This window comes from Cololabis saira, chromosome 1, assembly GCF_033807715.1.
Source record: "Cololabis saira isolate AMF1-May2022 chromosome 1, fColSai1.1, whole genome shotgun sequence".
In the NCBI taxonomy this organism is placed as follows: domain Eukaryota; kingdom Metazoa; phylum Chordata; class Actinopteri; order Beloniformes; family Belonidae; genus Cololabis; species Cololabis saira.
In genome coordinates, this window is record NC_084587.1 from 11,237,413 (window position 1) to 11,348,224 (window position 110,812).

The 110,812-nt window shown below is 39.7% G+C and overlaps 1 protein-coding gene across 1 annotated transcript; it reads left to right on the forward strand.

Moving 5' to 3' along the window:
* Nucleotides 1-11,598: 11,598 nt before the first annotated feature.
* tacr3a (tachykinin receptor 3a) lies at nucleotides 11,599-78,518 on the forward strand. Its single transcript, XM_061729892.1, has 5 exons — nucleotides 11,599-12,028; nucleotides 25,597-25,785; nucleotides 30,833-30,983; nucleotides 72,569-72,765; nucleotides 77,644-78,518. The coding sequence occupies exons 1-5, from the start codon at nucleotides 11,661-11,663 to the stop codon at nucleotides 77,957-77,959; spliced, it is 1,221 nt and encodes a 406-aa protein (XP_061585876.1). The 5' UTR covers nucleotides 11,599-11,660; the 3' UTR covers nucleotides 77,960-78,518.
* The last annotated feature ends 32,294 nt before the right edge of the window (nucleotides 78,519-110,812 follow it).

Below are 110,812 nucleotides of genomic sequence, written 5' to 3' on the forward strand. Positions count from 1 at the left end.
CGTATTGTGGGGCTTGAGGCACGAAGTTTTCTAGGGGGCGCTGTTGACCCATTAGGCCACGACCATTAATGCAAAACATTAAATATCAAATTTTTCGCCAGGCCTGGCTTGCATGCAAAATTTGGTGACTTTTGGGGCACGTTTAGGGGGGCAAAAAGGCCCTCATTTCGTCGGAAAAAGGGAAAAAAAACTGTAGCACTGTCAGTGCTCGGGCCCTAATGATGTGCAAAATTATAGTAGTCTACAGTTTCTATTCCTTCTTTCAGAGACTGTCCGCATTTTTCCAGCATTCGAACAAAAAATAAAGTTAAATTGGTTAATCCGCTAAGAGGACTGCAAGACTAAGGTTAAAGCTTGGTTATGGAAGGTTTTTGGTGAAGCCATGGACATTTCTAACAGCTTGGAGAAGATTCTAATTCTCAAATTCTCAAGCAGCTTAAGCTAATAAAACAATGCTTTACCAACAATGTTGACAGCGAAACACCGGTAAGGTCTTTGCAGGGATACTGGTGACCACTGTCCGGCTAATAGTCGTATCTCTGATTCAAGAGGAACAATGTGGATCCTATCCTGGCTGTGGAATGCCCAACCAGCACTTTGCCTTCCCTACACGCCTGGGGGGCCATGGCAGTTTGCGCAATCGCTCCACGTGTGCTTTGTGTACTTAGAGAAAGCATTTGAGTTCCTCAGGGTATTCTGAGAGGGGTACTCCAAGCATGCAGACAACTTGGACTGTTACTGCAAGCCATTCAGTCTGACTACAAACAGAAAAAGAGTTTGGATTGCATTGTTGGCACTAAGTTGGCTTGTTGCGGTAAGGAGCTGGACTTCATTAGTACTACCCTCTGCCAACATTTCTATTCATTTATTTTTTTACAGAATTTGTTTATACAGCCAAGGTGTGGTTCTGGTCCAGTTTGATGGCCCTACGATTCCATCTGTTTCTTTTTATGAATTATATGGTCCTGTTGGCATCAAAGAGAGTTGATCTCCAGCTCTCACCAGAGCAGTTAGCAGCGTGAAACAGTCGGGGATAAGAATAAACATCGCCAAAACCTGAGACCAGTATCCCAGAGCCTTCTTCACAAGTGGAAAATAAGTGGAGTGAATAATAGACAGATGAATCAATGGGGCATACACAACAAAGTAGACCTTGTACCGGTCTGTTATGGTGAAGAGAGAGCTGTGCCTAAAGCTGCGCCTCTTTTGGTGATCTATGTTATTGCTGACATCAGGGCGCAGCCAGGAACCTCACTGAACAACATAGGAATTGTGTTTATCAGACAAAAATAAGACAAGGGGAAAAAAGCTGTGCAGGAGTTCTGTTAGAGACAGTAGTTGTCGTTACACATGCGGCTCCTTTAAAAGAACAAATCTATACATTTTAAGGGCAAAAATGTGTTGGTGAAAGTAGGTTGTGAGGCAGCTGTTGAATAAAGCCTTTTTTATTTTTCATGGTCTTATAAATGCACGCATTTATGGACATTATAAATGCAAGGATTTATGGACATTAGCTCTACTGACAAGGATCTTTAATAAGACATGAGAGATGAAAGATTCAGACAGAAAGATAGAGGCAGATTTGATTTGAGACTTGAAATATCTTGTGTCAGAGTATGAGGATGACCTCAGCTGCGCCAGTACAGATACAGAAAATGGATTTGCAACTCTTGATGGAGTAAAAAAAAGTCACAGGAACAAAATTTTTCAACATATTTTTCTCATATAGATATAAATATATTATTTGGTACACCACGGTGGTGTAAAGCCACGGTGGTGAGACCGTGACATTTCCAAGCTCACGCTGATGGTAATGAATTAATTATTTTAATATTATGCAGTGCTGCTGGTGCAACTCCACATTATAAATCTTTATAAATCCCACTGTAGCTTTTCCACAATGCTTCATTTAAAGATTATGGTTATTGTTGTTTTACATCGCTTTCATTGTCTGTGGAAGAGGTGTGGCCTTGTTGTCTTCAGAAGATACAGATCTACATGACATCACTACTTCGCTTTGCAATGCTTTGTTCACTTGTAGATTAGTTGTTAGGCGCATAGCAGTGAAGTCATACCAAAGCGCAACCCAAAGTTGACAAAAAAAAAGATGAAAGAATGAAGGAGAGAGAAAGATGGAGTATAATAAATAGATGCACAGAGAAATGTACAATAGAGGCTATATACAACTTCACATAGGGCATCTACTGTAGCATATATGTGTGTGTGTGTGTGTGTGTGTGTGTGTGTGTGTGTGTGTGTGTGTGTGTGTGTGTGTGTGTGTGTGTGTGTGTGTGTGTGTGTGTGTGTGTGTGAAATAAGTTGGACTTTAGTGACTAAGTATAAATAATTACATTTAGCTGATAAATATATATATATATATATATATATATATATATATATATATATATATATATATATATATATATATATAAATAATACAGAGATGTATTCCATGTTGCTCGCAATTCTCCCAACTGTGTATTTTAAGTAGCTTTACATTGTTTTTCTTGAAGCCCTTACAAGTGGAATTGTAGAAGGAAAATTCTTATAGAGAAACCAATAAAACGGCACTAGGGTATAAAAGTTGATATAAACAGGCACAATGTAGCCCCCAATTCTCAACAAGATGTTAAGATAAAAACTTAAATACTGTAAAAACAACAAAACAGAGAGAGAGGAGCTTGCGTATCCTCTTCTGAGGCACAAACCTCTGATTAGCAGTCTAGCAATCATATATGTTAAGGTAGCTTATAAGTTATACAGTATGTTTGTATAGGCCTTTTTTTAAGAGCCTCTATTATAGAGCTGAAATGCTCAGCAGACGCGCTGTAAACCTCAATAATATGCAGCCTTTATTATCACGTACTAAGTTGCGATAGCAGTGACGATTTCTTGACAGTTTGAGAGCAGAGGAGCGATGGACTGCATGTCATTCACCCCGAGGAAATTGTTGCCTCAGAGGCTGATTTCCTGAGGAAGATATTTCTCTGAAGGATGCAGAGCCTGAGGGACTTCAGAACAGTATAAGCTCATCCATGAAATGAAGAGTAAAATGGGTCTGTTTCCACGGATAAATACGTGTAGTTCAGCAAACAAGTCATTAGTCACTATTCTCTCTGTTCCTCTGCTCTGCAGCGATTCTGATTTTAATGACACCCATTAAGCGGAGGGTCATGGTCATTAAATATCTTTTTGGACACCAAAGGTCTGTGGCACTGGGGACAAAAGCTAAATGGACCATACTTGTTGTTAAGATGAATTATGAAGATGAATTATATGACTATGCATGCGCCTTAACTGCTTAAGCACCAGAAAAATCCTCAACTAACCCCCTGTGCATTTCAGTAACACACATTCTGTGAACCCTAAAAGCCTGGTTGCTATGCATGAGTAAACAACAAACATTTTTGTGACTGGACTTGGACAAAACCACGTTGGTTTGAGTGAAAAAGTGAAACCTGAAGATGTGTCCTGGGTGCTCTGCTGAATCAACATTCCAGTGGGTGCAAGATGCAAGACCAATCATTTGTTTGTTTTTAAGGTTTGAAATGGGTTGGTATCGACGTATTTGTCTGAGCATGTATACATAATCCATCCTCGAGCGCCAGTGTACTGCAGGTTTTAAATGTTTCTCTGCTTCAACATACCCTGATAGACATGGCTGTGTCATTAACAGAGTTGTACAGACCTGCCCTTCTTGATCCGGCTCCTCTACTATTGGTCAATAGACCCTTTTTGTATTTGTAAACAATGATGACGTAGAACGTATGCGCGCATTTTGGCAACAGAAGCTGGCGGAGATGAACAGCGTGTCAAGCTATGCAAGGGGATTATCAACTAAAGATCGCGAATGTTACCTTAACAAGTTGACTTTGACAAATGGTGTCCGACTTCCAGATCCGTGTTCTATTAATGAGTGGGTTGAAGACGTTAGCAAGTGGCCAAATGGGTTGTCGTCCCGGGGCGGTCCCTCCCCTTCACCGCGGAGCTGCGGAGCCTCGAACCCAGACTGAGAGGGTCATGAGCGGCCAGCGGATCCCCGAGCTCCCGGAGTGGCTCCCGGAGGAACCGGAGCGGCTCCGGCCGGCCCTGGAGAGCCTGCGGTGGCGGCCCCGGGTCCGGAGGGGTCCCCGGGAACCCCCCCAGGTCCGGGGACCCCGCCGGCTTCTCCGACCTCTTCCTCCTCAAGTTCCTGCGGGCCAGAGACTTCGATGTCCCGCTGTCCCTGAAGGTACGAGCCGCCGAAGGAGCACCGGTTGCTCTGAAATGGTCGTGATCCTGTTGGAATCCTATAAAACTTTCGTCCGCCAGTGGAATAGCGATTCGTACAACCGTATACGCAACAACCAGACATGTTGATGCTGGGAACAGTTTGTTAAATGCCTGCTAACCAGTTGTTTCAGTCAGAACTGCTGGAGAACGCCACTTCTGTTGCCAACATGTGCGCGCAACATTATGTGACGTAGGCTGAAAAAGGGTCTATAAACGGGAAGGATCCTGCTTCTTCCTGTTTATTGACCAATAGTCGAGGAGCTGCACCAAAAATGACAGCCCTCCTCATTTGCATAATGAGGCTAGAAATGCATATGGTAAAGTAAAAAGAGGATAGGAGGGAATGTAAAAACAAAGAATGCACGTATAAGGATAAGAAAAAAACAAAATATATACATTTCTTGACGAAAATGCACATATAAGGAAAAGGATAAAACAAAATATATATTTCTGCTTTTATTTTAATTATGTCAGTTTTGGACTTCAATAGGGTTTAAGGGGTAGTGGTGGTTCACACCACCAGGTAACTGCATTGCAGATGGTGCATTAACTGTCACGGGAGGTTGTATGAGGACCCAGACGCAGGAGAGCGGGAGGCAGGAGTTCACAAATACTGAGTTTATTCCACAAAAACAAAACCAAAGCGCTGCTGGCCAGGATCAAAAAAGAGAACAAAACAGGGATCTAAAAAACTAGTTGTGGAAACATGGAGGGAGCAAACAGTACGGACTGACAGAGAGAGCAGGGGAATGATGAGACACAGGTGTGAACAATCAGGGCAGATGGAGAACAGGCGGGGAAGAACAGAAACAGAAACTGGGGGAAATGTCAAACACTGACATTAACAGTCTATAGCCATGTAGGCAGGTGTTTAGAGCAAAAAGGCTTTTTTATCCAAAGTAACCTATAATTTCTCAGTAAAGGCAAAGCCACTCTGATTGTGAGTTTGTATTGATTTGTTTCACATGTGCCCTTTGCAACATTTAATCGATCAATGCGTGACAGTTTTTATTCAATAAAATCATGCTCACTTTGCACACAAAAAATGCATTTATATGTAAAAAACCTAACTTGATATACCTTAAGAGAAAAGGGTATGCACTGATCAGGAAATGATAGAGCAGGAATCCTCTTTTTTATTAAATAAACTCTTGTCCCTCATCACATGTTTAATTAATCAAAGCAAACAGCCTCGAGCACTGACCCCAGTTCTGACACACCACTAAACTGTGGGGAAGCTGATATTTGCAATGCAGTTGAATCCTTATATGTCAAGACCTGATAGACTAACTAGAAAACAGAAACAGGAGACTTGCAAAGCAACATTTTGGTGAAAGAGTTTAATTACATTAGAGCAATCAAACAATCACAATGAGACCAACTCACTTCATTAAGCAGCCAGTATCAAAATGTTCCAAGGCAAAGGCATGATGTGCATCATAGAAAAACAGTGTTTATTTGGGTAGTTTTTACTTACAGTCTTTGTTGTATTGGACACCGGTTCAATTGAAAACAGTTTATGTTATCATCTCCTGCTTGAAAAAAAAACAAATAAATAAATAAAATGATATATGAAATGTATAATGAAATATATATAAATATATATATATATATATATATATATATATATATATATATATATATATATATATATATATATATACACACACACATGATTGTATGTATAGTTTGTACACCTTTTTTAACCACAAATTGAAATGAACGCCATGTTGATCAAGCCCTATACTCTGGGCGCATTTTCATTTTTTGCCTCTTCTCATGTTTTGATTGACAGCTGCATTGTGGTTAAAGGCTAGCTGTCATCCTTTCAGCTACTTAGCGCTTAGCACTTTCTGTGAACTTGACTTCTAAGCTGTGAGCAAACACCAAACAGGATAATCAGGATCATTCATTTTGAGTGGGTTGGCACTTCTCCTTTTAAATGTAATTTTGGTAAAGACATTAGACAGGCTTGTTTCTTCTGCCTGTTTATACATTTTTGGATTAACTGGCGTTATATCATATTGTTCAACAATGCCCATCTATAGTACCTATAAACATTCAGGCACTATAGAATGTTTGGGATCAATAAATTATCCTATTAATCCTTAAAACACCCCCCCCCCCCCCCCTCCATTATTAGCAGCAAAAGATTAGTTTGCAGCTCAGTGCATTGCTGTTGGCTACACGCATCCGTGCTGCTGTAAAATCATTCCCATTACAAGTTCAATATCAAGGCTCTCACTGCTGTTTCATAATTGCTCTTGTATTGCACACTACAGACCCTCAGGGATTTAATCAAGCTCAAAGACTCAAGTGAAAGTTTTTCCTTGCCACTGTTTGGCTTAAGGCTTTTCTCCCACTAGGGGAGTTTTTACCTGCCATTGTTTATGTAATAATTGCTCGGGGGTTCATGTTCTGGGTCTCTGGAAAGCATCTAGAGACAACATCTGTTGTATTAGACGCTATACAAATACATTTGAATTGAATTGAATTGAATTGAAAGTCAACGAGATGAGATTTACAGTACGTGGTGTTCCATGATTACCACAATACTAAAAATACTACATAATACAGATGCTGTTTGTCATTGTAAAGGAGTTTTTTATTTATTCATTTTACTCTGACCTAATGGGCCAAGTCTGTCAAGGGAAAATATGGATTTAATATTGCTTATGCAGCTTTAAATTATTGATGTACTTTTCACATTTCTATGAACTAACAGCAAACAGACCTATCCATTACTTTAAACCAGCACGCACTAACTACCAATTAATTCATTTTATTAGTTTGGTTGGAATGTATGTATGTGTTCTCTAAAATGAGGCAGCGCATACAACTTCCATCATCAGGGCTAGGGCTGCCAAGATCTTCAACTTGGCAGTATTTACATATCCCAGGGGGATAATCTTCATAATTGAAGTTCCTGAATTTTGATTAGAATTATACATAAAAGGGGTTGAACAAAAATCTCATTTGATTTGCATTTGCTGGTTCTAGCATAAAAGTCATGCTGTTTTCGTTTCAACATCAGTCTTTTCATAATTTTTTTTATCAGAGGAAATCTGTTTTTTTGCTGCACCACAAAATAATTTCCCTTTCTGAAACAAAAGGAGTTGCACATTCAAGAAGGAATTAGAAAGTATTACGTGAGCAGTGGGCGTAAGATTTAATGGGAATTAAGAGTCTGAAAGTGTATTCTAAGTTGCCTTTTGGAGGCTTTTGTGCATCTTTAACTCTGTGTAAACCTCGAAATTTAGAAAGTGCAGTCACAGTGCAGTTTCAGGCTACACATAGTGGATCTGATGGAACACAAGTTGATACATTAGACTGCAGTTCCTGCACTGCAGTCTTGCTCCTGTTGGTTATTTATTAAAACAGCCTTCTTCATTCTTTATTTTAACCCTTGTACTGTCTTTGGGTCAAAATGACCTAATTCTCCTGTTCCTTCTTTCCTCCTGCTCCTTCCTTCCTTCTTCGCTTCCTTCTTTACTCCCTTCCTTCCTTCTTTCCTCCCTTCCTTTCTTTCTTTTCCCCCCTCGTACATTCTTTCCTTGTTTTCTCCTTTCCTTCCTTCCTTCTTTTTTCCCTTCCTTCCTTCTTTTTTCCCTTCCTTCCTTCCTTCCTTCCTTCCTTCCTTCCTTCCTTCCTTCCTTCCTTCCTTCCTTCCTTCCTTCCTTCCTTCCTTCCTTCCTTCCTTCCTTCCTTCCTTCCTTCCTTCCTTCCTTCCTTCCTTCCTTCCTTCCTTCCTTCCTTCCTTCTTTTCTCCCTTCCTTCCTTCTTTCCTTCCTTCCTTCTTTCCTTCCTTCCTTCTTTTCTCCCTTCCTTCCTTCTTTCCTTCCTTACTTCCTTCCTTCCTTCCTTCTTTCCTCTCTTCTTTCTTTCTTCCTTCCTTCCTTCTTTTCTCCCTTCCTTCCTTCTTTCCTCCCTTCTTTCCTTCCTTCCTTCTATTCTCCCTTCCTTCCTTCTTTCCTCCCTTCCTTCCTTCTTTTCTTTCTTCCTTCCTCCCTTCTTTCCTTCCTTTCTTCTTTTTTCCCTTCCTTCCTTCTTTCCTCCCTTCTTTCCTTCCTTCCTTCTTTTCTTTCTTCCTTCCTTCATTCTTTTCTTCCTTCCTTCTTTCCTCCCTTCTTCCCTTCCTCCTTCCTTGACCCGAAGACAGCACAAGGGTTAAACCTGATACAATAAAATACAATTACAGGTGGAAAGTTTCGGGGAAAGAAATGCTTGACTGTGATAGGAAATGTCTGTGTAGAGTTAGAATTGGGAATGTGTTGAGTCAAAAACACAGAATGAGTCTGGACAGCAGAGAGACATTATTGTCTGTTAAAGAGCGTCCCTGATTGGATTTGATCTGCCTCAGAAGAAACGTTTGCAGCCCACATGAAGATTATGGCACTAACGGCTATGTAAAGAGATGAAGGAGGCTTATCTAATGTGAACAGGTTGTCTGTAGGGGACTTGTGAATGCAGGTCTGAAGGAAATGGAGAGTCATACCTACCAGCAGAGCGATGAGGTACAGCCTTTCTTCATTCTCTCCTGTGCACCGCAAAACTGATTTAACACCGTTATAAGAGAAGACTCAAACTGTAAAATGATTAGTCACTTCAATCTGATGGCTGTGGAGCTCCAGACATGTCATCTGAAAAGAAAAGAATAAGTAAATGCAGCCTCAGTTTAGAATTTGGTGGCTACAATGTTCTAATTTGTGGCAATGACATAACTCAAGGCAACTGTTGGCTTATTTAGGACATTTTGATCTGTATGGTGCATATGAGCCAGTGTTTCCTTTAAAGATAAAACTGGACAGATTGTTTGAATATATTTAATTTCAGACTTTGAATGGGTTAGAAAGATGGTCTCTGAAGGCTGTTACTGAATTAAATCATTTTTATAGAGAATATTGAGAGGCATGAGGAGCACCCTGGGTAGAAATGCTAATTTGTGTCCACATAATGTTAATTTTAGACCACGAAATACAAATTTGAGAGTAAAACCATTCTAATTTGAAGCTATTAGATAATAATTTGAAGGTAGAAAACTATATTTTGAGGCCACAAACTACCGTTTTGTTTCCATAATATACTAGTTTGAGGCTATTAAATACACATTTGAAGCCACAAGTTTTTTTTCTCTCTCATCATATCAGGGGTACTACAGAAGAGTATTAGGGCCATGCAGGAGAAAAAATATTTGAGAGGGGAAGATATTTTTTTTATTGTGCACTTTGAGAAAAAAGTTGAAATTTCGAGAAAAAAGTCAAAATGTTGAGATTAATGTTGAAATACAATTTCTAGAAAAAAGTCGAAATGTCGAGAATAATGTTGAAATACAATTTCAAGAAAAAAGTAGAAATGTCGACATTAATGTTGAAATACAATTTCAAGAATAAAGTCAAAATTTCGCGTATAAAGTCGAAATTTTGTGAATAAAGTCGGAATTTCGAGAGTAAAGTTGAAATACATTTTGACTTTTTTCTCGAAATTGTACTTCAACATTAATCTCAACATTTCGACTTTTTTCTCAACATTTCGTCTTTTTTCCCGAAATTGTACTTCAACATTAATCTCAACATTTCGACTTTTTTCTTGACATTTCGACTTTTTTCTGAAAGTGCATAATGAAAAAAAAAAATCTTCCTCCTCTAAAATATTATTTTATTTTTCTCCTGCCTGGCCCTAATACTCTTCCGTAGGGGTAGCCTATAGATAGAGGTGCTGTATAATATTTCAATATCCTGTTTGTGGCTCCCGTGAAAAGCTGCTGCCGCAACACTATCTGACGGTCTATGGAAGATTAAGGAACAAAACCTACAGAGAGAGACAGCATTTGTTGTTTATTAAGTTTAAACACTGCAAAGACTCAAAATCTTAACAAGAATATTTGTCTCATTTCTAGTTAAAATGTCTCATTTTTAGTAAAAAAAAAAAAATCTCATTACACTTATTAAATATTCACGGTTGGTGTTTGTTGAGGACCCAAACGCAGGAGAGCAGGAGGCAGGAGTTGCAAAAAAGCAAGGTTTATTTTAAAGAAACCAAAAACCAAAGTGCTGCTTAGCAGGATCAAAAAAACACAAAACAGGGATTCAGAAAACTGGAGCAAAAAGGGGGAATGACAAGACCAGATATACACAGGGGATAACGAGACACAGGTGCAGACAATCAGGGCAGATGGGAAACAGGAGGGACAGAACTGAAACTCAAAAACTGGGGGGAAGTGTCAAACCCTGACATGAAATAAGTAGAAAAATCTGCCAGTCGAACAAGATTTTTTTTGCTTGTATTGAGAAGATAAATCTTGTCCCACTGGCAGATTTTTCTACTTAGTACCTAGTGAAATTGTAAGCATGTTTAAAATAAGAGTAAGGAGATATGAGCTTCGAGGGAAACGTATGATTGAAAAACCAAAGTCTAAGACTAAAATTAAAGATCAATGTATTACTGTAAGGGGTGTTAATATATGGAATGCACTTGATGAAAAATTGAAGATGTGCCAGTCGATTCATGCATTCAAACATTTGTTTAAGTATAATGTGTTTGAAAAATATGAGGGATCCAGTAGATGATACTATTACGGAATTATGTTCGGGATTGTGTAAACAATATGATTTATTTTTTGTACTGTGTTTTGTATGTTTGATCTGAATAAATTGATCATGTGAGAAGGGTAGGCGTAAATAAGCAATAGCTTCAGCCTATTCCTTTTCGGTTAGGTCTCTCTTTTTTTTTTATGTGAACTAATGCTTTCAGTTGGTGTCTACATTAAGAATGACCTGACCGAAATAAATATATTTGCATTCATTCATTCATTCATTCATTCACTTATTTCAAGTGAAAATGTACTTGGAAAAAGGTGAAAATTGTCAAATAAGTTATTTTTCTGGCGATGACTCTTGTTTTAAGTGTAATGAGATTTCTTTGACTAAAAATGAAACATTTCAACTAGAAATAAGAAAAATATTCCTGGTAAGATTTTGAGTTTTTGCAGTGAAACACCAGCCACACGCGTCTTTCCCATCATTCTCTCCAGCCATTGCGCATCATCCCGCCTGTTGCTGCAGGAGGAGGCTGTGCATTCACACCCACACGCAACAGGCGCTCACTGACACTTGGTTCACGCACAGACTCACTACATTTAGTCTGTTTTTTTTTTTTTGCTCAAAGCTCTGCTTCCAGGCAGAGATTGTATAAGAGGAGGGTTACCAGTTTTTTTTTTTTCTTCCACTGCTGTTTACCTCGCGCGCTATGGCGCAGCCTGTGCGCAAATCCTCTCCTACCACTCCAGCTTTCGGCCGGTAGATCCATCCTGAGAAACAACAGAAACAGTCACTGCATCCTGAGAAAACAACAGAAAACAGTCCCTGCATTCAAGCAGAGAGGCATCGAGGATGGGAGCGCCACACAACGGATCCAACGAGACGTCCAACTTCAGCAGCCAGTTCGTGCAGCCGCCGTGGCGCGTCGCGCTCTGGTCGCTCGCCTACAGCTGCGTGCTGGCCGTGGCCGTGTTCGGAAACCTGGTCGTCATGTGGATCATTCTCGCCCACAAACGCATGCGGACGGTCACCAATTACTTCTTGCTCAACCTGGCGTTTTCAGACGCGTCGATGGCCGCGTTCAACACTTTGATAAACTTTGTCTACGCTGCCCACGGGGAGTGGTACTTCGGGAAAACGTACTGCAAATTCCACAACTTCTTCCCGGTCACATCTGTGTTCGCGAGCATCTACTCCATGACTGCAATAGCCGTGGACAGGTGGGTCTACACACGATGTTACAGGAATGATATGTGAAAAAAAGCTGCAAAATACCTGCTTTATTACCAATATTAACTTCAGACCTTTAAACTTAATTTCTGTCAAAGTAACAAGGGAATAGATAACACATGGCCAGATTACTTCCTGTCCTTCCTCGTCCAAATAGATTTAGGCACCTGGAAATGGAGATACGCTGTTTAAAATAACTGTAAGGGACAAAAGATGACGAAAATCCACAATAAAATCCTAATTGGTCTTGAATGGCCTGGTTCAGTTTTTGTCTTGGGATTTGGATTATTGTCTTGGAAAGAAGGTTGACTGTCATTTCTCACACAATTTCATTTTGGCTTCTTCCCGGTCACATCTGTGTTTGCGAGTATCTACTCCATGACTGCCATAGCCGTGGACAGGTGGGTCTGCACACAATGTTACAGAAATGATGTATGAAAAAAGGAAATTAAAGCAAATGTGACAGCAATATTCCAATTACAGTATTTCAGGCAATCCATCTCCATCAGTGTCTTAAGGTAAAGTTGTGATTCAAGAATGTTAAACAACCAATGATGTTTTGGAAAGGTAACCACATTACAGAACTTTTAGAGCAGTGGTCCTCAACCTTTTTTCAGTGATGTACCCCTGTGAAATATTATTTCAGCTAAGTGCCCCCTAACCAGCGCAAAGCACTTTTGGTTGTAAAAAAAAAGACCTAAAACAGAGCTCTGTGCCATCAGTAACTGATTTATTAAACATAAAAATATTGCTATGTTTCAACCACGACTCCATCGTTGGTCCAAGTGATTGACAGGTGAAGCCAGGTGATTGACAGGTTAGGTGGAACCATCCTGGTGTGGGGGATACTGGGGGTTTAAGGATAATAAGTTGAATAGCCTACTCCTGAAGATAAAATTCATTCTATGAATTTAGACTTATATTTTCCTCAATTATTTATGAAATATTTATTTTTAAAGGATTTTTGCATGGATGCTACTTTTTAAATATATGTATATTTTAAAATCTCACGTAGCCCCTGGAGTGCCTTCACGTACCCCCAGGGGTACCGTACCCCCTTTTGAGAACCACTGTTTTAGAGAACACATTAAATCAAAGTAATAATTATGTTTTATTGAAGGAAAGCTTTCCTGGAACCAGAAATTGTTAGCGGGGGTTAGAATCTATTTTTAATCAATACATCGACTTGATTAACATGATGATTAAGAATCCAATAGCACTGACACAAAATGAAAATATCAGACATCAACGAGACTATGCCTCATCATTACAAGTCATTTTTGAAGTCTCAATTTATTAAAGAAACAGATCAGATTTTATTGAACTCTCTCAGTGAACCTAGATATTAAAAAAACTAAAAGGGAAATCATATTTTACTGCAATTTGATATGAATGGAAGTGATTGTGTTCTGTCAACAGATATAATCTCATGCTGAACATCAAAATACCATTTTAATCAGTGTAATATTGTAATCAAACTTGTGATTTACACTTTTTAATACAGAAATCGAGTAATTTTTACCTTTACACCAAGAAATATACCTAACAAACAAAAAATCAGTCAGAGTAAGTAAGGGCTGTTGGTGAAAATATACACACTAAAGGAAGGTTATGGATGAATTTGCCATACCCTGGAGCTTTTAAAACTAATTTAATTCGGGACACTGCACAGAAATGAAACTTTTCAAGCTGCTACAAATGAAACACTTTCATCTTAGTTATTGTTTCTACTGGATATTGTGTTCCTGATTGTTTAACTTGGTTATATAGACCTCTGCAACCATGGTGCAAAACTCCTATCTGTGGTGGTTTGACCTATAAATGATAACAAGCTGCACTCCACTTAACTTTAGTTAATAACATTTAGTAAATGTTATTAAAGTCTTGATGTACAAAGATGCGCCATCATTACAAGTGAATTATCTACAGTCTCCATTAGTTTGAATTAAAATCCTCAGTTGGTGTCTTAATCTTATCGTGAAATCATAGTTTCTTCTCCCTCGTGCTGAAAAAATATTTATCTTAGTGGAGTCAAGTGCAGTCACCTTCGTTGATGCAGCACATTTACAAGAAACAGAGGCTAAAGTGCTTTCCATTTGGGGTGATGAAGGAAATAAATTCAGGAACATTAAAACCATTTTGTAACATACTGTAACTCAGTAAAGTAGAAAAGCCAAGAACAAACTAAAAATGTTATTTAATAAATGGATTAAAATATCCCAAAACACTTCAGTCTGTTTCTGCTAGAAGTGGTTAGACTTGACAAAGAGCAGCATGATATCAGACTAAAAACAAAAGGAAAGTTCTCGTGAAGATATTTTGAAGCAGGGTTTTTTTGTTGGTAGATGATTCTTTTATCAATCAAGAATCAATCAATGAATCAATCATGTGTCTCTGTGCAGAATGAGAGGGATGTGGCTTATAATGAAGGCCTTATTGGAGCATTTGTCAGCATGTGAAAGATAAAAAAATTAATAATTTAAAATTTGGAACTGACGCCCAGTGGGTCGTTGGAATTTGTATTTTATCAACTGCAAAATGAATCATTACCACAACATGTAAAGTGTCAGGCCTTCTGTCAGGCTGGTATGGTAAGGACCCAGATGCAGGAGAGAGAGTGTTTCAAAAAGGCAAGAACCAAAAACAAAGCGCTGCTTAGCAGGATCAAAACTCACAGGAACATGGATCAAAAAACTAGAGCAAATGGAGCACATGGAGGGAAGCACAGTACGGAACCACAAGGATCAAGGCAATGACAAGACCAGATATACACAGGGGATAACGAGACACAACGAGACACAGGTGCAGACAATCAGGGCAGATGGGACACAGGCAGGGCAAAACAGAAACTCAAAGACTGGGGGGGAAGTGTCAAACCCTGACATAAAGAGCTCCATAAGCAACATTAGTCTGACATTACCCTCCATCTCCAGGACCTCCAGGGCACTTTGGAAATGGACACACCTTTATGAGTCCATTGGGGTCTAAACTTGATTTTTCAGTCATGGTTTTCTGCTTGATGCTGGCAGTAACTATGGCACTCATTAAATTTTGGTTGATGATTCATAAAACCAGAGGCAAAATGGTGATGAAAAACCTCTTTGAAGAAGAATGACAGGAGGTTGGAGTTATACGCAACAGTATTTTGGTTGTCTAGGAGAATGATGACACTGTTCCTGGAGACAGCTGATTCAATGCTACTTAGCTGAGGGAACCCAATCAAATGTTGTGATGTTGGACATGTTGGCAATTATTTTGATAAAAGATTCAAGATTAAATGAATTTAGTACCTTTCTTGATATTACCTCCAACATTACCTCACAACGTTGTGTTACATTTTGATGACACTTTGATGATGGCCTCCTTTACTGGCATTGTGAACTCATTGGACTTCGTATTGGTTGGTGCAGTCAGCTATACCTGCTTTATCACCAATATTAACTTCAGACCTTTTAACTTAATTTCTGTCAAAGTAACACACATGGCCAGATTACTTCCTGTCCTTCCTTGTCCACATAGATTTAGGCACCTGAAAATGGAGATACGCTGTTTAAAATGACTGTGAGGGACAAAAGATGATGAAAATCCAGAATAAAATCCTAATTGGTTTTGAATGGCCTGGTTGAGTTTTTGTCTTGGGATTTGGATTATTGTCCTGGAAAGAAGGTTGACTGTCATTTCTCACACAATTTCATTTTTTTGGCTCGTCACTGCCAGTAGACTGAAACGGTGGCATTGCTGGGTCTGTGCTGCAGTGAATGACTGTATGTGTGTGAGCCAATACTTTGGAAAAGATCACTCCTCTACTGCTTTTTCACGCTCTAACTCTTTTGGTTTCCGTCACATGCACTCATCCCTTTTGCTCTCGAACACACATCCCCTTTTTTTTCTTTTTTTGTATTGGTCTGATTCTGTTTCTCACTTTGCCTGCTCCCATGGTTTCCAGTTATTTGAAGATGCAGACAGCACCATCAGCTGGGCTTTGATCAGTGAACCATTATACGTCATATTATGAGAGTAAGAGATTAAACGGATGAAGAAGGCGGCCACAGGCTGAACATAAAGAAGAACAAAAAAGAGTTAGACACACACTACACTTATAATAAGTGTGTCAACATGTTTTGTGATATTGTGTGAAGTGTTTTCTTCCTCCGCTGCTTATGCTTCACACACAATTAGAACAATACATTTCCTGAGGTGGTGTTCATTTTGGCTCTGCTGCAATTGTATTTTTGGCCTGCAGTGTCCCTTAAATTTTGTCAATTGTTTACTGAGAAAGAGAGCATCACCATGCCCTACATGATGTGGCTGTAACCCCCAGCCATGCTTTCCATAACCTCGCTATGGCACTGTCTCTGCTCTGATGTCTTGAAATGGCAGAGGCCACAGTTCATGATCATCCGTGAATTTTTCCTCCTCGTTGACTCTCAGTTTACAAGTGTATTTCTTTTCTGGGCACTGCAGAAAAGAAAAAGAAAAAGGTACCATGATTCCTGTTGAATTTACATGCTGTATTTGTTGAAAAGTGTTACACACATCTCAAATCCTAAAGGTCGATTCAGAGAATTAACCCTTGTGTTGTCTTCGGGTGAAAATGACCTAATTCTCCTGTCCTTCTTTCCTCCTGCTCTCTCCTTCCTTCTTCCCTTCCTCTTTTCTCCCTTCTTTCCTTGTTTTCTTCCTTCCTTCCTTCCTTCCTTCCTTCCTTCCTTCCTTCCTTCCTTCCTTCCTTCCTTCCTTCCTTCCTTCCTTCCTTCTTTTCTCCCTTCCTTCCTTCCTTCCTTGTTTTCTCCCTTCCTTCCTTCCTTCCTTCCTTCCTTCCTTCCTTCCTTCCTTCCTTCCTTCCTTCCTTCCTTCCTTCCTTCTTTTCTCCCTTTTTCTCTTCCTCCTTCCTTGACCCGAAGACAGCACAAGGGTTAAGTAAATATGACAAAAATGATTGTTGCTTTTTTCTCTCTAAAAATCAGTCGAAAAAAATACAATTTAAAGTGCTGTTTTTTTATTACTAAAAGTCTGACTGTTTGGTCTCACTATTTAGTATGATCCCCTATCTATGATTGCTGGAAGTTTCTATCAGTCATTTTATATCCATATTCCCCTCCAGCTGCTTCAACCCCTATGAGCTGCTCGCTTCAGTTCCTTCTTCTGTGTTTCTGTCTGATTAAGGTCAGGACTTTGACTTGGTCATTCCAACACATTAACTTTATTGTTCTAACCATTCTGAGGTTGAACAACTTCAGTGCTTTAGTCACATGGTCCTGCTGCATGACCCCTTTTTGCAATGAGGTTCAGTGCACAGACAGATGTCCTGACGTTTTCCTTTTACGACTCACTGTTAGAAGTCAGAATTCATTCAGCCATTGGTGTTGGAGAGTCACCCTGTCCTAGATGGAATACAAATCAAATCAAATAAAGTTTAATTGTATAGCCCTTTGCATTAGCCAAAAGGTACCCAAAGACTATCCTAAATGTGCTAAAACAATAGCTTAGATCAGGGGTCGGCAACCCAATATGTTGAAAGAGCCGTATTGGACCAAAAACACAAAAAAACATATGTCTGGAGCCGCAAAAAATGAAAAGTCTCGTATAAGCCTTAGAATGAAGACAAACACATGCTGCATGTAGCTATATTAGTTATTATTGGGGGAAGATTTTTTTTTTCATTATGCACTTTGAGAAAAAAGTCGAAATGTCGAGAAAAAAGTTGAAATGTCGAGATTAATGTTGAAGTACAATTTTGAGAAAAAAGTCGAAATGTCGAGAAAAAAGTCAATTTCGTGAATAAAGTCGAAATGTCGAGAAAAAAGTCGAAATGTTGAGAAAAAAGTCGAAATGTCGAGAAAAAGTCAAAATTTCGGGAAAAAAGTCGAAATGTTGAGAAAAAAGTCGAATATCGAGAAAAAAGTTGAAATGTTGAGAATAATGTTGAAGTACAATCTCGAGAAAAAAGTCAAAATTTCAAGAAAAAAGTCAAAATTTCGAGATTAAAAAGGAAAGGAAAAAGGTAGAAAAAATAGAAAAAAAGGAAAAAAAGAAGAAAAAAAAGAGGAAAAAGAAGAAAAAATTGAATAAAAAAGGTCAAACACTTTTGAAAAAGCTCCAGGGAGCCACTAGGGCGGCGCTAGAGCTGCGGGTTGCCGACCCCCGGCCTAGATAAAAGAGATACTTAATACCAATGCGTAAAAATAGTTAATAAAACGTGTGTATGTATTTTATTTTGAAACAACAAAATATGCTCTATTTAAAAATGAATGTTGTTCTTTCATATTTTTCTTTAGTGTCAGATATTTACTATATAAGGTTAATTAGTTGGAGAGGCCACCTGTGAATTTTTGTTAGGGACCCCAAGAGACTCTAGAATCGCCACCTAGACAGGTCACAAGGGGGTGTCAATAAACCTGTAGCTCTCTGAAACCCTGAACTTCTTCTCCAGGCTGGTAATGGCGAGCTAAAGCTCTTCTGTACAAAACTGCGCTTCTGAGACCAAGTCATCATAAGAGGTAGCAGCTCTTTCTCTTGTGGCTTCACTTGTAGACATAGTCAGCTCGTACACTAATGCAGGCCAGAGGATACAGGACAAGATGTCCAGGCTTGAACCTGCCACTCAGACCATTCCTGCCAACTATAACCAGCCAGTTTCAAGCGTCTTGATGGTTATTTGAACTGATGCTGCATCCCTGAGGCTGCGGTCAAAGACCTTGCCCAGACTCGAGACTGGTTTCTCTGAGATGTTATTGCACCATTCGCAAAGAAGGAGGGTTTATCCATCACCATTCACCTCTCTTCAGGAGACTAAACCTAAATTTAGTGAGTTTAAAGCTCATTTATGTCCAAAAGATGATATAACAGGAGCTGAAGGGTTCTTGGCTGCCAGGTTAAGACGTAGTGGTGACTGTCATTTACCATTATCATATTATTTTCCGGTGGACATGTATATATTTATTGTTGTCCACCAGAGTTTTGGTACCTGACGTGGCAGGACAAGTCCTTCTTTACCATCTCAATAAGGTTCAATTATCTGTTTTGAGTGAGCAAGTTTTATTAGCAACAGAAAATCACGTAGCGTCCTGACTCACTGTGTGGTTTGAAACAAAAATTCATCACAGGGTTGTGGATGGCATCATCGCTCAATATTCATGAAAACCAGATGCCACAGTGTAACGAAGGTTATGCAGGCTTCCGAGCAGATGATTAAGACTAATTATAGCAGGCTTTCACAGAAGTTGTAGAAAGAATTTAACAGTCAACAGATTTTGACACAAATCCAACTTCAGATTTAACTTAACCACCGATAACAGTGCTTCATAAAAAAAAATTAAGATGACAGAATATTAAACATATATCCACATACCGGTATGCTAAAATTTCAGTCAAAAGGCTGAATATCACCTAAAAATCTGGTACATTCAGATGTCAGTGGTTTTATACAAAAAAATAGATTAGTTCAATTTTAAGGTGCTTTCTTATGTTATATTTACAAAAGGGAGAGGGATATGTATGAGGCTGTTTCTTTGTGGGCTTTTTTGTTCTTTGAGTTGTTACATTTGCTTAAGGTCCGCTCCAAATGGCAACAAATGTTTGGGCCAAACTTGGTCAAACTGCAGTTTGATTTTAACTGATTTGAAATTATTATTATTAATATCAATTTAAGATGAATGTGGCTTCTTAATTTTGGCCACATATTAACAAGACATGGCCCAATTCTTTGTTTTATTTGGCACTTTGGGCGATTGCGTTCCCCTCAAGGGGGACAGTACTCTCCTGTGTTGCAACTGAGCCATAAGTGACTAAAGTAGCCCAGATTAGGCCCAAATGCATCTGCAAACTAGGTCAAGAGATTCCTGCCCTAAGCAGAACTTCGGAGTATGGTTTCAACTTTTTTTCTTTATCAGAATATTGGAACTCAAGTCCACACAAACCAATAAATATTTGCCTATTCAATTATTTCGCGATACAAGGCAGGGCTTACTTTTTAATACCTTTAATACCATTTTTTTTTGTTTTTTTTTTAAATATATTTTTATCCCCGATTTTTCCCATTTTATCACCCAGTGTTCCTACCTAAGTAACAGTCCTGGGCATTGCCAGCCCCGGGAGGGCCTGCACTGAGCTCAGGTCTCCTCCTTAACCTGAGGAGTGAGCAGGCCACTTCTTTTCACCAGACAGGGTGGGGTTTCTCTGGCCGGACGTAGCGCGTGGAAGGATCACGTTATTCCGGCCAGATCCTCCCCACCCCATCTGGCGCCCCGGTTGCCCAGAGGGGGCAGTGTTAATACCAGTTTTAGAATTTGCAATAGAATTACTTACCAGCAGTACTCGAGTTGAGGGGGGATAAGGGGGGATGGCATCCCCCCTGAAATAAAAACGGTCAAAATCATCCCCCCTGTAAAACTACCATCCCCCCTTTCCATCCCTTATGTCATTTCATCAATGAATGTGGTTTTACTGCTATTTCAACATTTAGAGTCTTCACCAGAAAAATAACACCAGAAAAATAACTTATTTGACCATTTTCACCTGTTTCAAGTAAATTTTCACTTGAATTAAGTAGATCTGCCAGTGGGACAAGATGTATCTTCTCATTACAAGCAAAACAATCTTGTTTCACTGGCAGATGTTTCTACTTATTTCAAGTGAAAGTCTACTTGAAACAGGTGAAAATTGTTGTTTTTTCCAGTGATGAGTCTTGTTTTAAGTGTAATGAGATTTTTTTACTAAAATTAGACATTTTAACTAGAAATAAGACAAATATTCTTATTAAGATTTTGAGTTTTTGCAGTGATCCATTTTACTTATCCTGTGAAGGACAGAGTCATATTGATAAGTTCAGAAAACTGTTTTTTATTGTTGTGTTTTGATGTATTTGATGTAAGCCCAGTGGATATTTAAAGCTTACAGAAGGCTGCATTTAACTGCTGCTATGTCATTCCTGCAGTATTTCTGCAGGTGTTTTGGTCACTGCTATTATTTGTAATATTATATTATTTGTAATCAGCACAAATTATCTGTCCCCATATGATAAAATCCACCATCCCCCCTGATTTTTTTTTACAACTCGAGTACTGCTTACCAGCACACCGATACAGGAAAGATCCACCAGATGTGGAAGAATTTAACAATACTCTGTACTTCACTAGTCAAATCTTACATGGGTGCATGTGCTTAATATAAATTACGCTCACCAGCTTCTTTATTAGACGTTCCACATGTACCTAATAAAGTGGTGGGTGAGTGTATATGAGAAAAAGTAATTGGAAACATATTACTAGTTTGGGGTGTGGTGCCTAGGCAGCAGGTCTGACTCAGATTGTGTCCATATCAAGACATTCAAAGCCCTCACCGCAGTCAGAGGGATAACTCATTCTTTTACATGCTTGAATGAAAAAACAAACTAATTTAATTTCATTTTTCATTTCATTTTATTCTTTATTTAATTCAAAAAATAAAACAAACAATTCAATACAAATACAAATGTTCATACATTGTGAATGAAAAGGGAGCAGAAAGAAGAAGAATCTTATCTAATCTGCCCCTTTTTCCAAGAAATAAATTCACAAATAACATAAATTAAAAAAACAAAAAAACAACTAAGTAAATAAAAAACGAAAATAAAATAATATTACCGCCGTCTATGGGTATGTCAATCAAACTTAACTAACATATTTCATTATATTTACTTAACATACAGGATTTAATTGTTCTTTTTAATGTAATGTTTGATTTTGATCTTTGTTTTCTTTATTCAGATTGTTCCATGAACTGATTCCTTTCACAGAAACACAACGTTCCATCAATTTTGTCCTGATTCTTGGTTTTTTTTAAATCTCTGTTCCTTTTAAGTTATACTTGCTTTCTCTTTTTTCAAATCTTTTCTGAATGTTGATTGGTAAAGTTTTTTTATGAGCTTTAAACATAATTTGCAGAATACTATAGTCTACTAATTCATGAAATTTCAACAATTGTAACTGAAGGAATAATGGATTTGTTGGATTTCTATATCGTTTTCTACTGATTATTCTTTCTTATGGCTCTTTTTTGCAGAATGAAAATTGACTGAATATATGTTTTACAGGCATTTCCCCGAATTTCAACACAGTTGGTCAGATATGGAACAATCAGAGTGTTATAAATTTCACAACCATTTAGAAATTACTGATAAATGTTAGACTGGACTGAAAGCAAGAGGATTGGCAGTTTTATGCGTTAAAACCCTCCCCCGAAAAAGCAAGGCCTTGGAAGGCCCCCAGGAAGGGAGAGGAATGCTTTGTCTGGATGTATCATTTCAGTCCTGGACAGTGTTACTCTTCTCTTTAGTCTTTACCATTATCTGTAAATTGGATTATTCCTATGTTGATCTAATATTTCTCCATCTTTAAACCAGATGGTGTGTGGGGCAAGTAGAAAAACTTCATACCCTTCAAAGAAACGTTTCCTGTCCCCCGTGTCTGTGGTTTGGTTTAACGGGGTTTTTTGCAGGGATACCTTACATAGAAAATAGATGACTTTCTTGGGTTCAGATATCGTTTGTTTCTCACCCAGAGGAAAGATTTTCATAAGAGAGTTGGAGACGAGGCAGTTCATCCTTGTGGCCTCTCAGAACTGTGTTCCCGAGCCAGTCCACTACATTTATGTGGAGTTACACTAGAATCCTTTTTAGGGCTGGGGATCGATTCAAATGTCAAGAATCGATTCGATTCCGATTCTTAAGATTCAGAATCGATTATCAAGATTTGATTCGATCCGATTCGATTCGATTCTGATATTGATTTGGGTTAGTGTTAATAAAACTGTTTTTTGAGTTGTTGCAAGAATTATATGACTGTAGTTATGCAAAATATTAATACTAGTATTATATTGAGATTAAACACTTTAATGCTTTCATACCTATAAACATATTTAAAGGCAAAAACATGGCACCAGTTATTCTCGTGTCCAACAAAACATTCCTTTTTTGGGGATAAACAAAAAAATAACCAAAAGTTGTAATGTAATGATGAAAAAAAATAAAATACATAAATAAATAAAATAAAATAAAAAATAAAATAAAAAAAACCAAAACAATAAAAAATCGATCTTTAGACATATGAATCGATTTTTAAGAATTAATATGAGAATCGATTTAGAATTGGGAAATCAATTTTTTCAACACAGGCCTAATCCTTTTGTGTCAAAGATGTGTATAATTCAGGCAAGTTTGCCACCATGGCTCAACTATTCTGTAGGCTTTTTTTTTTTAAGTCACCATCAGAAACATCTGCCGCTTGGTCTCTTTCATTTTGAACTTTTCTCATGGCATGGAAACAACCATCTATTCCCAGCCCAAAATTGAGGCTCATTCTCCATTGAATAGATGTTCATGAGCTGCTACCTGTATGGAGTCCTGTCATGGTTTTTTTTCACAGTTTTGGTGTTTAGGTTCCTTGTATTTAAGTTTTGTCTTGACTTCCCTTGCTCCCATCTGCCCTGATCCTGTGCACCCGTGTCTCGTCAAGCTTTCTGTGTATATCTTGTCCTGTCTTTCCCTTGCTCCCTGCTGGTCTGTACTGTTTAAACTCTCCATGTACCATGTCAGGTTTTGGTGTTTTTTTCCAAATTAAAGCTATTGTTTTTTGAAATACTGCTCAACACATGCCTAAATGAGCAGGGAAGACGGAAGAGCATTAAAAGAGTTCTGGAGTTAAAGTTACGCTACTGATATTAAGGTGTGAGGAGTCAAAAACACATGAATAAAATCAGTTTGGACTTAGAACAAGATGTGTTTGCTGCAAAATGACTATCAACATTAACACTTGGAACTAAACTGGGTTCATGATCATGAGTGGGGCTATAATTGCCTTTAATGGGATTAATAAAGTATTTTTGACCTGTATTGAATAGACTTCAAACAAATGTATGGGTTTCATTTCAATTCAGTAATAATTTATTCATCTCCATTAGGAAATGGTATGTTGCAGTAACTGTCACTATAAGCCTCTTAAGAGTCGTGGTAGATGGTTATACTGTAGCTGTGGGCAGGATGGATTTACTGTAGGGATCTGTGTTGCAGCAGATCTGAAGAAGCCTGTGAGTGATGAGGCTGTTCTTAAATTTATGTCTTGTGAAAAGGATGTGTTGTTTTTTTATTATATGAAATATCCTTTTTTTGCACATTGGCTCCAGAGTCTCCACAACAGCTGAATCGGGCCTAGAGCCAGCATTTTTCATCAGGTTTAGCTTTTTATTTCTTTGTAAGTCAGTGGCTCTCATGACTGCAGATGAAACTGCAACTTCCACAACAGACTCACAGAAGATATGCAGCATCGAGGTCACGGTGTCCTCAAGAAGGGCAGTTTGCTCAGTCCCTTTTTGAAGACGATATCAGTGTTGCCTCACCAGTCCAGTCTGTTGTCCAGGTGAATGGTGAGGTATTTATACTCCTCGTCCACTTCTCCCGTGATGGAAATTGTGTCCGACTCATTTCTGGCTGTCCCAGAAAACAAAGTCTTCTATAGGGTCTAATAAATAAAGGACAAAACAAAAGTAATAATTATAACTTTTTAAGAGTACAGAAAGTATATAAAAACCACACTGCAGTTGTCAGCACCTTTTTACTAGTCCATAAGACGGCCCAAAGCCTGTTTTTCTCATAATTAGTAGTATTCCGGTATGACGCAGAGGTCGTGTTTTTTTATGGTATTCGACCTGTATGTGTGATATATATATATACCGTATATATATATATATATATATATATATATATATATATATATATATATATATATATATATATATATAGTAAGATATAAGTCTGTACATTTTATTTACAGCCAGGGAGAGATTCAAGTGTCGAATTATCCATAGGCTACTTAATTTGTTTTAATGAAAATATTCAGGGGTTAAGTGTAATTTTATTGTACAAAATCACCAGATTAATTCAGGTTTGAGAAGTTTTTTTTTCTCCATTACTTCTCCAGTCACTCACAGACCTCTAAAAAATACAAAATTAGTAAATGGCATAAAATGACTATTTGAACAGGACATAAATCACTTTCACCTTAATGTCCAAACCAGCACATCACATCAGAAACCATTATCACCTTGTGTATGTTGTGTATGAATCTACAGGACTGTCTCAGAAAATTAGAATATTGTGTGTCCTTTATTTTCTGTAATGCAAAAATGTCATAGATTCTGGATTCATTACAAATCAACTGAAATATTGCAAGCCTTTTATTATTTTAAGATTGCTGATCATGGCTTACAGCTTAAGAAAACTCAAATATCCTATCTCAAAAAATTTGAATATTCTAAGAATCTTAATCTTAAACCGTAAACCATAATCAGCAATATTAAAATAATAAAAGGCTTGCAATATTTCAGTTTATTTGTAATGAATCCAGAATGTATGACATTTTTGTTTTTTTAATGGCATTACAGAAAATAAAGAACTTTATCACAATATTCTAATTTTCTGAGACAGCCCTGTATATGTGCACAATTTTTGTTTAGACTAAGATTGAAATACATTCAGTGCTTCAACGACTAAATTGTTTCCAATCTTCCAACGTCTTTCCTGTAGATACATGGCCATCATTCACCCACTGAAGCCTCGCCTGTCGGCTAAGGCCACCACAGGAGCCATCGTCTGTATCTGGAGCCTGGCTGTGGTCCTGGCTTTCCCTCTCTGCTACTTCTCCACCACCCGGCTTCTGCGTAAAAGGACCATCTGTTATGTAGCCTGGCCACGCATGGAAGACGACCCCTTTATGTAAGAAATATTTACTTTTCTTTACAAGATATTCGTGTTCCGTCATTGCCCCCTTGATTATACCTGTTGTTGGTGTAATGTGTAGTGTATTTTTAACTCGTTGCTTCATACATTATAATTACAATGCAGTGCGTGTAACCAAGTTCTGCCACTGGGCTTGGGGGGGGGGGGTGAATTGAATCCCAGTCAGGGCAAGACTCCAGCCGAGGCAGAGCAAGAAAAATGCTAGAAGCCAAGAACCAAGAAACAGAGAAGCTAGCCAGCTGTCAAAGCTGAGGAGCAACAAAAACCTTCCATTTAGTACAAAGAACTGACTGTACTTCAGGCAGCGGAGAATGTCTAGCAAAGGCTCACAGGTTTGGGCTCCTGTCTGTAAGGAATAATAAATTAGAAACTAAAAACAGGATATTCTTCACCTCCAAAATATACCCTAAGTGGCAGGGTAAAAATATTATAAGAGACACACCAAGGACTGATATAAAACAACTGGAAAAGCAAATAGGAGAAAGGAGCAACAATAGCACCAATGCCCTATAAGCTGATCACAGTAGTGTCCCAGAGCAGGACCAGTGAGCATCACAATAGCAGACATCCAAGAAATATGCTCAAATATGAGGAGTTGGACTGAACAAGGCCCTGTCAAGCTCCTGTCTGTCAGGGTTTGACACTTCCCCCCAGTTTTTGAGTTTCAGTTCTGTCCCTCCTGTTTCCAATCTGCCCTGATTGTCTGCACCTGTGTCTCGTTATCCCCTGTGTATATCTGGTCTTGTCATTCCTCTTCTCCCTGTCGGTCCGTACTGTTTCTACCTCCATGTTTCCTGCCAAGTTTTTGCTCCAGTTTTTTGAATCCCTGTTTTGTGTTTTTTGATCCTGCTAAGCAGCGCTTTGGTTTTTGGTTTCTTTAAAATAAACCCTGCTTTTTTGCAACTCCTGCCTCCTGCTCTCCTGCGTTTGGGTAGGCTGACCAAACGTCCTCTTTTCCCCGGACATGTCCTCTTTTTACGTCCTGTCCGGGGCGTCCGGGGGGTTTTTATAAATTGATGATAATGTCCGGGTTTCCTTTTGTGTGTACCGTATGTGTGTGCGCCCCCCGGTTTGGTTCAGCGTGTGTGACGTAATCCCCGAGAGGCTGCCTTGTGGGCGGGTCTCCAACACTCAACACTCAGCAGCAGACAGCGGCGGTGTCGCTTACCGGGCACACGCTCCCTAAGCCGAAGCGAAAATGCAGCTTCACAGATGCACTGAAAAACAATTTCCAATGTACAAACCCGGTCGGGACATATGCAAAGCTGGCACTTATGTTTCTGTCCAATAAAGGTGCCGGGGACCTTGCAGCCCACATCCACACAGAAACACATAAGAAGGCAGTGCGAGTGAGAGTAGCTCTTCAAAGTTGACCGAGTTCTTAGACCCGGAAAAACATGCTGTAAATGCAGCGGAGGCTGCATTGGAATTTCATACTGTGAAACACCACAACAGTTACAGATCCATGGATTGCACTAGTGTCTTGCTACAAGCAGCATTTCCAGACTCTGACATTATGTACATTACACTGAAAAGTTAGTGAGAGATATTTAGTTAAAGTTGGATTTTCTAATACAGAAGAGGTATTATTTAGAACATTATTTCATATTATTTTTTTATTTGTCCAGTAAGACTTGAAAAGAGAGCTATTATTTTACAAGTTGATTTTTGTAATACAGAAGAGACATTATTTCAATCATTATTTCATTCCAGAGATTTTACATTTATTTTACATTCATATTTATTTTTATATTTGAAACTTGAAAAGGATTATTATTTTAGACATAATAAAGAAAGTTGAGTAACCTCTGAGAAGCCAATCTGAATTTCTGTCTTTGAGAGATATTATTTTGTAATATAAATGAATATTCTATCCATACATATAAACTTTAAATATATTAAAATTATAAGGAATCTTTGAGTAAACTGCAAGTATCATTTAAGTGGGCTATTTCGTGGCCGGGCCGAGTGTCCTCTTTTTTGAAAATCAAAATATGGTCACCCTACGTTTGGGTCCTCAACAAACACCAACCGTGACACTGTCAAGCTCCACGCGCAGCTTGAATAAGAAAAAATAAAAGCAGGGGCACGGTGGGGCAGCTGGTAGTGCAGCCGTCTCACAGCAAGAAGGTCCTGGGTTCAATTCCCACCAGGGATGCTGTGGGCGCTGAAGTTCGTGTTAAGTTCCCCCATGACTTCAGCGCCCACTCCTGGGTGGGGTTGGTGAAAGGGCCTTTCTGTGTGGAGTTTGCCTGCTCACTCCTCAGGTTAAGAAGGAGACCTGAGCTCAGTGCAGGGCCCTCCCTGGGTTGGCAGAGGAGAGCAATGCCCAGGACTGACTTAGGTAGGAGCACGGGGTGGCAAAAATGGGAAAAGATTGGGGATAAAAAATATAAAAAAATCAATAAATAAATAAAAGCAGCACAAATGAACCAGCAATATAATGGCGCTTTTCCACTAGCACCTACTCAGCCCGACTCGCCTCGGCGCGGCTCATCCCGGCTCTACCCGTTTTGTCCTAGTTTGTTTTTCCACAGCCAGGTGAGAAGTGGGCGGGTTGGGGTGAAGCTGCTGTGACGTACTCGATTGCGCAACCCCTTTGTTCGTGTCGGTGCAGATGAGAAATCAGCTGGAGCCGCGAGCGGCTGAGAAGAAAACAGAGCGCCTGGTGGATCTGATCGTTCCTTATCGCCCGTCTACATCCCTTTTTTAATTCTCTCGTCAGCCACCAGGTTTATGAACATCTGCACCTCAGAGTTGGATCACCAAACAGACGTTTGCGCTGTATAATAAAATCGCAGCGAGCCGCGAGTCGTTCTCGCGCTGACTCCTGCTTCCTGATTCAAACGTCTGACGGCCCCGCCCCCGACCAATCAGTGGCGTGGAGGGTGATGACGTCAGATATAGTGCCGGCTCAGCACGCTTAGAACCTCGGCAGAATGGTTACAGAAAAAGTATCTGCTTGGCACGACTCCACCCGCCTCTGCCCGTAGTGGAAAAGCGCAAGACGGGGGAGTGGTGGGTAGAGGCGAGCTGAGTAGGTATTAGTGGAAAAGGGCCATAATAGACTGGTTCATACTAGACTGACTGTGTTGTTCATGGATGATCACTTACAGGGGCAATTGTATCCATCTGCTGCAATAGCCTGCTATTTCACAATATAGAAGCTCTTGTCATGCATTTTAATGGAAAGAAGTGAGTAGGCACATTGCTTAATTAAGGATTGTGGCCTTAGCATCGCCTGGATGGACTACTGAAAAGGTTACAACTCGATTCTGCACTCATGAATACTAAAATGCTTCGAAAAAATAAATGCAGTTGCATAGTATGAATGACAAGCAAGAGAGGAGATGAACAATCATGCACAAGCACACACAGCATCAAGGGGCGATGATATCACCATAGCCATTGTTCACAATAAAACAACAAAAATCAAAGAGTACATCAGGAAGATGCCTCTAACTGAAGGCTCCAGACAGCAGAAACCCAAGGGTCAAAGGTTGAACCATCACGGATCAATAGGCCCAATCAATTGAAGAAATGGTTGTTGTCAATATGACCCACTAGTGGATGGAAAAGACCTGGGTGGAAGTAAGCACAGAGGAAGTAAACGTGGCAGCACAAAAGCAAGAGCAGTGTGTATGAAAATGTGACGTACATGTACATAAAAGGCCACCATGGAAAGTCTGGATTGTGTTGGAACAAGATGCGTTGGAAGAATTTGTGCACAAAAAACAGAGAACAACAGAGCTAAGGTTCTTCCAGATCCAGACTGATGACAAACTGGACATTGTGTTTTCCGGAGCCTGCAGAAAGAGACAGTGATGATGAGATCAGCAATCTTAATGATAATCTGTGATGGTATGGAGGCTGAGTCGCTCCCCATGGTGAGTGACCCATAGGTGACTAACTGAAGTGTGAAGAAACTGTAGATCCAGACGTGTATAATGGGATTTTCTGTCATCACGGCTATATCTTCTCTTGGGAGGTCAATGGTTATTTTACCAGGGAAATGCTAGACTTTGAAGCCATCTTGTGGAAAGTCACGCAGAATGAAGACGGTGTGTGCTTGTCTTGTCTGGTGTGCCTGTAGTCGAGATCTGGATCTACTGGCACATCACAAGGAGGTGAATCAGACAACAAAATCACACTGTTAAGCTGCTATAATCTACTAAAAGGGAAAAACTGACACAATTAGTATCCTGACTTTTCAAATATTCAAAAGTGTAATTCAATAAAAGGAAAAAAAAGGGCGATGCAGTAAACTGTCTTCTCTTCAAAAAAATGACTGGGTTATTATCACCGTCAATCAGACTGGATTTTGTCTCCCTGCTGAACTAGTTCAGTCTGATTATTTTAATATGAGCCAGGTCCAAAAATCTATCGCCATGTAGAACTGAAGCTTAACGCTCACGCTCAGTATTTATGTAATTATTTATGTTATGTATGTATGTGATTTGAAAAAAGAGAAAGCAAGTATAACTTAAAAGGAACAGAGATTTAAAAAAAAAAACAAGATTCAGGACAAAATAGATGGAACGTTGTGTTTCTGTGAAAGGAATCAGTTTATGGAACAATCTGAATAAAGAAAACAAAGAATCCAAATCAAACATTACATTCAAAAGAACAATTAAAGCCTGTATGTTAAGTAAATATAATGAAATATGTTAGTTAAGTGTGATTGACATACCCATAGACGGCGGTAATTTCATTTTATTTTAGTTTTTTATTTACTTAGTGGTTGGTTTTTTTTACTTTTAATTTGTGTTATTTGTGAATTTATTTCTTGGAAAAAGGGGCAGATTAGATAAGATTCTTCTTCTTTCTGCTCCCTTTCATTCACAATTTATGAACATTTGTATTTGTATTTGTATTGAATTGTTTGTTTTATTTTTTGAATGAAATAAAGAATGAAATGAAATGAAATGTACAAGAACCAGAAGTGCATGTTTTGTTCAATGAAGTGATATTATAAATGGTCAACCCTAGTTAACCCTATGCCATGTATTTTTTTTCCGTCTAGGTATCATATCATAGTTACAGCTCTGGTCTACGTGCTGCCCCTGGTAGTGATGGGCATCACTTACACCATCGTGGGTCTGACGCTGTGGGGCGGAGAGATTCCTGGTGACTCCTCTGATAACTATCACGGACAGCTCCAGGCTAAAAGGAAGGTAAGCATGCTTCAGGGCAAGAACGCATGTTCCTCTCGACGTGGAAAGAAATTCAGATAAAGGTCGGATAACTAATTTAATCCAGTTCAGTCAGGTTATAATTCTTAAAAGGTTAGCCTAATTAAGTTTGAAATCAACAGATTGCAATAACTTCATCAGTTATACTCAGAGTTCTGTTCTGCACTTAGCGTCAATGGGTTGCCGGGCAACAGTGGAGAGGAAGAACTTCCCTTAAAAATGGAAGAGACCGCCGAGAGAGCCAGAATGAGAAGTGAGACTTTTATTTAAGCATCTGCCTTACTTGTATACAGTACTTGAGGAAAGAAATTTAATTGGTTGTTTACTGGTACGAGACAGACGGGCTGGGAAACGCACCATCAAGCGTTGCTGTAAAGCTCCAGTGCAAGTACACTGTTGATTGCAGCAAAAATAATGTATGGATATATCAATAGTAAAACAGTGGTGCCCAGTGATTGACAGAAGGTTGCTTAGGGGTATAACGTTGAGCACCCCGCAAGCCAGCCATAACTATAATATTCATGAAAAAAAGGAAAGTTTTAAAAGTAGGAACTGGGTCTGACTTCCAAAAACCAGACAGGGAGTCGACTCCACATGTGATAGATGAAGGCTTTGAAACTCTAGGAGGCACAAGTAGCCCTGCAGTCTGTGAAAAATTTGATCTTTTGGGGAAGATATGGAAGAACGAGGTATTTAAAGGTCGGGAAGGAGATGCTGGAAAAACCAGTAAGAGTCAGTGAGATTTTGAGAATAGTAAAAAACTGCAACCTTCCTCCTTAAGACTTGCCTCTGAAGCCCAAAAGTCATTTAAAGGAGCTTGAGGCTCCTTTTAAGAAATGAGACTCTTTAGCGCCACCCTTCGCCACGACGGTCATTGGTACTGCAGCCAACAGCGAAGCCGGCACGGGAGAACGGGGAGAACGTGCATGCAGCGTTATGTGACGTCACATCCGCAGCCCAGCGCGGGAAATTCGGGACCGAATTGCAGCACATTTTGCAGCACACAGCCTGTTCAAGGCAGAGGAGAGATACACTAGAGGGCTCATTCTTTTGGGTTTGGAACGCTTCATCTGACATTTTTACTGGAAAACTTAAAATGTATACGGATTTTTTTCATAAATCTTGCCACAATCCGGCCTCAAGCTCCTTTAACTGAAGAAAAACAGAGTTTGTTAGACAAGTCAATAGTCCAATAACGTGATTGGAAGGTGTTCTTAGAGCCCTCTCACATTCACAGGTGATAATTAGAATAATAATTATTATTTTTATTATTTGGACATGTATGCATTTAATCAGTGTGTAAAGATAATTTCAGGAAATTTTGCCAAAAAGTGAATCAGAAAAGAATCTTCTACCCAACCTTTAAGTCTAATTTAAAATGTAGTTTCTATTCTGCAAAAAACACACGGAGGGCAGAGTTTTTCTGCGTCACTTGGTAAGCCTTTTTCTTTTTTTACTGGAAACAACAATGTACCGTTGCAGCAGTCAGACAGCACAGGTACTAAAAGTATTACTATCTTCATTACACCAAGGACATTCTGTATTTCTATTGTGTCAAATGCATTAAAAACACATTACTTCTTTTTCCTGCTGGCAATATTTGAAGTGCAGTGTAGGTGGACCCCAACATTAAAAATGGAGTATGCTGGAGGTTGCAGGAGTATAAATGCGACTCGTAAAAGTGAGAACATTAGCCCGGGCATATTGCAGTGATGGAAAACAATCCCTCCCAAGTGTGAGTCCAACAGTTATCATCCTGTCAACCTCTCAAGGAGGAAAACCTTGATTCAATGCAGCACAACCTTTGTGATTGTCACTTATTGTGAATACGAGTGGACAGGCAGAAGCTCTGAAAACCAACTGTGTCTCCAGGGTTTATGAATATCAATGCACTTTGATAGACACGTCTGAGATTACGGCCTTTATCCTCAGGACTCAGAATCTTATTAAAGACATGTCGACACCGTTGAATTACTTAACTGCTACCGCAAGGAATCAGTAAATATGTGAAAACCCTTGGGAAATTGGAGGGTTAGTAGAGACAAGAAATAATGAAACCTTCTGAAGCATCCCTGACAAATAACGGCAGGTAAGTTAATTTACTTACACTTCACTTAATTTCTCTCCAGTTGAATCCGTTGTTCAGAGTTTTTTAAACATTTGTTTTGTACTGCAGCACAAAAATGATAATTTGAGGTATGTTTGCAGTAATACCTGGCTCTTAAGTATACTAACATCCTTTTTAAAGAAACTTCATATAACTCCTATCTATTTAATTGCCCATTACAGTATTTTGTGTACAAATTTCGCATTCAATGAATAAACTTTTTGACATCATGTTAAAGAATATCAGCTGGGATAAGTTCATACATACAATCCAAATATTCTTTTTTCTCGTGCTCCAAGGAGGCAGTTCATTGGTGGTCACAGGTTGTCGACGTAAAGGCCCGTTTTCATGTTTTAATCCATCCCTTTACACACGCTCTTTTTTTATTTTTTCAGTTTTTTCAGCTGTCAGCCTGTCCATCAGCATAGCAAACAAGAAGGGGCTCAGGGCTGATCCCTGATGTAGTCCCACTTCCACCTTGAACTCGATTTGATTGATTGATTTGATTTGATTGATCAACCCAACACCGATGATCAATCACATAATATTACCTCAAAATATACTTTAAGACTTCTTTTTTTTTCTTTTTTGTCTGCATATATATTAATGGTTAATACCATGTTGGTAAGAACCTAAAGCATATATACCGTATTTTCAGGACTATAAGCCGCACCTGTATATAAGCCGCACCCGCTCTATTTAAAAGAAAAGATATGCAAGCCGCAGATATTTCTGTTGTTAGATTAGATATTTACTACATGTACAGAAGGATTTTGAACTGTAAATGATGTACATGTTTGTACCTAAATAGATCCTTTCCTAACAGTGTCTTTTAACACGGCAGCAACTTTGCTGATTAAAACGGGACAGAACCAAGAGAAAATAACCGAGAAAATAAATATCTATTTATCTGTTTGAAATCTGCTTCTACCTACTTCTATCTGCTAAAGAAGAAGTAGCGTGTTCTTCTTTACATTTATTTTGTTTTAGTTTTTATTCTTTTTTATTCTAGTTTTTATTTTTTATCTAAAATATATATGATATATTTTTAAATATATCACATATATTTATTTTATTTATATATATATAATATTTTTTTCAGGAAGGGGAGGGGGGGGGGGGGGGGGGGGGGTGACATCCGCTGCTAGTCCAAGACACGAAAAACACATGGAAATGCACAATGAGCACACGAGCCCTGGAAATCTGAAAGAGAAAAAACAAACAGACCCGAGAACAGGCAGAGACACGAGCAGCAACTATCCCAGGTCCCCGGGACCCGATCAAAGCTAGGCTAGGCTACCGCGACTATCTGACCCCCAAAACTGCGGAGTTAGTATTCTGATGACACAACAGCGAGTCACGAAACCTAAACAGACCATCAATCCGTTGACTCTGAAAATCACGTAGTCTAAAACCTGAGACTCGAGTCAAGGCTCAGAGTCGAGTCTGATTCGAACCCTCATTTTAAAGACTCAACTCAGACTTCTGCATTAACTGTATTTGGACTCATAAATCAGAGACAATAAGACTCTTTACATCTGTGACCGGGGGGGGGGGGGCTTCCTGACAGATGAACCAGAGTTAAAACCAGTTTTTGTTGCCTTCGTTCACAGGCTGCTGTGAATGCAGAGCTGCAGCCATAGCTGTAGAGCCGGTTTGTCCGTGAGTATTAGTCACTATCAAGTGATATAAGCTTGAATTACAGTATATAGTTTTGTCCACTTTTGACCAAAAGAGACAAAACGCTCAGAGCTACTGTACAATATAGAAATGTAATCAAGGTTGCTGATTTATCTCATGTAATCAGAAGAAGTGCTGGACTCCCCCTGAACCTTTCTTTTATGACTCAGACTTGATCACTGGGGATTCGAGATTGGATTCGGACGCCAAGTGTGATGACTCGACTACAACGCGATCTGAAACTAGCTTTTAGTTCACAGCTCAGGCCAATCATTGATCCAATATCCATTTCTCATTTCTGAAGAGAAGATCATTTCTGCGGTTCAGATCTTTTTCGCCCTCCAGGATGTTCTCCGTATGGACACTAGTTTCTGCTCATAGTCTAGTCCAGTGGTCGGCAACCCAAAATGTTGAAAGAGCCATATTGGACCAAAAACACAAAAAACAAATATGTCTGGAGCCGCAAAAAATGAAAAGTCTTGTATAAGCCTAAGAATGAAGACAACACATGCTGCATGTAGCTATATTAGTTATAACTGGGGGAAGATTATTTTTTTCATTATGCACTTCGAGAAAAAAGTCGAAATGTCGAGAAAAAAGTCGAAATGTCACGATTAATGTTGAAGTACAATCTTGAAAAAAAGTCGAAATGTCGAGAAAAAAGTTAAAATTTAGAGAAAAAAGTGGAAATGTTGAGGAAATAGTCAAAATTTCATGAAAAAAGTTGAAATGTCAAGATTAAAAAGGAAAGGAAAAAGGAAGAAAAAGAGAAAAAAGGAAAAAAAAGAAGAAAAAAAGAATCAAAAAAGAAAAAAAAGAAGAAAAAAAAAGATGAAAAAAAGGAAAAAAAAGGTCAAACATTTTTGAAAAAGCTCCAGGAGCCACTAGGGCGGCGCTAAAGAGCTGCATGCCTGGTCTAGTCCCTACTTGGCTAATACCACTAAATACAGCTTTGAAATCGCTGCCGATGCCTCTGTTTTTGGTTTCACCACAGTTTCCATTATTATATGGCAGAGTGGCTCTCTGGGGAGTCCTGAGTGGAGCTCAATAACTGAAAAGAAATAGGTGTGCGTGTGCTGTGTGTGCAAAAGAGAATTCAATTCAGTAGCCTTTTTCAGTCAGTAGTATATCCCAGACAGACTGTATTTTATTGTCTTTTCTTTTTATTGCCACTTTGAAAAGGATATTGAATTTAACATCTGAACAATAAGATCTGAGCATTATTTTAGAACAAAAAACCAATTCTCTGACCAGCCTCTGCCCTGTCCTCGTGGCTGCTTTACAGAATACAGTGTCCTGTTCTGGGTAAGTGAATGTCATGTAGGTTGAGAGTTTAGTGCTCGCAGGCTCTGAGCAGAAGCGGTTACAGAGAGGAGGGAACAGCCGGAGGCTACGCTGTCAAGCATCACAGAGCAAACTGGCTCAGGAGCTGAGCGTTTCACTGTATTCTCAGAGCAAAACATTAGAAACAAAACAAAAGAAAAAAATAGATTTTCTGTCACAGTAGTTTATACTATTTTTTGTCTTCGTGTATCAGCTTTTTAAGATTTAAGCCTCAGATTATTTCATTGATCACTGCTTTTAGCGTTCGCTTTTTTTGTCATTGTACTGCAAGCTTGTGCGTCGGTTATCAAAACAGCAGGACAATCAATCAAACTAAATATTTCAAGCCTCTTTTAAATCACTCTGAATGTGAAGTCGACATGCAATCGCTTATCACCGTTTGTGGTATTAATGCAAACCATGGCTGATTGGTTCACGAGTTCAACACCACAGACTCATTTCAAGATGATTATGAAAAGAGCATTCACATAGGAGAAGGTTGCTCAAATATTAAAGGGTTAGTTGTACGCTAGCTCAGCTTTTTCTTTTTTTTCTTAAGGTCACTTGAGAGTTTAATGAGGAGGAGTCACAGGTCAGAGCTTGTGCATGCACATGTTTTAACACAGGTTTGTCCAGCGATCTTGCACAAGTGCATTATAAATATGGGGCCTCAGTGACCAGGATTGCTCTCAGTTTTAGATCTCACCATGTCATAAAGTCCATTTACTTTCAGCTTACCAAGAGCACATCAGAAAAGAAAATGCCTGAAGTGGTAATGGTTATGCCCCTTTTCCACCAGTACCTACTCGGCTCGGCTTGACTCTCCTCCGTTTTAAGGGTTTTCCTCCCAATGCAACGTCACCAGCCTGCAATGCCACCGATTGGCCAGAGAGTCTTCAGAGCAACTACTTCACTATGTCATATTTAAAACCCAGTAACAGTGCATATTACATCTTGCTATCAAGTCAAAGGATTTTTAGAATATATGCAAGACTGTTCAACAGCAACGATGTCATGTTAAGATTAGCAAATGCAGCATTTCTTTTTCTTTTTTTAAAGTTAAAGCAAGTCTGTAAATATTTAGCCATGTGACCCTAACATCAAACAGTTCTCAAAATTTCATAATACATATATTTGTGACATGCATTTTCCCTTTAGAGATCAATAACGTATTATTGAATTGAACTGGATTGAATTGAAGAGTTTATTTAGTCGTGGAGTGTTTGGTTGCCTCCCTTTTTTTCTTGTGACTGTGCAGAACGCCGGGTCCTAAGGGAAGGTCTAAATAGGAAGAAACAGGATTAGCTTGATGTCAAAAAAATGATTAAAGTTTTTCATTTTATCCAAAATAATCCATATTAGTCTTCCAAAACTGTCTCCATGGGAGGTCTCGGATCACATTTGAAACGCTGCTTATCACAAAGCCCATCTATTTTTCACCTGCAGCCAGCTCCCAGTTTGGATATGGAGCACATATTACTGCTATACTTTTATGACCAAATCTAAAACGTATCTCTTTGAAGGACCATATATTTATATCTCTTATCATCAGTGCAATAACTTTTTTATCATGCTTTTTAAAATACTTTTGTTTACTTATACTGGTGGTGCACCCCATCACGTAGACTGTGCAGTCTGCCTTTGTTATCATCTTGAAAATATCTGTCCATTACAGTCAAGCTGTAGGCTGTTCCAGGAGGCAGATCTGTGGGAGGGTGCAGTGCAAACCACTGAACCACGGTGCTGCTCCGACTTCAAAGATATATAATCCACTTTATATTTCGCAGATATCAAAACTGAACCACTGCAACTGCCTCTTCTCTGCCACCAAAAATCCTCTACTCGGCTCCAGATTACACGGAAGTCTGCTGCAGGCATTTCTGTACACGTGACTGCTTCAGGGGCTCCAAGTTTGTTTCTTAAAATCTTTCTGTTGACTTTTACTACCCTTGTGGTCTTTTTTCTTTGTCTGCGTGACTGACCTCTTAGAGCTTATGCACAGCCTGAGATGCTTTCAACTGTTCAAAACACATTACTGAAAGCCAGAGGTAGTAAAGCTTTTGCAAACAGAGCCTGGAAGCACTGGCACAAACCGCTCTATGAAATCAGGTCGGCCTTTACTCACTGTACTTGGCCATTGTGATATGCTTCTTTCAGGTATATTGATATTTGATGTTGTTTGATAAACTACTGATAACGATTGTAGAAATCCTGTTTAACAAATATGGTTTTGTAATGAATGTCTGATACGGTGGCCAAGACCCGCCATTGCTGAAAATAAAAGTAACGCTGCAAACAGAAACAAACGCTGCTGCAAATAAAATAAATGCTTAGCAAATAAAATAAACGCTGCAAATATAAAGAAACCCCGCTGCAAATAAAATAAAAAAACTAGGGAAATAAAAAAGCCACAACGGAAGTGAATTACCGTGGACTATTTTTGCTGATGCACCGGTGTTGCACATTAAAAATTACACGTAGCGACGTTGAACACTAACCTTTTCACTTATTTTCTGGTTCGTTGTTCTTCTTATTCCTCACTCTTCTTATTTTTTCCTTTTCACTTATGTCCTCTTCGTCTTCTTCTTCTCCTGTCACATAAAAACACTGTTGCATCAGCAAAAATAGTCCCCGGTAATTCACTTCCATTGTGGCTTTTTTATTTGCGTCATTTTTTTTATTTGCAGCCGCGTTTCTTTATATTTGCAGTGACGTTTGTTTTTATTTGCAGCGTTTATTTTATTTGCAAAGCGTTTATTTTATTTGCAGCAGAGTTTCTTTTTATTTGCAGCGTTTCTTTAATTTTCAGCAATGGCGGGTTTCGGCCACCGTAGTCTGAGGTTTAGTAGAACATGTGGACTGTACCGATCTGGGATGAATGTATAAAAAAAATAAAAAACTGGATAAATATTCTGTGACGTCACCCAGGTTTTCTGAAGATTGGTTTTGAAGCTCTGGTGTTTGCTCTGACCGTCAGTCTTTGACAATTTGGCAGGAGCCGACTGCACTCAACCTCAATTCCATCCATCCATTAACAATACCCATACATCCGATGTCCATACCCACCTCTTCCTAGCTGGAGTCTATCCCAGCTAAGGCAGGTACACCCGGGACAGGTCACCAATCGATGGCAGTGTCTGGTTAATCCAAGAATGGACAAATATGTTCAGAAAAGTCAAGCTGGGCAGCTTGTTTGAACATAACCACCTTACTCTAGTTACCATAAGCAAGCATTTTTTTTAAATCTTAGCTTAGCTTATGCTTACTGTACCTACGATGCTTGCTGTTTATTCCTTAAATTAATTCTGATTGAATCCATCTATCCATCTCTGTTTTGTTTGTCATTTTAGTAGTATCTGATCAATACATTGCTGCAAACCTCTTTTATACATGTCTTTTACGTCTCAACTAGGGTTGCCACCTTTCAGAAATAGAAATAAGGGACGCCCCGATTTCAGCAGCGCAGGCGCCAAAAAAAGCCCCAAAACTTCTAAACTGCATAGAAATGTGTTTATTTTATATGAAAATACAAAATGCTTTGATTTAAAGATTAAAGTGCTTTAATAGCATTGAACTTGCATGACTGTACAGACATACAACCATATAGCAACTGAAATAGACTCCTATGCTCTGTATGTCCACATCAGCCAAGATGTAAAATATAGTCTACAGGTGAAGAATATGGTGTAAAAGTTAATTTATTTCAATAATTCAACTAGAATATGGTGTAAAAGTTAATTTATTTCAATAATTCAACTAAAATATGGTGTAAAAGTTAATTTATTTCAATAATTCAACTTAAAAGGTGAAACTAATATATTACTCAGTCTTATTACACGCAAAGCAAGATATGTTAAACCTTTATCTGTTATAATTTTGATGATGGAATTGTTTATTGATTTCATAAAATATTCTCTAATTTATTTTTGGGTTATATATATATATATATATATATAAAACATATAAAGATATGGGCACAGACACAGCAGGTCCTGTTGTCCCGCCAGATTTTGCTGGCCTTAATGTTTCCTGTGTTTTATTTTGTTCATTATTGTTAAATTTAGTGTTGATGTTTGTGTGACACAGCAGGTACTATGTCCTATGCCTTGCTCACGAGGGAGAGAATAACGGAACAGGACAGTGATGCAGTGTCTTCAGTAGTGTGGACAGTACCGATATGTTGTGGTGAAGAGAGAGTTGACCCAAAAGTTCAGAACCTGTTTACCGTTGAGCCATTGGTGAGGGAGTAGAGACGCCTACTTCTTCCACAACAAGCCATGTTATCTTTACAATAACCTGTCCCTTCTGATTTTGCTGCACTGACATTAGCACAACATGGAGAACAGTTGCTGGCGAGTGATAACAGTATCCCTGTTATGGCTCACAGCAGAGGATGCACTCGAATGGATTAAACAGATGCTTCCTCCAATTTATCAGCACCATAAAATCACTCTTTTACTCTCAGCTGTTGTGACTGCCGCTTAATCGCACTAGACGTCCTTGTGCAACCAAATTCAGTCCTTGATGCATTGGTGAAAAGATTTTTAATGGTATGTATGGAGCAGTGATAATGGCCTTTCCAAACAGCTTCTTTCGAGATCAGGCCCCTCATCTGTCTCAAAGTGACTGATGGAGGAGTGTATCTTTGTTGACAGTGGGGTGGCAGTAGAGGTCAATGCATTTAAAAGAAAAAGATGGCTGAGTTAATGAATAATAAAGAGGAAATATTGCACAAGAATGGCCAACAAAGGGAGTTGGTTATCTTACCCGAGCTCTTTCTCGTTCCACCACACCGTCTTTGTAATTATCACAGGTCAATTAAGTGATACGAAGAAATAAAAATCTCCATCTTTGAGTTAGTTCTCATTAGTAAAACACAGATTCGCTTGTCCTTTGTTTGACTTAATCCATTCTGCTACTATCAGTGTGCCACAGGTGCTCCATTCTGGGCTCACGCTCTGGGCTGCGCTTGCTATATGTCTCTTTGAAGAACAGCAGTAATGATGTAAAAGACAGCTCTTTGACTCGTGAGTCTGTGTTTAAGTTTTAGTGCTAGCTCCATCGTTCATATATCGCATGTCTGCCTGAAGGCTTAACTACCGTGTAAAGGTACAGTATAATTTGTGCAAAAATTTGAAGAAAAAAAAATGTAACTGCAGGTTGTTACAGTATCACTAGTAGAATTATATAATCCCCTCTGGATATCTGTCAAGAAATGTAATTCCTGATTGAGCCACTTTCAATCAGAGATTGCAGACAGACTGGTGATCCCTTTATTATTCCAGATGTGCATTCACAAATACCACAAAGGTGCAATTTTCTCTCTCCAGTGGGTGTTTTCAGATGCTTTCTATCTTTGGGCTTCCTGTCTCCCCCACCATGATGGCCTGAATGGATCTTCTGCACAGAGTTTGCAGCTCACCCTGCACCCCTGTTGTGTCTTTCCACTTTTGACACAGCGCTTCACCTCAGTGATGTCTCTGTTTATACCTTCTAAGTTAGGACAGTGGCAGAGCATTGTAAAGCAGCATCAAATAAAAATACAAATCCAATCCACGCCTTTCTTGCAAGCTGACAGTGTTTCATACTACAAACTGTTGAAATTAATACTTTATACTGTACATTCCCAAAACAAAATTGCATGATTTATTTACATACGTGAAATTATTGAATATGATTAATTTATATTACTTTAAGCATTTGCAATACTTAAAGCAAAGTTACAATTAAAGATAACCCAATGTTATATTTAACAAAAAGCTGTACATACAGTATGTGTCACGGTTGGTTAGATGAGGACCCAAACGCAGGAGAGCAGGAGGCAGGAGTTGCAAAAAAGCAGGGTTTATTTTAAAGAAACCAAAAACCAAAGCGCTGCTTAGCAGGATCAAAAAACACAAAACAGGGATTGAAAAAACTGGAGCAAAAACTTGGCAGGAAACATGGAGGTAGAAACAGTGCGGACCGACAGGGAGAAGGGGGAATGACAAGACCAGATACACACAGGGGATAACGAGACACAGGTGCAGACAATCAGGGCAGATTGGAAACAGGAGGGACAGAACTGAAACTCAAAAACTGGGGGGAAGTGTCAAACCCTGACAGTATGGGTTGTTTTTTAGTGCATACAGTACACATGCTGACTCTATTTCAGGTGCTGACATCTCAGATATTCATATCAGTGGTTGTTTAGCTTCTGCTCACATCAGCCGGAGGCTTATATAAAGATTTGATGAGCTCTTATCTCGCTAGTTAATCTAGCACCAAACTCAGTCATCCCAAAGTACAGTTTGGGATCAATCATGACAGTATTGCACGGTGAAATCAGGCGTTTGTCCCACGCTGCAGTCACACGTCTGCATCTATTGTTTGGGTCGCTACGAGCAGCTACCACGAGTGAGGAAGACAATCTGTATCACTGTTTGAGCAGAAAATACGGTTATTTTGAAATTAATGTCAGCAACACACTTAAAAAAAGTAAGGCTAGGGAGAAAATATTTGAAAAGATGAGTGATACATTGTCTACATCATCGCTTGGGGACACATTTCACTAGACAGATTTCAATAGATTTATAGAGCAGTGCATGCATAAAGCTTCCCTGCTTAGTAATTGGCATCATATTTTATTTTTTGTGCCAAATACAACAGAATAAATAAACAGCACAGAAGAGACCTACTTTCACTGACCGTTAAATTAAGACATCAAAGGAAAAGAGACAACTGATTGTCTTTTATTTGGCAGTCTTTGTTATTCAATCATGAAAAGAAAGAAACCCATCAGGGGTGCTCGAAATTATTGTGTGGTTCCATATAAAAGAAATGTTAAAACTAACAGTAATTTCTGGTAAATTAATTGTTCTGTTTATGTTAAATTCTGTTGCCTTTTTCCCAGAATTTTTACTTCATCATATCAGGCTCAAAGTATAAAAAAATGCAGTGTGAAAAACGCACATGGATGGTTTATCTGTCGCTGATGCATCTGCTTCATGGTAGAACATCTACAAGGAATTATTTCTTTGAGAAGTGATGATGGTGACGGGTTCACCACGCTGTGAGAGGCATTTTGCAGTTAAAAGAATCAGTGATTCCAGGGTAACAGCCGGGGCTACAGGCGGGAGACAAGACCAAAAACTAATATTGAATAGATGTGATTCAGCCCTCGGGTACGATTTCATTAAAATAAAAACATGATTTTGTGGGAATTACTGCATGGGGGTCAGAGACGTTTCTAGAAATCATCATCAGTTAATAAAACAGTTGAAATGAAATGGAATTTTGAAAAAAAAGTCTCCCGTGCACAGAAATAGCATTAACTATAGTCAGACATGCTTTTTCTCTGGTCTTTTCCTTTCCTTTTTTTTTTTTTAGAAACTCAGAGGTACCAGCAACAACAGGCAAGAAGCCTGTAGAGTCAGTTTTCTCATCATTGTATTAAGCTCTTTTTATTTATTTAATTATTTTTTGGGAGGTGAAAGTGAGGTGGATATGAATGGGGGGGCACCTGCCACAATTCTGAATGACAAGAAAACATGCAACAGGCACACAAATATCTGGAATCTGAAAGAGAGAAAAGAACACGTAGAAAACAACAGAAACAGGCAGAGACAAAAACAGCAACCAACTCAGGTCTCTAAAATGGACTCAAGACCACTGCAGTTTTCTGTACCCAAAACTGTGAGGTGAGCATGTAAGTGAGTGAGTGTGCAGGTGTGTATGTCTGTGTCCAGGAGTCCAGGAGAAATGTAGGGAGCAGAACAAGGACCTCTACATCACCTTCATAGACCTCACTAAGGCCTTTGATACAGTTGACCGGGAGATCCTCTGGACTATACTGCAGAAGTTTGGCGTTCCTCCCAAATTCTTCAGCATCCTGAAGCAGTTCCACAGTGGCATGCAGGTATCTGTGCTTGTTGGCGGCCAGCAATCTCTCTCCTTCCCTGTAAAGGTTGGAGTGAAGCAGGGCTGTGTGCTGGCCCCAGTGATTTTCAATCTCTTCCTGACGGCAGCCACACTCCTCTTCCACAAATCCATCCAGGAAGAGGGTGGTGTGTGTAGCAGGGCAAGTGCTATGGGGCCCAACCGACAGGACAGAGAGGACACGGGGTTTTCGTGCAACTCTTTTATTCACCAGAAACTCTCACACGTGCACAAGCACCTTCTCCCACAGCAGCCTCTCCAACAGCCCCTTTGCTGCTGTGCAGTCCCTTCTTATGAAGGCAGGCAGGGTGGAGAGGCTAAGTGGCTGCTCCTCCACCCTGCCACAGTGTGAAAATTCATTTCCGCCTTGATGGTAGCTTGTTTAACATAAGATGCCTACAGGCCAAGACCAAGACTGGTTAGCAACATCTATGAGCTTCAATACGCAGACGATTGTGCTCTCCTGGACCACAGCCCGGTTGCTATGCAACAAGCCCTGGACACCATGTCCTCTGTTTATGGCTCGCTCGGCCTTGTGATTAACATCCACAAAACAGAGATCATGACACAAGAGCGATCCCCACCCCCCGTATTTAACATCTACGGCACACCCCTCAAGACTGTCCATCAGTTCTGCTACCTCGGAAGCATGCTGACTCCTTCCTGCCAAATAGATGATGACATCCAAGCACGCATCAACCAAGCCTCCAACTCCTTTGGCAGACTGCGCTCTCGCGTGTTTGAAAACAACCATCTACGAACACAGACGAAAGTTGCTATCTACAGGGCAGTGTGCGTGTCTACACTGCTATATGGGTCGGAAGCTTGGACTATTTACCGACGCCACGTCAGGCGCCTTGATGCATTCAACATCAGATGCCTACAGCGCATCCTTGGCATCACTTGGCAGGACCGCTCCCCGCACACTGACATCCCCCACGCACTCCATCAGTATAGAGGCAGCACTAGCCCTGAGGCAACTCCAATGCGTTGGTCATGTCATCCGGATGCCTGGATGCTGCTTGCCTCGTCAGTTGCTTTGTGGACAGATTTTGTCAGCAAACAGGAAGCCCGGTGGCCCAAAGCTGCGGTACAAAGACCAGCTGAAACAGACCCTGAAGAGATGCAACATCAAACCGTTCTTTATGCCACGAAGGGGTCTCACAGCTTGAGGAGAGACGCACTCAGCAGCGGACGGTGCGGCGCCAGCAACGACACCAATGTACTGTCCCAGTACCACTTCAGCCTCCTGACCCAGTCCTCACATGTCCTGACTGTGGCAGGATATGTGGCTCCAGAATTGGGCTTCATAGTCACATACAGTGGCATCATAGCCAGCACCGATAGCCACTGCCCAACACACCACAGCAGAAGGAAGCTACGTCGTCTTCGACTACGATGGGCCGCCAAGGAGGAGGATGTCTGTGTATATGTGTGTGTGCAAGGTGAAAACAAAGCTTTATCTGAACTGCACCAAGAGTGGTGGAGGGGGGGGGCATAACCACGCCACCCGAGATACCAGAAGCAGACAAGAAAGAAGCCCGGCCCACCCCCGCCGAGAAGGCAACAGAGGGAAGCCCGGGCAGAGCCCCCAAGACTCCGGAAGAAGGCAGCCAGGGAACCCACGGCAACGGACCAGGACCCCATCAGCTACCGCAACGGCAACAGTAATACATTTAAAGAAAAAAAATGGCTGAATTAATGAATAATAAAGAGGGAATATTGCACAAAAATATTTTTGAAATTACAAGTGCTGTTTCGTTCAGGCTGAAGGGTAGAAGGACCTGTCTAAATGATCTAACTTGCACATCTCTGAAAGCACGTAATAGCACTACATTTTTGCAGGTTCAGGGTAAAAACTAGGAGGATGGAACTGCAACAGGATGGACCTCCTCCTCAGTCCAATAAAATCCTCAGACGTACCAAACTAACACTCCATACCACTTGGTGGCGGTAGGGTACCACTTCCACTATTTACCAACCAAATAGGAGAAGAAGAACAAAATGAAGAGGAAATAAATATCTAGTTTTTAGAGGCAAGGCTGTGTTTTTTTGTTTTCTATCATACACAAATGTGGACGTGGGGGTGGTAAAATGGTCGGCCTGCAGCACAGACTCGCCACATACTTCACTTGTTGTACAATATGAAACAAAAACATAAATGAATAAAACAAACGAAGCCCAGAAGTGCTCAGAGGCTAAATGTGAGCTCACACAACTTAGAAAGCTAGGGGGCGATCATTATAAATACATCTAAAACTTGAATCCGCTATAGATTAATTTTCTTTTAAAAATGTACTTTGTCTGTTTCTTAATACTAATTATTACGAATCATTGCACTAATGGACTTTTAAAAATGGGTTTGATTCTTGTTTGATTTGCACCCCTTTATTCCTTTTGACTTTTTCTGTTTACCAATTTTGTCAGCCAGTAGTTCCCAGATTTTGGACAGATTTATTGTTACATGATGCCAACTAACTAGGTGTTCATTTACTACATTAATGAAGGGACATTAGTCTGGTGCTGCTCCACGCCTCAAGACTGCTCTCTAACTACTCTCTAATTCAGTATCCAGTTTATACATTAAAATTCTCATTAGTATCCCTTTTTTTTTTTTGTTTTTTCAAAATGTTTCCTCCATCTTCTCCCATAAATTTCCCACTCCACATTTTCATGCCTCCGCAGCTCGCAGTATTAACATTTGTACTGTCTTTGGGTCAAAATGACCTAATTCTCCTGTCCTTCTTTCCTCCTGCTCTCTCCTTCCTTCTCCCTTCCTTCCTTCCTTCCTTCCTTCCTTCCTTCCTTCCTTCCTTCCTTCCTTCCTTCCTTCCTTCCTTCCTTCCTTCCTTCCTTCCTTCCTTCCTTCCTTCCTTCCTTCCTTCCTTCCTTCCTTCTTTACTCCCTTCCTCCTTCCTTCCTTCATTCCTTCCTCCTGCTCTCTCCTTCCTTCTCCCTTCCTCTTTCTTCCTTCCTCCTTCCTTCCTTCCTTCTCCCTTCCTCTTTCCTTCCCATCCTTCCTTCCTTCCTTCCTCCCTTCATTCCTTCCTCCCTTCCTCCTTTCCTTCCTTCATTTCTTCCTTCTTTTTTCCCTTCCTTCTTTCTTTCCTCCTGCTCTCTCCTTCCTTCTCCCTTCCTTCCTTCTTTACTTCCTTGCTTCCTCCCTTTCTTCCATCCTTCCTCCCTTTCTTCCTTCCTTCTTTTCTCCCTTCCTTCTTTTCTCCCTTCCTTCCTTCCTTCTTTCCTTCCTTCTTTTTTCCCTTCCCTCCTTCTTTCCTCCTTTCTTTCCTTCCTTCCTTCTTTTCTCCATTCCTTCCTTCTTTTCTCCCTTCCTTCATTCTTTTCTCCCTTCCTTCATTCTTTTCTCCCTTTCTTCTTTTTTTCTTCCTTCCTTCCTTCTTTTCTTTCTTCCTTCCTTCTTTTTTTTCTTCCTTCCTTCCTTCTTTTCTTCCTTCCTTCTTTTCTCCTTTCATTATTTCCTCCCTTCTTCCCCTCCTTCCTTCTTTTCTCCCTTCCTTCTTTTCTTTCTTCCTTCCTTCCTTCTTTTCTTCCTTCCTCCTTTCCTCCCTTCTTCCCTTCCTCCTTCCTTGACCCAAAGACAGCACAAGGGTTAACTTTGAAACGGTGAGCTGTGGTGATGGAGGAGATTTCCCTGAGCTGGTTGTTGCACTGCTGGCCTCAGCTTCTCTTTATGTCAGTGTTAAGATGAGAATATAAATGTAACAAGTTGAAGAGGGTGCTAAAACCAGTGAAAACATTGAGCTTGAATGTATATCTCTACCTATAAACTGTTTGAGGTGAGTCTGAGTGGCGTTAACGTTAACAGCACCACATGCCGCGTCTCGTTCCCACTTTGTGCTCTTTAGGTGTGATATTCTGCTCTCAGGCTGACTTCCACGTGTTTGTGAAGGGCTCTCGAGCTTTCTTCTCCCTCAAGCTTCATATAAGGCGCGCGCTGGATTGTGATGGAATCCCAGCCATCCATCGGGTACTTTGACATTTAGAAAGAAAATGTTACGCTCCTTTCTACCTGTCGTTTTCATATTGTGAAGCTGAAAAGAAATAGCCTTTGGCTGATTTTAAAAACATGGCTCTAAAAGCCACTTCTGTGCAGACTGACCCTAACTAGGTCTGCATACGATCACTTTAAAGCCTCTGCTTGTATAAGATTGGCGAGAGGAAAATAACATCAGAGATCAGCCAACTGCATGTCGCCGTCTTCGGTACATGGATATCTTCTAAGAAGGAGTCTGAAAGTTTTGTTCACTTGTTAGAAACGGATGGATGTGTGTTATCCTTCAGAGTTGTTTTAACCCCCGTGTCACATCTGTGTGCCTGCTGCCAGCATCCTGTGTCAAGAAAATTGCCACGATTTGTAAAACTCGCCAGCTTGTAATTCATTCTCAATTTCTCATCCTCATTTCTCATTTATCTTTAGCATGCAGTAGATTGATTGAAATGGGCAACCGCTATCTGTCTGAAAGGCTCAATTTCACATTCACATCCACTACTAACAAGGATTTTGCAGCCAGACATGAGCATGAATGCAAATGTCTGCTGTCAGTGATTACGGCACAGGCAAGAATCTGTTTTGTGAAGATAAAAGGTGAGAGCTTTCATTAACAAGAAGAGAATTTTGTAATTTCCTTCTCCTTTCCTTCTTTAAAAAGCGTCTAACTGAAAATAATTGAATCCGTATATGCAAGCATCAATATGTACATCTGTTTTCATTTCGTCAAAATGAACCACTCTTAGATTTCCTGCAAATAAAGCAGCTGATCTGCTGCTCATTTAATGAAGTAACAGCGCCCTATTGATCACATATCTCCTTTGTTTCAGTCGGCCGTTGGCAAAAAGGCGACGTTAATTGCATAGTGGGGTGGGAGTGAGATTATTAGCCTCAGCTCCTGAAACTCAGCGCAGGTCACTAGGGTTCATCCATGCTGACAGGTGGAGAGGAAAAGTGCTTTGAGCTCGCTTGACGACAAGGGCCAAACGCACTGCGACGGCCTAATGCGTCTCAGTTAAGGACAACGGCTTCAAGTACAGAAACGATTCAAATTCACAAGCTCAAAACAAGGTACAAAAAGAGGAACGTGGTGCAAATGAAAAAACGTGCTGCAAAAAACAAAGACAAATGCAGCATCATCAAACGCGCTGCAAATAGAGAAACGATGCAAAGCACAAAACGATATAAAACAAGAAACCATCTTCAAAAGACAAAACACTTCATAACCATAAAGACAAATGCAGCATCATCAAACGCGCTGCAAATAGAGAAACGATAGAGAAACGATGCAAAGCACAAAACGATATAATCCTATGTGGACAGCGATGAAGCATTGTAGCACGTGGCCCCCTGCAGGGCTTTGAACTGGACTCAAGACCTTTGAGGTAGCTCCAGATTCCTACCCCCCGTGCAGATCCCAACACCTGGAAGTTGGTTCAAACTGACTTGAATCACGGGAGCACCCTATGGGGTGATTTGGAAGTCTGTGACAGTCATGCCAAATGTCTGATAATGACATTTGGCCACATATTCAACCCGACTGTGAATTGCTTTTGTCTCTCGCCTGATTTGTGTATTCCTGTTAAACTTCTTGTATAAAAACCTGGTTACAACATCACTCGAGGTCAGCCCACCGACCAAGACACTGTGTCTGTGTAGGTCTGCTGACCACCGGCTGAATTAAATCTCTCACCCCACAGCGGACTCCTGAACTGTTTTGATAAATTCCTCAACAACAGACACACGGGATGTAGAGAGAGACAAAACAGCTGATTGTAACGTTAAAATATAATAAAGAAAACGTCTCGTAATGTACAGCGTTGTACAGTGATATAAACATTGTATATAAATATAATCAGATAAAAATCACATTACCGTTCCCGCTGTATGTTTAAACCATGGATGTCTCTACATCCCGTGTGTCTGTCCATTGAGCTGTTACGCTGAGAGCGCCCCCTGCAGGTTTGGAGCACTTCCGGTTGTAGTGACCGGTTATGAAGTGTTTTGTCTTTTGAAGATGGTTTCTTGTTTTATATCGTTTTGTGATTTGCATCGTTTCTCTATTTGCAGTGCGTTTGATGATGCTGCATTTGTCTTTGTTTTTTGCAGCACGTTTTTTCATTTGCACCACGTTTCTCTTTTTGTACCTCGTTTTGAGTTTGTGAATTTGAATCGTTTCTGTACTTGAAGCCGTTTTCCTTAACTGAGACGCATTAGGCCGTTGCAGTGCGTTTGGCCCTTGTCGGCCACCATACTTTCAGGCTGCCTTGCTAAGCTTTGCATCTGTTTCTGAAGCCAGCCCTCAGCGGTCAGTCAAGGCACTACAGTTTTCTGCATTACCCAGTTTGCATCAGACTGGAAGTAACCCCTTGCCTAGCCTTTAATTTATTCATTTTTATTTAGCCATTCTTCAACCAGGAGGGTCCCGCTGAGATCACAGATCTCTTTTTTCCAGGGAGTCCTGGACAAGCGGCAGCAGCAACCCATCCCACAAACAAGAGAAAGAATCCAACCAATATGAAAAAGAGGAACTAAAATCAATGACAGATCAGTGATTGCATATCCAGGTCTTTCAAAATAGATTTCAAATTATTAAAAGAGACATGGGTTTGAACAGTGGTCTTAGTCGACATGTAAAAGTCTCAGGACAGTGCGTACTGACTATAAGACTTTTCTTGACGATAAAGACGGAGAGGGAGCAGACCAAGAGGGCTTTTGTAAATCCCTCTGTACAACTATGTGTGCTCTGATGAATTGCCAGATCAGGCCATTCAACCCGGGAATAAAGTTCACGGTGGCGAGTCTGAGGTTTACAGTTCGTCATAAATCGAAAGGATCTATTGTAAACTCAGTCAAGCAGAAGCGATACATGGGCAGGGGCGTGCATTTAGAAAAGGTTTATCAACAGGTTTAGCAACAAGTCTCTTCTTTGCATTAAAAGAAAAACACATTTTGTTTCTAAAGTAAGTAAGCTAGTTTTATTTACACAACTCCACGTGAGATGTTGGGGGTGCGATCGTGGGTTGCATGGGGTTCATCTCCTCGCCCCCTCCCTGCCTGTTACCCTGCGGGAGGCATTGGGCGTCCCCTGCTTATTTTATTTTATCTGTGTAGACGTTGATATTAGTTCTGTAGGTCTTCATTTAGAGTTTAAGTTTAAGTTCAGTATTGAAATGTAATTCCCATATAAATATGTGGTACTTCTTCCTTTGTGTTAGTTTTGCTTCTTGTGCCTACTTGTTGTGAGCCCCATTGTTGACCCCTCATCTCGCCATAAACACATGTTTATGTTTATGTTTATGTTTATTGAAGGATCCCCATTAGAGACACATGACTGAGCCTCTAGTCTTCCTAGGGTCCTGAATAAAACAAATACAGTACAAATGTACAGCTAAAAATACAATTTAAAATAAAAACAGAAAATAAAAATAAAAAATAAAATAAAATACAAAGAACACAGATACAAAGAACAAATTCACATTATAAATCAAAAGAACAGATTTACAACTCACAGTTATGTACTTGGCAAATTGGCTAGGTATATCTTGATATTCTTTTTGAAAGTAATTTTGCTATGTATTGTAGAAAATATATTTTTGGGCAGTGCATTCCAGAGGGTTATTGACCTATATATACCAGTATGTTTCAGACAGTTTGATTTAGGTGTTGTTTGTATTCTTATGTTACCAGAAGCTGCTCCCCTGGTGTTGTAACCATGTTCAGAAGTCATTTCTAACTGGTGAGCCAAGCTATACGGCTTGCCAGTGGAAATAATGTTCCGCAGTAGCATTATAAGACTCACTGCTAATTTCTTTTCAACCATTAGCCATGCCAGATGTTCATGCATATAACTAATACTTGTCATGTATGAACAGCCCAATGCCAGACGAGCCGCTTTATTCTGCGCAATCTGCAACTTTTTCAAATCAGATTGTGTAGCTGATGACCAGATAACAGGGCAGTATTCTAAATGAGACAAAACCAAAGAATGAATATCAGATTTCATTATCGAGGGAGTGATGAAAGCAGAACACTTCCTAGTCATACCAATTCCTCTTCCCATTTTGACGACAATATTATTTATATGTTTGGACCAAGATAGAGAGCTATCTATAGTTACTCCCAGAAGTTTTATAGTGTTCACCTGTTCTATTTGTGTGGTGCCAATTGACAGTTTTAACTGAGGACTCTTACCTAACATGTGTCTAGATCCAAGCACAATGGCCTTTGTCTTAGAAATATTTAACACCAGCTTGTTGCTCTCAATCCATTTGTAAATGTCTGCTAAAGCCATATTTAAGGTGTCAGTTACAGCTTGCTCAGATGTGTCCGCGCTATATAATGTTGTGTCATCGGCATACATAATTGTATTAACATTATTTATACCCAATGGTAAATCGTTTGTGAAAATAGAGTATAGCAAAGGCCCTAGGCAGCTACCTTGTGGAACTCCACAGTTAATGGGGTTCCATTTTGAATAGCTTCCATTAAAGAAGACACTCTGTTTCCTCCCTGAGAGATAATGAATAAACCAAGATAATGCATTGGAGGTGAAACCATAACACTGTAACTTATCTACAAGCAAGGTGTGATCAATTACATCAAAAGCCGCACTAAAATCCAGCATAACAGCACCTACTAATTTCCTATTATCCATAGAAGATAACCAATCGTCATTCATTTGTAAAAGTGCAGTGCTTGTGGAATGACCTTCCCTGTAAGCATGCTGGAAGGGTGAGAGTAAATCATTATTGGAAAAGTAGTCCATGACCTGTTTGAATACAATTTTTTCTATTATTTTGCTTAGCAACGGTAAAATACTGATAGGACGGCTGTTTGGACCATTAAATGTTTTATTCTTGTCTTTTGGAAGTGGGATGATTTTAGCATCCTTCCATACTGTTGGATGTACCCCTCTATTTAAACACTGATTGAATATATGACATATAGGAGTAGCTACAGAATGTACCACAAGTTTCAATATTCTACTGTCTAAGTTGTCTGTACCAGAACAAGTGGAATCTGCTTGTGACATGATTAATTTCAGAACCGTTTCCCTATCGATCTGATTAAAGCTAAAGAGACAGTTTTTGTCTCTCATAATGTCTTTCTTTATAAGTGTATGTGATAGTGAACCATCGCTACTTTGTTGACCTTCTTTTAATTTATCAACTTTATTTTTAAAAAAATCATTAAAATGGTTTGCAATATCATATGGTTTTGTCATGAACTTCCCCCCAGATTGTATGAATGAAATTGATGTATTTGATTTTCTGCCCATTATTTCATTCAGTGTTGACCATAGTTTTTTCCCATCATTTTTTGTTTCATTAATCCTATGTTTATAATACTCTTTCTTTTTCTTTGTATTTAACCTTGTTATTTTGTTCCTTAATTGACAGTATATTTGTCTGTCTGATTTCAAACCCAGTTTGTTTGCTGTTTTCTTTGCATTATCCCTCAATGTCATTAAATCAAAGATCTCTTTATCCAGCCATGGAGCACCTTTCATCCTTACAGTAAATTTCCTAAATGGTGCATGTCTATCTACTATTTCCATGAGCAGATTCATAAATACATTAAGTGCTATTTCAGGGTTGTTCTCATTGCACACTATAGACCAGTCCACTTGTTCAACCTCACCGACAAACACTTCCTTATTGAAGTGTTTGTAGGATCTCTTGTTGATAATTTGATTACCTCCTTTTGGGATTTTAGTAGTCCTAGACAGTGCAACCAAATTGTGATCGCTAAATCCTACCGCTATTGAAACTGCTTTAGAACAACGTTCTGGAAAGTTTGTAAATATGAGGTCCAAACATGTAGAAGAAGTACTGCCATGCTTATTAGTGAAAATCCGAGTTGGTTGAGATACCATTTGTGTCATATTGCATGCTTGAGCCATAGATAACAGCTTAACTTTCATATTACACTTATCAGAATGCCAATTAATATTCATGTCTCCTAAAAAGTATACTTCTCTGTTTCCATCTGAGGCTTTATCCACCATACTGCATACATCTGACAGATAATTAATGTCAGCATTGGGGGGTCTATAACAGCATCCTACAAGAAATGGTTTAGTGTGTGGTAGATGTACCCGAACCCATACTGCCTCAACACTGCCATCAATGGTTAGATCATCCATGGGTTCAGCAGGGATATGACTTTGAATATATATTGCCACACCACCACCATATCTATTTCTGTCTCTTCTGAATATATTGTAGCCCTGTATTGACACCTCTGCATTATCAAATGAGGGTTCAAGATGGGTTTCTGATACAGTAAAAATATGGATATTATGCTGACTAGCCAGGCGCTGGACCTCATGAGCTTTGTTTCTAAGACTACATACATTTAGATGAGCCATTAATAGGCCTTTTGTTGGAAATTTAGACATAGCAACTATGTGAAATAATACAGCCTCCTTTAACACTCTGCCAAGTATTTAAATTATATACATTACGGCCATATATTAACAAGTACATTAACAAGTGTATGCCAAAAACATGGTCATATTGAGTATATTTGAAATTACAAAAGAAAAGTATATAATAGAAAATAGCATTAACAATGTTCTTTACTCTGTTAAAATTATCCAGAGTCCAAACCATGATACACAGTAAGTCAACTGGTTACCATAACCATGACAACATGACCCCTCTATACAGACCCATTATCACTCCCCTGCTGTCTACCAGGGCGAATAATGAGCTTGTCATGTCGCAAAACAGCATAAAGACCATTATTTCTTGCCTCCTTCATCTTTGGTAGTAGCTCCTTTCTCTTTAGTCTAACAGCTTCTGTGTAATCTTCATTAATGAATATATTTTTGCCTTTGAGTTTATTTGCTCTTCCTAGCACCATTTCCCTATCCTTGAACCTCAGGAGCTTAACAACAATCGTGGCCACGATCGTGGCCTGTCCTTTTTCTTTACAGACCCCTGATCTCCCCCATTAGCCTCAGCATTTACACTCAACCTTTTCCCTGTGCGATGGGCCCTTTCAATCTCCATCTTTCTAGGGTCTAGATCGAGATTTTTACTGAACATATCCCTCACTTTCTGTTCAGTGTCAGCCCATTTTTCCCCATCATCCTCTGGAATTCCGTCAATGATAAGGTTATTTCGCCTAGATTGACTCTCAAGATATTCAGCTTTAGAATCTGATGAGATGAAGGATTCCCCTAGGCTCCCAATGTCCCTGCCAAATGTTTTGCAGTCCAAGGACAGCTTGTTGCATGACTCTTTGAGATCGTCTACATCCTTCTGTGTGAATTGGAGGCTAGTTTTAATTCCCTCCACCTCTTTCAGAATGCCATCCAGCCTTTTACTGGTGTTATCCATGATGGTATTCACAAAGCTCTTGTAGCTGCTCTCAAGTTGATTCAAGGATTCTTTAAAAAAGTCTTTCTGTTGCTCCAGTAGCTCATGTAACTGAGCCATTGACACATTTTTAGCCATAATAGAACGTGCTGACCTGGTGCTGCCGAGTAGAGCCCGGTGTTAGCTAGGCTACCGCTGGCCTGGTGGAGCCCAGTAGTAGCCTGGTGAGGCCCACGATGTACCAGTCTCAGTGCAGCTTCTGGATGCCAGGGTATATGCCGCTGTTGCTACTGCTGCTGCTGCTGGTGCTGGCCCGGTGGTGGTAGCCGCCGCTGTTGCTACTGCTGTACCACATGTACCACAAGTACCACATATAAATATGTGGTACTTCTTCCTTTGTGTTAGTTTTGCTTCTTGTGCCTACTTGTTGTGAGCCCCATTGTTGACCCCTCATCTCGCCATAAACACATGGTTCGCATCATTCATCAGTCACTTAGTAAGAACTCCCTGTTTTCATCGTTCCGGTCCTTTTCCTCGATATCTCATCTTTGCAGCCTGTTGTGTTATCAAGCTCCATTCCCCCGTTAAGTGTTTTTCTTGGCTTTGTCGGGCCATTTTTCTATCTGTTCCTGCAGTTCCCTGCATTCCTTGTTTTTCTAGTTTGTGTTTGTGCTTCGTCCTATTTGTCTCTGTCACTAGAAGTGGTTTTCACTTTAATGAAACCTTCTTGGATGCCTTACTTTTTAAGCCTCATAAGTTTACATTTTAGTCTTCAGTACACTTAATTGTGATATGGAGTAATGTGTTAGGCAAAGCTCGAGTGAAAAAAAAAGATGAAAAAAAAGTGGATGTTAAATATAAAGCACATTCAGTGCTTCAGTACTACTGGGTTTCCAATATTTATTCATGAGGAAACCGACAGCTCACATTCTCAGCTGTGTGCCAAGTGCTGAATCAAAAATGGAATATCTTGTTAATTTTTATCATGTAATTTATGTGCACTTGAAATACAGTATTGAAATGTGTAGTTTTCAACAATTTCCTGCTGTGTATTATACAGTAAATGATTCATGATTAATTTTAACCTATTCAAATTTAATATGTAGAACGAAAACATCTGAAGATAAAGGTATTGTGACATCATTTTTAACATGCTTTTAACACTATTAAAAGTCTTGGCCAACATCCCTCAAATGTGTCTAAAAGAGTGTAACAAGAAAAACTTCACTCTAGTACTCCATTCCTGGCTTTTTATTACAGTGTTTTTCTGCGCCGTGAAAAACGCTTCCTTTTCCCCCTTTCCTGTCAATCATTGCGTCACTCCTCCTCCAAACCTCCTCCAGCCATACGCTCACAGCGGCGTCAGAGAGTTAAGCCGGGAGCGACAGGCGAAGCATGCACGGAAAAGCAGCAGGGCGAACCACAGCAAACAATCATAAAAATAAAGGCATGCAAGCAGCACTGTCCCCTTATCTTAAGTCCAGTCAGTGGCCGCGGGTCTTCTTAGCAGTTTTCCTCCGGTGATTAGAACAAAAGAGGCTCTAAACAGCTTCGTGTTAAGCCTGATTTATGGTTCCGCGTTAAATCGACGCAGAGCCTACGCCGTAGGGTTCAGCGTACGGTGCGCGTCGCCGCGTAACCCTACGCCGTAGGCTCTGCGTCGGTGTAACGCGGAACCATAAATCAGCCTTTATGGTGCGCTGGAGAGGAGAGGAGGCAGGGAGCTGGGTGGAGGGGGCGGTGATTTAGCGGGTCTATACGTAACGGCCCGCCACCAAACCACATGCGCCGTTTTTGCATAGTTATGCGGAAAATCCCAGAAAGCACACAATACACTGAATGTTAAAAGTTCGTTGTTTTTTGGGTGTAATTGATGTCAAGACACCCAACAAAACACAAAAAATCAAGAAAAATTTGTTTTTCATGTCACAATCCCTTTAAGATAAAGGAAAAATATCTGACTGTGACAGAGACGTGACCTGGGGGATAAGAGTTTGGCTGGTTTGGGAGACGTATTCCTTTTCTGAATTAAACTGACATTTATTAGACTAAATAAGTAAATTATTTGGTTAATAGGGTAACAAAGGAGCCTTACTATGCATTGGCTGATACTGGTACGCACATTACGGTTCAGAGGTTCTTCAGCTGAGGCTGCTGTCAAATAATGATACTCTCCTAATGAAAGCTCTTTTTCTTATTGTAGGCTGCTGTCTAAGGAGACGGATTATGCCCTTTAACAAAACTGACATAATTTCTTGACATCTTAATAACTTTTCTGTTGCAAATATTACTTTAAAATACAAGAGGAGCACATTACATTTAAGCCATGTTTTTACATATTCATTGATAGCCGTCGGCTTTAGGGGACGGGGTTAATCGTCTCAACTGCACTACGTTCCCTCTGTTGAAACTGGTCTTACAATTTTGCAGTATTCACTCACCAATGCACAGATTCATATGACATCAAGCAGCGATATAGTTGAGAAATCTGGATATTTCTTTATCTAGTCTGGGTCTGTGATGTCACAGTGTGCTGCAAATCTGAATCACTGAATTTCTTACTTATATGGCCACAAAAAATTCACAGGCTGTGACATGTTGAGAGTATTTGAACCAAGGGTGTAGGTTTACATAGGGACGGTAGGGACATAACACTACCAACTTTTCAGGAGGCTCAAATTGTCCCCACCAACTTTTAAGCAACCTTATTTGCATTATATAATGAGTTCAGATATATAGGTAATTTAGATTGTCTTCCCAAATGTTGTAAGGATAGAATTGATCCTTAAGTGAATTATTTTCATTATGTTCAGACTTACATTTACCCCTTTTCACTTGCTGAATTTGCCGGTCCATTTTTTTTTTTCCTCAAACGCACGTTTGATTGGCTGATGACTTTCTCCCATGAAAATAACAATTTTAACTTTTTTTTAACAGATTTATTTTGCATTGATCATTTAGCCAATCAATTAATTAGGTTCATATTCGTGACAAATGTAGCCCTGACCCCCGTTCACCCAATCTGTTTGGTCTTATTAATGTCCCGTCCCCAGTAAAAAGTGTACATGCAGGTTATGCTGTTATATCGTCCTTACCAATGTTGAGACCAAACCTACACCCTTGATTTGAACTGGTAGAAATGTAATGCATCCAAATATATGCATTCAAATGTAGAAAATGTGTTTTCATAAGTTCTCTTTAATCTATTGATATGGTACAAATATTTCAGTTGGTGGACACAATACTCGGATCTTCTCCTCAAAGCGATATAAGATGCACAAGTTTTTTGGAATACGGCATAAGCAAGGATGCTTTCTAATATTTTTGTGAGAAAGTTAGACAAAAGCAATTCTGAAACTTCGATACAAGGACGAGAAACATTGTTGTAAACATGAGGAGATCAGAGCTTTTCTGGTTGGAAAAACACAATAAAAGGGATACCGAAAACAAGTCTGACCCTGGCACGGTCATTCTTCAATTGAAAGATGCAGAGGGTGACGGGGTTGGAGAAGGAAATCAAAAGCAAATAAAAGTGGTTCTTCACATTTTGTTCACATTTTCAAAGCATGAAATAACTTTATCAGTATGCTGAAAATACCCTGCTACAGAAGCAACTGAATGGCACCTTGAGAAATCCAAAATTCACATCCAAATGCAGCATTGGAATTCAAGTGCGTGAATCAGTGGGGACTTTCTATCCAATAATAACAGAAAAAGTGGCCTTTTGATGAAGCAATGTGTACCAGGGCGCCCCCTGGAGGTCAGGGTGCCTTTAGCACTGCCGGCTCTGCATCACGCAGTAAGAAACTTTTTATCTTTCGTCAAGCTCAAAGCCTAGTAATCGCAACTTAGGCAGGACAATTTTTTTCCTGATTTTGTCACTTGTCAAAATGTGAAGTCACTGAAATCTAACTCTCAAGGGTAAGATTCCATCCCTGAAACACGTTAGATAAATCCCAAAACACAGAAAAGCATTCCATGTCCACTTTTAGCCATTTCTGGCAGATATCTGCCCCAGTAACACGGAATTCCTAAACAGTTACAAAAACAAGTTATGGAAGATATTTATATTGATCGTTGGGATACATGTTTGTCCTCACAAAAGCTATCATTTTGATTTGAGGAAACAACATGGTTACCACCTCACTGGGCAAATCTCCAAGGGTTTTGAGTGATGATGACTTTTGAGCTACATTAAACCACTAATGGACTTCCATCTTAACGACATCAGTGTTCCACAATGACTCATTAGGTTCAATGAAATCAACAATCACATCACTGACACCCCTTTTGATATCAGTTTTTAATGTATAACTCACTCATAGTTCCATACATGACTTATTGTGTGGAGATATGGGGTAACACCTATAAAACAAATACAAACCCTATTTTTCTATTACAGAAAAGAGCTTTAAGGATAATTAATAAAACCGACTATTATGAACCAACAAATAATCTTTTTATTAAATATAATATCTTAAAATTCCATGATATAGTAGAGCAGAAAACTGTTTTATTTGCCTTTAAAGCCCAGCAGAAACTGCTTCCAAACTGCATTCAGGACCTGTTCCAGATAAAAGAAACCCGCTATGACCTGAGGGGGAAACTCATGTTTGAGACGACGACAGGAAGAACTAATATTAAAAAGAGATGTACATCAGTTAAGGCTAGAGAAATTTGGAATAGTTGTAATAACAACCTAAAAATGTGTCGCTCTATCGTCAAGTTTAAGAAATTGTTTAAAGGTGACCTATTATGGCATTTAATGTATATTTTAAACAGGCCTTGAATGTCTTAAAAACAATCTAAAGCTTGTTTCTTCTACATAAATCATAAATCCAGCCTGTGAGCCCTGTCACTAGTTTTACCGCTTCTAACCTCTTTTTCTGCGCCTCATTTTTAGGGAAGGGGGGGGGTATGATAATGAGGCTCTGTGCTGATTGGCTCCCTGAATGACGTGTAGCAGGGGAGGAGAATAAACCTCGCTCCGCCAGAGCAGCCCAAGCCTGTAAATAAATCACAACACTGAATTTTCACAAATGGAAACTTTATTGTCAAAAAAAATAAAATATGAGTTGTATATAAATAACATTTATGCACTATTTCAGCCGGATCTGCCCGGCGGATGCTGAACGCTGGCCCCGGAGCCACGCCGGGCGCCCGGCATGGCTCCGGGGCGCATCACGCATCACCGCTGCTTTAACCGGGAAATCTGACCGGTTCCGACCGGCCGGGACCGCAGGAACCGGCCTGGACTGGTAGCAGGGACTCCCGGGGACCGACCAGCGGAATCTCAGCCGGATCTGCCGGGCGGATTCTGCGCGCTGGCGCTGCAACCGCACGGCGGGCGCACAGATCCGCTCCGGAGCGCATCCGCGGCGCATCTCCCGTTACCGGGAATCAAACCGACAGATTTCGCTGAAAATCTCGTAGGGTGAAGCTGATCCTGCCTGGGACAGACCCCCGAGGACCCAGCTCCCAAACCACCCGGGAACCTGGATGATTTAACCTGGATCCGCGGCGCCACGGCGCCGCGTCCGACTGGCTGAAGGAAGACCGCTCCAGCAGCGGAGAGAGCTGGTTGTGGGCGTGGTTTCAGCAGCGGAGGCTGAACCTATGGAAATGAGCGCCTATGGTGACGTCACCATAGGCGCAGATTCAGAATGGCTCAAAAAAAGGTCACGTGACACTGGGGGACTCTGTAAGGCGGGGGTCAGAGACCCTGCAGAATTTCATGGTATTTTGTCTCCCCTGTGCTGGCAGGGTGAGGGGAGACCACTTTATATATGTTAAAACAAGAAAAAACGTGTTTTTCATAATAGGTCCCCTTTAAAGAAAATACTGTAAATAAATATAAAACACTATAATTATAAAGTATACTATCAAAAACATTCTAGGATGTGAAACGTCAATTTTATATTTTGTCTTACTTATTTTTTTCTTCTTTATGTATTGTTTGTTTCCACTGAGTAAAAGCTAATGTCTCATATTTTTGCTGATCATAAGAAAAAAGGGTAGGCGCTATAAGCTACGGCTTCAGCCTACACCTTTTCGGCAAAAGAAATGTTGTTTTTTTTCTTCCTTTTCATCTTGTTCTGTACAAGCCGAAATAAAGATTCATAACATAACATAACATTGATTTGAAATATAAAAAGTCAAATTGGTTGAGAAAAGCTCTTCCCTATCAACGTGGCTAGAGTAAGACGATGGAAGTCAGTTGCCTGCTTTGCACTTTTCTTTGGGAGAATATTGCCGGCAGAGTCATGGAGACCGATTCCTGCCAGTGTTTCATAAAAGAAGATTTGTTGAACTTTGCTTTTCCGCCACGATGATCAAATCCACGACGCTTGCCTTCTTATTGTCAATAGATGAGGTTGTCGCAGCTCAATCTGGCAGCTGTACTGCAGTGAAATCAGAGCAAACACACCAATATCATCTTGTTCTAAAGCTGCAATTAGAAAGAGCCTTTGGAGTCATTTTGGAGCTGCTGATCTGCTCCAAATATTGCATTTTTTCTCTCTTTTTTTCTCTATCATGTCTCCGTCTCCAGCTCAGTACAGAGGGAGAAGAGCAAGAACATGTTTCTCTTCTGTTTTTTACTGGTCACAGATTGATCATTTTTGCCTGTGAGATTTCTTTTTTTTAATTAAAAACACACAGAGAAAACAGAAAGCATTCAGAAAAAAGGAGCGGTGTTGCTCTAGGCATTTGAATATGCTCTGTCCTCCTTGGGAACAATTGAAAAAGAAATAGAAGACAGTGGCAGGAAGAAAGAATGCTGTATGGATGCAAGCCCTTAAGGGAATAAAATCTGCATACAGGAGTTCTGTACTCATCTAACGCCTGAACTCACTCTGTCTAATAACGTTTGAGAGAAATTAAACTAGCTGTTGTATGTGGAGAAGGCCGTGCCGGTGAATCCTCCGGGGGGACGCGGGGCAGATGGGAGATAAGAAACACAGATGCGACATGTTGACAACAAAAAGAAGGAAATAATGATTTTTGTTTTTCTGTTTCAGTGCTTGAACCATGTTTGTGTTTCTGAAGGTTTTCAAATGAGAAAGCTTTGACACCAACAAATTAAAAAAACTTTAAAGAAAAAACATGATAGCAACTGAAACATATGAACAGATTTTTTTAACCTCAGGTTTTGTTGGTTTTTTTTGCATATTGTAGGTCTGACATCTGTTACAATTGTAAATAGTTCACCTGATATAAAAGGATGTGTTTTTATCTGCGTTGTTACTCAGATTTGCATGCAGCTTTAAGGAACATGTCTTTAAGAGACTAGCTGTGTTTCACAGAGCTATCCGCACTTCTGCAGAAACTGTCTCATTGTATCACAGCAAATACATTTTATTTTGAAAGCGAAAACATCCTGCTGCACGACAGGAAGCTATTGTGACTTACTGAAGTTACTGAAGTGAGGTTACTGAATGAACAGTACAGTGCACTGCTTGTTTACTTACTTGTCTTAAATCAATGTAGTCTGCCCAACGATTAGGATCTCTTTTTCCCACAGTCACCCAGAGAAAAATTCATCACTCAGGTAAGGTAGTGTTTTTTAGATGTACATAGAATCTCAGTGTTTTAAAGGCAGAGTAAGGAATTTCTAGACAACTCAATTGGTCCAGCTTCAGGAGCCACCATTACCCATTAATGACAAGCTTTGACCCCAACTTCTCAAATTTATTTGATGAAAAGATGGTTCAGCAATCTTTTTTTTTAACACTATATTTATTGACATTTTTTCAATTATTACAACAATACAGTTATATCTGTTAATAAAATGTACAATAAAATTTAAAAAAGACAATGAAAAAAACACACAAGCATAGCAGACATAAAGATACAGAGACAAAAACAACAACATAAAAAAACATTACACACAAAACTCAAAACAAAACAAAAACTAAAACAGAATCCTCCCTACATTATCATTGAACAGAATCATCCAGTACAGGTCCCAATGGATTACTCCTCATAAAGCGCATAAACTGTCCCCAGATTTCCCAAAAGTCAACAGATTTCCATTTCATGGCATATGTCAATTTCTCTAATGCAAGACAATTTGAGAGTTCTTTGTACCATTGCTTGATGTCTGGTTTGGCTGGGTTCTTCCTAAACAATGCTATTGAATGTTTTGCCTGGAAAAGAGAGTAACTTATCACACTCTTCTTTTTACTGTTTATTTTTAAGTTATCAGGAAATATAACTAAGATACACAATTGTGGACAAATAGGAATATCTTCTGAGATAATCTGGGATAAGATACCAAGTACTTCTTTCCAAAACTTTGCGATCTCTGGGCATTGCCATAAGGAGTGACGTAATGTACCCCCCTCCACGTTACACTTTACACATTGGTCCGGAGGATCAAAACGATTAAGTAGAGGGGGAGTATCATACGTTCGCGTAAGCCACTTGTATTGCAATAACTTGTACCTGGTATTAATCGTCTGTGTTTGGGCTTTGTAGCAAGCCCTCTCCCAAACTTCAGCACTTATTTCTATATTTAGATTGTTACACCAGGCCAATCTTCTACACTCTGAAGATTACTCAGACAATCTCACAAACATACCATAAACTAAAGATACTTGACCACGACCTTCCGAATAGTTTACAATCATTTTTTCTAAAACTGATAGAGACGGCAGCTGGTTTGAGTTATCCTGGGAACTTAAAACAAAACGTCTTATCTGTACGTACTTAAAAAAATGATTTGATGGAATATCATATTTCCTGCAATGTCCTTCAAAAGACATCAATACATCATTCTCATACATATCAGAGATTTTAGCAAAAGATTGTTCAGCAATCTGAGTCAAACCTCAGATTGTACAGAATTAAATGGGATTTCATGGACAAACAGGAAATGAAAAAGTGCAGCAACTGAGAAGTGCTTCCAAAAATATCTAGCTTTACCTGAGAGCTGTACTTTTATCTGACACAAAGACGCCGCCGCCCACTGAAAACGTGTCCGCCAACGCACAAAAGACCGTCTGTGTGTGGATAAACCTTCTGTTTCTCTGGATTCCGTCTAGATTTATTGGGTTTATAGTTTTATTATTTTCGTATTTGCTTTAGCAATTAGCAAAATGATCAATTAGCAAAATAATGTCTGCGTAGAAAGCCTCCCTACCTTGTGTGGACATTGTAGGTCTAACAGCTGTGTCAGTGGACTTTTTTCTTTTCTTTTTTCCTCTCATCTCAGCAGGAGTCAGAGCTGTCCACAGGACTGCTGGGAGTCCCAGGAATAAGTACTCAGAACTCATGCGTATTTTATGTTAAGATGTTCAAAAATATAAAATGCACAAATTTGGGAAAAGTGACAGATCTGTAGACTTTAAGACAAAGTTATTCACATAATAACCCATAACCGTCCATGAGACCGCCTCGGAGTCTGAATACTTATGACTATGTGATATTTAAGTTTTTCTTTTTTAAGAAATTTGCAAAAATGTCTACAGTTCTGTTTTTTTTTCTGTCAAGATGGGGTGCTGAGTGTATAATAATGAGAAATAACCTTTGATTTTAGCAAATGGCTGCAATGAAACAAAGAGGGAAAAATGTAAAGGGGTCTGAATACTTTCCATATCCACTGTATGTTCCATGTAACAGTTTTTTTCAACAATATTCAACATTGCTATTAATACATTTAAAAAAATGCCTTTCTGTGCAAAATGTGTTTAAAAACATGAATAACTCCCTGTCAAACAAAGCGCGGTCAAAAACCTGTCTATCATGCTGTCAAGGTTGGTGTGGTGAGGACCCAGATGCAGGAGAGCGAGAAGGCAGGAGTTCCAAAAAACAGGGTTATTTTAAAGAAACCAAAAACCAAAGCGCTGCTTAGCAGGATCAAAAACACAGACAGCAACAGGGATAAAAAAAACTTGGCAGGACACATGGAGGGAAGCACAGTACGGAACCACAAGGCGCAAGGGGATGACAAGACCAGATATACACAGGGGATAACGAGACACAGGTGCAGACAATCAGGGCAGATGGGACACAGGCGGGGCAAAACAGAAACACAAACTGGGGGAAATGTCAACCACTGACACATGCTAGCAGTATCCAACCATTTATTGATTTTTTTCTTTCGTTCATACAATGGCCATCACACAATCTGAGGCCTATATAACCTTGAGGTTTCATCAGTGATGCATGAACGGTTGTCTCACATTTGAAAGTTCCACCTGCTGTTTATCTGAGCTCCTCCAACTTTGGTCTGTATAATTCTTGGGAACAGTGTTAGAATTAATATTAATCAGGAGTTGTTGGGTTTTTTTTGTCTCCTCTGTAAGATTTATTCCACTGGTCTTTGTTGTGAAACTTTATTGAAACATCAAAGTGCTGAAAAGACATTCGACATCCGCCCTTTGAGCTTGGTTTAGCCGAATGTGCTCGGGGTGCAGTTAAGGGCCTTGCTCAGGTACCCACGGTGCTTCACCTCTGTAATCACCAGATATATTCATGAAACAATGTACTTTCACATATTTACAATATTTCTACGTGATTTTATTCATTTATTTTTATTTTTTTATAATTGAGAGAAAAAACTGTTGCAGCAATTTGTTATTTTCAGGATTTGATTCAACTGATGGCTGATTTTACATTTATTTAGCTGTGAAACTTATCATTTTTCTTCTTCCTTTGCCCTTGTTCTTCTCGCTATGTGGAAAAATATCATTTCTCAAGAACAATTAAATAATAGAATAATTTTTATTAACTTAGTTTCAGTCATTTATCTGTTCTTAGTGATTAAACTTTGTTTGCATTTGATGCGCTCTGCCTCATAGCCACCGAGAAAATGACCTTACCCATACGATAAAACCCACACGTACACTAATCTTAAGACGCAGCACAACACAGGAAATTAAACATGCTGAGATGGCATCAGTTTGTTATGCTTTTCATCTCCTTATTAAATGTCAGTTCTTCACAAGGACACCTAGGGAAGCTGTCGGCTTTAGATAGGCGGTAGATGACCTCTATCTAAAAAACATAGATAAAAACTTTGAGATATGGAGACAATTTACATCAAAATCACTAGACTGATCACTTGGTTGAAACAGACCAAGATCAAAGGTATCACTGCTTCCAGCTAGTTTGCCATAGCAACATAATGTATGCTTTATTATAATAATGAAAGCATTAAATAATTCACTGTCAGTAGTCTGCAGAAGTAACAACTTCTGACAACATAAATGTGCAACACAAGAATTGCTATCTCATACAAACCACGGAGTGCATCAGTAATTTACCATTTATGCAATTTTCTTCAGTCATTATAATTGTCTTTGATTTCCATCCAGGTAATAACCACCATTTGATCTTGTGAGGAAAGATTTTCCCGACTGTTATTGCTTTCACCCACGTTTGTAAACCAACAACTTGGAGCATGATCTTTATGTAGCATATTTCTGGTTTGAAATTACGTTCACAACCTCAATGGGAATTTTTATTGCTCAGGATGTAACAAAGCATAAAAATATATGAGTAAATAAACAAAAGACATAAAATGTAGAATGCATCTGACTTATGTCCTGACGGTGAAAAGGATTTACTTTGAATTGCGAAGAGCCTAAGAGTGTTATAAGTGGCAGAAAGGAGGGACGGGGGAATGACAAAACAAAAAACCTCTATTTTAACAAGACAATCCAAATTAAAAAAGAAAAAAAACTACATTAAAAAAGAAAAAAAAGCTATTGAAAGTACAAAGAGAACAAAACATAAAAGCAGAACAGAGGAGGATAATGAGGTCGCAAAAGGACCTGCAGAGAAAGACGATAATGAATAATATTCATGATATGTTTACATGCACGGTTTAGTCAGCCTGCAGTTCCACTTCAACTAGAACCATTAATTGGTTTCCTTTCTTTGTTCCAGCATATATACAAGTGAAGGGAATTAATTCACCAAAGTAAGTTGGACTTGGCTGTGATAGGTGTTCATAGCACCGGCTTCCAGTGCTTGTTAGCGCGGGGCTTTTCCTGTTGATCTATTGCATCATCCTCCAAAACAACAGATAAAACTTTGGTTTCGTGGGTCCCAGCAAACTGGAGTAACGGTGAACATTGGGACAGGCTTGCAGCTCTGTACATTTCATGCATTCTGTCCACATTTTTCCTCTTTTACATCTATTTTGTTTTCTTCTGTTATTTCTGGATGTACGCTCAGGGTGGGGACTTTTGAGCATGTGCAGAACACATTGATGTCAAGCAGGGAGTAGCTCAACCTCAACAACATTATCTGGGTACATTAACCCGATTTTCAGGCGGACTAAGGCCCCGTTTACACGGAGCAAAAACGGTGGCGTTTTCATGCGTTTTGGCCGTGCGTTTACACGAAAACGAAGCTCAAAGTCACCAAAAACGATCATTTCTGAAAACTCCGGCTAAAGTGGAGATTTTCAAAAACTCCGCTTTCACGTTTGCTTGTAAACAGAGGAAAATGGACATTTAGGCTTCAGAACGTCACATTATGCAACAAAAACGTCACCAGCATCATTTGTGCAACCTGTGTTTACAATTTGTTTGGCCACCGTCAATATTTTCTTGTATTTTACCTGTTTTACATTCTAAAGTCACACTTAAAAGTAACTCCACTTCTCTGTCACTCCAAACGAAAGACTCTGGTTCCGTCTTGGAAGTAACTGGCAGTCCAGGTTGATTTATGGTTCAGCGTTACACCAACGCAGAGCCTACGGCGTAGTGTACGCGGCGACGCGCACCGTACGTAGGCTACGCCGTCGATTTAACGCGGAACCATATTATTCAGGCTTCAACCGTGTCATTTGTTGACGTTTTTTTCCAGGATTCTGATTGGCTAGTATGACGTGGCGCTTCTCGTTACACTGCCCCCTGCAGGTTTAGATGCTCATAGCACCTTAACAGCGTATTCATGCAGGTTCCTGTAAACGAGGATATTTTTCAAAACGTAGAGGGGGAAATATCCGTTTTTGTAAATACCCGGCTACGTGTAAACGTTGCCTAAGATGTCAAACTTTTTAAAGCTGTGATTTCAGCTGCCTATTGTAACGATTCCAACATGATACAGGTGGGACAATTAAGCCGTTCAATACACAAGGAATAACCCTTTCAAAATAAAACACTAAATCCAGCCAGACAAAAGACATCAGGCTTAATGCAAGAGAGCACAAGTAACAACAAGAGTGACATTTAACAAAACAAAAGAACTGAGCAAGACTCTGATCAACACAATATCAGAGCTCCAACATTGCAACAGAGAGTTCCCATGTCAGGTTGTCTGGCTTGTTTGTTCCAGTTCGCAGGAGCGTTAAAACAAGGCAGTGCACCTCCAGTTTCAGACCTACTTGATATTTTTTAAAGGTCAACAGCAGCTGACCTGGTTGAGCTGGAAAACCATGCATGGCTGCGTTAGAGGTACAATGTGTTGAGCCATCTTCCTAAAGACTCCTGAGAAATAGAGCCCTGCTTTCCTTTTCAGGTATCAAACTGGACAGATGTGTCGTCTTTAACTCTGCCTTTTGGAGATCAGTGTGTCATCTCCCGTAACTGTTCACAGTTATAAAAACGCTGACCTTTTACATACCAACGGAAAAGGTCAAATACACAGATACAGTTCATGTACTTGACCGTAACACACTGTTACAGATATACACATTATTTCTTTGGTCTTTCAGGTGGGCTTCTAAGTTGGATTAGCTACACCCTCTTTGGTGCATTTGAACCGTTTATTTAACGATGTCACCAAACAAAGATCTCCACCGTTTAGCAGTCACAGTTTTTACAGCGTCGCTCGTGTAGCGTTGTAATCTATGTTGAAGCACCGACTCCCAACAAAGGGTGCTTGTGTTTAGATTTCAGGAGGGACTCGTCGGTGTCTGTTTTATCTCTGGAAGTGTCTCTGCTCGCAGTCGCTTTTCCAAAGACCTCCGAGGAGCCGTACACAGTCACAGATTTTTGTTCCCGACGGAAACTGGGAAACAATCCACAGGGAGGATAGATTCTTAAGACATTTTGCCTGAGGTGTTCGTGTCCAAAACAAAGTTATTATCATTTAAACAGTTTTATTCAACTTTTTATTTCACAGTAGTGATAAAATTCTGTGATTTATTTAAAAGTGAAGGGGAACAGCTGATATGCAGTTCCAGCGTTGTAAGTTTGAAATAAAGCTTTCTTCCTAGGAACACTTTTGTTACTTTTCTTTTCTTTATAGTTGAGGTCCACATTTATATTGATGCAATGATTGTTAAATCAGTACCAGGTTGGTTTGAATTAGCCAAATCTCGTAGTGCTCCAGATCAACCATGTCTGTTGTCAGTATTTTACTTTGGAGCCTGCAGACTCAACTGCAGCACATCAGACTACTGTTATTGATCCAGATCGGTGGATGGTTTATGTTGATAAAAACAATATTGTAGCTTTTCTTTCTCTATGGTTTGATAGATTAATATGTTTTGAGTATTTTTAGTCTTTCATTTATGGATCATTGATCTCAGCGTCTAAGAGACTTGGAACAGGAACTGATCAGAGACCCAGGGCCGCCGCAAGAGGTGTGCGAACCGTGCGACCGCACGGGGCTTCGCGCCCCAAGGGGCCTCGCGCTATGGGCCGTTTTTTCTTTTTTTTTTTTTTTTTCAATTTTTTTTTTTTCGTTTTTTTTTTTCATTTTTTCCCTTATAAATATCAACAGTCACATTCCATTACAGACCTAAATGTGTACTAGTCTGTGCATATCAATAAATATATGTGCAATGATGCGCGTGTCTGTTGTTCAATACAACTGCGTCCAAGCGCATTAACACAAGGTGCTCTGATCCAGATGAGTAGAGTTGGAACAAACTGTCACACAATGTCGAGAGAACGAGACAGATTCAGGAAATTTCCATCAGGGGATGAAAAAAGAAAAAAACTAAAGAAAATGGAAGAGTTTAATGCCTCTCTGAAAGGCTCGTTTGATAAATTTGTTACAAAAATCACCGATCCGACCGGGTCTCAAGCAGTGGGGCCCCGCGTCGAGGCAAGAGATGATGATGAGGCAGGGGAAGGTATCCAGTATTTTGCTACCCGATCCGACCCGAAAAACCCAAAAATTTCGCACGCGCTCGCTACGCTCACGCGCGAGGCCCCCCCCCCCCCCCCCCCCCCCCGCCATTTCGCACAGGGCCTCGCAAATCTCCCAGACGGCTCTGCAGAGACCTATTCTTTGTTTTTTGTTTTGGGTTTTTTTCTAATTAGATTAGATTAGATTAGATTGTCCTTTATTCATCCCTCAGTGGGGAAATTCGCTTTGAGAAGCAGCAGTACACACAACACACAAATGCAGCGAAAGAAGGATAAAAAAGTAAAAAATATATAATTACAAAATATAAACAGTATATACAGTGGAATGAAAATAAAAGTAATGCAGTATGAAAAAGAAAAAAAACAGTGCAAAAAAAGCAGGTAGGATGTGTATGAGGTAGAAAGATATTGCACATATTGTTGTTATTGTCCGTTTGCTACTGTTACCGTTTACTACTAATATCTTCAATATGTCCGAATTTGCAACAATTGTACATAAGGGACATACTGTAATTTTTGGTACTGGCAGCATCTGAGGTTTTTCAGCCTTCTAGTTTATGGTTTTCCCTGTGGTACATCATTGCAGGAGACAACTGATTTTTATTAGGTCAGAGCCAGATCAAGGAGCAAAACCAGTATTTAAAGCATTTGAGCAGCCTTCCATCTATGAATCAAGGTTTTCCTTTCCATCTAAGTTTTGTCTGACACTTTTGTTGGGCTGATGTAATTTTTTTATGACCAAATTAGATGGACTAATGAGAAACTACCTTGACACTGACTTACAGGATTTTGGGTTTCTTCTGCTGCTTCTCAGCTCACAAAGAGTACTTTCAAGTAAAGCACACATCAGATTTTTTTCTCAGGTTTGAATAAATCTGGATGTGCAAAAAAGTGACATCGGCAGCATACTCCGACATCCTGTATGTTTTCCCAACTGCAGCCAGCTTAGCATGCTAATACGGATTATTCAGGTGGTTGAACTTCATGCTGTGAGAAAACTGAGGTTTCAGTCACCCCACCATGCCCAGAGACAAAAGTCACACCTTCGAGTGAACAAATGTAACATCTGTACAACAAATGTTGTACATATCTAAAAGCACAACTGAGGTAATGTGAGTACAGGCCACATTAGTCGTGTCTGGGAATAAGACAATACGACTTGATGAGTATGAATCAGGACTTTTTTGTTATACATAGTACTGGAGTTGAGGGGGGATGAGGGGGGATGAGGGGGGATGAGGGGGGATGGCATCCCCCCTGAAATAAAAACTGTCAAAATCATCCCCCCAGTAAAACTGCATCAATGAATGTGCTATTACTGCTATTTCAACATTTAGAGTCATCACCAGAAAACTAACACCAGAAAAATAACTTATTTGAGAATTTTCACCTGTTTCAAGTAAATTTTCACTTGAAATAAGTTGGAAAATCTGCCAGTGGGACCAGATTTATCTTCTCATTACAAGCAAAAAAATCTTGTTCCACTGGCAGATTTTTCTACTTATTTTAATTGAAAATCTACTTGAAACAGGTGAAAATTGTTGTTTTTTCCAGTGATGAGTCTTGTTTTAAGTGTAATGAGATTTTTTTTACTAAAATGAGACATTTTAACTAGAAATAAGACAAATATTCTTGTTAAGATTGTGAGTTTTTGCAGTGATCCATGTTACTTATCCTGTGAAGGACAGAGTCATATTGATAAGTTCAGAAAACTGTTTTTTATTGTTGTGTTTTGATGTATTTGATGTAAGACCAGTGGATATTTAAAGCTTACAGAAGGCTGCATTTAACTGCTGCTATGTCATTCCTGCAGTATTTCTGCAGGTGTTTTGGTCACTGCTATTATTTGTAATATATTATATTATTTGTAATCAGAACAAATTATCTGTCCCCATATGATAAAATCCACCATCCCCCCTGATTTTTTTTTACAACTCAAGTACTGGTTCTACATTACTTAATATACTGGTCAATCTCATAAGAATACTAATTAATCTGCACTTTTATCAGTTTTGTAGGAATGTCTGAATAAAGCCGTGAGCATTACAGTACATGTGACCGCCGCTGAATGACCCAGCGCTGTCCCCAGAAGTCACTGATGTCACATATCTCAGACTTTAATCATACATTTCCATTCCTCTGTGTTACAGGTGGTAAAGATGATGATCATTGTGGTGGTGACGTTCGCCCTGTGCTGGCTGCCGTACCATGTCTACTTCATCGTGGTGGGTCTCAACAAGGATCTGAGCAGGTGGAAGTACATCCAGCAGGTTTACCTGTCCGTGCTGTGGCTGGCCATGAGCTCCACCATGTACAACCCCATCATCTACTGCTGCCTCAACAGCAGGTGAGTAGGGGTGGGTATTGGGAAGGACCTCACGATACGATACGCATCACAATACTTGAGATACGATACACATTGCGATATCCCGATTATGCGATATCCCGATTATTATATTCTACATAGTTCACCGAAAAATCTAAAAATGCATTACACATCTTAAAATCCAAGTTGTATACATGTACATCAGATGATAGTGATGGATCTTAAAATCCGAGTTCAATTAAATTCAATTCAATTTTATTTATATAGCGTCTAATACAACAGAGTTGTCTCTAGACGCTTTACAGAGACCCATACCCAGAACATGACCCCCGAGCAGTTATTACATAAACAATGGCAGGTAAAAACTCCCCTAGTGGGAGAAAAACCTTAAGCCAAACAGTGGCAAGGAAAAACTCCCCTTTAGGAGGGAAGAAACCTTGAGCAGGACCAGGCTCATAAGGGGGGACCCTCCTGCCGAGGGCCAGACTGGTGGGTCAGGGACGGCAACAGCACAGCAGGCAGGTGGAAGCAGCAACGGGATGACCGGGGGTGGGGACCGCAGGCCAGCACACAGCTCCCGAAGCTCCGGCCCAATCAGCAAGTCCCAGGTTGGGGTGCAGGGTCAGGAAAAGACTTGTGCTCCGTAATGCAAGCTACAAGCCACCCACGGCCACCTGCAGGACAAAAGAGAGAAAAGGGAGGAGAAGGGGGGGCCAGCAACGGGATGACCAGGGGTGGGGACCGCAGGCCAGCACGCAGCTCCCGAAGCTCCGGCCCAATCAGCAAGTCCCAGGTTGGGGTGCAGGGTCGGGGAAAGACTTGTGCTCCGTAATGCAAGCTACAAGCCACCCACGACCACCTGCAGGTTCCGGTGTCCGGCAAAGGATGCTGCAACATGGACAAAAGAGAGAAAAGGGAGGAGAAGGGGGGGCCAGCACAAGAAACCACAGGAGCGACTCTGACACACTAAAGTTTACACTACCTAGAGATTTACCAACACCAGCTAGAGGTTTACTAAACACTAACTATAGGCTTTACTAAACAGAAATGTTTTAAGTTTAGTTTTAAAGGTGGAGGTGGTGTCAGCCCCCTTAACCCAGATTGGAAGTTGGTTCCATAGTAGTGGCGCCTGATAGCAGAACGCCCGCCCTCCAAATCTACATTTAGATACTCTGCACGTTCATCAGATTATAGTGACAATTCATGAGACAAACTGAGTCAAAACAATGTTTTATTATAACTATACAAGCTAAAGTTACAACATATTTGTATATGTTTTTCATATTATTTACATCATATGAAATTAACATAAAATTTAGTATGAGGTTGCTTTAAGTATGTGGCAAATGATAATAAACACAAGATGGGTACTAAAACCAAGGACGGGCACAGTGATCAGTCAGTATAGATATAAATCCATAAATAAATAAACCTCTGTCCATTATTTTTCATTTTTTAAGGACAGGCAATTGTGTTATATAAAAAATAAATTATAAAATGAAATAAAACGTGAAATAAAACCTGAGCTCAGTGCAGGGCCCTCCCAGGGTTGGTAGAGAGTGGCAATGCCAAGGACTGTCACTTAGGTAGGAGCACTGGGTGATATAATGGGAAAAAGATCGGGGATAAAAAAAAATAAATAAATAAAAAAAAAAAAAAAATCGATATTCAAATTTTGAATATCGATATTGAATCGGCTGGAAACGTATCGCGATATATTGCCATATCGATATTTTTGCCCACCCCTACAGGTGAGTAACAGCAGGAGCATTGCAGCTTTACAACCTAGCATTTACCAGAAGTAGGAGGTCAAAAAGACCACATGCAATTTTTACTTTATACCCTATTTTCTTTTTTTCTTTTTTTTTGGTCCCCATGTCCAAAAGACTGTAATTTTCAGCTCAACAGGAGCACCTGTATGCTGGAAATTGCAGTGGTACTATGATGAATCAATAGCATCTTCTGGGAAACCCACATCGTAACCTGTGCACCAGTCTGACACGCACATCCCAGAATTGTAACTACACAGTTGGACTGACATGGCCTGGAACAAATGTTACTGGTTGCTTTGGTAGCATTGTGCTTCCGTCTGCCTCTTCTCTTTTGTTGCTTTGGTTTCAGGCCAGATAGAAAGAGAGGTACCTCCAAAAGCTGTAAAAATGACTGTCGCTTAACATTTATCAGCTCCAACTCATTAAAGATATGCTTCATTTGTACCGTCGTTGCCATGTCAGAGTTGCATATAACCCCCCGTTCACACTGAAAGCGTCACGGGCGTCATAGGCGTCTGGCTGCCATTCATTGTCTATGAAAAACGAGCGTCGAGAGGCGGCGGGAGCGTCGCGTCAATTTGAAGTTGAAAAATCTAAACTTTATGCAAATGAGCAGCGGCGACGCTGAGGCGTCGTCCAATTACACACCGGGATTCCCGAAGCGAGAAACCTCAATGCAGGAGCAGAGCTGTGCCGTTTTTACCTGAACTGCTCACGTGAAACAGGTATCTGATGGGTGAGGAGCTGGATGGTCCCAACGATTTTATATGCTACATTGATCCAACGAAAAATAATTAAAACCCGTGCTTATTAATCACAAAATACAGGTTAATCATCATGACCAAATCCGCTCCGACCCGGTGTGTCAGTGATCAGCACAGACAGACTGCAGCTTCGCCTGAATTATGGTTCTGCGTTAAATCGACGGCGTAGCCGACGCGTAGGGTCGCAGTACGTTGTGCGTTGCCGCAAACCCTACGCCGTCGCCTCTGCGTTGGTGTGACGCGGAAACATAAATCAACCTAGGCGGATTTATGGTTCACCGGGAGCAAGGGCTCTGGCGGTTGATGTTGATCCGCGGACCAAACTTGTTAAGGAGCATCAAACTCACTCTTATCTACGCGGAAATAACGCTAAAATATAAAGAAGGCGTCCCAAAGTGTGATCGATGGTGAAATAGGAAACTGAAGATGTGCAGGCTGTTCCCAATGTTCCCTCCAGTTCTGCGGCGCAGCTTTAGCCCCGCCCACTGCAGGCGTCAACAGTATCTGCCGCTTTCAGTGTGAACGCAGGGTAAGAGGTAAACAAAAGGAAGCTCCACACTACAAAGCACAGCACCAGTTTGGTGACGTAATTACAGAGCAACACAAACAACAACAAAGTATAAATGCCAACTACAACGTAGGTCCTTCTTTAATTTCTTGATTTGGGAGTAATCCATCTACTCTCTCCAGTCTCTCAATTGCCCCGACTCTAATGTCCAGTCTCGCTCTGCAAGCTAGTTTCACTGGTAATTATACGTTACATTATATGTGCCACAAAATGATATGCAGTTGTCAGACCCAACTCTGACAAGACTCCAAAGTCACTTTGACTGTTTTTTGCATCTTTAGTAGGGACAGGGGACACACTAGCTCTGCAGCTTCAAGCTCCTTTGTGAAGTCTTTTTCTCCTTAACCCTTGGTGGAACAGGCTTTCATCAGGGGACAGGGGGGATCTGAACGGGAGGAAGACGCTACGGAAAATGACTGATTGCTTTTTTACTGGATGCATGATGAGGTGAAAATACATTGACTTTGACTTTGGAAACATCATTAAAAATAGCATTCTTTTACTTAAAAGTCACGTTTTGTGTTGTTTTTATAATTACTGGTGTTGAGGCAACACCAGTAATTATAAAAACCAAATTGCAGAGATTTAAAAGTCGTGTTTTTCCTTCACTGTGCATGGTTTAGTTAGTGGGTTAAATTGTGTGATGAGTTCGCAGTCTGAGGTGACGTTTATAATTGAAAAAAGGACTGTTAGGGGCCCTCTAAAGGTAAGAAAAAGAAATAATTATCCTAAAATATTTGATCTCAGCTGTGATGGTAATTTTTTATACATTTCTGAGTTCATTCTAAGTACACTCAGTACAAAGTGTCTGAGTGGGTTCAGCTGTCCTACACAGCTGCAAGGATTATTCTAAGAACAACATGTTATTTTATCTAAAGCACCCTGCTCTGCTCAGGTAAAACCTTTGTAGTATTTATTCTCGGGTTCACTTCTTCATCAACTTCCAGAAATGTATATTTGACCCTTCGCATTTAATGACAATTTAAAAAAAATCCTGTCCCTCTCTCTTTCAGTATTCCAAAAAGCCTCAGCGCCTGTGATTAACTCTTTGCCAGAGGTGTCAAGTAACGAAGTACAAATACTTCGTTACCTTACTTAAGTCGAAATTTTGGTTATCTATACTTCACTGGAGTAATTATTTTTCAGACGACTTTTTACTTTTACTCCTTACATTTTCACGCAATTATCTGTACTTTTCACTCCTTACATTTTAAAAACAGCCTTGTTACTCTATTTCATTTCGGCCTTTAAAAAAAACTATCCAGTTAAATTGCTCCATCCGGATAGAGTGAATTTGGTTGTGGTTGTTTCAGATGTTCTTGTCCAGTTTTGTTCTTACATCCGTTCCCTCAGATTCCTGCAACTAAACTTGGATGTACATTCCAATAAAGGTTAGGATAAATGATAACATGCCTCTGAAGTTTGACTTTTTGCACCATTACAATACTTATAGGCAACTAGTCATCATATCTTCTGCTCTCTGAAACACATGTTAATGCTCAATAGTACACATATATGGTTCTTTAATATATTTACATTATACTAAGATGCATTCATTTTCAATGGCTTTTGTCCTTAATGGCTTTTTTTCTCCCTTACATTACTTTAACTTTTATACTTAAGTAGTTTTGAAACCAGTACTTTTATACTTTTACTTGAGTAAAAAACTTGAGTTGATACTTCAACTTCTACAGGAGTATTTTTAAACTCTAGTATCTATACTTCTACCTGAGTAATGAATGTGAATACTTTTGACACCTCTGCTCTTTGCTCTTCCGTTTTGCTGTGACTTCAGGTTTCGAGCGGGCTTCAAGCGGGCGTTTCGCTGGTGCCCGTTCATCAAAGTGTCCAGCTACGACGAGCTGGAGTTACGCTCCACCAGGATGCACGCGAGCACACGCCAGAGCAGCATGTACACGCTGACGCGGATGGACACCACCATGATGCTGGTTTACGATCCCGCTGACGGCGCTGCGCGGAAGCACTCCCTGTCCTCCAGGAAGAGAAGCTACAACACCTCCCGGCAGACAGAGATCCCTAGCGCCAACGACAGCAGCGTGAAACTGCAAAACGGAGTTGCACCGCATGCTCAACCTGAGGAATTCTCTTGAAAACCACATTTATACTGCAAAAAACATTCGATATTTATGCACATTTATCAACATTGATAGCGGCTTTCACATGCTCACCATTGTTGCATAGCTTAAACACAGAAGTATGGAAGTTATTATATATCTGGCTATCTCAGAAATGATTATTCAGATACAGAAATGTTCCTACAGATACAGAAATAGCTCTGCTAAGAACTGTTTTGGAATCCATAAATATAAAAACCTACGTCAGCATTCACAACAAAGATAATCTGAAACAGGAAACACTGTAATTATGTAAGTATATCAGATTTACATCTCCATTTGTGAGAATCTGAGCTGTAGCTCTGCAACTGCAGACGAAGGACTAGTCTCCATCGCCCTGCGGCGCTGAAAAGGCAGCTGGAGAATCATCAATGGAAACGCTGCTGATTGAACTTTGTCTGGTACCATATGTGGAGTTTGACTTTCAGTTACGTAATATACACAGAACTGTTCCAGGGCGAGGCGTCAAGCCAGAGGTGAAGTCCTGCAGCATGTCAATAAATAGGGCTGCACTGTGAGCTCACTGAAAGCAAACTTACAAACCAGTGTGTCATTTGTTTTTCTCGACCGTGAATCTGGAGTCTATCCCAGCTGTCACCGGGCGAGAGGCAGCGTGCACCCCTGGCTGCCGGCCCATCGCGGGGCCACCCAGAGATACAGAAAGCAACCATCCATTTTCGCTCCTGCAGTTCATTTAGAATCAAGCAGTCAAGCAAATCTGCATTTTTCCGGACTTTTGGTGGAATAAACTGAAAAAAAAAACAACGCAGGCATGGGGAGGACATGAAAAACAGCACACCGAAAGAACCCCAGCCAGGATTCAAAGTTGGAACCTTACTGCGAGGTGACAGCTGGTGATAATAACCACTGGCGTGCTGCTTCACAGCGAAGAGTCACATTTTGAAAAAAGTCTTGATCAGAATAATAATCAACAACCAGGACAGTTGTAGCGTACTGCTGCTATTGATAGGTCCCCGAATTCATTACTTTTGTGCACATATGGTGCTGTGACTGCATCCAGCAGCGTGCTTTCTTAAACCACACTGGGTTTGCAGTTTCATCAGTGTTGCAGCACGACACGGACATGAATACTACTGAGGGTTACCAGGACTTTAATGTGTTTGTTCATGAGTCCATCCATCCATCCATCCATTAGCTACACCCGCTTTATCCTTTGCAGGGTCACGGGGGTCTGCTGGAGCCTATCCCAGCTCATTTCAGGTGGGAGGCAGGGGTTTGTTCATGAGTATTTTGGATATTTTGGTGGTTTTCAAGTTTTAAAAAATCAACGCATGAGGAGGAGGGAGAGGCTCGTCTTTTGATAGTGTTTTTGATGGCAGCCTCGCCTGGCCAACAATCCTAATTCTTTTCTTCTTGGATACAAATAATCATTCTAGTTCAGGGGTCGGCAACCCGCGGCTCTAGAGCCGCATGCGGCTCTTTAGCGCCGCCCTAGTGGCTCCCTGGAGCTTTAAAAAAAATGTTTGATCTTTTTTTTCCTTTTTTTCTCTTTTTTTCCTTCTTTTTTCTTTTTCCTTCTTTTTTCCTTTTTTTCCTCTTTTTCTTCCTTTTTCCTTTTCTTTTTAATCTCGACATTTTGACTTTTTTCTCGACATTTCGACTTTTTCTCGAGATTGTTCTTCAATATTAATCTCGGCTTTTCGACTTTTTCTCAACATTTCGACTTTTTCTCAACATTTCGACTTTTTTCTCAAAATTGTCTTTTTTCTCAACATTTCGACTTTTTTCTCGAGATTGTTCTTCAACATTAATCTCGGCATTTCGACTTTTTTCTCGACATTTCGACTTTTTTCTCGAAGTGCATAATGAAAAAAAAAATCTTCCCCCAGTTCTAACTAATATAGAAACATGCAGCATATGTTGCCTTCATTCTAAGGCTTATACAAGACTTTTCATTTTTTGCGGCTCCAGACATATTCGTTTTTTGTGTTTTTGGTCCAATATGGCTCTTTCAACATTTTAGGTTGCTGACCCCTGTTCTAGTTCCTTTGGATTTGACTTTGATTTCCAGGAGAGAGATGAAACTGTCCCTGGATGCCACCGGGAAGAACCAAAAGCACGAGATGTACATACAGCAACAGCTCAAAAGGCATGTACTGTAGAGGGGTAGGAATGCGGGCGAATTACTTTTGTTGGTTTTTCAGCAAAAATGTGTCAATCCAAGATGTTATTTCCAACTCCGCAGCCATCTTTGATGTTTTGAATAGTGGCTCTTGGAAACTCCTGTATGCAACTGCCAAGTTGTTACTGGGAGGGGAACCAGACCCATTTCACCAGAGGGTTTTCTTGAGGTGAACGGGAATGGCTGGCCAGGCTAGCTACAAACAACATAATCACACCGATTCAAACACAGTCCCTTTGAATGACCAAAGCTTATTTTTTTGTTTCCCATGAACCCTCACCATGGTGATCTTATTGAAACTGGGTGTCAGATGCAGCCGTTTCAATGCATCTGCATCTAACCTGCATGGACTTAGCCATGCCCCCGCCCTCCAGGTTTCCGACCCTTTACCCTGCGTTTGCACTGAAAGCGTCAGAGGCATCATAGGCAGCCGGCTGCCATTCATTTTCTATGAAAACGCGCGTCGAGAGGCAGCGGGAGCAACGAGAGCAGCAGAGGCAGCGGAGGCGTCGGGAGCAGCCGGAGCAGCGCGTCCATTTGAAGTTGAAAAATCTGAACTTTATGCAAATGAGCAGCGGCGACGCCGAAGTAGCGTCCAATCACAGACCTGGATTCCCGAAGCGAGAAGCCTCAATGCAGATTGTACTTTTGTGTACACACAAACGTACACTCATTCACAAGCGTACAGGAGCAGAGCTGTGCACTAACAAACTTATTTTATCAGGAATTCATATATTTCATCCAGAAAACTGACATTTTTGCTGATTTGACTGCCGTTTTTACCTGAACTGCTCATGTGAAACACGTAAGTGATGGTTGAGGAGCTGTATGGTCCGAACGATTTTATTCTCTACATTGATCCAACGCAAAATAATTAAAAACCGTGCTTATTAATCACAAAACACAGTTTTGACCAAATCCGCTCTGGCCCGGTGTGTCTGTGATCAGCGCAGACAGACTGCAGCTTAGCCTGAATTATGGTTCCACGTAGGGTTGCCACCCGTCCCGTAAAATACGGAATTGTCCTTTATTTGAGAAAAAAATGTTGCGTCCCGTATTGAACTAATACGGGACACGATTTGTACCGTATTTTCATTAACTTTTACACCATATTCTAGTTGAATTATTGAAATAAATTAACTTTTACACCATATTCTAGTTGAATTATTGAAATAAATTAACTTTTACACCATATTCTAGTTAAATTATTGAAATAAATTAACTTTTACACCATATTCTAGTTGAATTATTGAAATAAGTTAACTTTTACACCATATTCTAGTTGAATTATTGAAATAAATTAACTTTTACACCATATTCTAGTTGAATTATTGAAATAAATTAACTTTTACACCATATTCTAGTTGAATTATTGAAATAAATTAACTTTTACACCATATTCTAGTTGAATTATTGAAATAAATTAACTTTTACACCATATTCTTCACCTGTAGGCTATATTACATCTGGGCTGATGTGGACATACGTAGCATAGGAGGCTATTTCAGCTGCTAGTATGGTTGGCTGTCTGTACGGTCATGAAAATTCAATGCTATTAAAGCACTTTAAACTTTAAATCAAAGCATTTTGTTTTTTCATATAAAATAAACACATTTTTATTCAGTTTAGAAGTTTTGGGGCTTTTTTTTGGCTCCTGCGCTGCTGAAATCAGGGCGTCCCTTATTTCTATTTCTGAAAGGTGGCAACCCTAGTTCCACGTTAAATCGACGCCGTAGCCGACGGCGTAGGGTTCGCGGCGAAGCGCACCGTACGGTGTGCGTTTCCGTGAAATAGGAAACTGAAGATGTGTACGCTATATGTGTAGGCTGTTCCCACTGTTCCCTCCAGTTCTGCAGCGCAGCTTTAGCCCCGCCCACTGCAGCTTTAGTCCCGTCCACTGCCGCCGTCGACAGTACATGCTGCTTTCAGTGTGAACGCACCAAGCAGCGAGATGCTGGCGTCAGGAGATTTTTGACGCTTTCAGTGTGAACGCAGGGTTAGACCTACGCAGTTAAGCCTTTCTATCATCTTGTTGCTTACATTGAAATATGAAATAAAGTTCTCAGACTATCAATGCATCATTAAAAAAAAACGACATCCTAACATAAATTCTGCAGCCAAGAAAACACATTTTAGCTGACTGTAAATTGTTCTACCAACAAATATGAATGTTAGGCGACTTCATGAAAGTATTATCTAAAGAATGTGAACTAAAACATGTTCATTTCAGTGTTACGCATTTTTAAACTGTTGTATATTAACCTGATGGAAGTTGGTTGCACCCACACTGGTTGGCAGTCGAGCCATTTTCACATTTTTATGTAAATACGTCTGAATGTACAGTACAACGTGTGCCTCTGTTTGTGTGGTGACTAAATAGCTATTGTGTTTGTTTTAATAGTTAATTTAAACCTGAGTCTTGTTTCTTCTTCATTTTCTTCCCCCCATGCAATAACTTCTGTATTTTTTAACTGATACATGTTTTTATTTTACTTTGCACTGCATCTTTCACAACGTTTCTTACAGAGAAATACTCAGGTTAAAATTAACTATAATAGCCCTTAAACATCACTATGTACAAGTACCACTTCTGACCACATGGGGGCTTATTGATCTTCTGGGCTGACAAAAAAAAGCCACTGACAACACCTAGCTAATACGGAAGGGTATTAGGGCCAGGCAAGAGAAAAAAAATTTGAGAGTGGAAGATTTTTTTTCATTGTGCACTTCGAGAAAAAAAGACGAAATGTCGAGAAAAAAGTTGAAATGTCGAGATTGTTGAAATACAATTTCGAGAAAAAAGTCGAAATTTCATAAATAAAGTCGAAATTTCGCCTTTTTTCTCAACATTTCGGCTTTTTTTTCTCGAAATTTTGACCTTTTTCTCAACATTTCGACTTTTTTCTCAACATTTCGACTTTATTCACAAAATTTTTACTTTTTTCTCAACATTTCGACTTTTTTCTCAACATTTCGACTTTTTTCTCTAAATTATACTTCAACAATATTCTCGACATTTCGACTTTTTTCTCGACATTTAGACTTTTTTCTTAAAATTTCGACTTTTTTCTCAACATTTAGACTTTATTCATGAAATTTTGACTTTTTTCTCAACATTTCGACTTTTCTAAACATTTGGACTTTTTTCTCGACATTTCGACTTTTTTCTTGAAGTGCATAATGAAAAAAAAATCTTCCTCCTCTAAAATATTATTTTTATTTTTCTCCTGCCTGGCCCTAATACTCTTCCGTAAGCTAATGGGTGGGGATGGTCCGGCAGGTCTTATAACACCACTCTGTCCCACCAGAAGGACACTTTGTTGTGTCCCATGCTGGGGACTGACATTTAGGCTGTATTCCATATCACATACTTGCGTGCTTGCAATTACTACTTGAGTATATTTGTTCACACTGACACTTTTTTTGTTATGAAACACACTGCAGGTCCCTGTACGGTGCATTCAAAACGACTGGAAAATTGAGAATAGAGCGCCAGACACTCCACACAGTCAGTTACTACCATTTAGTTGAAGTGCTCAGGGTTGTGGGTCAATCATTTGCTACATTTTTAGTTAAAAGAGAATCTCAGTCCATTTTAGGCCCAATCCCAATACACCCCCTACTTTTCTTCACCAGCCCTACTTTCTTTCACTAGCCCTCCCTCACTACCACTACCCCTAAAAAAGAAGGGACGGATTTTAGGGCACTTGAAATCTTCCCAGGGGCCTGTCCCAATACTCCCCCTACCCCTACTTTCAACACCACCCCTAAAATCAGGAAGCTGAGCGCCAAAAGCTGTTTTAATTTCAGCTGTAGTGCTGTTAATATGCCACTTTATTAAGTTTTAATATTTTTTCAGGCGTAAAAGTAACCGTTAAGATCCCCAACCTGGGCTCAGTTTATCCAAATAACAGCTGTTAAGAAATTTGAACCGATGTTTTCGGCGATGATGAGACCGGGAGCAGCAGCAGCGGCAGCAGCAGCAACCTGAGTACCGACGTGATCGCGCTGCGCCGTCGTCCCGGGGGAGAAACCTGCAGCTCTGTGGAGAATTACCGCTGGCTGAAATAAATCATTTAGGAAGATAAATGTTGGTTTAATAGATGAAATCTAACAGTTGTAGTTACGCCTGTTAAGAAATTTGCTCCGAAAATTTGGGGATTTCTGCCTGCCGGCTTAGGAGCTGATTAATGGTTCCAGTTAAATCGACGCAGAGCCTATGGCGTAGGGTACGGCGTAGGGTACGGCGTAGGGTACGGCGCGCGGCGCGCGGCGCGCGTCGTTGCGTAACCTACGCCGTAGGCTCTGTGTTGGTGTAACGCGGAACCATAAATCAGCCTTTATTCCGGCGAGGTTTGAAAAAGACTTTGCAACAACGGGCAAACGAGTGATTATGTACATTCACTGAGTGAATATTATGAAAGTAAAATATATATTTCTCGCTAGAAATGTAATCAAAACGCATTTTTATGCAGAAACTAACTCAAAATATTTATTTTATTCACTAAAAAATAAGAAATGTCCGCCATGTTTTTTTTTTGATTCAGTCCGCAAATGACGACGAAAAGCATTCTGGGAAATTTTTTTGTCCCTAGGTCAGCTAGTCAGCATCTGAAATCCCTTCAAACGTAGGGACAAATTCATAGCAACTACACTACTTTTCGCCACTACCCATAGGTGGAAAGAGGAATTGGGACACCACTACCCTCACGGGAACACACAAAATTTAGGGGTAGGGATGAAAACGAGGGGTAGGGGGAGTATTGGGACAGGCCCTTAAGCTCCCTTGATGGCACATTTGTATTCTCTCATAAGAAGAAGCAACTAAAGGCTGAGTTATGGTTCTGCGTCAAAACGACGCCATGCCTACGCGGTAGGGTACGCGTTGACGCGTACCTTACGCCGTATCCCACGCCGTATCCCACGCCGTATCCCACGCCGTCACTGACGCGCATCCCTCAAGAAAATCGTAACTACCCGTCGAGGCGACGCAGACCAAACGCAGACCGAGAGGGCTGTGATTGGTTCGCTTGGTAGCAATGCATTTCCGGTTTCCAGTTTGAAGCAGTCGTGAACTTTCAGCGCTCTTTTCTTCGTGTATGTGTGATTTTTTTGTTTTTTTTGTTTTTTGCACAATAGTTGTCCTTATCTCTTTCATTCACTGTGACCGTAAAAGTCGGATAAACCATTCAGAAAAAGATTGCGACCTAGCGGTCGCGGGGGGTAATACACCGCGGCGAAATGGAGTGACAGAGAAGTCCGAAGGATTCACAACGGCGTCACGGTGACGGCGTAGGCACGGCGTCGATTTGATGCAGAACCATAATTCAGCCTTTAGTCAGCAACTTTGGGGGGGTTACTCAAATGAAGAAACAGAGGAAGAATTTTTCCACCATGATTTCTGGTAGGAGCGAAATGACACTCAAACAATGGGACAGCATTCATTTGCCCACTGCCTGTGTTTGAATACTATGTAAGAAGAATACTTCTTTGTTTTTTTGAAAGTCATGAAAATAGTAGAGAGAGAAAGGGGGAAAACATGCAGTAAAGAGTGAGACCTAAATGTGGGCCAACTGCAGGACTGTAGCCTCATGGGAGATATTTAGTGCCCCATGGATTTGATGCTGTTTGAGCTTACTCACAAAAGTATGTAATTTAGAGCACAGCTGTAAACTTTCTGGTGATATGCTGCCCCCATGTGATCAGAAGCAGTATTGTTACATAAAGTGGCTTTAAATAAATAATGTGATCTCTATTATTGAAAATATTGAGTAACTTTACGGTTCTATATCATGTTTCTCAGAGCAAACCTCAAAGGTCTGTATGGCTCTGCACTAGTTAGTATTAATGTAGACGCTTAATGTAGCTTTATCGCAATGGTCTTCTTTACATTATAATGTTTACATGTGTCATGTGACGTGTATGATTAAAAACAGTTGTGACTTATTGCAACATCAGTGCAATTTTAATGACAAAACAAATGGCAACAGTGTTTTTGGTGTTTGTGAATAAGAAACGATGCAGACTAATAATTCACAACATAACGTGACCTCAATTTGTTGAGAATATTTGAATACACAGGATAGACTTGGCCCAGTGGAAGAAAACTTAAGCCATATTTCATAGGATATAGTATACAGGACTGTCTCGGAAAATTAGAATATTGTGATTTTCTGTAATGCATTTACAAAAACAAAAATACATTCTGGATTCATTACAAATCAACTGAAATATTGCAAGCCTTTTATTATTTTAATATTGCTGATCATGGCTTACAGCTTAAGAAAACTCAAATATCCTATCTAAAAAAATAGAATATTCTGGGAATCTTAATCTTAAACTGTAAACCATAATCAGCAATATTAAAATAATAAAAGGCTTGCAATATTTCAGTTGATTTGTAATGAATCCAGAATGTATGACATTTTTGTTTTTTTAATTGCATTACAGAAAATAAAGAACTTTATCACAATATTCTATTTTTCTGAGACAGGTCTATATATATAATTTCAATTAAAAAGGATGAAGGATGAAAAAAAACATTTTTTTTATAATTCAAAAAATGATGTTCTATTGTTTTCCAACTATGGTTTCTTCCTTTCCGAAACTGAAAACACAGCAAATATAGCATCATAAACATTCATCTCCAGTGATCAGTACACAGCATGTAAATCTGCTCTCTGGCATGCTGTTATTTTCACACCCTACTGAACCGCAACCCACCCTCACTTGTGTGATTTATGAGTTGCTGTCTCACTGCTGAAATGCAGCGCAGCTTCCCCCTCCCCCAAGAGGACTCATCAAAATTGAGATCACATACACATGTGGACAACTTTGTTGGTCAGACAGCTATTTTTCTTTCTATAATGGAGGAGTACCAATGAATTTGTCCACATCTGGAAATGTTGTGGACTATAATAATGTTTTTTAAAACTATCATAGTGCCAGTGTGTCTTGTTTTTTTGTCTGTATTAAGGATAATAATTTAATAATAAACACCACATCATACCGTAACAGTGTGAACAGTGAATAAAAGATTACTACAGATTAGGAATGGGCGATATTTTACCGTTCACGATATACCGTCCAAAAAATTCCTCACGATAAGAATTTGTCATCTCGCGGTAAAAACGATAAATTCCCTTTGATAAAGTTTTTGTGTAAAAATGATTTATGGTTCTGCGTTAAATCCACAACGTACGGGAAGGAAGGAAGGAAGGAAGGAAGGAAGGAAGGAAGGAAGGAAGGAAGGAAGGAAGGAAGGAAGGAAGGAAGGAAGGGAGAAAAGAAGGAAGGAGAGCAGGAGGAAAGAAGGAAGGAAGGGAAAAAAGAAGGAAGGAAGGAAGAAAAGGGGAGAAGGGAGAAAACAAGGAAAGGAGGAAGAAAGGGAGAAAAGAGGAAGGGAAGAGGGAAGGAGAGAGCAGGAGGAAAGAAGGTAGGAAGGAAGGAAGGAAATGAGCCTGAAAGAAAGAAAGAAAGAAAGAAAGAAAGAAAGAAAGAAAGAAAGAAAGAAAGAAAGAAAGAAAGAAAGAAAGAAAGAAAGAAAGAAAGAAAGAAAGAAAGAAAGAAAGAAAGAAAGAAAGAAAGAAGGATAAATTCCCGTTGATGACGATTTGTGTAACAAACATGGCGGATCTGAGAGCGAGATAGATTTATAGTTGAAAAGGTGGAATTGAATTGGTATTTTTTAATCGTTATCGGGATAAATGCCGGAAATTATCGTGATACATTTTTTAGTCCATACCGCCCATCCCTACTACAGATCAGTCAGGTAGTCCATGTGAAGTTAGTCCGGAGTAAGAAATTTGAAGAAGGTACAAAGCAAACATTCAAGATAGCCTGTTGAGAATTTTAACCACAGACGTCAGGTTTTATTTTGTTTTGAGAACGACTAAATTAAATATTGTTCTCGGAGTTGGCAAAAGGGTAACTGTTTCTATTGCTTCCAAAGATAAATTATACCCTACGCCAGGTCACTGTAATGTTTACACCCTCCTTAACACATCAGGACTGCATGGTTTTCCAAATCCAATAGGACTTTTTTAATAGAGACTGTAGCTTCTAAGTGCGGACAAATATTCGAAATAATAGTCTATTAAGAGTTTATCTTATTGCTCAGTGGGGATCTAAAAATATTCACGTGGCTTGACGACAGACACGGAAGCACAAACAATTCTGCAACCATCTTGGTTGTTTCAAACAGAAGCTCTCGGGTGTTCTTGTACGGGTCTTCATGTCTATGCCGGACTTTTTCCGTTGCAGTTGGTTTGGCCGTGAAATTGGTCAAACCAAGTGCAAAAGGAGTAAGGGGAACTTTCACAAACTAAATGGATATCTTTGAGTTCTTCCCAACACGTCTTGAGGGTAAATGGTAAATTGGTTTTCTTTTTCTTCTCCTCTTTTTCTCATTTGGTTTTAGAAAGCTATAATGGAAAAAAAGGCCTCCTTTTTCTGTTTTTCTCATTTTCTGTTCTGAAAAAGACAAACAACAACAACAAAAAGTCAGGAACGTTTCTGACACAAGAGTTTATTATGATTATCCTGAAGGAATTTAGTTTTTATGAAAAAGAATTGAGGCTTTGCAACCTGATTGAAATGCTGAGGAAGAACCTGCAAATGTCTGCAATGTTGCAAAATCCCTCCACAGATTCCTGTGGATTACTCCAAGTTATTGCTGCTAGGATTTGTCAGACTACTGAATAACTGCTTCTGCAGTGCATCGTCCGCTTTCTTTATCTCATTGCCCTGCTGGTGTGGAGTTTTACATCACAGTCGGACAATTTTGTGCTAAAGTGGGAAATTCCTGCATAAAGCAGCAAGCATTTACAAATGTATTTCAGTTAGTTTGTAGTCTATTAGGGGCAGGTATTAGCACCCTTTGCCTATCAGGCATATTTTTTACAAGCGCCAGAACATAATTATACTATTACAGTTTCACATCTTATAAATCTTTCAATGCCTTCTGAGTGTTGATGTTATGATGAAAATCCTGCCCGTGTGACAGATTTACAAAAGCAGAGCTATCATTTTCCATGAGTAAATGTGGATCTGCACCTGTAAATAGATACAGCGATTGCTACACAGCAATTTGTGTCTACTTTACGGTTTGTTTAAATCTACGATGCAGGTCAGCTGTTCTTAGAAACAGCCTCTTACCTCCCACGGTGGGGAGTGGCGCCACCATTCCCAACGTACACACTTGATGTGTGGTAGTTCACATTGTTTACTTTTCCCCCTCTTGCTGAGAAAACACTTTCATTGTTGGTGTCATTGATTTTTACGTTAACCAAACACTTGGAGGAGTTATTGCAGTCATTGAAGGTAATCGCAGTAAAGTCCTCTGGCAGAAATGAGAACAGGCTGCTGCACCTTTCCTGAAGAAGTCCACTAACAACCTGTGTGAGACAACTGCAGTCTTCTTTCTTCACCATCCATCCATCCATCCATCCGCTCATCCGTCGCGGGGGCAGCAGTCTTAGCAGAGATGTCCAGACTTCCTTCACCCCAGACACTTCTCCAGCTCTTCCGGGGGGAGTCCGAGACGTTCCCACTTCCCAGGCCAGCCGAGAGACATAGGGCCGATCCCAATGTTCACCCTTTAACTCTCTATTATAGCTTAATCTTCCCTCATCTTAATTACTGCAACATTGTTTGGCGCTTCGACACATTCAACATATATTAATAAATTATTGATAATTCAAAAAAGGTTTCTCAGAATGATATCACATGCAAACAGATATGAGCCATCTGCTCCCCTTTTCATTAAATATTCATAATTATCTGTCATTAAAATAACATTTTTCAGACATGTTTATTTATGTTCAAATTTAAAAATTATATACAAGATCTTCCTTCTTCTTTTCATAATTTCTTTTGTGTTAATTCCGATATTCATTCTTATGTCACAAGGCACAATGATGATTTTAATTTACCGTTTTGTAGAACATGTAAACATCAATCTTTCATCACTTTCAGAGGCCCTCACTTGTGGAATTCTCTCAATAAATCTCTTAAATCATCACCACCCTTGCCAATATTCAAAAAACATTTAAAGAACTTTCTTATTGTTTCATCTTTGTAGTGTTTATTATTTGATCTGAGTTACATTTTCTTTTGTGTTTTTTGTTTTTTTACTCCCCCTTGTGTAGCTTTTGTTTTGTTTTTTATTCATATATGGAAAGGATTCTATATACGCCACCAGGCTTCTTCCTTTCCTTGCATATTATTTCAAAGTTTTTTCTTTTTTTTGTTCAATTTGTCTTATATTGCTAAATAAATAAACTAAACTAAACTAAACACCCTACTTTCTACCACTAGCCCTCACCCACTACCACTAGCCCTAAAAATGAAGCCACAAACCTTAGGGCCCTTGTAATCTTCCCTAGGGATTGGGACACCACTTTCTACTTCATTGCGTGGTCACGTTCGGGTACGTAAGAGACTGCGTAGTTACGTTTGCACATACGTCACCATATCAGGAATCCGAGAGCTAAAAGCTGTTTTAATTTCAGCTGTAGTGGTGTTAATATGCCACTTTATTAAGTTTTAATATTTTTTCAGGCGTAAAAGTAACCGTTAAGATCCCCAACCTGGGCTCAGTTTATCCAAATAACGCCTGTTAAGAAATTTGCTCCGACGTTCTCGGGATGAGAACAGCCTGCCGGCTCGGGAGCTGATTTATGGTTCTGCATTAAATCGACGCAGAGCCTACGGCGTAGGGTACGGTGTAGGGTACGGCGTAGGGTACGGCTCTGCTTGGGTGTAACGCCGAACCATAAATCAGCCTTTATTCTGGCGAGATCTTTGCAACAACGGGCAAGCGAGTGATTATGTAAATTCACTGAGTGAATATTATGAAAGTAAAATACATATTTCTCACTAGAAATGTAATCAAAACGCATTTTTATGCAGAAACTAACTCAAAATATTGATTTTATTCACTAAAAAATTTGAAATGTCTGCCAATTTATTTTTTTTTGTGATTCAGTCTGCAAATGATGACGTAAAGCATTCTGGGAAATCTTCTCAGGCCCTCGGTCACGAAGTCAGCATCTGAAATCCCTCGCTCTTTAGGGCTAGATTCATACCCACTAGCCCTCTTTTTCCCCACTACCCCTAGGTGAAAAGAGGAATTGGGACACCACTACACTCACGGGAACGCGCAAAATTTAGGGGTAGGGCTGAAAAGTAGGGCTAGGGGGGGGATTGGGACTGGGCCAGAGTCTCTCCAGCATGTCCTGGGTCTTCCCCGGGGTCTCCTCCCGGTGGGACATGCCTGGAACACCTCCCTAGGGAGGAGGCACATGCCTGGAACACCTCCCTAGGGAGGAGGGACATGCCTGGAACACCTCCCTAGGGAGGAGGGACATGCCTGGAACACCTCCCTAGGGAGGAGGGACATGCCTGGAACACCTCCCTAGGGAGGCGTCCAGGAGGATCCGGTACAGATGCCCAAGCCACCTCAGCTGACTCCTCTCAATGTGAAGGAGCAGCGGCTCGACTCCGAGCTCCTCCCGGGTGACTGAACTCCTCACCCTATCTCTAAGGGAGCGTCCAGCCACCCTGCGGAGGAAACTCATCTCGGCCGTTTGTATCCGCGATCTTATCCTTTCGGTCATTAACCGAAGTTCATGACCATAGGTGAGGGTAGGGGCGTAGATTGATTGGTAAATCGAATTCTTTCTTCACATATCCATCAATACCAACTCACATAAATTATTTTTTGGAATGTAATTGAATGCCTTTTATTGTCAGTATACATTGTACAACGAAATTGTAGAGCTTCTCCTGTGCTCAGTGCAAAACAAAGTAAAAACAATAAGTTAGTAAAAAGTGCAGATATGCAAAATAATAATATAAGAATAAAAAGTGTAAAGTTTTTAAAAATGTATGGTAACTGTACATCTCGTATCTTGAATTTTTTCAGGATGTTGAAGGCTTTTGGAAGGAACATTTTCCTCAGTCTGTTTTTTCCGGCTTTTAAGTTTCTGCAGAGACGGCTACAGCTCAAACAGCTGAGGACTGGGATGTGAGCGGTCCTTGGTGATGTTGCGAGCTCTGCTGAGGCACCGGGTGGAGTACGTGTGCATTACTGAGAGGAGTGTGCCTCAGTGCAACTCCCATTCTGCTATGGTCTAAAAATGTAAATTTGGCATATTTTGTTGAACTGTCTAGAAATAAGCTGAAGTATACAGTACACTAACCAAGTACAGTCAAAAAACAATTCATTCGTGTTGTGAGATCCCCCTGAAAAAGGTATGAAAACACAGATGGGCTGATGTCACAGATGAATTCAGCTTTTGAAACTGAATGACATCTGTTTTGAAATAAAAAGATGCCACCCCGATGACTTGGATGGTGTCTATTATCAAATGAAAGATCTAAGTAAAAGCACAAACTAAATACAAACATTGTTTCTTGTCAGGGTTTGACATTCCCCCCAGTCTTTCAGTTTCTGTTTTGCCCCGCCTGTGTCCCATCTGCCCTGATTGTCTGCACCTGTGTCTCGTTGTGTCTCGTTATCCCCTGTGTATATCTGGTCTTGTCATTCCCTTGCTCCCTGTCGGTCCGTACTGTTTTGCCCCTCCATGTTTCCTGCCACATTTTTCCTGTTCAAGTTTTCTGATCCCTGTTTAGTTTCTTTTGATCCTGCCGAGCAGCGCTTTGTTTTTGCCTTTGTTGGAATAAATCCTTGGTTTTTGCAACTCCTGCTCTCCTGCGTTTGGGTCCTCACCATACACCAGACGTGACAGTTTCTTATGTGACTTCACATATGTGTATAGGAGGTAGTCTAGTTTATTTTTCATTAAACTGCTTTTAAAAGAGAGCCCAGTCAAAGCTGATGAAAGACTGAGATTATAATGATGCAAAACAGCAGGAGAGTACAGATCATTTTAAAATAAGATGGAGAGTTTCTGTACTGGCCCAAAGCTACACATCGACCCATAATGGTAGGGTGGGCATGGATGTACATAATTCATCCGGCATTAGAATTCTGCAGCCATGTATCTCCCTCTCTTCCCTGGAGTACTGGATACGTTCCCTGTCACACTTACTGCACCACACACCTGCGCCTCTCTTCCTCAAACATCTCCAAATATCTGCCACGAAAAGAATTATTTGAATAAAAACTCATAGAGGGTTCTGACCTTCTGACCTAAGAATAACCCACTGAGCCCAAGCCATTGCAGCAAAATCTTCGGGTAGGTATAATGTCGAAGGCAAGGGTGATTATCTGAGCAAATAAATCTTGGTAAATCTGTAATCTCTATTTTCTTGCAGTTTTGCCTGAAATGTTTACAGTTTTCCATATAAAACCAAACTGTGATGATAAAGCAGTGCCGGGAGTGTTGAGAGGCTTTCTGACTTGTCAAACACACATGTTATTTATATCACAAATAATGGCTCAGTTCCACAGCAGTTCTCCAGTACCAACGACACAGTAACCACCGACGTACCAAACTTTATTTTCATGGTTATCCCTCAAAGGGCTGGTTCTAATTGCATCAACCTTTATTTATACAGATAAAATCTCATTGAGACCCAGGGTCTTATTTACAAGAGAGACCTGTTTTAGGTGGGCAGCAGGAAAACACAATGTTACAGACTAACTGAACGTACAAGAGACAAAAACAAAACAGAAACATGAGATAATTAATAATAATAAAATTAAATAAAAAAGGAACTACGGTAGTTAAATACATGTGCAGACCCCACTGACTGTCTCACCAGCCTTCCTACAAGTAGTTTTTTTAGTTTAGTTTAGTTTATTGTTTTGCACAGTTTTAAAAATATACAGGAAATATCAAATATAAATACTATAGGTGCAGGAAGAGGCAAAAAACCCAATGGGCTTATTTTGAGCCTCCACCGAAGTTATTAAAATTTAATGTGTTATAAAGAACACAAGATTAACATACAAAAACAAAAAGTATAACTACACAAAAGTGATGGCAAACTAATAATGCAATATATAAATAATAAAGAATAAAGACAAAAAAATAAGTGAATGTGCATGGGATATTGTTTTTACAACTTATATTACTTGACTCCTGAGAAAATAAGACGGGACATGTCACTATGGCCACGTTTACACGTAGCCGGGTATTTACAAAAACGGATATTTTCCCCCCTACGTTTTCAAAAATATCCTCGTTTACACGGACCCGCATGAAAACGCTGTTAACGTCATGCCAGCCAATCAGAATCCTGGAAAAAACATCAACAAATGACACGTGTAACTTCCAGTTAAGGCTGATTTATGGTTCCGCGTTACACCAACGCAGAGCCTATGGCATAGGGTACGCGGCGACGCACACCGTACGGCGCGCATCGCCGCGTACCTTACGCCGTAGGCTCTGCGTCGATTTAACGCGGGACCATAATTCAGGGCTTTACTTCCAAGACGGAATGAGAGTCTGAGAGAATTTAAAACAGGTAAAATAAAAGAAAATATTGACGGTGGCCAAACAAATTGTAAACACAGGTCGCACTCATGACGCTGCTGGTGACGTTTCTGTCGCATAATGTGACGTAAATCTCCGTTTTCTCTGTTTAGACGCAAACGTGAAAACGGAGTTTTTGAAAATCTCCACTTTGGCCGGAGTTTTCAGAAATTATCGTTTTTGGGGGCTTTGAGCTCCGTTTTCGTGTAAACGAACGGCCAAAACGCATGAAAACGCCTCAGTTTTTGCCCCATGTAAACGGGGCCATTATGAGTGAAACACAAAAAAAAAAAAAAAAAAGAACACACACAAGTAATCTGAAGTCCCCTAGCCAAATAAAACTGGACTGCTTCAGCTTCTGTTGCCTGTTGCAGGTTCCAGGCGCAGCATATGAGAACGCCTTTTTGCCAAGTTCAGTACGGACTGAGGGGACGGCAAATGCGATGTAATCCAGGGACCGGAGGCTACGATCAGACTGTTTCTGTGTCAAGTATGTGGACAAATAGGAGGGGAGTAGTCCAATGATGGATTTATAGACAAATACATACCAGTGGGGGGTTGTGCGAATGGAAAGTAAAGACCAGTCAGTGAGAGACTACAATGTGCAGTGATGTGTAAGCCTGTAAAAATAGATCTACGCTTTATCATATTACATGGCTTCCTCTGCTTTCAACTATAAATTTTAGACATCTGAAAGTAGGCAAGTAATGATAACAAATAATGGCCAGCAGTGTTGCAAATGAAATAATGTGTGATTTATCATAAGAATTAGTTCAGCAATAAAACATATTTGTGCATCTGCACTGATGTGTAGAGGGTAAATTACTTTTACAGTGGCTTCACAGATATCTGACAGACAAATCCACCATTATGCTTCTTAAAAAAATGTTCAACCACTCCATGTTAAAATTGTCAGTGCTTTCATAAACAGCTAATAAAACACTATCTAAGTAGATCCGTCCTCACCAGATGTGTACTCAGATTTCCCACTAGTAACGTAATTTGGTGTGTGATTGTGTTTCCCAACAAGGGACTTTTGGAAAGCCTGTTTGCGGTCCATTCAAACCAGTTCACATTCATAATATAGGCACCTTCTGAAAGACACTTGGACATTTTCTTCAGCCACAACAAGGCTGTTTTCTTATATTTCTTTAGGTTTTGCTGCAAGTTTTGCAAACATTTTCTGCAGTGTATGGACTGGTTTGGATTCTTCTTTTGCTTTTTTTATGGTTAAGGTTAGAACTCTTTGCTCTGTATTGGATGTCAATATGACAACATGAAATAAATTCTTTGGGCACTGCCTCTGCAAAGACAGACATAATGGCTTGTCTCAAAAAGACGAAACATGAAACGTATTCATTTGCCAACTCATCTGGCCTTCCTCTGTATGAACCTCTTTCTCTATTTGGGAGGGCATTTTATCTTAATTGGAAAATAAATAAATTGTCCGACAAGTTTTCTGTAAAGTTGGCTTGAAACCTTTTTTTTTTGTCCCTCAGGTTGATGCTGCATTCTGGTGAAATCTGTCCATCCACTTACTTCAATTCAATTCAATTTTATTTATATAGCGTCTAATAGAACAGAGTTGTCTCTAGACGCTTTCCAGAGACCCATACCCAGAACATGACCCCCGAGCAGTTATTACATAAACAATGGCAGGTAAAAACTCCCCTAGTGGGAGAAAAACCTTAAGCCAAACAGTGGCAAGGAAAAACTCCCCTTTAGGAGGGAAGAAACCTTGAGCAGGACCAGGATCATAAGGGGGGACCCTCCTGCCGAGGGCCAGACTGGTGGGTCAGGGACGGCAACAGCACAGCAGGCAGGTGGAAGCAGCAACGGGATGACCAGGGGTGGGGACCGCAGGCCAGCACGCAGCTCCCGAAGCTCCGGCCCAATCAGCAAGTCCCAGGTTGGGGTGCAGGGTCAGGGAAAGACTTGTGCTCCGTAATGCAAGCTACAAGCCACCCACGGCCACCTGCAGGACAAAAGAGAGAAAAGGGAGGAGAAGGGGGGGCCAGCAACGGGATGACCAGGGGTGGGGACCGCAGGCCAGCACGCAGCTCCCGAAGCTCCGGCCCAATCAGCAAGTCCCAGGTTGGGGTGCAGGGTCAAGTTACTTACTTACTTACTTCTGATGTTGCTAGAAAAACAACATTTGGCATGAGTATAGCTATAAAGGGGCCTGCTGGAGCTCCAACAAGGCTCCTCCACAACCCTCGATCAGCCAACATTTAACTAACAGAATACAGCCTGGGATTGCTTTGCAGCTTGGGTGTCCTAACTTGGCCCAGATCTCCACCAAGACCAAGTCCCAATGGAGGTGTGGGCAAAGGTAGCTAGTTGATCACTGGCACATTTTGAATGAGAGTATATATTTTATATATATTTCCATCATTTACAGCTTTCTAAGACAATGAAATAAGTAAAAAGAACTGAAACTGAATTGTGGGAGTCCTGAAGGGTCAGTACTGGTAAGCGTTGCAGCTTTTCACATCCTTTTGCAGCCAACTAAGAAGTATTTTTAAGCTTTGCTTTGGGGTTCAAAGAATTAGTCTGAATTCTCTTGATGCAACTTTGATTTCCATGGAATAATACCAATGAACGCAGCAAAAACTACCTTTGCATGCCACTGGATAGACATACCAATGTGAGAAACAAATCATGTGGCAAAGACAGACCAACAATCAGGCAACTATAAGCAAAAAACACCTAAAACAGCTTCCAGTCTACTGGATGACCCTATAGTGACTGGTTTCGTATGTTCTGGATCAGTGGAAATGGTTGCAGATTGGAAAGGTACATGGCCTGTTTCACGAGAGAGGTTTTTCATGAAGTGGGTAATTTTCAGGCATTCGGCTAGCCACTTCCACCATTACTTTTGTTTGTACTTAGTTGTTCCTTTCTTCCCAGTTGATTGGTGTGCTTTGGCTGCAACACAAGCCCAAGGGATGATCAATTCACCAACGTTTAACAGCTGGAGAAGGGCTTTTCATGAAATTGCATGTTGCCACACCATGTAATGGAAAAAGCACAAAAAGGTAATGAGACCAGTCAAAACCCTATTAGGATGAAAGCACTTCTTCATCTCCTCATGACTTGTGTTTAAGCCCATATACATTGTCTCAAGGAGTTCCATGAACCCTTAATTTGAGTGAAGGAATGTAACATGAAGAATTTGTTGTACTTACGTCTTGTGAAGCATAACATGAGCATCAAAGGGCGGTCATTCCAGAGGTGAGAGGAAAAATAACTCCTTTTCTGTTGGACGGAAAATGTCCATACCAACGTAGGTGCTAAATCTCATTACAACGTTACATATTTACACTTCTGTTGTTTCTCATGTGTTGTTTTTTGTTCTTATCATGAATGTTAGTTGTGACATCACAGTAGACCAAATCAATTTGGATTGGTGCTTATCTTTTTAAAACACTGTGATAATGAATTCTGTGCTTATTCTTCTGTGGAATTTGCACTGTTGGCACGACGCAGGGCTTACCACAAAATTCATCACTTGTTTGTCGTGTTAATTATCAACCATGAGATGATGTTAACTACAGACGCAGTCGTGCGTATTCTTGCATGAAATAGTCTCTCTTATCACTGGATTTACTCTGGTGTGTACATGAGCAAGGGTTCAACACAAAATCTCAACCAAAAATGATTTTAATGAATCCGTGATAAGAAAAAAATAAGAGTAAAGCACAAGTGTCATTTAACTCTTTAGAAAAAAAAATAAATAAATCAGCTTCTGTAAGGGCCACAATGACCAAGAGACGAGGAGAGATGGGCATGAATAGCAAGACACATGTCAGGGATGCACCACATTCATGCTCTCACCAGTCTGAATGATGACTTTTGGGAGGATTACAAGCTCTCACTCACTCCAGGTTGTCATTGTTGCTGCCACTTCATCTGACCTTCACATATGAATTAAACCAAAGTAATTCATGAAAGAAATGTAGATGCAAAACATGCAAACTCAACACTCTTCAGGATTTTCTGGCATCAAAGCTGCACCCACAGCAATAAATGTTTATTTTAAAATGCATAACATTTTATTTTTTTATACCAAGTGTCCACAATATCCCAATATTAAAAGTTTTTTTTTTTTGAAAAGCCAAAATTGCTTTGAAAATGTATTGTATTTTCATTGGAAAGGCAAAGTCTAATCATCCCCTGATTCTTTATACTCCTACATTTGCTTTGTGATTATCCAGATTTATTTATTTATTTATTCATGTTTTTAAGATCTTGAGTGTAACCATCGGTTACAGTTCCCGCTCACCACTCAAAACCTTTGAAAATAGTTGTCACAGTATAAAATTGTAATGGCCAACATTGCTTCATCAGATAGAAAATTACATAATTACTTACAGTAGGTAATTGGATCCATTACCTAAGTAAACATTTTCCTAACAAGCTTACAGTCTTAATCACTTCTCATGCACAGCACAATGTTTTTGAGTTAAATGATGGTGTAATTAAAGTGGACATCAGATGGCCATTTCCAACCAGTTTTGTCTTATCTAAGGTACTTCTTTATTAGCTTCACGTCAAACATGCCTCAAGACAGTTTGTAATTGTTTTAGAATGAGAAATAACATGGGTAACATTGCTTCCTTAAATGAGATTAGCTTGTCTTCAGTGTTTTCTGATTAGTCCTGATATTCTTAAACATATTCTGACCCAATTGGGGCCCTAAGCAAAATGTTATTTGGAGGCCCCCCCGCCCCACACCTCCCCCCATCCCCATCCCAAATGTATCATAGGTACCAAATGACCGTATAACAACATGCCATTTAACTTGACAACCTTTATTAATAATAACAAATGTACTGCAAGTATAGATACAGTAGTTTAACTGTATGAGTCAAATACAATTTTAAAAATTCAACCTGAAATAGATACATAAATAAAAAAACTTAAAACAAATCAGAGTCGTAAATTGCCATCAATTACTCCTCAAAAGAAAGTTACTTCCACCACCTCATTCCCCCACAAAAAACTGGAAGCAAATCTAACAGGTCTGAAATCAGAACATGCACATCTGCCTTTCACAGACGCATACGTCTCTATTTTCTGGATGGAAAGTCATCAATGAGGTAGAAATATTCTTAACAACATAAATTGATGTAAAACTATAGCCAAAATATTATATATTTGATAAAATGCATCCCTGATCGCGTGCTACCAAGCTTAGCAAAGCAACCTGCAGTGTGAACTAACATCGGCTAAATGCAGCAGTTATTTTGATTCCACCATCAAATCAACACGTGTAACTGGATATTCTGCTGTGAATGTCTGCCGGTGGCTCTGCATAGATTTTGGCAGGAATCAGCAGCAAAGGAGCTGGCAGCCACAGCTAACTCTGATTGACGTACGGTGGGTGTGTTCCCGACAGATTCCCGGGTAGTAACATGCAGTACAAAGAAAAAGAGGCCTCAACACCACCGTTCAGAAACCAATGGGTCACACGACTTCATGCTTCAGCCATTGTCTTTAGTACAAATCAAAATTTGTTGAGCTCATTTCTCTTTTGCTGTCTGATATTAACTTATTAACACATTTTTCAGTTTAAAAAAAACCTAATCTTTTTTTTAACTGAATGAAAACACTTTTCTTAAAAAAAAAATAGGATAGAGGAAGATACATCACCAAAAGAGTCAATTACTATCTTTAAATATATAATCCAATCCAATCCAATTTTATTTGTTAAGCACTTTTAAAACAACCACAGATGACCAAAGTGCTGTACAGAATAATAAATAAAAAACATCATAGATAAAAGACAAAACAGCTCAAAAAAACATAGAATGTTAAAAGACATAAAACATGGGTAAAAGTAACATTCATACAATCAAACCAATAAAATGAGATAAAATATAAAATAAAGAATAAAAGGTTAAAATAAAGTCAGACGGAGAGGAGGCCTGTCGGATGTGCTGAGGCAGGTCGTTCCAGAACCCGGTCCCCTCTGAGCTTCTGCTTAGTTCTAGGCCTTCTCAGCTGACCTGAGAGACGAGTAAGGATGTAGAAGCTCAGAGAGGTGTGGCGGGGCAAAACCATTCAGGGATTTAAAAGCAAATCAAAGAATTTTAAAATGAATCCTCAAATGTATGGGCAGCCAGTGGAGTGAGGCTGAAATGGGGGAAATGTGCTCATGCTTGCATGTGACGGCTAAAAGACGTGCTGCATCAATTCAATTTCAATTCAATTTTATTTATATAGCGTCTAATACAACAGATGTTGTCTCTAGACGCTTTCCAGAGATCCAGAACATGAACATGAACATAAACATAAACATAAACATAAACATAAACATAAACATAAACCCCCGAGCAATTATTATATAAACAATGGCAGGTAAAAACTCCCTTAGTGGGAGAAAAGCCTTAAGCCAAACAGTGGCAAGGAAAAACTCCCCTTTAGGAGGGAAGAAACCTTGAGCAGGACCAGGCTCATAAGGGGGGACCCTCCTGCCGAAGGCCAGACTGGGGGAGTCAGGGACGTCGACAGCACACAGCAGGCAGGTGGAAGCAGCAGCGGGATGACCAGAGGTGGGGGGGGGGGGGGGCGTCAGCAGCACACAACAGTCATGTGGAAGCAGCAGCGGGATGACCAGAGGGGGGGGGGGGGCGTCAGCAGCACACAACAGTCATGTGGAAGCAGCAGCGGGATGACCAGAGGGGGGGGGGGTGCAGGCAGGCGGAAGCAGCAACAGCAGACATCCACGTAGGCAGGTGGAAGAAGCAATGGGATGACCAGAGGGGGGGGAGGGCCGGGAACACAGGCCAGAACGCAGCTCCTGAGGCTCCGGCCTGCAAACATACACAAAAGAGAAAAAAGGGGGGCCGGCACAAGAAACTACAGGAACAATGGACAAAAATGATAGCTATGAGATATTTATAATAAATAAAAATGGTAATGGAGAAGAGAGGCAGGGAAAAGGAGAGGAGAAGAAGGGTGAGAGGCACCGCCCAGCGGATCATGTCGGTGCCCCCCTGCAGCATAGGCCTATAGCAGCATATCTACCGCGAAGCTATATTTGAGACTAACTATTATAGTTTTGTTCTATAGCTGCGACAATGACTACTGACTCTAACACACTAAAGTTTACACTACCTAGAGATTTACCAACACCAGCTAGAGGTTTACTTAACACTAACTATAAGCTTTACTAAACAGAAAGGTTTTAAGTTTAGTTTTAAAGGTGGAGGTGGTGTCAGCCTCCTTAACCCAGATTGGAAGTTGGTTCCAAAGTAATGGTGCCTGATAGCAGAACGCCCGCCCTCCAAATCTACATTTAGATACTCTAGGAACTACGAGTAAACCTGCACCCTGGGAGCGGAGAGCTCGGCCAGGAACATAAGGCACTATCAAATCTTGTAAATACTGCGGAGCTAAGCCGTTTTGGGCTTTATATGCAAGTAATAAAATTTTAAATTGAATTCTGAATTTTACAGGTAGCCAATGGAGCGACGCTAACACTGGAGAGACGTGGTCTCTCCTGCTAATTCCTGTCAGTACTCGTGCTGCTGCATTTTGGATCAGCTGGAGCCTATTCAGCAAATTACTTGGACATCCTGCTAACAACACATTACAGTAATCCAGTCTAGAAGATACAAACGCATGAACTAGTTTCTCTGCATCCCTCTGCGAGAGGATTTTCCTAATTTTTGCAATATTACGGAGATGGAAAAACGCTATTTTACAAACCTGATTAACATATGGTTTAAACGACAAATCCTGATCGAAAACAACACCAAGGTTTCTCACAGTTGCACTGGAAGCCATCGCAACACCATCTAATCCCTTCCTAAGATGCTCTGGACCAAGAATGATAACCTCTGTTTTATCTGAATTTAGAAGCAAGAAATTTCTGGACATCCAGTCCTTGATGTCCCTAATCATTCTGAACCATCTGGAGACGGGAGATGGAGGAGGCACTAATCCCCACATGAAGGGCATTGCAATAATCCAGCCAAGTGGTGAAAAAGGCGTGGATTACTATTTCAAACTATTGCCTTGAAAGATTTGACTTATAAATGAGTATACGTTCAGATTAGTGGGATTTGAAGATCCAAAACTGCTGCTCTTTCCTATTTTTCCTATTTTATAGTTTCATGGATGAGGTTAAATACGCCACTTAAGTTAAAATGTTCAAACTCAATTGCTTCTCTAATAAATGGCTCTAAATGTGTGTCTAATTAGAAGTAAATTGAACATACCTCTTTTCATATCACTGCCATGCAGACACTCCTAACCTGTCTGACCTTATTAGTGTTGCACACTCACACAAAGAAAACTATTTTCTATTTCCATCATCTTCATCTTTTTTCAGGCTCATGGCACAAATTGTACTTGGCACAGGGTGGAGGTCAAACTTGAGGTGTATGATGTGACGGGGCGCAAGGTGGGTAATAAGAGGACGAAGTAAGGGTGATGAGTTTTTGAAAGAGGCTGAATGAAACAGAGAACTTTTATATTCAAAAAGTCTTGAATGATTAAAGACACTACTAAAAAAAATGGTAGTGTTATCAGTGAGATGAGATAGAGTCCAGCATAATGTGGGCCGCATTTAAATGGTGCTAAATGATTAATTCATTCTGTTTCAATTCACAAAATGGGCTGTCAGTCAGTTCCATTAAGGACCTGTGAGAGGAAGGCAAAGACCAATTATCTTTGCCAGGTTGAAAGACAGAAGACATTTACAATTTTCTGGCTCGAAGTGAGTCTCAAGTGGACAGCCTGAGAAAAAATAGACAAATATGCCAGGACTGAAGGATTTTTGTGGTCTGAAGGAGAGAGCTTTCAGAACAAAGAAAACTCACAGTGACACTGATGGTCTTAAGATTTATCACAGTTAACCTTTAAAAAGCCCCCGAGTATCCCCTCGATCAGCTGCTCCCCGCCGCGCAGGCTGATCAGGAAATACATTTTGACTGATCAATATTGCACATTATATGTTCATTATAGGTTCATTGTACATTCCTTCTTCAACAAAGCAAAGGAAATGTCTTTGCTCTGAAGAAATGTTCTTTCATTTTAAATGTACTGTTTAGGGCTGTTCGATTTTGCCCAAAAATAAAATCTCGATTTTTTTCTCTCAAAATCCGATTTTCGATTACGATTACGATTATTTTGTGAATTGACAAAAGGTAAAGAAATGATTTCAAATATGCTGTTTTTTTATTGAACATTTGCCCCATTGGGCTTTAAGTGCAAACTTTGCTCTTATTAAACCAAAAATGAATGAATAAAGTGCAAAACTCTGTAAAATAAGTTGAAAAAAAGTTTTAAAAAATATAATAAAATATAAAGTTTTATCTCTGAAAAAAAAAATCAGCAAATCAGCACTTGCAAATATACAGTAAGTTATATTTCCAATTAAATAAAACAATACATTTTCTAATTAAACTAAACTGGGTCTTTGCATGCTAAATAATAATGCAACCCATAAAGGAGGTAGAGGTGTGTAGTGTCAGTCATTACATTTGCTGTTCACATTTGCAAGTTTTTTGCAAGGAACACGAGCCGGTCTACGGCATCTGGCTTGAGGGATGCCCGGTGGCATGTTACAACGCCCCCTCCTACACTAAAGAGCCTCTCCGATGGGGCACTTGTCGCAGGTATTGAGAGGTATTTCCATCAATCATTAATATGGTATCAATCATTAATATGTGTGCAGACAAGGTAAAAAAAAAAAAAAAAAGTGAAAAATCGATTTTACGATTTTCACGTTTTAACATCGTTCTAATTACATAATCACGATTACGATTTAAAATCGATTAATCGAACAGCCCTAGTACTGTTTTCAGCTCTTTCATTCCTAGGGAGTTGACCTTGCTAAACACATTTTATAACATCTTTAATGGCTTATATTGGAACCTTTAACATTTCATTAGGAACTGAGAAATTAAGTAAAAGCCCATTTTTATAATCACTGAGGTCATTCTTGTTGCCAATCAAAGGAGGAAAGATTGGAAGATCATTTTCTAACTATTTGGATTGTCATGTACTGCAGAGAGAGATCATTCATAAGTGGAAAACATCTTCCCTCTCTTCTCACTGAGTCCCAGTAAATGTAATCCTTTGTCCAATCATATTTTTAGAAAAAATTTAAAAACCCGAGTTACATCTCAGATTCTGGAGACCTCAGTAAAGTACATGACATTTAGATTAGAAAAACGACTGCACAACTATGGGTGGTTTGGTGGGGTTGTTTATAGACAGCCGCTTCTCAAAAAAGAATACAGCACGGCTGCTCAGCTTTGCAAATCTGCATCTGAACAAACCGAAAGGTGTCTGGAGACCGTTTTCATTTGGATGGTGTGTCTTTGGTGCCAATGATGGCACAATACGTATTACAATCGTAAAAGCAGGAAGGATTAGACGTGTAACAAGGAAAATAAGGGTTGATTTTAAGAAAAGTCAGATCTTGGCTGTAATATGGTGCTAACTCAGTCGGAGGATAAAGTCATTTGTGGAAGGAGCACAGCAGTTTTACACTGAGACAGGACTCATTCATACACTCTTCGTGGAAGAAGACGGCATACAAACTGCAGCATGAAAGAGCATACTCAGAGGAGTTCGCCTTCTGAAACTGGACCAGTGGTTCTGCTGCGACTGGAGATGTTTCATAAGAACACAAGAAGGCAAGTAGAGAAAATATCTCATTGAGAAATAGCTGCTGACTCGTAACAGGTGTCAAGTGATTGACTATATTATTGCCAGATATATCTTATTTAATAAATTCTACACCTCTGCACATAATACAAAAAAGGTTTTAAATAATAAGGTGAATAAAGTTCATAATCATGCAAAAAGATTATTTAGAAAGTGAAAAAGACAAAATTAGGAGGTTTTTTTTTCTTTTATTTCTATACATAATAAACACTTCAAAATAAAATTATGATTTCTGTTTATTATTTCAGATGTTAGACGTTTAAAAACTCCAAAACAGCCTTAGTGATGGTACATGAGAACGAAGATTGACAAAAACTGATATACAGATCATCAAAATCCACTTTTGACAAAGTTCAGTGCTGATGTGCATCAATCACAAAAGTCTTTTTGAATTTTCTGACCTCTTAACAAACCCTGATCATACATAATCAGATGAGATTACACTCTTTATTCTTTTTTTCCCCCTCACTGCAGCCTTATTTCTTTGGTATTTTTACACTAAACGATTTTCATTTAGCTCCATGATTGTAGTCATTTATGACTGAAAAATCCTTTCGCACCAAATCATACAGTAGCTGAAACTACCGAAGCTTGTGTTAATTAAGTAATCTCTCTTTCATCCCAGGGCCTTTTAAATTCCTCTGAGCTACTCAAGTCCACATGTTGAACAACAGGGTCATTGCTTCTCTTACACACCATTACAGGCCTTCAGGAACATGATGTTCACGGTGTTCTCATTCCCTTCCTCCCATGAGATAACCTTGAAAAATAAGGTAAACTCAGCCTTGCTAGATTAATAACCTTTTAAAAATGTATCTTGGTGCTTGATTTCGGTGCTTCCAAGAATATGACTTCAACAATATACAGTTTAGGAGAAAAACCATTGAAAAACTATTGAACACACTGATGTTTATAAATTGATGTGACTTGCTTTTCCCTTAATCACATAAAAAGGAATGGTTTTCTGAAGGAGATTTTTACTTTTCGTCATTTGCTGCATAAATATTTACTGAGAATCTGCCATATATATTGAGTATAATCGGTTTTTTTTTTGGTTTTTTTTTTCTTGAAAGCTTTTCTGCAAACTTTACAGGTTATTGGAACAGATTTGTTTGTTTGCTCAGATTAGCTGTTTCTTACAGGCTTTTTTTTCTCTGCGTGGGCATCTGTGGGTATATTTGCCCACAGAGGTATTAGACATTGGTAGCAGACACTTGAGCCAGCTAAAACATTACATGACAACAAACGTCATAAGGCAAGGCAAGTTTATTTATATAGCACAATTCAACACAAGGGGATTCAAGGTGCTTTACATCGACATTAAAAGCAGCAAGACGTAATTGTACAGTAAATAAAATTATGAGAAAAGGAGGTAAAATTATAAATAAAATGATAAGAAAAGAAGTAAAATAATAAAAAGCACAAGCTGTTAAAAATAAAAATAAGAGCAGTAGAGTACAGCAGGTAAGTATTTAATTTAAGAGTAAGCTTGAGTAAACAGTAATGTTTTTAGGCCTGATTTAAAGGAACTGACAGTTGGAGCAGACCTCAGGTCTACAGGAAGTTTGTTCCACCGGTGAGGAGCAGAATAACTGAACGCTGCCTCACCTTGCTTGGTTCTGGTTCTGGAACCACAACAAACCAGATCCAGATGAACCTCAGGGGTCTGGGAGCTTCATAGGAACTAACAGATCAACCATGTATTTTGGTCCAAGACCATTCAGGTCTTTGTAGACCAGCAGTAAGATTTTAAACTCTATCCTTTGACTCACTGGAAGCCAGTGTAGTGATTTCATGACCGGTGTAATGTGGTCCAGTTTCCTGGTGTTTGTAAGGACTCTAACGGCAGCGTTCTGGATCAGCTGCAGCTGCCTGATAGATTTCTTGTTAAGGCCTGTAAAGATGCCATTGCAATAATCCAACCTACTGAAAATGAATGCATGAATAAGTTTTTCCATTTCTTGTTTAGAGAGAATCCCCTTAATTCTAGCAATGTTTTTTAGGTGGTAGGCAGATTTAGTGATAAACTTTAGATGGCTATTTAAGTTCAGTTCTGAGTCAATAATTACACCAAGATTTCTGGCTTGATTTGTAGCTGTCAATGACATGGAGCCTAAGGGGCCAAGGTGAGCGTTGATCTTTTCCCTTTCATTTTTAGGGCCAAAAATGATCACCTCTGTCATAAAACTTCTTAAACTCTGTCACAAACCTCTTCAATGTTTGTTCCAAAAGATTACCATCACAACTTTTTTTTTTTCTCCTTGAGAGGGCTAAAACTCTGCAGGCTGGAAAGAAACAGCTTGGGTCTTTTGTGATTTCCCAGCACACTGTTTAAAATAACCGTGAAATAAGAGAAAAGAACAGCAACTTTCTCTCTTTTTTCTACAGCCACATTCAGGACTCAAGTATACGTTTCTACGTCTGTTTCTGACCTCAATCAGCTCTCTCCTTGTGATGTTTTCAAGTCTCGAGCACTTCTCCAGTCTACAATTTAAACACTGCATGACAGAATAACCAGCTGGTATTCGGGTTTTAGGCACTTCTGAAGCCATAGTGGAAGGAATAATGGCATTCAAGCAAAAAAAAAAAAAGCTGTGATCTTTTCATGTGACTCTTTGTTGCATTGAGGTTACACCACTGTTCATGGCTGCGAATGCATCCTGTGATAAGACCCGGAACCATCAACCCTGTTAACAATTAAACTCTGCAACCTGTCAACTTTAAAACTTGCTACACATCTAGGTAACTGGTTAAAGTTCATTTATATGAGTCTACTTCAGTGCAGTTGCGTACTGTGTCTCTATCTTATGTATATGAACTAAGTTTGCTTAGAGAGAAGCACTCAGATACATGTCACACCACAGCATTTTATTTTTTTATTGGCTTTGTCGCGAACACAACAAACCCCAATCAAATTAAAAGCATCAAAATATTAAAAAAAGAAAAAACAATTTAACAGTCTCATTCAAAAATAAAACACAGCAAAACAATGTGTTCGAGAGGGAACAGGAGGAAGCAGAACGTTATTTAGTCCTGTCCCTTCCTCACAATATCATATCATATATAACCTATAAAAATGAAATAGAATTAAAAGAAAAGAAAGAGAAGAAAAGAAAAGAAAAGAAAGGAAAAAGACAAAATAACAAAAAATAAATAAGTACAACACAAACAACCAATAAGCAATATCAGTAATTATAATCATAATTGAACTGGTCTCCTACAATATCCTAAATTCAAGAGTCCAATCTCCCAGTCACCTCTACAATGATCCACGAACAGCCTTGAATGCCAGCAGTTATATTTGTATCGTATATAATCCATCCACAATGAACAAAATAATAATCAAAGAAATACATATGTAAAGTAAATTACTTTCTTTAGAGGTCCCCATTTTTATACTTGTCAAGAATTGCTTTCTTGTATGTGTTTTTAAACTGTATAGAGTTAGTGCTATGTTTGATTTCATCATCCAGACCATTTGGAACATGGCACTCATGTATTAACAGTTAATATACTTACTGTAAGTTGCACTATATTACAGTTTAGTACGTTAAATCTGTCTAATTTAAGGCAAAGGCAGCTATTTATGTTTTGAAGAAGTTAAAGTCTTTCCCTGTTTATAAACAGTTCCTGTGTCATGGCAGGAATAAAGGATTTCTAATGCTTGGAGACCGGCTCCGGCCAGGCACAGGGATTCTCCACACCTCTCTATCTAACCTTTCTCATTCCAACCAACCTCATATTTGAAAGACCATTGCAATAACACGGTGAAATATTAATGAGTTTATATCTGAAGTTCCTGAAATGGCCTTTAGACTGAACCTTTATGACTTTTTAACTTATCAATTTTAGGTCCTGGTCATTTATTGCCGGTACTTCAGGAACCTCCTCTATGAAGCTTGGTCTGAGTTAGAATACGGATTGTATCTTTACAGCCACAGTTCTCATTGGATGATGGAATAATGTCTTTATGAGTCAAGAATAATGCTTGTTATAAAGATTGAACACAATAATTGTCAGTTTTCGTAGAGGTAGTTGTTAAATCATTCTCTCTAAAGATTTTTAATACCGGTACTTGTTTTTTCCTGTCAGCCTTGAGCTTTTTGGGATTGTTCCCATCGGCATGCATATTAGTTGTTACAGAGAGCAATCAGAGATCAAAACAATAACCTATATTTAACCTGTCTTTGATTGTGTATTTGGACCCTTATGCTGATTTTTTTTCAAGAAAAAGTCTATATAAAGCACAAGGTCTCTTAGTTTAAATGCATTAAATCTCTGGAGAAAAGACTATTTTAGATGTTGTTGCTTATGTTTTGGAATATCTAAGTCTTGAGAGAGTATTTAGGATTCAATATTAGATGCAGCGTTAAACCGGACTGTGCTTTACTTTCCTCCCCTGACACTTAGATAAATCAATAAACCATTATAGTTCTGAAACAAGTCACTTTTAATTCAATTTTTTATACTTTTAGATGGATTTTCCAAGAGGCAGCGAAACCGTTAGGTCATCCATTCTATAAGAAATGAAAAGATGGATCAACATCAACTCTGCACACTTTGTATACTTCTAGCAGCCCCTGTGGAGCAAATTGCCCAGATTATACATTTTTCATTGTGCCCAATGTGATTTGTTACCAGACCTTAAGATCATAGAAGCTCCTGTTTTTTAAATTAGTTTTTGATGAGAATTCATCAGAGTGCTTGTCATGTTTTCAGACGGCATATGAACCAAAACCCTCCACCTCTGCAGCATCATGGGTAGGTTCTACATTATTTCTTCTCAAAGTGATAATGTAGTGTAGTGTATAAGCAGTTGGAGTCTGCAGCAACTGCTTTCAGCATGAGTAGTAATCATCCCAGACAGACCTGCCGTTGTTTTGGAGCTGCAGCATTGAACAGTGTTGCTGTTCTTAGTCGGCAGGGTTTTCAACTTGGAGTCTAGTTCATTGTCTGCCCACATTTGGTGACACCCAAGCACAATTTGCCTTTCATGGTGATGTTGGAATCTTGTTGTTATCACACACCAATTCCAGATAGTTTCATGTTATGAAAAATGGGAAATGTATTGGTGTATTGATTTTGTTATTGAGCTATGCATTTCTGTAATTATCCTGGAGGAAGTTATTCCTGTGAATGACCCTGGGTGACAATTTTAAAAATAGACTAACATTGGGTGTAATGATATATCTTTTTCACTTTATGGTCATTTATGGTGACAAGAAGATGACAGATAATGATGGAGGTCTGTTTTCATATAAGAACTCTGTTGTAATAGGTGCAAATACAGAGTATTTTCTTAAAACAAGCACACATTTCTAAAACAATCAATATAGCTCTGGTTTCACTTACAGGACATGGTTTACTTCTTACATTTAGTACTTACTGCGTATTATATTTTTTTAAATGGCTTTTCACAAAAATAAATTGCAGTTTATAAGAAGACTAGCAGTCTTCCTTTCTTAAATTTGACTGCAAAAGCCCAGCTACACTAAAAAATGACTGTTTTGTTACTAAAATCAACAGAAATGTTGCACTGCAGAAGCTCAAGAACAC

Bases quoted from the DNA above. Each gene is read 5' to 3' on its own strand.
- tacr3a (XM_061729892.1), top strand. From the start codon at position 11,661: ATGGGAGCGCCACACAACGGATCCAACGAGACGTCCAACTTCAGCAGC. The intron at 12,029-25,596 runs GTGGGTCTACAC...TCTTTCCTGTAG, and splicing joins ACTGCAATAGCCGTGGACAG to ATACATGGCCATCATTCACC. The intron at 30,984-72,568 runs GTAAGCATGCTT...TCTGTGTTACAG, and splicing joins AGCTCCAGGCTAAAAGGAAG to GTGGTAAAGATGATGATCAT.